We start from the raw sequence: 144,179 nt of genomic DNA on the forward strand, positions 1-144,179 counted from the left end.
GATTTTTCGTTGATTCTATGGCATTTGCTATGAATGCCCACAAGAAAATGAATCTATGGTGACATATATGTACATTCACAATAAATTTATTGTGAACTTTGAAATTTCAACCTTTGCGTGGATCCTGGATCAGCAACTACAGCTACTTAAAATCCCACCAATAGAGGCTCCTTAGGAGAACATCCTTGGCGCGTAGCCAAGTGGTTAAGGTGTTTGTCTAGTGATTTGAATGTCGCTAGTTCGAGCCTTGCCTAAGGCAGTGTGTGTGTCCTTGAGCAAGGCACTTAACCACACATTGCTCTGCGACAACATCGGTGCCAAGCTGTATGGGTCTTAACACCCTTCCCTTGGACAACATCGGTGGTGTGGAGAGGGGAGACATGCAGCATGGGCAACTGCCAGTCTTCCATACAACCTTGCCCAGGCCTGCGCCCTGGAAACCTTCCAAGGCGCAAATCGGTGGTCTCATGAGACTAACAGATGCCTATTAGAGATTAGGAGAACATCATATTCCACATGGGCAATAGCACCACTCGTTCAGAAACAGTGAAAAATAGTTTATAAATATGCTGAATTATCGTCATTATTGGGGTAGCGGTTAGTGCAATGCTCTGTAGCACCAGCTGTAAGATTGGGGTTCAATTCATGCCACTGTCAGTAAGGAGTTTACACCCTGTGACCAGGTGAGTTTCCCCGGGCGCTCCGGTTTCATCCCGTACGCCAAAGGCATACGGGTTAGAGTTAGTGAGCTGTGGGCATGTTACCTGGAAGCGTGGCAACAGTTGCGGGCTGCCCCCCGCCCCCAAGCACAGTCCTCGCTGATTCCATCTGACGCAAATGACGCATTTTACTGTGCTCCGATATACGTGACAAATAAAGCTAACCCCTAAATCTCTAAAGCTAATTTCACTATACAGGTTTTGAAATCACTATTTTCTTCACAATTACATTTTCTGATTGAATGGAAGTGAAATCAATAAGTTCCTAATTTTCTACTGGTGCACTTGACACATTTGGGACAATGTGCCAAGGTAACAAGCTACCGCATGCCCCCCACCGTTACCTGTCTCTATTTTTTTCTTCTTAACCATTTGTGGACAATGAATACTCGCAACTAAGTTTACCCGAATTTCACACACATATCCTTAAGACAGAGCCAGCACCACACCTCAATGGCACATCTTCTCCACCATTAAAACTATATAGAGGAGATACTATCTCAAGAAAGCAACGTTTATCACTAAAGATCCCCATTCCATCTTCTCACAGCTACCATCGGGCAGGTTGTCTAGAAGCCTGTATTCCCACACCGCCAGGATCAGGAACTAATTCTCTTCAAGCATTTGTTTGTTGAACCAAGCAGTGTGACAAATTAGTATAGCTATGTTGCGTCCATTTTGCACTATAATCGACTTTTTTGTGTGCTGTTGTCATGTTGTCTTCTCATATAATTTTGTATAATTTATGCTGTTAATTTAAGCTTTTCTTGTGATTTTTGTGTATCTGATGCTAAGTGCCTTTGATGCCACTACAAGAAAGTTTTTCATCGTACCCATGCACACGAGGACTTGCGCGTACAACGATAAACTTGACTTAACAACAGTTAGCAAGTCAGAGGTGGGAACCTGTTGGACTTTCCTCCACTTTATCCCAAGAGTATTGTGGCCAAGTATCACAATTCTGCCTGAAATCAAGAAAAGAATGAGAGGAGATTTGATAGAGGTACTGTATATAAAATTATGATGGGTATAAATAGAGTGAATGCAAGCAGGCTTTTTCCACTGAGGCAAGGGCAGAAAAAAACCAGAGGACATGGGTTAAGGGTGAGGGGGGAAAAGTTTAAAGGGAACATTAGGGGGGCTTCTTCACACAGAGAGTGGTGGGAGTATGGAATGAGCTGCCAGACGAGGTGGTAAATGCAGGTCCTTTTTTAACATTTGAGAATAAATTGGACAGATACATGGATGGGAGGTGTATGGAGGGATATGGTCCATGTGCAGGTCAGTGGGACTAGGCAGAAAATGGTTCGGCACAGCCAAGAAGGGCCAAAAGGCCTGTTTCTGTGCTGTAGTTTCTATGGTTTCTATCCAGCTTTTTAGTGAGGTTTGACACATGCACGGATAAAACCAATACAATCAGTTAATCACAATTAATCCTTTCATCTGTTCCTGGCTTGTCAGCGTTATTGCAGCAGTGGTTGCTCCCTAAGCCACACAGTAACTCAGCAGAGGTTATAGGCATCAGCACCTCCCCTTTAAGAGATGCAGACATGATTTCAATCAGCATTAGTTACATTTAGCTTGTCCTATAGACTCCTCTACAAAGCAAAAGATATAGTAAGTAACACAAAAGATTCTGTAGTTGCTGGCAATCCAGAGTAATAACATAAAATGCTGAAAGAACTAAGTAGGTCAGGCAGCATCTATGGAGAGGAATAAAGAGTTGATATCTTGGGCTGAGGCCCTTCAGCAGGACTGGAAAGATGCCAGAATAAGAAGGTAGGGGAAGCGGAAGGAGTTCAAGCTGGAAGGTGGTGGGTGAAGGCAGGTGCGGGAGAAAGTAGATGGGTAGGGGAGGGGGTGGATGACGTGAGAAGGTGGGAGTCGATAGGTGGAAAAGGCTGAAGAAGAAGGAATCTGATAGGAGAGGAGAGTGGACCGTGGGAGAAAGGGAAGGAGGAGGGGCACCAGAGGGAGGTGACGGGCAGGTGAGAAGAAGAGAAAGGGGTAAGAGGGAAGCCAAAATGAGGAACAGAAAAAGAGAGAAGGGGAAAGGAGGGGAGAAATTACTGTAAGTTAGAGAAATCGATGTTCATGCCATCAAGTTGGAGGCTACCTAGATGGAATATGAGGTGTTGCTCCTTCAGCCTGAGTGTGGCCCCAGTGTAGCAGTAGAGGAGGCCATGGACTGTCATGACGGAACGGGAATAGAGAGTGGAATTAAACATATGGCTACTTTGCCTGTCCCCCAACCTACTGTATACACTCAGTGATCACTTTAATAGGTACCTCCTTTACCTGATAAAGTGGACACTGAGTGTACATATGTGGTCTTTTCATGTTGTTGCCGCTTCACGGTTCGACACGTTGTGCACTCAGAGATGCTCTTCTGCACACCGCTGTTGCAATGCACTGTTATTTGAGTTAATGTCACCTTCCTGTCAGCTTGAACTAGTCTGGCCATTCTCTTCTGACATCTTTCATTAATGAGGCACTTTTGCACACAGAACTGCCAGTCACTGGATTTTATTTTTGTTTTTCAGACCATTCTCTGTAAACTCCAGAGACTGTACTGTGTGAAAATCCCAGGAGATCCACAGTTTCTGAAATATTCAAACCACCCCATCTGACACCAACAATCATTCCACGGTCAAGGTCACCTGGATCACACATTATGATGTGTGGCCTGAACAACAACTGAACCGCTCAACCATGTCGACATGCTTTTATGCAATAAGCTGCTGCCGCATAATTGGCTGATTAGATATTTGCATTAATGAGCAGGTGTACAGGTGTACCTAATAAAGTGGCAGATGGGTTTATACAACAATAATAAGTGTTGTTTCAGTGCTACAACCTTTAATGAAAAACACATACTTGTTTCAGCTATGATCTAACAGAAGCAAACCAACAAACATCCCTCAGCATCACTATTTGCTTGCATAACACACAGTTACATTCAGCTCTCCCTGCTACGGATACCAAGAAATAGGCAAATATGTCCTTTGAACAGATACCGAAAGAAGGTAACAAGTAAACAGTCTTTTCCTTTGTCTTTAATAAAAGAGACCCAAAAAAAAGCCTTTATGATGTTAGCTTGTAGACCCAAGAACCCTTTCTTAGTGTTAGTTTGCTACATAAAAACTAATGCAAATAATTATAAAGTTTTTAAAAAATCACACCTAAAGCTAAAGTTATAAACATATCAGGCGGGTTGAAATCAGCTGAACAGAAAAGCCTTGGAAAGTATGACTAACCACACAATGAGCTCTTTATTAGCAATTCAAAGGCAGACAGATGGCATCAATGCTAAAACCATATCCAAGGACACACACGATATAAAAATGCTCAGATATTGCTCAGTTTCATGGAAAGGGTGAAGGATTTATTTAATTCTTCATTAAGTTTCATTAGGTTTCATTAAGTGAAGGCAACACAGACAACAAATTGGAGGGAACATGGTGTCAGTCACAGAATGTTTGTTTAAATATATCTCAAAAATTCTCTTAATATTAATTTATCATTCATCATTTGCACAGGTTTCAGGCACAAATAGCAATAAAGATTTAATTGGACTATTGATGAAAAACAATGGCACATACATACCAGCAGTCATGTGCTGCCATGTTTTCACTTGGAGTGACTGGATAATCTGATGATAATTTATAATCCTTCATAATGCGCAAAAAAAAAGAGGAACATGAAAGTTACCAAAATTTTAAGCTGTTAAATCTCTGAAGAGGCCCTGTTATGAAAGACTAGGAATAAACAGAATTAGTTATCCCTGGGAGAAGTTTGATTCCACTTCATATAAATAATTACAAAGCTCCTTTCCTAAACTGAATTATGTCTAAGTGGACTCGGTTTTTGCACTATTAGTGTTGGTAAAGCAAAGTGTCTTGGATAATGTTCAAAGGTTCATTTATCATCAAAGTATGTTTCCATGTACAACTCAGAGACTCATCTTCTCCAGATAGGCATGAGACAAAGAAAGAACATGAAAGTCATTCAGAGAGAAACATCAGACCCACCCCTCTCACAAAAAAGAACGGCATCCCGATCATCAACCTCCAAACTCCCTTCCCCCACATAAAACGGAACAAAAACATTGAACCCATCCCCCCCACCAACTGCCCTCCCCCGCACAAAGCAGAATACTGTGGTCATCATAAGAGATCACTACAGGAGAAAATTCTAAAGAACCACTGTACAACCCAGTTTACTGACAGGATGTAACCAAGTTTGAACACAATTGAAGAAAAAAATTGGATGATTCCATGTGGACAATGGAGTTTCAGTTCTCATGATTGATGTCAAGTAGCACAATTGATTCATGGAATGTCCTGATGAGTGTATTCCACTACACTCTGTACAGTGAATGTGAACAGCACGGCTCAGTATAGTACTTACTGCCACTTTATATAGTGAAACAATGACAAAGTTCCTCTACCAACATGCTCTGTCATTTGACACTATCAGATTCCCCAGTGAAACTTGGGAGAACATGCATCTTTTACCGTATCTCAGGAGCACAGGTGAACAGGTATCAATGGCACAGTTTACTAGAACCTCTGGAGTACCAGCATAACTTTCTGCCGATTATAAAAATTATGCAAAGGCTTAGACCTCAAACCTTACCCTATGCTCATAGTCTCCTGAGCAGCAATGATTCCTGTCTGCCTGTATAGAAACTTAGAAACAGAAAAACAGGACAGGAGCAAGAGTAGGTCATTCAATATGATTGAGAACGATCTTAAAACTTCAAAACCCATATCCCGCTTTCTCTCCATATCCTGTTATCCCCTTAGCCCTTAGAAAAAAAATCTATCTCAATCTTGAATATACTTAATGATTGGGGTTCTTCTAGTTTTTATGGTAGAGAACTTTACAGATTCACCACTTTCTGGGGAACAAAAGTTCCCTTATTTCAGTTTCCATATGACATAGGAGTAGAATAAGGCCATTCAGCTCACTGAGTCTGCTCCACCATTCCACCATGCCTGATTTATTATCTCTCTCAACTCCATTCTCCTACCTTCTCCCCATAACCTTTGACATGCTTACTAATCAAGAATCTATGAAACTCTGCCATAAATATACCCAATGCCTTGATCCCCATGGGTGTCTGTGGCAATGAGTACCATAGATTCACCACCCTCTGGCTAAAGAAATTTCTCCTCATTTCTGTTCTAAAGGGACATCTCTTGTGCCCACTTGTCCTAGTCTTGCCTACTATAGGAAACATCCTCTGCACATCCACTCTATCATTCTTCTATAGGTTTCAATGAGATCCCCCTCATTCTTCTAAACTCCAGTGAGTACAGGCCCAGAGCCATCAATTGCTCCTCATACATTAACCCTTACATTCCCGGGATCATTGTCAAGAACCTCCTCTGGACCCTTTCCAATGCCAGCAAATCCTTTCTTAGATAAGGGATCAAAACTGCCAACCATAACCCGTGCCATCATTCTGCATTATCATAGCATTTAAAACAGTTTAAATCAATTCAACCTAGTTACAAAACTAGCTGTGATTAGGGGTTAACTTACAGGACTACATGAAAAACCTATAATCTATATTACCTCTCTCAACTTCAATTGCCTTCATGGTAGAGGTGGTGCTGCTGGTTGTATACTCGGTAGGATTTTCACACTGATCCTCAATTTCAATGTTAGCAAAGTCATTGTCTTCATCACCAATATCATTTTCCTCCTGCTCCTCTACAGGTTGCTCTTCAGTTACATCTTCACCGCCATCTGCATAATCAACTGACTTAACCTTTATCCTTAGACATGACCCCTGATCTTTGACTCCCCAACCAATGGGAAATCCGTCCTGCATTTATCTGTCCAGTCCTGCTGAAATGTTGCAGGTTTCTATGGGACCCTACCTCAATCTTCTAAACTGCAATGAACATAAGTGGTGGAAATGCTCTTTATATGTTGGTGCTGACATCCCAGGGGTCATTCTGATGACCCTTCACCAAACTCCCTTCTTTCCTCAGATAAGGAGGCCAGAACTGTGCATGGTATTCAAGGTGCAGTCTGAGCAGTGTGTGATTCAGCGACATAAACAATCATTACACACAAGAGATTTTGCAGATTCAAGATTCAAGATTGTTTAATATCATTTCCTGTACACAAGTGTAAAGGAGAACATAATAATTGTTACTCCAGATCCAATGCACCATAAAAAAAAAAACCCACAAAAGATAAAGAACACAATGCTGGAAATCCAGAGTAACATGTACAAAAGTACTAGAGGAACTCAACAGGTCCTCAACAGGAACTTTCATCAAAGGAGAAGCCCAATGCCACATCAAGGAAAGATTGACTTTCCACCATTTTATTTAGAGATACAACATGATATCAGGTCCTTTCAGTCTAATGAACCCGTGCCACCCAGTTACACCCATGTGGTCAATTAACCAGTTAACCTGTACATCATTGGAATGTTGGAGGAAACCGGAGTACCTGGGGGAAGCCCATGCGATCACCATGTGAACGTACAAACTCCTTGCGGACAGTGGCGGGAGTTGAGCTATGCTACTGTGCTGCCCCATTTTAAAGAGTTGGGGAGAAAAGTTTAACCTGCACACTTGCACTATCACCGTCTTCCTGAGTTTTCACATACCCTACTCTACCTAGACGAAATCCTCTTGCCAAGAGTCACTTCGTCATGTTATCACTTCCTGTGAGAATCACCTCATGAACAGATACCCCTGCACTTAGTGTCACTTTATGTGTATGCAATCAATCTATGTATAGAAGCTGATCTAATGTATAGGTCACACTCAACAGCGTACTTGTACATTATGCTTTAAAGGACTGCTTTTGTGTTTTTTATGCTGCATCGGATCCAGCGTAATGATCATTTCATTCTCCCTTACACTCGAGAATGACTATAAGCAGTCTTGAATCTTAGCAAGCAGAATCCAGCCAGGTCAGGATGCACCACAGTAAACCATTGAAAGACTGAGGAAACGTGTGCCATTCTGCACGAAGACAGCCTGATTAATCATTTCTGTCCTGAAGGAAGCTGTACACATGCCCACATTATTTAAGCTAAGTATTTATTCCCAATGAACAAAGAAATGGCTGCACTAGGCAACTGAATTCCAGCTCGGACCTGAGCAAGATATTTCTACAGTGCATTGTGACCATATGAACTTAATTCCATTCTATTGATTATTACTTCACATCACAACTACAATAAGCAAAAATTAAAGAGTGTTCGCTGTTTAGGGACACCCTTTTCTGTGTTCTGCCATCATTATTTTAAAAACCTATCATCATCTGGTCAGTTAAAGCAGCACACCGAAAATTAAACCCTCAATGATGATAATGGTCCCACTAGAATTTCCCTTTGAGAGAAAAAAAAGTTTTTGATAGCAATTTGTACTCCCAAAATAGTTCATAATGCATTAAACATGCAATGTAACACATACAAAAAGATGGAGGTATTCACCAGGTTAGGCAGCATCAATGGAAACAAATAAACAGTTGACGTTTCATGCCGAGACCCTACATCAGAACCTGAAGAAGGTTCTCAGACCAAAACGTACACTCCCCGCTTGCCCCATAGGTAGTGTCCGACCTGCTGAGTTCATCCAACAATCTGTGTGTGTTACTCTGGATGTTTTCCAGCTTCTGCAGAATCTCTTGTGTTTATGATTAAACATGCAATGCTGTTTGATAGGCAAAATGGAGTACTCCTCATTCAGCAGCCTTTCCCGATTGTCTTTGAAATGTTGCCACGATGTTCTTTAGATCCATCTGAAAGCACAGATGTGACCTTCTCTTGAGAAGGCTGTATTTTGAACAATGCACTACCTCCTCAGTATTACCCTGGGTTATGGGCAGAGATTACATTCTTCAGCTTTGCAACTTCCCCCTTCCATACAGTATTTCTGTTCTAGCATCAATTGGAGAATTTACCAAACTTCCCGGAGTCATGAAGAACCTAAAAGTGATATATACTTTAATACTACAATGCAAACAACACTTCCGCTTCTAAACCCAGGTAAACGAAGGAGTCACTTTCTCTACCTCCTGTACCTAATAAAGTGGCCATTGAGTGTATGTTCATGATTTTTTGCTGCTGTAGCCCAGTTCAAGGTTTGACATGCTGTGTATTCAGAGATGCTCTTCTACACACCATGTGGTTATTTGAGTTACTGTCACCTTCCTGTCAGTTTGAACTAATCTGGCCACTCTCATTAACAAAGCATTTTCACCCACAGAACTGGCGCTCACTGGATGCTTTTTATTTTTCACACCATTCTCTGTAAACTGAGATTGTTGTGCGTGAAAATCCCAGGATATCAGCAGTTGCTGAGATGCTCAAATCACCCCATCTGGCACCAACAATTATTCCACAGGCAAAATCACTTAGATCACATTTCTTCTCCATTCTGATGTCTGAACAACAACTGAATTTCTTGACCATGTCTGTGTGAGCTGCTGCCACATGATTGACCGATTAGATATTTGCTTAACGAGCAGGTTTATAGGTGTACCTAATAAAGTAGCCACTGGGTATATTCTTCTTTGGTGTTATGACTTATTATCAGATAATATGATACATTGATGTTTTTACAATCTACAATAGTAGTGGCCTTTTTTCTGGGATCTTCTAAAGGAAATTCACAGTGGAGAATTTGAATACAAATGAATGCAGGAAGCACAAACTTGCCTGGGGACTTCTTCAGTTAGCTGAACCTGAGACCTGACAGACACAAGGTGCAACCAGACACAGATACAGCTGTAACAAAAAGTATGACCTTGGGAAGGGCTAGCCTTTCTGCAGTACCTAGTGCACTAATCAATTGCAAACTCTGAGGCAATCTGGAGAGCTCTTGTTCCAACCCATGCGTAAGATGAATGATGAATTTCCCCAGAGGTCAGTGCTGGATCATATTTCTTGATGTTCAATCATTATAACTCAATAATAATCCCCAAAATACAAATCTGGTCTTAACTCACTTGTGGGAAACAACTGGATATGGATTTCCTATATTTGTAACAGTAATTTTATTTTAAATTTACCCGTCGAACTCTGTGGGAAATTCAAATTGTGAACAAAACCAGAAATGCAACTGAACAGTCGGAAATCCGAAATAAAAATAAAAATTGCTGGAAACACTCAGTAGGTCAGGCATCATCTGTGGAAAGAGTTAATGTTTCATGCCGAAGACTTCTTCACCAGAATGGAGGAAGAGCGAAAACAAGTTAGTTTTAATTTGCAGAGAGTGTGGAGAAATACAGGTAGCAACAAGTTCTCTGATAGGGTGGGGACCAGGATTGCCATGGTGATAAACCAGGGATGAAGCTGTCTGTTTGATGTATTAATGAGGTCAGTTGAGGAGAGAGAGAACAAACAAAATGACACTTAAAAGCTGTGAAATGTAGGTCAGAGCTCCAGGAAGCTCTCGGCCGATCAGGCAGAGAGGGAAAGAGACTGAGTGAATTTTAGACATGTATAACCAGTGGTAGAATTGGTCATTTCAGATACAAAGAAAATTAGTGATATGAAATTATGTGACTAAAGTCTTGACCCTGTATGTACCCACACCATAAAACATAGGAGCCAAATTAGGCCATTCAGCTCATTGAATCTGCTCCTCCATTTCATCGAAGCTGACCCATTTCCCTTTTAACCTCATTCTCCTGCCTTGTCCCCATATCCTTTCATGCCCTGACTAATCAAATACCCTTCAGTCTCTGCTTTAAATGAGTATTTCCAGCACCTTTTGACCTTGTACATGAAATACATGACTTCCTTTCATTTAAACTTCAGCCCATCAGGATATGTGAATATTTAATTTCCATGGTAGGTGGAAGAGATTGATATTACAAGACAGCGATGGTGATTTTGGCATCAAGTAACCAATAAAGTATACTAAAATTATTTGCTGCTAAGCACCATCCAAATCTTGATTCTACAGGCAGATGTAGTAAACAGGGTTGAAGAAAATAAAGTAACTTTCTAAAGCAGGGGTTCCCAACCTTTTTTTATGCCATGGACCCTTATCATTAACTGACGGGTCCGAGGACGCCAGGTTGAGAACCCTTGTTATAGAGGATGAGGCTTAGTACCCATCCTTTTTTTCTGTGTTAAAATTTAACATCTTCCAAGAGGACCATAACCTTGTCGTGGTTTGGAGGCTTGCGTGCCTCAATAGCCCGGAGAGCGACGTTGGCTGGAGTCAGGTCTTTTGGCTTTGGCTCTTGGTAGGGTCACCCATGTCAAACAGGCCAAAGGGTAGAGGCCAAACTAAGAAGCGGTCCACTGGTCCTCCAGGTCTGGGGGTTCAGCTCAGGGCTAACAACCCTGACTGGTAAAAAAAAATATATATTGTTACAGAAACAACAACGATCGCCAAGGACAGCGAGAGATGGAGGACCTTCATTGCTGCCCTAAATGCCAGTGGCGTAACCGGCAGGGAGAGGGAGAGACCATCCAAACATTGATTCTACATCTTCCAAAGAACTCCTGCATTCACATGGCTTTTTATTCAGTGTCTTTTCCCTCAGCTTTGGCGTATCGGAAGTGAACACAAGTAGAAGCAGACCTTTTGTGGCTCTGAGCCTGCTCTGCCATTCAATAAGATTATTGGTGACATGGATTTGGCCTCAAAAACACTTTCCCATCTAATCCTAGATTCCCCAGAATAGTCCAGGAAACCTGTACCTCAGCCTTGAATATAATTAATGACTCAGTATCTCAGGCGAGAGAATTTGAATGACACACTTTCATCGGGGGAATCATCTTCTTTATTTATTCCCCTTTGAATATAGTCTACTCAATATGAAATGGCATATAGCATTTTCCACAGCTGAATATTTAGTAAAAAATAAATTTGCTACATACAGCGTTACCCTTAATCAGAGACTCATTGCAGGGGCACCTTGCTGCATCACTGCATACATAATTTGAGAAAAAGCTGCTTGGGTAACTATTTTCTTGTTAAGCTATTTGCTGCTAAAAGCATGACTGAATTAAGATTCATTTGTCATGTTACTGTAGCACAGGGTGTCATATGATTAATTTGTTATTTAGATCAAAAGGATATTTGTTTAATAATAGAACACCAAACTGTAGCTGACACACACTTAACAGCATTATTAGAGGATCCATATTAACTATGCTTCAACTGATTAGTGTTGAAAATAATGTTCATTTTTTCCTCATTGAGAATAGTTTTAAAAGCACTAATGGATGGCTGTAAAATTGACAAGTAATCTAAGGAATGGACCACAGTTGTATTACATGAAATCATATAAGCTACCTTGCTTAATTGAGCAATAAATCAGCTTTTAATAGATAACTGGTATATCTCCTAGAAGACCACAACCTTGTAACAATCTCTTACTATCTCTTCTTTCAGTCAGTCCTGACGAAGGGTCTCGGCCCGAAACGTCAACTGTACCTCTTCCTAGAGATGCTGCCTGGCCTGCTGCATTCACCAGCAACTTTTATGTGTGTTGCTCCACAACCTTGTTGTTGGGCTTGCGGGCTTGTGGGCCTCAATGACCTGGAGAGCGATGTTGGCTGGAGTCAGGGCTTTATGCTTTGGCTCTTGGTAGGGTCACCCATAGCAAACAGGTCAAAGGGTAGAGGCCAGACTAAGAGTGGTCCACCGGTCCTCCAGGTTCTGGTGCTCAGCTCTGGGCTAACAACCCTGACCGGTAAGACAAAGTTGTTACGGAAACAGCAATGAAGAATCCTTCTACATCTGAGTGAGATGGTATTCCTGAGTCTCCACCCAGGATCTGCATGACTGACAGTAGTGAAAACCGTGAGGAAGCTGCTGACACAATGAAGGAAGCCCTGAACCCTGTCAGAGATGGAGGACCTTCCTTGCTACCCTAAACACCAGTGGTGTAACAGGCAGTAAGTAGGTAATAATTATGCTGCAACTGTTTATAGTGCTGAACATAATATTCATTTTTATTAATTGAGAATAGTCTTAAAGGTACTAATGGATGTCTGTGGAACTGAGAAGTAGGTTCACAGTTATGTTGCATGAAACCATATAAACTGCCATGCTTAATTGAGCAATAAATCAACGTTTAAAAGATCACTTGTTTATCATTAATCTGTTTTATTTAAGAACTTTTACATGAATAAGTTCAATCATATCAGTAGGTTTTGCATTTACACTTGCTTGTATATTATACTTCTTTTGCGAATAGTGGAACTTCAATCAATTTTGCAGGAATTGATTAGTGTGTTATTAGGCTGTTTATCTACAACTCCGTTTCTAAATGTAACTTACAGGAGTCAAATCCAGTGTGATCTTCTGCTGCTGTAGCCCACTCACTTCAAGGGTCAACATATTGTGCATTCAGAGATGCTCTTCTGCACACTACAATAGACAGTAGGTGCAGGAGTAGGCCATTCAGCCCTTTGAGCCAGCACCACCATTCACTGTGATCATGGCTGATCATCCACAATCAGTACCTTTTTCCTGCCTTCTCCTCATATCCCTTGACTCCGCTGTTTTTAAGAGCTCTATGTAACTCTTTCTTGAAAGAATCCAGAGAATTGGCCTCCACTGCCTTCTGAGGCAGAGCATTCCACAGAACCACAACCCTCTGTGTGAAAAAGTTTTTCCTCAACTCCATTCTAAATGGTCTACCCCTTATTCTTAAACTGTGGCCTTGGTTCTGGACTCCCCCAACATCGAGAACATGTTTCCTGCCTCTAGCGTGTCCAATCCCTTAATAATCTTATATGTTTCAATCAGATCCCCTCTCATCCTTCTAAATTCCAGTGTATACAAGCACTACAGTTGTAAACTTTCACCTTGAAGCAGTCTGGCCATTCTCTTCTGACCTCTCTCATTAACAAGGTGATTTCACCAACGAACTGTCACACACCGGATGTTTTTTTGCACCATATAGAGACTGTTGTGCATGGAAATCCCAGGAGATCGGTAGTTTCTGAGATATTCAAACCACCCCATATGCCACCAACAATCATTCTACGGTGAAAGTCACTTAGATCACATTTCTTCCCCATTCTGCTGTTTGGTTTGAACAACAACTGAACCTCTTGACCATGTCCGCATGCTTTTTTTGCATTAAGTTGCTGCCACATGACTGGCTGATCAGATATTTGCATTAACGAGCAGGTGTAACTAATATAGTGGTCACTGAGTGCAAGTTTACGATTATTGTTGAAAAGACTAGATAGGGTGGATGTGGAGAGGATGTTTTCTATGGTGGTGGCATCCAGAACTAGAGGGCACAATCTCAAAATTGAGGGGAGACCCTTTAGAAGAGGCAAGGAGGTATGTTTTTTTAGCCAGAGTAGTAAATCTGTGGAACACTCTGCCACAAACTGCAGTGGAGGGAAAGTCCATGTGTATATTTAAGGTGGAAGTTGATCGTTTCCTGATCGGTCAGGGCATCCAAAGATCGGGTGAGGAGGCAGGTGTATGGAGTTGAGTGGGATCCGGGATCAGCCATGATGGAATGGTGGAGCAGACTTGATGGGCTGAATGGCCTAATTCTGCTCTTATGGTGAGAAGGGAAGATTTAAAAGGAGGCTGAGGGGCAACATTTTCCACTCGGAGGGTGGTGAGTATATGGAATGAGCCAGAGGAAGGTAAAATAGTAACAATCAAGCAGCACTTTGAAAGATAAACGGAGAGGTGGGATGTAGGCCCAACGTAGGACATTGGGATTAGCTGTGTGGACCCATTGTGCTGAAAGGCCTGTACCCACACTGTATTACTCTCTGACTCCATGAATTAAAAACTACCACTCAAATTTTACAGTGTGTCTACGCCCATTTCAGTGGAAGTGCTTTACCATTGGATTACGTTGAGAAGGATGAGTGAAGGCAGCATATTCACCCTGAGGTTATTTGATCATTAATTCTGCTTTATGTGGTTTGATTTATAATTGGTCCTCTCTTCCTGTCGGCAAAGCAGCTTGTTAACGAGAAGGCAATTTTCCATTTCCTACAGGAGCAGGGCTCCTTCCCTCTTCATTTCAGGTATTTTAATCCTCCCATAATGATTAGAATAATGCTGATGGATTAGTTCTCACCAATAACCTAAATGTAGTATGTTGTTATATTTCATGCTGTTGATCTCTCTGCAATACACCTGTAATACCATCTTCTATTATCATATACAAATCCTGAAATTCAGTCCTCTACCTTGAGCAGCTCAGCCTAAGATCTCTCAATCATGACAGTACCAAGGCCAACTCTGACAATGAAAAACATTTTAGCCAAATAATCTTTATAGAATGTTCATCTCCAAGTCAATGGGTTAGTTGTTCTGTCACCAAGGAAGTGATCAGATTTCTAAACACATCATGTTTGCCAACACGTGTACAGAATGTTAATTTACAACGTTGTTTTATAAATTAAAACTCTACGGTGGACGGAGCCAAACCCAGTTGCGAAAGGAGGAGGATTGGGCATGGGGCTAGCAACCCATCCCGTAAAAACCCAGAGCTACAGAAACACCAACAGGATTGGGCATGGGGCTAGCAACCCATCCCGTAAAAACCCAGAGCTACAGAAACGCCAACAGAAGTTCCAAAGGCCTCATTACTGGGAGAGGAAGGACCTTCGAAGATGGGGACAACTTTTTAGACTGACATAGGACAGAGGATCCTTGCGAGGTGCTGTCAGTGGCCTAAGCCACAGTAGGGATGATGGGCTTAAGTAAATTTTATAAATTAAACATAAACATATGATTAACATCAGCACCAATTAAGATTCTGAATATAGCTTTCCCCACCGGTGTTGATCATCATATTTCTGTCCAGCGTTTATTCAGAGTCGTTTCCAAGGCACCAACTAAAGATTGAAGATTTGATTACATTCTGTGGACAAGCTCTAACCAAGTTAATAGAAGCACTTTAAACATTACAACAAAAGATTAATCCATTGGAAACAAAAGTGCACTTCTCCACTCAAGATAAAATTGAACAGAATTATTTTTTATTTGGGGAATTGTGAAAATGATGCAATAGTTTATGACTCTGTAAACCTTGCTGACTATTTAAGAATTTTCATCATTCACAAAGCACCAGCTTGTATTTATATACCATAGCACTTAAAACATATAAAAGAAATTCAATGTTAAAATTTAATATTGATTCAGGCAAATCCAGTGTCTATGTATCACAATCACAATTTTCTTGATCGACGGTGATGAAATTTGTTAGACTCTCTCACATGCACCAGAAAGGGAAAAGTTCTCTGGGATGTTACTTCTAAATTCATGACCTTTGCACCCATCACTTCTGAACACACTTCATCTCATAAAAAAATAAACATCACATTCCTGCTAAGCATGAACTCAAAATCACTGCTAATGTAACATCACATTAACTGTTGCTGCTCATACCCTTACAAAGTTGTTCAATTGAAACAAAATATACATTTTTTTTTACGCTGAATGTACTACAAACCACAGTACAGGGCTGGCTATTTAGGCCTGCAATGCAAAGACACCTTTTTTTACTGCATCTTTGTAGATGCTCAGTCACCAAGTATATTGAAGAATGAGAATGAATGGTCTTTCAGCATGAAGCATATCAAAGATGGGGATCATGCTGGAATGTGTTTCTGAGCAAAAGATTATCTCCGATTATTGTGAATAGTAGAAGAGAAAGCCACTTGGTTAACTCAGGTTCTGTTTCTTATATTCTTAATAAAAAGAGATAACCATTTATTTGGAGAGGCAAATTTCCAGGCCATTTTTTATTTATTCAAATTGTCTATCAGTATAATAAACAATGCAGCATGGTTCCTGAGGGAACATATGAATTCGGTTTATTTCTTGTACAATGAAGAGGAAATACCATTATGATGGTTCTGCCACTAACAGGAGAAACAGAACTTGCCCCAGGCAGAATACCACTGCATCCTTCAATCAAAATCGGCTGAATGAAAGTTCCTCCCCCGCAACTCCAATACCAACTCAATGGTAAACATCACCATTCACAAGACAAGCACATTCCTTTACTTTCTATCAAGACCATTCAGAACATTTTTACCCTGAAACTTTGCAAAATACAATTTGTGTTTCACTGGCTTTGGTTTAGGGATTCCACTGAGTTCAGTCTATGCATATCCATGTCAGTCTTTGCTCCGAAATGTTTTCTCAATCACCAATGGGAAGGAATGAGCGTTGGAGGAAGGTGACAAAACTGGCAAACCACCCAACCACTGATACCTGTTTCTGGAAGAGTGAAGTGTTCGCTTCTTTCTCAGGTTTCATCAACAGCAGTGAATCTATGCTGGTAGCTACTGCTAATGACCATTCACACAATTTGATGACAGAGCACTTAATATAAACACCAAAAAATGCTGGATAAACCCAGTGGACCTGGCTGTGGAAGGGAAACAGAGTGGACGTTTCCGAACCCTGTCAGAATTGAGAAGGTGAGAAAAGAAGCTCATTAAATTGCAGGCAGTGTAGGGTAGGGGCAGATTCTCTGATAGAATAAAACTAGATTGGCTCTGGGAGTAAGCTGTTATCTGGTCAATGACTGAATGGGGGCAATTAGAGAACAAGAGTGCTAACCAAAGGATGAAGGAGTTGCAAAATGCCGAGCAGGAAGATGTGCCCAGCAGGTGAGTTCAGGCACCTCCTCCAACTCCAGGTATGTGGAGGCTAGGGAACAAGGTGGGCCAATATCACAGACTAAGAAATGAAGTTACCTGAATTTGTATAATTGAGTATCGAGTCCAGAGGGCTGCAGCATGCCCAGACAGATGATGAAATGCTGCTCCTTGAGCTTGCACTGGGCTTCATGGTAACTGTGCTGGAGGCCATGGACTGCTAGGTCAGAGTAGTAGGCAATGAGAAGCACAGAGCTGCCCCTGTGGACTCTCTTAAACAGGGAAGATTCACGAGCAGTGCCTCTTCTTGTTGACAACAAACTCTGATTTGTAGATTCTATATGCACTTTTGCCTAGTTTTTCAAGGGGAACGGATGTATTTCTTTACAGAAATCAGAGGATTCACAGATAAGGTATGCAAGGAAACTGCATTTCTGCTCTGCTTCGGTTATTCCTTGTCTATTTGACATTTAATTGCACTACAGCACTGATGCCCTACTTATCCGTGTAACAGTAATATGGAGCACACATTGACAGAGGTGTTTAAGAAAATACAAGGTAAACATTGAAGAAGAAAAGAATACAAATGTTTCGGGTTTAGATGAATTAGGGCAGTGGGAGACTTGTCTGGAGCATAAACAGTCATAGGCCTACATTGGTAATGTAAACATAATTCTACGCAACTAAGCATACGATTGTGCTTCTCAAATATTTTATTTGTCTGTACAAATTCGCTGTTCCTACCTGACCAGTGTGAACAGAACCTTCTCACACTGTCACTGTATCCGCTCATGACAACTTACTGGCAACACAGTGTATTTAGAGGGAGTTATGAGAAAGCAAGTGGTTCCAACAAGTTAATCAAAGCCCCAGTGAAAAAGCTAAAGGAGACTAGTTTGGACATAACGCGAAACCATCAGCAACAGAAAGAATGCAGCCAAGTGAAAGTGGCACGTGGTTTCTGAAACAAATGTACCACGAATATATAGCCACAACAACTGCAATTTGACTCCTAATATCTGCTCAGTCATGACTTTCGTGACATTCAGAACTAACGGCAATTGTGGATTTCTTTATTTATTGTTTATTTGAGACATAGGCCCTTCCGGCCCTTTGAGCTGTGCCACCCAGCAACCCCTGATTTAACCCTATCCTAGCCACGGGACAACTTACAATGACCAATTAAGCTAACAACCAGTACATCTTTAGACAGTGGAAGGAAACCAGGGCACCCGGGGGAAACCCACGCGGTCACGGGGAGATCATGCAAACTCCTTACAGACAGCGGAGGGAGTAGGAGGCTGTATTGTGTAATGTAGTAATATGTCTGCATGTTAACTTACTAAACCGATTTTAATAAATCTAAATGTGACAAGTAGGACACTTGTTTCTCCCTTTCAAAAGATTTGACTCTTTCATGTTTTATACAGGGAGTATTTAAACTTACCTGACAGCACAAGCTGTCCAACAAGCCAAAACAGTAAGAAACCATGTGAGAAGTTAGTACAAGGACCTATAGGAAGGAAACCTCTCTCAACATCTAGAGCAATTCCTCTAGCTAAAAAAATGGTGCAAGATTCCTGTAATTAAACAGAAGTAACAGCTGTACTGGATTGATACATTCTAAGGTTACTGAAGTGAAATGTTAATAGCATCTACCTCCAGAGAAACTGACAGACCTGTTGCATATTCCAGCACTTATATATATGAGATACTAGACCGTCTCTGCAGTGAAATAGTCAGTCCCTGAAAAACAGGATACTGGACTGTCTTTGCAGTGAAATATTTAGTCCCTGTATACAGGATACCCTTCTGTCTTTGTGGTGAAATATTCAGCCCCTGTACACAGGATACTGGACAGTTTTTGTGATGAAATATTCAGCCAGCCCCTGTACACAAGATACTTGACCGCCTTTGCTGTGAAATATTCGGATCTTATACTTGTATACAAGATATTGGATTGCACTTGCTGTGCAATATTCAGCCCTGTACTTATATACCCTGCTCTCACTTCACAGAATGCAAAGCTCTGCAGATATCCAGAGATCTAAACAAACTTGGCAAAGATAGAACCTCTTTGTATCCAAAAGAGAATAAATAAACCATGATCAGATGTAGATACTTTAAGTAATAAAAAATGATACTATTTAAGACATTAATTAAAACATTACTTGTACATAAAGTGCTCAAAAAGGTTTTACAATCATCTGCATTTACTCTAAACTCCATGGAAACAATTGGTGATTTTACGGTAACTTTACAAATGAATAGCAGTGTGGCAACGGAGGAAAGCAAAACTGAAGGCCTGGCAACCGGAAGAAAATGAGTCCATTTCACGAGTCTGACTAAAGATCAGAGAGTTACAAATTGATGCGTGAATCAAGGAGCCATAAGACATAGGAGAGCAACATAAAACATCAGAAATACTGCTATGTTATTCAAGTCTTACTGGCATACACAAATTCTTCAAAAGAAAGTATTCTTCATGCCCAGAACATGCTCTTCAGGGATCTTGTTCCATTTACATTCTCAGAACAAAGAGCAGAAGTTATCTTCAGGCACTATCAGTGAGATCGTGGGTAGGCATTATAGTTTTGGGGATGCAAGGGAAACGGAGACAAATATTGCCACTAAGGTAGTGTGGTGATCAGGTGTAGGAGCCTCAGCCGAGATTCAGAAATGTTAGCAGCGATGAGAGGGGTGCCAACAGATAATGGAATGGTGGCTGTTGTTCTGTTGCTGAAGCAGTAAGACTGCTGCAAGTGAAAGTAGATGACCATAATTAGCTGAGGGAGGGGAGATCAGTACTAATGAGGTAAGGAAACAATGTTTAAGTTCTGACATCTCCTGCATTCCGCTGTTAGCTGAAATGGATGCCAAGAGTAATACATCATCTTCTACTTCATGGCAGCAATTTGGGAGGCCAGGTTCTCCTGAAGGTAGTAGAGCAGATACAGTTCATAATGTTCACCGGATTCCGGGACCCGAATACTGTGCCTTTCTTGGGGGTACACCTTGAAGGATTGAACAACAGTAATTTCCAAATTATACAAAAATGCTCTAGCATCTTTAGCTGAAAGTCACATATAAAATTCCCGCAAATAATCAATTTAGAAAACTGGATTTTCCTTTGTATCGTCTGAATTCATGCCATTTCTCTGAAGTTACATCCAATATTTTTCTATTGATAATACATCACTAACTCGGAGATAGGTTGTTTATTGTGGTGACTTGTATCATTAATGAAAATAAGAAATTGTTTCATAAAATCTCAAAAATCTAAAATAATAAAAGGGATTATGCCCATGTTCGTAACCTAGTGCATTTTGGACCAAATTCTGCTTTTGATGAAAGTTCATAACCTAATTTTATTTGAGATGGTAATGATTTCACTTGTAGTTTAATAGATTACCTGCAAGTCGTACGGTCTCCCTGATCGAACGAGGAAGCTAAGGAGAACTGTGGTATGAGAAAAGTGGACATTTTCATCAAGAAACCCATGCAGCAGCAGTAGGCGGTTTGGTCTAAAGGTGAGAAGGAAGAGAAAAGGTGATCATAATGTTTATTTGGAACAATTCACATTAAGCTCAGGCAAGTTGTGAAATCTTCGGTGTTATTTATAACAACCATCCACAAACAGTTTCATGTCATCCCTGTCATTAAAATGGACATAAAATTCTTTTTCTAATGTTACTCCATTTATCTGTCACAAGAATCTATGATAATACCAACTTCAGAACTGAGCACATTCTTTATTGACAATAAAATTATTAGAAAGCCAAATTTAAGTTCTAGTTGGAATATTATTCCAAGATGTATTAATCAGAAAGACTAATCACAGCTCAAAATTTCATAAGTACCAGTTAGATATAGGATAGCACATTAATAATCTTATTCAAATTATCTTTCTCCATCTAAATTGCCACTCTGGTGGATAACCTTGTTTTTATTATGTTCAGTCTTAACAATTGTAACTGCAAACTCTTGTTTTTAAGCTTCTGGAAGGGAAAGGTCCAAACATTGTCTTCTCTAAAACCATAATACATAGGAACATAATTAGGCCATTCAGCCCATTGAGTCTGCTCCAGCATTCCATCTTTACTGATTTTATTTTTTAAAATTTTATTTTATTGAGATACAGCGCAGAATAAGCCCTTCCAGCCGCACTGTCCAGCAAGCCCTGATTTAGCCTAATCACAGGACAACTTACAATGATCAATTAACCTCCTAACCAGTACGTTTTTGGACTGTGGGAGGAAACTCAGGCATTCACAGGGAGAACGTACAAACTCCTTACAGGCAGTGGTGAGAATTATTATCTCTCTCAACCCCATTCTCCTGCCTTCTCCCCATAACCATTGACACCCTGACTAATCAAGAGCTGATCAACCCCCACTTAAGAATACCCAATGATTTGGCATTACTATGTCAAAAAATGTTTTTGTCTGAAAATATTAAACAGACTTAAAATTCCTTTTCTAATTTCTACCTTGATTAAACAACTATGTCAAGGGGACAGTTGTCTACATTTCACAAAATACTATGTATGAAATGAAGATCACTTAGGTTGCTGAAGGAATGCTAAACCCCCAAGGTAAAACACTGCCACTGATGAGCATGGCCACTGGCACTGACTGGTCTTGTCAGTTAAATATACTTTGAATTCCGAGGGTGCCTAGGATTGGGATGCATTGAACTACAAAACACACCAGGGATTGCCAAATGGTGAAACTTACTCAAGTGGAAAGTGGTCCACTTGCATTGCTGCAGATCCGATATCATAACCACTCTCATTTTTATCTGGGAGTCCCATGTAACGTTCTGTGTATCCAGTATCATAGAAGATCCACAGTGTTACTGGGGCTCCAGCTATGGCTACCTGCAAAAAAAAACAAACAGGTTGCAATACGTTAAGTCCACAAGGAAAGCACAGCTGCTGGTAACCCACTCACCTTTCAACAGAAAAAGGGATTGGACGGCTCTATATAAATTCAGTTTGAATCAGCCACACTTAACACCTCATCGACTTTGAGAACATGTTAGCTATCACTATTTTATTTTTACAAAAGTTTCTTCAAATGATTACATCAATACACTATTATACAATACTCAGGACTTCATAAAACACAATTTTTATGTTTTCAAATTAAAATATGGTTATCACTGTCCGCAACATACTCCAGCCTCTGAGGTGCAAAAAACTATCACCCTGGTGCGGGGAACTCGACCCAAACATCGCCACATTACTTTTACCTCCACAGATTCTGCCTGAACTGCTACTACTGAGATCTCCCAGCGGTTTGTTGTTTTGCTCCAGCTTCCAACATCCACAGTAACCCGTTTCTTCCTCAAAACCACGGGTTCCCAACCTTTTTCTCGTGGGCCCCAGGCCGGGAACCACTGCTCTAAACTATCATCCTTGGTCTATGTCACAAACTCTGGACCACTGTCACTGGCTCAGGCCAAACTAAGCCACTCTCATAATTTCAGCATCCTATTGAATCTCAACCTGAGCTAATGAGAATGAGACTGTTGAAAAAGTGGATTCCACCAGTACTGTAAATACCTAAAGGCCATATCAGAGTCAGGATCCGGATCAGAATTAATATCACTGACATATGTCGTGAAATTTGTTCTGTGGCAGCAGTACATCGCAATACATAATAACAAAAACTGTACATTGCAGTAAGTATATGCATATTAAAATGTTAAATTTAGTAAGTAGTGCAAAAAGAGAGAAATAAAACATTAATGAGGTAGGGTTCATGGGTTCAACGTCCATTCAGAAATCGGATGGCAGAGGGGAAGAAGCTGTTCCTGAATCGTTGAATGTGTGTCTTCAGGCTCCAGTCCCTCCTCCCTGAAGGTAGCAATGAGAAGAGGGCGTGTCCTGGGTGATGGGGGTCCTTAATGATGGATGCCGCCTTGAAGATGTCCTGGATGCTGGGGAGGTTAGTGCCCATGATGGAGCCAATGAGTTCACAACTTTTGCAGCGTATTTCAATCCTGTGCCCTGCCCCCTCCTCCGATACCAGTCAGTATTACAGCTGGTAAGAATGCTCTCCACGGTACGTCTGTAGAATTTTGTTAGTGTCAAAGCTTTTGATTCGGTTAGTTGGGCATTCCTATACAGAGTGTTAGGAAGATTCGGCTTTCAAGAAAAGTTTATTAAAGTAATTCAGACTCTATATGACAGCCCTACAGCCCGAATTAAGATAAATGGGGACCTCTCTGACTCCTTCATCTTAGAGAGAGGCATTAGACAGGGATGCCCAATTTCTCCTCTCCTTTTTGCGCTATATATTGAACCGCTTGCCCAACTAATAAGACAGAGCGAAATCGTAAAAGGTATCAAGGTGGCAGGGATTGAACAGAAAGTGGCGTTATTCGCAGATGATGTTTTGGTCTATCTGAGTGAACCAGAAAAATCATTTATAGGATTGTTTACACTGTTGGATGACTTTGGGAAAATATCAGGTTATAAAATAAATGTAAAGAAAACGCAGGTTATGTCCCTAAATTATACACCATCCAAAAAATTGCAGGATACATACGATCTTAAGTGGGAAGCTAAATCGTTAAAATATTTAGGAATAACCCTGCCGAAGGATCTTTCAACACTGTCACAGGTAAATTATGGGCCATTAATCTCAGAGATAAAAGCAGATATGCATAGATGGAATCTTATCCCCTTTTTAAGTTTAAATTCAAGGATAAATACTATAAAAATGAATATTCTTCCTCGGTTATTGTATCTTTTCCGTACTTTACCGGTGGAGGTGAATGATAATCAATTCAGGGAATGGGACAAATGGATTTCCCGCTTCATTTGGCAAGGAAAGAAACCTAGAATTCGATATAACACCTTACAGTTAGGGAAGGAAGGAAGGAGGTATGGTTCTTCCTTGCCTGAGAAATTATTTTTATGCCTCACAGATAACCCCTCTGTTATATTGATGTAATAGGGAATATAAGGCTAGATGGAAGGAAATAGAATTTGGATTAGTTGACAGTTTTCCTCTACAGGCCTCAATAGCTGACAAAGGATTGATGGCCCAGTTGGAAAAATTTAAAAACAGTTGGATAAATCTTACATTAAAAGTATGGCAGAAGGTGGTTAATTCATGTGGAATTAATAACATGTTAAAACTCTTTAGATGGTGTGCATATGATACCGAATTCCTTCCCAATAGAGGAGACAAAAGATTTGAGCTATGGATAAAGAAAGGTCTTACAACCTACCTCTCATTTATAGATAAAAGAGTATTACAAAGTTTCCAAATCCTGCAGGACAAACAAGGCCTAGAACATAATGACTTTTTTAGGTACCTTCAAGTACGAAACTATGTTAACCAGAGTTGTAGATATACAGACCTATCAACAGTAGAATTAGAATTTTTCAAGATTCTGAATTCGGCTTGCAGTTCAATACCCAGTAAATCAGTTTCTCGATTATATAATGCAGTCTCCCATGCTAAAAATGTAAATACACTGTATATTAAAGAGAAGTGGGAGAAAGAAGCGGGGTTGGTACTTTCAGAGGAGGCTTGGGGGAAAATCTGCAGCTTTCATGGTCCTCGACTAATTCTTTGGCTTGGAGAGAACATTGTTGGAAAAACATTATAAGATACTTCAAGACCCCATATCAGGAAAAATATAAAGATACAAATGTGACGTGTTGGAGAAGGTGCGGCTCCAAGGAGGCAAATCATTTTCATATTTTCTGGGATTGCCCTAAATTAAGTCTATATTGGGAAGGTATTCATAGAACATTAGTTAAGGTACTTAGGTCCCAGATACCTCTGAACTTTGAGATGCTCTATTTGGGGCATGTATTGTTTCTTGAACAGAAGGAAGATATGAAGTTGCTGCAGGCCCTCTTAGCGGCAAGTAAGAAATCAATCACTAGAAAGTGGCTAAATCCAATACCACCTACATTAGAAGATTGGCACGAAATTATCTTGGAAATATTCAAAATGGAAAAGTTGACTTACTCCCTGAGAATTCAAAAAGAAAAATTTTATCAAATCTGGAATAAATGGATTGAATATATAACCCCAATGTGAGCAGACTTTAGATGACTCTCCTAATGATTTATACTGCTCTTCTCATCAACACAGTAATATTGCTAACGTAAGCACCCCTAGTCTAAATGTCTTTTTTTTTTGTGTGTTTTCTTTTGGAAAATAGAGAACTAACACAAGTAAAGGGAAAGATTTGGGAAAGGAATAAAAAATGAAAAAATTAAGTAAATAAGTACATAGGGATTGGATAATTATGTCTGCAGGCAGGAGCAAGCATGAACAAATTAGGATATAAACACCTACAATGGTTGTTACATAGGCTTATATACAACATTTTGGACCAGTGGAAATGGTCTAGAAGAGTTATATGGAAACTATTATTACCATTTTTCTTAACAACTAATACCATTACTTAGCCTAATAGATTAGAATTACCACAGTACATAATTATCTATTTAAGTGTCTAATTTCCTTTTATATCATCTCAATGTGTACTTAAGAATGTATAAATAATTATAGTTTTATACATATAAAAAAATGGAAAAGGTTGTATGTGTGAAAAAAGTACATGATATTTGTGAATTCCTTATCCAAATAAAAATAAAATTTAAAAAAAAAAGAATTTTTTTAGTGTCTTTGCTGACATACCAAATCTCCTCAAGCTCCTCATGAAATATAGCCACTGTCATGCCTTCTTTGTAACTGCATCGATATATTGGGACCAGGATCACATTAGCACTAGCTAATGCATTTTGAAGGCAATAACTTTCTTATATTTAATAAGGGTATTTAAGACATTATTCCTCAGTCGATTGAGGGTAGTTATATAGAGGTGTATAAGATTATAGGGTGGGTGCAGTCGGTCTTTTCTCCCCTCAGGTTGTGTGAGATTAAAACTAGACATCATAGGTTTAGGGCGAAAAATGTAATACTTAAAGGGAATCTGAGGGGTAACGACTTGGAGGGGAGAGCAAATGTGGACCGAACTACCAGTGGAAGTGGTAGATGTGGGTGCAATTGTAACATTCATGGGAAGTATGGATAAGTACATGGATGAGAGAGGCATGGCGGGGGGGCATGGTCTGGTGAAGGTAGATCGGATTAGGCAAAAAAAAAACAAGCTGGTATGGACTAGATGGGCTGAAGAGCCTGTAGTACTTTATGACTCTTTGGTTATTAAGAACCACTAGAATAAAGTGTACATGTTTAACTCAGAGTTAACAGCAACAAGAACACCACTGAGTCTACACAAAGTCAAAATGGACAAATAGGCATTTCTTGTATTTTAGTCACACTTCGACCTCAGTCCTCACTGGAATTTGACATCCATCCATCCCCCCCACCACCACCATGGCTTTGTCAAGTTTCCCAAAGCCAAACTAATGATAGAGCTGTGCAGGTGAATATTGAGATAGCACCTTAAATATGTCAGGTCTCCTCACTAGACCCATGAGGGACAGGTAACCTCCATACGACCAACCATGAATTGCCACCCGTTCCAGGTCAATAAATCTGTACTGAGCAGCCAGATAGTGTAGTCCTTCCACTTGGTCATCAATTTCTACTTGCCCCTGCAGAAGAAATGTACACATTAGAACATTAAACCCAATACAAATTCAACATTAATGATCTCCATATGCACAAAGCACAATTTTTATTCCCTCATGGGACGACATCATTAGGAAGGCCAGCAATTATTGACCATTCCTACTTGTCCCTGAATTGAAGAGGTAGTTAAGAGTAAACCATTTTTAATCAGGTATATAGGATAAATTTCATTTTCTGGAGGTCTTTTGTGAACCAATGATCCCAATGATTTCATTATCACCATCACTGATTTTTATAGTTTTCAATGCAAGTACCAGATTTATTTATTTAATTGAATGTAAACTCAAATTATAGTCTCCAGATCAATAATCTCTGGATACGAGACAGATAAATTAACTGCACCCACTAATGTGTAATTTATAAAAAAAAATTATCAATTTGTAAGTTCTGGGCTACCGCAAAATGAAGAATTTCAAATACAATTTCATTTGCACTTAAAATTAATACAGATGTATTGATCGCCTCGCCACCCCACTGCCCATACTGCTTTTGAGGCCAAGAATTTTAAAAGTAGAGTCCCCCAAGTGATTTGCTGCTCTTCCAAAGCATATTTGTCAGCCCTCTCCAGCATGATCTGTAGAAATAAGTGAACCAACAAGTCATTAAGTGATTCATGAATTATTCCTTCTGTAATAGAGCCAAAATATGCTAGGCTTTGTTGCAAGAGATGTAAATAACATTTTAATGGCACTTATTCAGAGTGTGAATATTGCTGGCAAGACAAACATTTATAGTCCAAAGTTCCTTCCAAGAAAACTTCCTCCCACATTTTTTCCTGAAAAGAATTCCAGTCCATTCTCTAAATTCCACCATCTCTGTCATTTTTGCTCTTATGCCAATTCTTTCCACACATACAGCTCTGAAATGCCTTCCTGGATCACAGCTTCTCCTCTACAATAGTTAACACAGCCAATGACTGCATCTCATCTACATCAGTGACCACTTTGTCAGGTACACCTGCTCCAATGCAAATATCTAATCAGCCAATCACCTGTCAGCAACTCTGCATAAAAGCATGCAGACATGGTCAAGGGGTTCAGTTGTTGTTCAGACCAAACATCAGAATGGGGAAGAAACGTGATCCAAGTGACTTTCACTGCAGAGTGATTGCTGGTGCCAGATGGGATATCTGAGTATCTCAAAAACTGATCTCTTGGGATTTTCACGCACAACTTTCTCTAGAGTTTACAGAGAATGGTAGGAATAACAAAGAAACATCCAGTGAGCAGTAGCTCTGTGGGTGAAAATGCCTTGTTAATGAGAGAAGTCGGTGGAGAAGGGCTAGACTGGTTCAAACTGACAGGAAAGCAACAGTAACTCAAATAACTACACGTTACAACAGTGGTGTGCAGAAGAGCATCTCTGAACACACAACACATCAGACTTTGAAGAGAATGGGCTACAGCAGCACAAAACCACAAACATACACTCAGTAGCCACATTATTAGATTCAGGAGATACCGAATAAAGTGGCCACTGAGTGCATTTCCCAAGTTTCTTCTCTCACCTCTGCTCCTCTTGGACAAAGCAAGGACAGAACTCCCCTGGTCCTCAACTTCATGCCACTAGCCTCTGTATTGCACGGATGACTCTGTGCAATCTCTGCCAGCTGCAACAAAATTCTACCACAAGACACATTCTAACCATTCAGCACTACAAGAGGATCACCATCTGGACTACTCTACCATCCCCATAAAGCACTCTAAAATACCTTCTCATGTAATTGCAACAGTACAGCATCCACTCTTTCGCCTCTTCCCTTCCCATCATCTAGGAACCCAAACAGTATTTAAGGTACACACACAAAATGCTGGGGGAACACAGCAGGCCAGGCAGCATCTAAGGAAAAGAGTACAGTCCACATTTCCGGCTGAAACCCTTTGGCAGGACTGGAGAAAAGATGAGGAGTTTATTTAAAAGTTGGGAGGGGGAGGGGGAGGGGAGAGAGAAACACAAGGTAAAACCGAGAGGGGGAGGGATGAATTAAAGAGCTGGGAAATTGATTGGTGAAAGAGACAAGGGGAAATCTAATAGAAGCAGCCAGAAGACCATTGAAGAAAGAAAAGGGAGAGGAGCACCAGAGGGAGGTGATGGGCAGGCAAGGAGATAAGGTGAGAGAGGGAAAAGGGGATGGGAAATGGTGAAGGAGGTGGGGGGCATTACTGGAAATTCAAGACATCGATGTTCATGCCATCAGGTTGGAGGCTACCCAGACAAAATATAAGGTGTTTAAGGTGATATAAGTACTCAAGGTGATGTAGTGATTCACTTGCTCTTCTTTCAATCTATTGCACTGCATTCAGTTTTCACAATGTGGTCTATTCGACACCATAAAAATAAAACAAAGATTAAAAGATCGCTTTACAGAGCAGCTGCACTAGGAGGAACTTGGAGCTCCACACTGTCTGACTCCGTAATTCTCCATCCCACTCAAACCCATCTGTCTGTTACCTTCCGTGTCATTAACCTTCAGGAACACTTCATCTTCTGCCTGGACATTTTGCAAACTTCTAGACTGACAACTGAATTCTACCATTTTGGGTAACTCCCTCTCACAGTATCATAATTGCCCATTTCTGTAATGAGACAGCCATCTGCACTATTGGCACAATTTTAGCTGAGCACAATCAGAACTGCTGCACAGCTCTGCTTTCTGCATCTTTTCAGATTACTCTGTATTCTCAGTCTCTAATAGCTCTAATCTGAAAAATACAGTTCATTTTCTCCGAATGCTCCCATTAACTCTACAATTATCCCCCCTAGCCTCACCCTTGTAGAGATATTGACTGTATCCTGCTCACCACTACCTACCTTTTCTGCAATCTAAAACCTGATTTCTCACTTGCCAAGTTCCAATGAACTTGTGGCCAGAAATGTTAATATTATTTCTCTATCCACAGAAGCTGCCTGACCAGCTATTTCCAGAATTTTCTGTTTTTATTTCAGAGTCCCAGCATCTGCAGTTTGATTTTCATTCAACATTTATTGTCCATCCTTATTACTCACTAAACTGGACTGCTTGCAAGATGGAGGCAATTACTAGGAGAGGTTGGAGCCATGCAGGATTGTTCCAATGTAGGCAGCAGGTCTTCCAATGTGAAGGGCATTAGTGAACTAAATGGAGTTTTAAAGTATTCCAGAATCAAGGTCAGAATCAGGTTTAATATCACTGACATATGTTGTGAAATTTGTTGTTTTGTGGCAGCAGTACATAAAAATTACTTTAAGTTACAATAAGAAAAAAGATATTGTAATGCAAAAAGTGAGGTAATGTTGATGGTGAGTTCAAAAATCTGATGGTGGAGGGGAAGCTGTTCCTAAAACACTGAGTGTGTACTTTCAGGCAACTGTCCCTCCTTCCTGATGGTAACAATGAGCAGAGGGCATGACCTGGATGGCGAGGATCCTTAGTGATGGATGCCTTCTTGAGGCACCACCTTTAGAAGACGTCCTCAATAGCTGGAAGGCTAGAGCCTATGATGGAGCTGGCTGAGTTTACAAGCTTCAGCAGGCTTTTTCTGACCCTGTCCATAACAGACGGTTATGCAACTAGTTAGAATGTTCTCCACAGTACATCTGTAGAAATTTGCTCATCTTTGGTGACATACCAGAACTCCTCAAATCCAATAGTTTCATGGTTACTATTCTTAATCCACATATCTTTTAATTCTAGATTTAATTACTTGAATTTTAAATCCCTAGCTGCTATCATGGGATTTGAACTCAATCCTCCAAATTACTATTCCAGGTCTTGGAGATGCTAGACACCACCCAAATTCAAATTACCAAATAACAATAGCTCCAGCATTAAAAACTAATTTTGTTTGGGTTAACTGTCAATTTTTCAAGCTGATATTTCCAATTTTTATATCGGTTTAAAATAATTTCCCTTTAAAGTTTGTTTTAGCTGAACTTCTACAAGCAAGGACAGCTCCAGGGCCCCAGGTTCAAATCCTCACTTTGGATGGGGATTGATCTCATGACCATATTCTCATTTTTATTTTGTACTCTGTAAACTGTTTAAAAGTTCAGCTTTTTACTTCCCGCTTTGCTGTCTCCAAGAAAAACGCACTAAATGCTGGAGGAAATTAGCAGGTCAGGCAGGACATGTGGAGAGGAATAAAGAGTTGCTGTTTCAGACTGAGACCCTGTCCATGGATGCTACCTGACCTGCTGAGTTCCTCCAGCATTTTGTCTGTGTTGTTCTGGACTTCCAGCATCTGCAGAATCTCTTGTGTCGCCAAGAGACGTTCAAGGTTACATGCTCAATCAAACCTCACAGATTAAAAGGTGAAATCTGCACCATGACATGCAGAAAATCTTGAAAGCAGACTTCTGTGTTATCGATTGTAAGCAACTTATTTTTCCACTGATTTCAAAATCCAGACCACAGCCTGTCCTTGCTTCTGGACCTGTGCTCACAATGAAATGTGCTTGCTGACCGGAGCTACAGAAGCCAACCTTGACGACAGTTCTCCTTTCAATTAATCACAGCCAAAAGGTGATCACACTTTTTGCCCTATCACTGCATTAAGGTTAGGAGGTAGGGAACTCAGCAGACAGGAGTGCAGTAACTATGCACGTACTCATTATGACACCAAGGAGCCACTCGGCCCACTGAGCTCATGCTGGTTCCAAGTAGAAACTCCTTTTGGCTTATTTCCTTGCTGCACTATGACAGCCCTGTGTCTCAAGTCCACTATTTCCCCCTTTGATCATTAGTCATTTTTTTTATAGGCATCTGTTAGCCTCATGAGACCATGGATTTGCGCCTTGGAAGGTTTCCAGGGCGCAGGCCTGGGCAAAGTTGTATGAAAGACCAGCAGTTGCCCATGCCACAAGTCTCCCCTCTCCATGCCACCGATGTTGTCCAAGGGAAGGGCATTAGGACCCATACAGCTTGGCACCGGTGTCATCGCAGAGCAATGTGTGGTTAAGTGCCTTGCTCAAGGACACAACACACTGCCTTAGCCAAGGCTCGAACTAGCGACCTTCGAATCACGAGACGAACGCCTTAACCACTTGGCCACACGCCAACACATCATTAGTCATATAGTGACATTAAAGGATCATTTGTAGCAGCCAATTAACATACTAGCACATTTTTTTTGGGGGGGGGGGAGAGGTGGAAGGAATCCAGTGCAGTTATTGGGAAAATGCGCAATGTGAGGATTGAATCTGGGACTCCGGAGATGAGAGGCTGCAGCACTAATTGATGCATAATGCGTCACCAGTTATTCAGTTGTTACATCTTGTCAAACCAGTCGCTCGGTAGCGTGGTGGTCAGTGCAACACTTTACAGCACCGGCAATCCAGGTTCGATTCCCACCGCCGCCTGCAAGGCGCATGTATGTTCTCACCATGACTGCGTGGGTCTCCTCCGGATACTCCGGTTTCCCCCCATCGTCCAAAGACTGCCGGTTGGTAGGTTAATCGGTCACTGTAAACCATCCCATGATTGGGCTCAGATTGAATCAGGGTGTGGCTCAAAGGGCCTATTCCATACTGTATCTCAATAAATAAATAAATCACCTGACTGAACCATGCTCTTATAGTCTAGGTTTAGATTCCCAACCCGGGGCCCATGGACCTCACAGTTAATGGTAGGGGTCCATGCCATAAAAAAGGTTGTGAACACCTGATTTAGAAGGACTGCATATACATAGAACATATAACATTACAGCATAGTACAGGCCCTTCAGATGTTTTACTGTCCTTTTAAACCTGCTCTGTAAACAATCTAACCCTTCCCTCCAACATGGCCATCCATTTATTTTAAAACCATCCATGTGCCTTATCTAAGAGTTTCTTAAATACCACTAATGTTTTTGCCCCTACCAACACCCCGGTAGGACAAACTGAATTTACTGAAGTCAAGAGGAGAACATTCTACCTACCATCTTGTACTTCAAGGCACCTTCAAACTTAAGGCCTCTGTGACAGGATCCCCTGGAATCTATGACAACCACAACATAGCCGAGCTCTGCCAGTGTGTTTAGGAGTAAGTATTTAATTCCCTTAAAGCGATTGTTCACCAGCTGCACCTGTGGGATTTAAAAAGAAAGCTTTGTCTCTTAGGTAACATTTTTAACAATTCTTAGTTCAAATCAGTTTTTTTTCATAGAATAAATAATAAAACAAAAACAGAAGGTTTTGAGGACGTAAATACTGAGGGAATGTTTCCAAAAAGACATATGACATTAAGGTTATTAAACCAAGAAATCCGACATAAAATTCAGAAGTAACTTCTTCAAAGGTTCATTTAATATCAAAGAATGTATGGAGTATACTTCACAGATATCCAGGAAACAAGCAACATCATAGAACGAGTGAGAGAAACACAGAAGCCAACCCTCCCTCCTCCCTTCCTACAAGTGGCAGCAAAAGCGTCAACATCCCTTCCCAAAACGTGATGATATTATGGAACATAGCATACAGCAAAATAATTACTAAAAGACAATATTTTTTATTGGGGGTGGGGGAGAAGCTGGACACACGTTAAAGTCTGCAATTGGAGGGGAAGGCCCCGAATCCTCAGCTTTGCTTGTTGCTCAGCGGCCAGGGCCGGGGTCGAAGCGCTCGGCAGAGATGGTACTCGGTGTCGGAGGGCTGGTTGGAGGCTCGATGTTTTCGGACGGACTCAGAGTCTGCTGCTGTCGGGCGCTACCAGGATGCTGCATTGGTAAGTTTGCGGCGCTGGAGGCTCATGGCAGGGAGAGTTTCTCCCTTCTACCATCTGCGTGAGATGTTGGGCTATCGGGACTTCGAGACTTTTTTTTTTACTGTGCCCATGGTCTGCTCTTCATCAAATTACGGTATTGCTTTGCACTGTTGTGTTACGTACCCCGTAATTGGGGTGCCAAACCAGCAGAAATGGAACGCTCGTCGGAGTCTGGATTACTAGGAACTAATAAAGTTTTATTAAAGACATACGTAATACAGTACCCTAATCGTAAAGATATCAATGTAACAGGTTAGCAATGATAATACACACATATACACAGAAATAGGGTAATAGGAATCAACCAAGCTCTATCACAGTCTAGGGGTAAAATGATCAGTCTTAAGTGACGCAGAGTTCAGTTCAGTTTAGTGCAGTTCGCAGTAATCGCTGTTGTCGTACTGTTGGGGGCGGGGGGAGAGAGAGAGAGAGAGAGAGAGAGAGAGAGAGAAAGAGAGATGGATGCAATTTGGTTCAGGCAGACCTTTGATGTCTTTGCAGTTGGTTTCAGGCAGACCCTTTTATGTTTTCTAATCCCCGCTGTGGTCACCGACTGTGACCCCTCCGTTCTGGATACGATCGTTCTTCCGCGGTGAACCTGGCACCCAGGCAAGGGTGGACACACACCCCAGGTTCCCACCGATCGTACCTTTACACTCTGTGAGCCTCTGGTCAGTTCCCGCGAACTGGGCCTCCAAACTCCCACCACTTCTGGGGGTACACTGCTCTTTCCAGGGTCTCGTGGTGTGTCGCGTGCCTTAGCAAACCTGCTCTTTTTAATTCCCCTGCTGGGGTATCAGCTGTCCATCAAACTTCAAACAGTTCAGGTTCAAAGCAACCGGTCCGTCAATGTTCTGAATTGTGTTTCTTTTCCGTTAATCCCTCTCTTCTCTCTTATTAGCATTTTGAATGTTTCTCCATTGTCTTTCTTATCTCTCTCATTAGCATCAATCGTCCGATAGCTTTGCTTGGCGTCACAGTTGTAACTATATGTTATAGTTATGTGGTTTTTGTCAGTTTAGTCTTGGTCTGTCCTGTGTTTCTGTGATATCATTCTGGAGGAACATTGTATCATTTCTTAATGCATGCATTTCTAAATGACAATAAATGAGGACTGAGTGTCCTCATAATCTAAAAATTGCTCACATTCTTCTCTTCGCTGGACGAGCAACCTCTTCATCAACTTCATTCTGAGTGAGAAGCACCCACTCCTCCCTTCCCCATCCAGAAGCCAACTTCTGAACAGCTAAACAGATAGTCTTTTGGGTGTGAATGGAAAAAATAATATACAGCCATTGAAAGGAAAATAACAAAAGATATCCAAATATCCTTTATGGAGAATGAGCTCCTACACACAGTGGAGTGTGTTTCTGTTCCGGTCAAGTAAAAGACTGTATCAGAATAAATAAAAGAAAATAAAAGCCGTTTGTATGTTCTCACCGTGACGGTATAGGTTTCCTCCCACAGTCCAAAGACCTACTGGTGGGAGGAGGTTAGTTGGGCTTTGTAAATTGTCTCGTGATTAGGCCAGGGTTAAACTGGGGGATGGCTGGGCAGCACGGCCTGAAGCACTGGAAGGGCCGATTCCGCACTGTATCTCAATAAATAAATAAAGTGACAGTCACAGAAGTAGTCTTGTACATGAGAAAGAAAAATAATTTGACCAAACTATTGAAAACTATTGGAGAGGGACATACCCCAACCACCTCAGAGGGGAATGGACTAGCTCACCAACTTCCACAAACATCATGCTGGGTCCGTCAGCGTCAACGATCCCAGTAGGTAGGGTGCTGGCCTAGGCATATCACATAAATTGAGGACCAGATCAATGGCTCGACCCTGCTGAACACTGAAGTTCATTGAAATTATTTTGTCTCAGGGTAGCAGGTCATGCCTCAGATTCAGGTTCAAGCTTATCTGTTACATGCTATGTTGAAACATACAGTGAAATACGTTGTCTGTGGTAACAACCAGCACACCGAAGGATGGGCTGGGGACAGTCCGCAAGTGTCGCCACTCATTCTGATGCTCACATGACACGCCCACAATGTTCCGCAGAACAACACAAGCAACAACAACAGAACAGCAAAACAAGTCCCTTTCCAATCCCACCCACATATACATATATATATAGGCAGGACTTCAGCCCAAGAATAGGCCACTTCTAGTCCTTACTCCTAGATTCTCAGACTCACACACACCAGGCCTCCAACTTCGGACCGGATTCACCTTCAGGTCTATCTTTATAGTTCAAAAATTAGTGAAAATAACATAACTGAGGTTTCTGAAAAGTAGATGGGAATATTCCTACCTGTGGGCCACCATATGTGTAAAGGAGAGCGGGATATTTTTTTCTAGGCTGTAGATTGTGGGGCTTGAACATCATTCCATGCAATATGTAGCCAGACTTGCTGTGAAAGCTGAACATCTCTGGGGGAATGTATCCTTGAAGACAACCTGAAATGCATCCAATAAAGTTTCAGGCAAAACTAAGAATTGTACCGGCCCTCATTTCAAGAGCCACTCTACTTATTTTCGCACTATCGAGAACCAGGTTAATCTAATGAATCTCAGAACATTACAGATGGAGCCATTCAGCAAGTGCAATCCTCTTTCAAAGTCCAGTTTAACCAACTCCTAAAGCCATTCTTTATAACCCTGCTTTCGCTTTTTCCAATTGTTTATCCAATTGTCCTTGAAGCATAGAGTTGACTATAACAATCAAAATGTTTCAATATCCAATGTTACAATCTCTTGTTTTCTCCCCCATGATTGAACCAATGATGAGGTCCTTAATTCCATTGGAATAAGACCATAAGACATGGGAGCAGAAGTAGGATATTAAGCCCATTCAGTCTACTCCAGTATTCCATCACATCTGATTTATTATCACTCCCTCTCAACCCCACTCTCCTGCCTTCTCCCTGTAACCTTTTATGCCCTTACTATCCAGCAACCCGGGTTCATTTCCTGCCGCTGTCTGTAAGGATTTGTACGTTCTCCCCGTGACCACGTATGTTTCCTCTGAGAGCTCCAATTTCCTCCCACAGTCCAAAGACATACCGGTTGGTAGTTTAATCAGTCATTGTAAATTGTCCTGTGATTAAGCTAGGATTAAATTGGGGGATTGCTTGGTGGCACAGTTCAAAAGGCTGGAAGGGCCTACCGCATGCTGTATCTCAATAATTGAGTAAATAATTAAGAACCTACCAACTCTGCTTTAAATATACTCAATGACTTGGCCACCATAACTGTCTGTGGCAATGAATTCCAAAGGTTCACTGCCGTTTGGCTAAAGAAATTCCTCCTCATCTCTGTTCGAAGGGGATGTCCTTCTACTCTGAGGCTGTGCCCTCTGTTCCTAGACTCTCCCACTTCAAGTAACATGCTATCTAAACCTTTCAATATTTGATAGGTTTCAGTAAGATCCCCCCCCATTCTTCTAAGCTTAAGTAAGTCCAAGCCCAAAGCCATCAAGGTTCTGCACTCCATCTTTTGGGACAGTTGATGCTGATGGGGCTCGTAAAAGTTGGTGGTCTAGCCCCTTCTAAAGTTGTTGGGATATGTCCCTCTTCAGCTTGCTTCTTTACAAAACTACATTGTTTTGTGCTTAACAAAGGTTATGTAACACTGGAGATTGGAACTCAAATTGATGCCAATTCTACTCCCTCTTTAGCATCTGGAAGCTTTTACAATTAAAGATTTCTCAAATCTTTATGTTAAAAAAAGAAAGACCACCTTCTCTGGCCTACACACACAACTGTGATCACTCATATTTGGTATTATTCTACCGTATGCCCTCCGTACCCTCTCCAAAGGCCCCATCCTCACTGGCTATATTTGGTGTCCCAATTCCAGCTGCAGACAACAGTTTGCGTAGGCCAACAACCACGAGAAAATCTGCGTAGATGCTGGAAATCCAAAGCAACACACAGAAGATGCTGGAGGAACTCAGCAGCGTCAATGAAAAAGTGTGAACAGTCCACATTTTGGACCGAGATCCTGTGTAGGCTTAGTACAACCTTCTGTCGTTTGCACTCTGTTTAGGTTCCCATACCTCTAATGCACTGAAAATTTCTAAAAAACACGTGCTATAATGGGAAGTTGGTGCTATTTCTACTCAACCTTCAGCCTCTGGAAACATGCACTATTTGAACATTTCACATTAAAAAGAAGTCCAACCTTTATTCTCAGAAAAATAACATCATCACCTTCTATAACCTATACACAAGTATGATCACTCATGTTCTATTAAATACCTTGTACATCCTCAACAAAAGCTGAAGAACCTGTTGACAGAGTATTTTCTGTCTTTATGCTTTATTAACTGTGCTGTCAACTCTTCCAACCAACCTAAAGGATTTGTGCACAAAAACCATCATTCCCAACCTTCTTGCATTCTTTTTAATCCTTGAACATTGAGAATATGCTTTACTTCCTCCTCTTTTTGCCAAGCTAGCTGTCAATGAATGCCCTTTATATTCGTGACTGCTCTGATCTCCATCTCCCTGCAACCCTCTTGGTTTTAAGTTCTGACAAAGCCGCTTGGACAAAACATGCAGCTTCACTGGAACAACAAGAGCCAGACGTGCTGCATTCGGTTTTATTAACAGCAGCAAAAATACCTGGCGACTCCAACATTGTGACCCAGAACTCCCTCCGTTTGCAAAGAGAGGCTTCTTCTGATCCAGATAAACGGAAGATGTGTACGCAATGCGGGTGGTCCTGATTGCTGAACTTGGTGACAAACATATCAAAATTCTATAAGCAAATAGGAAAGAAAGAATTATAACTCTATTGCTGTGTAAAGTATAAATAGGCACATTTAATCCAATGCAGCAGTTGAAGTGTCTGTCCCCGATACCAACAATCTATATTATGTATAAATAGATACATAATATAGTATATTTATTTTATATTATTATGAATTATATAATAACGGTTCCTTAAAGTTGTTATAGCCGGGGGTGGTAATGGGGACGAGCTCCCACTACCTATTAAATTCTCCAAATGGAGTGTGTCTCAAATAGCCTCTGACAACCAAGTCCAGCTCTCAGCCTTCACGTGTGGCTTAGCTACTAAGCCCAGCAGATCTATTTCTACTGACAGGAGAAGGGGCAAAGGCAGGTTATTGGCACCTTAAAATCAGTCACTTCAGGCAGATGGGGCTCATCAGCCGTGGATGACAGCTCATCTAGCAGAAGGAAAGCTCAGATCTGAAACATCCGCTACCTTGTGGCTATATCCTCTTGTGGAAGGGGGAGGCTTCGGGAGTAAACCCTGAGGAAAAATCTGGAGCTGGAGTCCCTCAGGTAATCCCATGCTGAGTTTAATGCTGACTAGCAATTTCTGTGATGCCACTGGTGCTAACTTGTATTGGCCTCTGGCTTTCCGACAGATTCATCAGCTGTGTGGAGAGGGAGAGCCTGCTACCTGGACAGGCCAGGCAACACACCCTGGCCTGCGTATCATGTAGACAGCTAGGGCACAAAGTCCATGGTTTATCCTGACCAACAGAGGGCTTCAACAAGTATATGATATATACTATTTTACAGTTACTGTATTTGTATAACTTTACTTAACAAGTCTTCTAAATAAAGATCTCAGTAAGAAGGGTTAGAGTAACTAATGACAAGTTGTATAAATGATCGTAACATTGCGGCAGAGGAATGGAAACTTTACCTGGCTGACAAAACATTTGTGAGAGTAGCCTAACTGTGTCAGTCGCACAACCTCTGTGGGAATTTCATAGCTCACTACATAGAGATGGTGTTCCAATGGGGTATCCTTAGTACCTTGAAAATAAACCAGGCGAGATGCTTCATTCACCCATATCTGTCAAAAATGCACGAGTTGAGAAAACGTCAATCCAGACTGTGTTATTAAGTATTAACACAGAAACAAGATGCTATCCACAATCCTTTTCAGAAGTATTAGGCACATATGCATAGCTACAGTGCCCAAGACTTTTGCACTGTGCTGCAGTAATGTTATGTACTGCACTGTACTGCTGCTACACAAAAAAAACAAATTTTATGACATATGTGAGTGATGATAAAACTGATTCTGATATGAGTCTCTATTGTGGACTGAGAGTGGGAGGGGGACAGGGAGAGGGGAATCATCGTTGGGAAGGGAGAGGGGAGGGAGCGGAAGGCACTAGAGAGACTTTCTGTAATGACCAATAAAGCAGTTGTTTGGAATTAGATGACCGTGCCTGGTGTCTCAGGGCAGGGTGGGTCTGCATCTGCACCACACCCCCTCCCCGTCCTGGCACTCCTTCTCTGCCAACTGTCCCATAACCCTCCCGCAGTGCTCCACCCTCGCCACTCTCAACCTCCTTTGCTCCCGCCAGATTTACAAACCTGCTCCCTGCTCCACGTTGACAAATACAGTACTGTGCAAAAGTCTCAGTCAGGCAACTGCTTCATCATACTTTATCCTAACGAGACCCTGCCTCATCCACTGAAGTTAGACCTCTTTCTTCCAAGAAGTTCAACCTCTTCCTTCTTAGTTTAACTTGCCTTTCTTAATTATTCATCTAAATCTTAAGGAATTTGGTCCACTTGGGCCACTTCACTCCCCAGCACTAGATCCAAACATGGCTTTATCTAGCTGGACTGTGAACACCTCAAAGGTGTCCTGAATACACCTAAGAAATTCCTCCCGATCCAATCCTTCAGTGTAATATTATCCCCATCAATAATTGTACAGTATAATTAAATCTCCCAACATCACCCTTTTACAATACCTGCTCCTCTCTGCAACTTCCTGTAAAATCGATTCTCCAATTTCTGCTCAAGATTCCCATCACATTCTCGTTTCCTTGTTAGTTCTAACCAATCAAGTTCTCTTCTTGCCCTCTCAAGGATATCTCCCTTTCCAACAACATTATAGTACTGAACCACACCACACCCCACCCCACCAACCCCCTACCCAAACTTTACAGCCATTCAGATAATAGAAATTCGCTCTTGCGTAATCCACAAATTATTCATATACAGAATGAAAGTGGTCTTATGGAATTTTTGTGAAAAAAAACAAACACATTCCTTCCTCTACAACTAAACAGTTGTCATTGTCTTAACACAATATGTACACACCGTAGACCCATGTCTCCCAAGCACTTCCCAGTCTCCAGTGGTCAAAGGTAATTCTTCTTTGATTGGACATTTAAAGTCATCTGAGAAAACAGTATGTATATTAATTAGCTCTCATGTTAGATTGGAGTAAATTAGAACTTTTAAGAACTGACTTAACATTTCTTTAAATCAGTTTTCATTAGTATTTAAGGTCCAAGCACAACCTTTTTGCAGAGAAAGCATTATTTGCTCAAGAGACAATTGTGAGTTTAAGCAAACTAGAACTTTACCGTGGACGGTCCCAAGCCTGGTTGTGAAAGGAGGAGGGTTGGGCCTGGGCCTAGCAACCCCAACCTGTAAAAACCCAGAGCTACAGAAATGACAACAGAAGCTCCAAAGATCTCATTCCTGGGAGGGGACACCTGGAGCCAATTTGAAAGACTGGCCCAGGACAGAAGATTCTGGTGAGCCGCTGTCCGTAGCCTATGCCCCAGTAGGAGTGATAGGCTAAGCATACAAGGGCATTTTGTTAATGTGCGTTTATCATTATTGGAGAAGTTCTAGAATTCTCAAATTAGTACCAATGTGGGAGCAGTACCATCAGGACAGAAGCCTCAAAAGAACACAACTTTCATCTGAACAGCAGAAGGTAAGAAGATATCTAGGGTATTCCCAGTCTCAAACACATCCCAAAATCTTAAAGGATTCTGGACTGAGATCAGGGAGTTAAGAAAAGGTGAACTGAAGTACACTTAATTTCTCATTGTCATGTTCACTTAATGGACACATTGGAGTACAACTATTTATTGGCTGCATCTGGAATGTGTGGACAAAACTTTTTTTTATTTACTCAAAGCAGTCATTCAACAATTGGAGAAAAGCATGGAATCTGACAGAAATGGAAATTACTGATTTAGCTAAAAAAATTTTATAAAATGTCATTTAAGTATCAAATATGATTAAAAGCAAGCATCTGCAGACTTTCTTGAGTTTAAAATATGATTAAGGTCATCCAGGAGGGATGTTGAGAGAAAACAATATGTCAAAGGCAGCACTGTAGTGTAGTGTTAGCATAACGCTATCACAGTGTTAGTGACCTGGGTTTAATTCTGCCGTACGTACGGAGTCTGTACAGAGCTTGTACTGTACTTTCTCCCCATGACCCCATGATCATGTGGGTTCTTTCCAATATTGATACTGATACTGAGGATAATAGCCGCAGAAAAGATTAAGCTGAAAAGACTAAATTTAGTCTGTCAGTACTTATACAGCATCTTTAACACATGGGATATTAAGCAGCTCATTGGCTTTTCCAGGACTAATTCATTCAGGATGAAATATTCATAATAGTTTTAGAAGCACAGACTTTCATTCAGTAATTACAGCAGTACAAAAATGTGTAAGATCAGACAAACAAGGAGGACCAAGTTGAAAAGTAATAGAAACTCCTCTCTTTCATATACCTCAGTTCAGTTCACTCTTGAATTTGAAATGCTAAACTTGAACTCAACAATTAACATGAATTATTAAGATAACAGTAGCACACAAAATGCTGCAGGAACTCAGCATATCAGGCAGCATCTATGGGGAGGAATAGATGGTCGATGTTTCGGGCCGAGACCCTTCATCAGGACTTCATTAGGGTAACAGTTTTTATAACTTACAATGTATAGTGAATAATGAAATACCTTAAAAGCCAGGTCTTGTTTTGGGAAAAAAGAAAGAAGAGTTCTAATAGCTGCTATTACACATGGTTTCAGATTTAACTACATACAAGGCTCTGTTTTCCCAAAGAGTGCCTACCTGGAGATGGGGAACTCCCACTGGACCGTTTATACTTGGACTCCTCCAAGGCGGTTGTAATTTTGTAGAGATGCCGAAAACCAGTTTTACATTCAGAGGCAAAGATGAACTGAATTTCATCCTCCTTAGTTTGAGGAAAGATATGAATTATATCATGGACCTGCAGAGAAGAGGAGAAAACTTCATATTCAACCCACTGTACATCCGTGGCTTAGCCAGGTCCACTTCAAAAGGGTGAACGGATCCATATTAATGTCTCAACCACAATATTGATTATGACAGCAGCTAGTTTATGAACTAAAGAGGTGGCTGGTACCTACGTTTATCCAAATGTCTGTTGTTTCCTCATATATGATCAATGGTGTTATGCTGTCAGGCACAGATTCCATAAGCTTCTGCCGTTCCACTGCATCACCCACCACTGGGATAAACAAAGCAGGGGGGATCAGAACGATCTGGAGCCTTGTTTGGGGCCGATCCAACAGGATGGCCCAGGCGCTATGAGAAAACCAGTATTTTACACATTCAGATATGTTGACAATATTTAGTTTGATTTGATTTTTAATAAACAGGGTTTATACAATTGAAAGAAAGGCAGTAATGAAAAAAAATTATCTGGGATGAATTTAACCAGTCCCATCATCCTTGTATAAAAATTAACACAAAAAATTAATGACAGAAAAAAATTCAGAATCCCAAAGTATATTTGTTGGAACTTAGGATCATATTGAGGTAGGCCCACTCTTTAAAATTATTATATAATGCTCAATATATGAATACTCAGTCCAGTGAATTAATATTCAAAAGCCTGGTATTCAATGCTTTAAAATAATGAATACCCTGTCTTTTGACATGGATCTTCCAGAAGCACAAAGACAGAATATATACTTTCTGAAAATAGTTTGACATAACACAGGAATGAAACAATTACTATTATCAGAAAACAGGTTTTAGAAAAATACAGCAAATAAGTAAACAGTAATTGAAGAGGTGTGCCTTTTTAAAAATATAGTTTCTTAACACAGAGACTTTTAATATCTGGTACCTCACTGTATACACCTCTGAATGGATCGCCACTATTTCAATATTGAGACAGACCATACAACATTTCAGAGCAGGGTATATATGATGTCATGTGGATTTCACAGATCTACAGTGGCTGAACAGTATCTACAATTAGACAATTTGTACTCTAAGAAGCGTACATTTCTTGCCTTTCTCATTTATGTTATGATTATAAACTAATCAGTAACATACGCACTATTTTCCTTCTCGTGTCCATCCAACCCGTGCAATGTATTCAGTTCCTTTAAAAAGAATCTCAAATGGTTGGACCAACTCCTTGTCGACAACACTTGCAATCTAAAGAAAAGCAACAACACCTCTGTTACTTTGGTTGAAATTTTGCACACTTTAAATTTGGTGGAACTTATAAATACTCACCCTTCCAATGGCATTTACTGTTACTTCCGACATCTTGAAAGTTATCTTTGGATTCAGAGTTCCTGCAACATTGAAAAAAATGAATAAAACATAAGCCATCTGTGAAATAGAGAGTTTGATAATAATTAAGTTCACAGATACACTTCTTTTTATACTTAATTATTATCAAGTGAGAAAAGGGTTAATAAAGGAAATTAATTCATTTATTGCAGACAGTTTAATTAAGTTATTTCACTGGAACCTTGTTAACACTTGAATTGAAATCTCAAAGGCTTATTCCAAGATTCATTTCCACAGTATTCACAGGAGGCACAGAATGACATTATTTGTGTTCACTCTATTAACAGATATCCCCTAGAAAAGTTAGTGAACATATTGATGTACTGGGTTACCACAAAATATAATGGTGGTGTAGCTTGTATCTCTATCATATTCCATCTGTGAAAGAGCTTGTTTGTCCCTGAGCTTTGACAAATGTGACATACCTTCATTCATAAATGTAATTTACAATGAAGTACAATTAAATGGCACATGCATTAGTCAGTACTGACAAAGGCAAGCCTACTCTAATTAGCCTGCCAATTAATGTGACACATGAGATTTCAACCTACATGCTGGAGAACAAATGGGGCACAGTACAAAGTGACTCAATTTTAGACCCAGATACAAAGCTTGATGTGAAGTTATACACGTTACTCTGGAGAACTTACTTACCGCCCAGTACACCACTGGTGTTTAGGGCAGCAGTGAAGGTCCTCCATCTCTGGTGGTGGTCACAGTTTTCCTCATCATAAGACCATAAGATATAGGGGCAGAATTAGGGCACTTGGCTCATCGAGTCTACTCCGCTGTCTCATCATGGACGATCCAATTTTCCTCTCAGCCCCAATCTCCTGCCTTCTCCCCGTATCCCTTTATGCCCAGACCAATCAAGAATCAATCAACTTCTGCCTTAAATGTACATAAAGGCTTGACCTCCACAGCTGCCTGTGGCAAAGAATTCCAGATTCACCACTCTCTGGCTAAAGAAATTCCTCCTCATCTCTATTCTAAAAGGACACCCCTCTATTCTGAGGCTGTGTCCTCTGGTCTTAGACTCTCCCACCACAAGAAACATTCTCTCCACATCGACCCTTATCAAGGCCTTTCACCATTCAATAGCTTTCAATTAGGTCACCCCTCATTCTTCTGAATTCCAGAGCCATCAAACTTTCTTTATATGACAAGCCATTCACTCCTGGAATCATTTTCGTGAACCTCCTTTGAACCCTCTCCAACATCTCTGTAACAATCTTCTCTTTATCAGCCTGGTTTGTTAGTCCTGGGCTGAACCCCTGAACCTGGAGGACCGGTGGACTGCTCTTGATCTAGCCTCTACCCTTTGACCTGTTTGGCGTGGGTGACCCTATCAAGAGTCAAAGCATAAAGGCCACACTCTAGCCAACATAGCTCTCCAGGTCATTGAGCCTCCAAACCTTCAAACTCTCCAACAAGTTTGTGGTCCTCTGAAGAAGGAACATGAATGACTCCCTGCTGGATAATCTGAGAATGACGACAAACTGGCCTCAAGATATTTTACTGCACTATTGATCTGGACTTCAGGGAAAGTCACCAAGAAAGTGTTTGAATTTCATCTGCTGACAAGTTTGAAAGCCACTTATTAGTTGTAGGGTAGGGGAGATAGTAACAAAACCCTTAAGAGGAAGTACATCTGAAGTCTGCAGTACTTCCACTAGATGAAACCCAAACCTGAGAATACACCTGGAGAAAGGCCAGGAAATTGCTTTGGTAGAAAATTTTAGAAGGCAACAAAGATGCAAAGACCTTACCATTGCTCTCTGTACAACTTCAAACTGTGCTGATCTTAATCCAACTACAACTGATGCCAGATGCAGAAAGATATCAATTCAATGTCTACAAACGTTAATTTGGACAAGTTTCTAAAACAAGAATTTTTTAAATATAGACTGCTGAAACAATAATTTATTCCCCATCTGGAGTCAAATGAACTTTGGTGATCTGAGTCAGGTAATCTGGAGTCATAGACCCTGGTCAACAAACACCTCCCCCTCAGTCTAAATACTGTGTAGCTGGGTGTTGGACTTCCTAATGGACAGGGCTCAGATAATCAGGATGTACAACCGCTCCTCCCTCCCCAGTATCCTCAACATCCCCAGGGCAGCGTGCTGAGCCCATTGCTGTACACTCTGCTCACACGTGGCTTCTCGGCCAAATACCCAAGCAATCACATGGTCAAGTTCACCGATGATGTGACATTGGTGGGACTCATCACCAACAATGATAAGACAGCCTACAGAGAGGAGGAGGAAGAGCTCAATGCCTGGTGCCAGGCAAACAACCTCTTCCTCAATGTCAACGAGACAAAAGAGATGGTAATCGGCTTCAGGAGAACTCGCACCACTCACATCCCCCACCCCACATTTACATCGGCGGCACAGAAGTAGAAACTGTGAGCAGTTTCAAACTCCTGGGAGGTGAACATCACACACAGCCTTTCATGGTCCCAGAACACATCCTACACAGTCAAGAAAGCTCACCAACGCTTCCACTTTCCGGGAAGACTGAAGAGAGCTTGATCTCACACATCTATAGTCATGGTGTTCTACAGATGAGCAGTAGAGAGCATCCTAACACGCTGCATCACTGCTTGGTAGGGAAACTGCTTTGCGGCAGACAGGAAGGCTCTACAAAGGGACAAGGGGTAGTCAAAACTGCCCAATGCATCACTGGCACAGCCTACCCGCCATTAAGGACATATCAATCAATCAAGGTACATTGATTATCAAAGAATGTACAAATTGTACACCTTGAGGTTTGTTTGCTTACAGGCAGCCAAAAAGCAAGAAACACAAAGAACCCAATCTTAAAAAAGACCATAACCACTGCGCAGAGAAAGATAAAAAAAAAAACAACACACATCACGCAAACAATAGATGCAAATGACAGCATTCTGAAGCAGACAGAGTCCTTAGGTCTGCTCTCCAGAGCAGCCAGAGTAGTAGGCCCAAGCCTCACTGAAGCTGTGCAACAGCTTACTGGTAGTTCAGAAGGCACGAAATACGACTAAAAACATTACTAATAGCAGCTTTCCTGAAGTAAATTGTGGTCAGCTATCACCACAAACAATGAAGCAGCAAGTAGTGGCAAAGCTGATTGGAAGGATGAGCTGTGCTGGTGTAAGGCAAAGCGTGTTCAAGATAGGGTCATAGACAGAGTTGGTATCGCTGTCGCTGTTGGAATGAACGATTTGGAGAGGAGGCCATATGGAAGAGTTTCGATGCCCATCCACCTAACCTGGGGGCGAGGTTGGATCATTAAAAGCACCGAGCAGATTTGGTGAGATCGAGAATGGCTTCGGGCTGTGTGGCCTGGGTGTGTCGCTGCTCTGGGGTCTGGGTCCTAGAGCGAGGTATTACCCAGTGCCTAGACAATTTAAGGCCGGAAAGTCCGAGAGAGGAGGCAAGGATCAGGCTGGTTTTACTCGCTCTCTCGCGATGTTCATTCCTCTCTGATGACTGTCGTCTCTGTGTGTTTTGCATATATACATTAAGGTGCCGGAAAAGGGCCAGTAATATCTGAAAGGTCCCACACAACCTGCTCATGGATTGTTTGTCCCACTCCCATCAGTGAAGAAGCTAGGTAACATCCAGGGCACGACCACCAGACTTAAAAACAGTTACTTTCCCAAATCAACACCTCCACTCACTAACTCCACCACTGTTTTATTATTTCCCGATAATAATCTAATGTACAGCCTAGCATCACTCTATGGACATACATTAATCTTTTGTATAGAAGCTATTTTATGTATTTATATTTATTGTGCTTTATTATTATTATTATCGTTGTGTTCTTCATCGTTTGCGTGTATTTTTGCGCTGCATCGGATCTGGAGTAACAATTATTTTATTCTCCTTAACATGCGTACAGGAAATGACATTCAACCATCTGGAACCTTGAGGTCTAACCACTCAAACCAGAATTGGAAGACTGGCTTGTACATCCATTCATGAGTGACGGGTAGCGCAACGCTATTACAGCTCGGGGCATCGGAGTTTGGAGTTCAGTCCTGGTGCTATCTGTCAGGAGTTTGTACGTTCTCCCCATGACCGCGTGGGTTTCCTCCGGGTGCTCCAGTTTCCTCCCACAGTCCAAAGATGTACCGGTTAGTAAATTAGTTAGTCATTGTGATTAGGCTGGGGTTAAATAGGTGGGTTGCTGGGCAGCACAGCCCTTTTGGTCTGGAAGGGCCTGGCCCGCACTGTACTCTAAATAAATAAATATTATTCTTGTGCTCTTCAATGGAATGCTCATTTCCCACACCCTAATTTAAGCATCAGGCTGATTCTGTTTTCCCTTGCACCACGCTTTACAAATGTTCATATTTTGTTAGCATTACGAATGTGTAACCTGGGTGGCAGGGTGGAGATACAACTCTACCAAAGGAGGTATAAGGCACTCCTTCCCTCTGCTAGCCTATAGGTCACCCTTGAGCAAGGTGTAGCAACCTTCTTAGTCCCCCGATCAAGGTCACTTGAAGCCATGGGAGCAGGTGGTGGATGGTTGTACGAGCAGCTGGTACATATCTCAAATTCTGGTTCTGTGACCTCTGATGCCAGGCAGACAATTCCTGAAGAGTATTGATAATGGCTGGGGTCACTGCCCAGAAGAACACAATGGCAATCACTTCTGTAAAAAAATTTGCCAGGAACAATCATGGTCACGGAAATGTTGAGTTAAGTTTCTCAAATCAATGCAGTCTTTGCGGTGAAAACATTGCTGCAAGACTGTTGGATGGGGGGCTCTGGTCAACATGTTCAGACCAGTTAAGGGAAGTAGAACTGTTGCCTTTATCCAGAAACCATTTGTGCTCCAGCTGGGTTTTCATAATGACTGAGAATTTTATAGTGACCCTGACCAGATTACTTAAAGTTCTTGGCACTCATCGTGAGATTTGTATCACGTCTCCAGTTACAAGTCCAGATATCTGAATTACTAGTGAGATAGACACTATGGACCTAAACAAACCTGTGTAAAATTTAAAAACATATAATGTGTAAAATGCAATTCAATCATTATACTGGAGGGAATGTATTTTTTTAAAGATTGCTATGATTCAAACACACAAACAAGTGTTAAATCTGACCGCATTAGAATATTTTCCTCGAAAACTAACAGCTGAATTTTAGCTCCAGGTGAAGTCAGAATCCATTAAACACCAAGGAAGGAGAAAATATTTAACTGTCGACTCAAGTGAAGGCTACTGGGAAGGAGAATCACAATGGAATGCAGAAAGGAAGAAGAATCTACAACAGCTAGATAACTTATTGCAATCAGAAAGAATCTGGGTGAATAATTCACTGAGCGTTTTCAGGCTGTGTACAACCACAGAATGCTAGACGCCCTCAAGTAAGAATTCTAATTCCATATCTTTTCCAATATAACGTCCACCCTTCGTCACCTGGCTGACCTTCTGTCCGTCATTCCCTATAAAGCTCAGCTCAGTTAAAATTCTGCACAAGCTGTCACTCGCTCTTTAGCCACAAGACCATAAATCTATGATGGCTCCTGGACTCCAAAATTCTCATCTCTGTAATTTCTCTAACTTCGTACTTGTCTGAGTTCTTTGCATGTCTCTAGCAGAATATTGTTTATTCCAAAGTCTTTTCATAGTATTGAAGGTCACTTCAACTATTTAGGACGTCAGATGTAGCATTCCTTTTCAATTACTTTTTCTGCTTCTTGTTCCTCCTTTAAGACCATCCTTAAAATCCACTCTGTAATTGAGCTTTTAGACATCACTACAAAAGCAATCCAGGACTTTACAAAAAAAGCATTGAAAGGTACTTTGTAGATACAATCCAATGCAAAAAAGGTCTCCACGTGCAGAAAACCTGAATTAAACCCAGAAAATGCGCTGCAGATCAGGCAGTGCCTGCAGAGAGAGAAAACAGAAGTGGTGTTTCAGGTCAATGACCTTTCATCAGAGGACAAGAAACTACTTATGGTGGGATTAATTCTTACTAAAACAAAAGATGTAAAGACTCAATTTTTGGTCTAAACTCTGCTGAATCACAATAAAACTGCCACGAATGTCACAAGCAGAGAGGTAACATACACAAGATTTCTTTATGTCAAGGCATCCAATGAAAGATCATCAAGTTGAAATGATAATAAATGTACTTTGAATCTTTAATTCTGTTCTCCAATCTGCTGAGTATTTCCTACATTTTCTTTTTTTCCTCTCTGTGAAGGCAAATCATTTGCATTTAGAAGATATAGATGCTAATACATTTAATTAACAATCAATTTGTAGGACACTATATGAAGTGAAAGACCAGATTTCAATGGAATCCAGACTACTTCCATAATACAAATACAATTTCACTGACTATTTCTGCACATTAACAATGGAGGAACTATCAGCATTTAGGGCAAGAAAGAAATATATTTTTCTTAAGTACTATTCAAAGTTGTGTGTCGGGTTGGAGATGTGTCTCTATCAAAGGAGGTGTAAGGTGCTCCTTCCCTCTGCTAGCCTCCAGGTCACCCTTGGGCAAGGTGTAGTACCTGCTTAGCCCCCCCCCCACCCCCAGTCAAGTCACGTGACACCATGAGAGCAGGTGGTGGATGGTCGTATGAGCAGCTGGTGCATATCACAAGTCCTGGTTATGCAACCACTGACGTCAGGCAGACAATCTCTGAACAGTACTGCTAAAGGCTGGCGTCAGTCGTCTTGTAAGGACATTACCCAGAAGGTGGTAACGGCAAACCACTTTTGTAGAAAAATTTGGCAAGAACAATCATGGTCATGGAAAGATCACGATCACCCACATCACAGAATGTGGCACATAATGAAGACGATGACTATTCAAGGGTGCGCTTATCTGTGACTTTAATGAGAACTAAGCAACTGAGTGCCAAAGGGCAGATATATACCACAGCTAATTTAACCAGAATATAACTCTGTTACAACACTGTAAGCATAATGCCTTGAGAGCTGATGAAATATTGGAAATCAGATATTCCACTATTTGCTTACAACTTGGAAGACGATTTGGTCCATCAAATCTATGCTGATTCTCAATGCAATCCAACTGTTCTACTTATGTCCTTGTAATTTATTCACTTTCTCTCTCATGTCATTTACTCTCCCTCTTTCTCCCACTTACATCACAGGTTATTTACAATAGCCAATTAACTTACCTACCAGCACGTTTTTGGGATGTGGAAGAAAACCTGAGCATCCAGGAAAAACGCTGCAATCAGTACCAGGGGTCAGGTTCGAACCTGGGTTACGGGAACTATGAGGCAGCCGGACTACCTACTGTGTGACTCCTCGATGATACATTTTCTACTTTCTCCGGATGCTATATTTTGTCAGCTGAAATGCTCTTGTCTGCCAGTCCTCGTGCCTCAATGGCTCGTCATTGCCACTTCCAAGTGAAATGGTTTGTGGATGAATTTTTTTTTTATCAAGGTAAGCAAGACAAAGCTCCCAGATTCAATGGGAGGTCCTACCTACAGAATACAGCAAAAAGTCTGTACTGAAATGAACTGACATCTAGAGACTGAAACCTTTGGGGAACAGAACAGTAATAATTCCCCTAACATGTGCTCATGATCTTCCAAGGTGGCTGCATTTGTGCATCTCTAGGAAATACTTTACTTTATACTTTATCGTCGCCAAACAATTGCTACTAGAACGTACAATCATCACAGCGATATTTAATTCTGCGCTTCCCGCTCCCTGGATTACAAATCGATAGTAAATATTAAAAATTTAAATCATAAATCATAAATAGAAAATAGAAAAATGGAAAGTAAGGTAGTGCAAAAAAACCGAGAGGCAAGTCCGGGTATTTGGAGGGTACGGCCCAGATCCGGGTCAGTGTCCGTTCAGCAGTCTTATCACAGATGGAAAGAAGCTGTTCCCAAATCTGGCCGTACGAGTCTTCAAGCTCCTGAGCCTTCTCCCGGAGGGAAGAGGGACAAAAAGTGTGTTGGCTGGGTGGGTCATGTCCTTGATTATACTGGCAGCACTGCTCCAACAGCGTGCAGTGTAAAGTGAGTCCAAGGACAGAAGACTGGTTTGTATGATGTGCTGCGCCGTGTTCACAATCTTCTGCAGCTTCTTTCGGTCTTGGACAGGACAACTTCCATACCAGGTTGTGATGCACCCTAGAAGAATGCTTTCTACTGTGCATCTATAAAAACTAGTGAGGGTTTTAGGGGACAGGCAAAATTTCTTATAAAGTTACTGACATAATGAGGATTCCACTTCCAAGCAAGTTATTTTACCAAATGTACTTCAGGATATTTTGAAGTGGGATAAGGTGATACACAGATGCAGTTTTTTTATTAACTGAAGAGTATTGATAACCAATGTCGATATCTGATATTGGTATGAAAAATCTTTATATTGAATACATTTATCTACCTGCAGAGTAGATGAAATAAATGCTGGACGTATTCGGTATTCTGCTTTATATCATACAATACCCATTGGATTCAGGTTAATTGGGTCATTGGTTAATCGGAGCAGCCGCTTATTTGGAACAATTTTTAAAAAAAAACAAAACCAATTGAGAACACAGCCAGGATTCACTTCATTTATTTGGGACACTATGCCGCTTAATTGGGGCACGAAACTGCTGTCCAACATTTTTTAACTAATTTTAGTCAGTCATTGTGTGGCCTTTCAACACAACACTGGGCTTCGAGCGAACAGTTCTTAAATAGCATCACCTGAGTTTTTGTGTTCATAAAGCAGTGATTTTTCTTACTGATAGTTGGCAAGTAATAAACAGTTAGACAATTCTAGACTGCTTTGCTCACTATGGTTTCAAGCATGGATTGGAGGTGCCAAAAATGGCCGGGAGTGAAAATGAACCGATTTCACTAGTTTAACAAGTAAAAAACTGCGAAGAATTTCAATGTATCAACAATCATCTTGAATGTCATAATTAAGATAAAGATTTGGAGAATGTAATTGTCAAAAGCAATGTTTGAAGGCAATCCAATACCTGCATTAGGTGTCTGCTCTGATTTTGTTTATTCACAGTCAATCAAGAGAACAGATCAGGGTACACTGAATGAATTCTTCCATCAATAACTATTAGGAACTAATACGTAGTTTTGTAGTACTGTAGTAGTTTTGGTAATGTTCTAATTTATTCTGTATTTCATTTGAATATTTAATTTGTTACTCAGTTAAATGGTAATTTGTCTTTTTTATACCTTTTTAACTATTTCCTTGAAACCAACTAATTGGTGCAGCCGTTTAATTGGGCTAAAATGTATTGGTCCCAATGTGTCCCAATTAACCAGAATCCACTGTATACATATATTGACTGTGGAAGTAAAACATATGTCACAAGAAGAGTATTTCCCAAGTGGTGAGAGACTGTAAAAAGCTCAGAGATAGAGGATACTGACTGCCCTAGCGTATGATTCTTAAAATGCTAATATGCAGATTTAACAAGTAACTTGGAAAGTTAATAGAATACTTTTATTATAGGAAAATTAAATACAATCTTCAGTTACGCAGGACACTGAGGAGACCGCTTCTAAAGTACTGTGTCTGCTATTCCATGTCCTTATTTAAGGACGGATTTAAAGAATCCTGAGGGATTGATGTGGAGAGGATATTTCTTTCCCTTGTGGGAGAACTTTGAACAGGGGAATTACTATTTAAAAGTAAGGGGTCACCCATTGAAGACAAAAAAAGAGAAAAAGCATCTTCTCTCAAAAGACTGAGGACCTTTAAAACGCTCTTCCCCAAAGGCTGAAGGGTACCAGACCTTCAAGTATCTTTAAGGTGGTGGTTGACACTTAGGGGTGAAGGGTTATCATGGAAGACAGGAATGCAGGACTGTGGTGAACCCAAGATTTTATTAAGGGCTAGAAGGTGTACGATGTTGCTTGTGTAGAAAACACCAAAACTGAGAAAGGATAGTATTTTTGAAGAAAACTTAAGTAACTTCATTTCAACTGTTCCATAATTAATACATAATATTTTTGTTTTGCCTTGTTCAACTGTGGTAAAAATGATTAATATTAGAACATGAGCAATAGGAATAAGCCTTTCAGCCTCTCGTATCTACTTTACCACTGTCTTGCAAAGCTGCTCTTACACTTTACTATCACTTTCTTGTATTAACCACATACGCTTCAATTTTCATAATATTCAAAATCTGTCAATTTTTTTAGACTATAAGACCATAAGACATAGGAACAGAATTTGGCCATCTCGCCCATTCAATCATGGCTGATCCTTTTTTCTATCTCCTCCTCAACCCCAGTTCCTGGCCTTCCCCCCATAACCTTTGATGCCATGTCCAATCAAGAACCTATCAATCTCTGCCTTAAATACAGCCAGCAACCTGGCCACCACAGCTGCATGTGGCAACAAATTCCACAAATTCACAACCCTTTGTCTAAAGAAATTTCTCCGCATCTCTGTTTTGAAAAGGATTCTTGAATTTATTCAGTGAATGAACCTCCATTGCCTTCTTTGAATTCCAAACACCTTATTTCAGGCCTTGACCCTTGATTCTAGATACACCACCAAAAAGAAGCACCAACTCCACCCCTTCATTACCAAGCCTTGCAAGGGATTTTTATGTTTATATTACTTCATCTCCCTCTCAGGGGTACACATCAATTTTAAACCTACCATCGTTGAGTATATTTACTACATTAATGAAATTCGTTGTAAAGTAAATCAAGTATAAATATTACCTGTCCGTGGGTACCTATACGAATCACACCTTCGTGTCTCAAGCATGGGTGAAGTCACATGGATAATTTCAACATTGGATTCGTCATTCTCTTCATAAAGTATCCTGAAAATCCTTCCCCCATCCGGGGCTGGGAAGAGAATCCAGAAATGAATCAGCCAAATGTAAAAGTGATAAGTTTGATGCTCCTCTTGTTTATAAGAAGAGGTGAGTCAAATCAAATACTTATCTCTTCTATTTTTTTCCCCTGGATTATTAAATTTGGCAAATAGATTAGGTTCACTTCAGGAAGTTCCAACAACACCAGTTATGCACAACCCAATGGAAAATGTGAGCCTGGCTTCCTTTGAAGGTAAGAAGTGTTCCTACACAGCTACAAAATTGTGCTCATTTTCAATTATATCTGGAAAGCATAATAAATAGCTTATCTCCGTTCACAACAGGAATTCTGCAGATGCTGGAAATTCAAGCAACACACATAAAAGTTGCTGGTGAACGCAGCAGGCCAGGCAGCATCTCTAGGAAGAGGTGCACATGACTTGTCAGTTTTTGATTCCTAACAGTGCAAGTATACATATTATGGTCACCGTTCTAGTTTCACCACATTATTATGTGGAGAAACAATAAAGATAAGTAAATATAAGTTCAATATCATCACTTATGGGAAAGCATACGCAGAGTTCACTTTTGTTCCTGTATGCCAGTCCCCTCATGTGCACATGAGCTTTTTCACGGTGCCCCGTGTTTCCTACCATGGTCCAAAGACAGTTAGTAGGTTGACTGGTCCATGATTAGGCTAAGATAAATCAGGAGTTACTGGGCAGCACAGCTCAAAGGGCCAGAAGGGCTTATTCCACACTGTAGCTCAATAAATAAAATAAAATAAATGAAGTCTAACAATTTCCTATAAAGGTAGCTAATGCACTGCTTACAAATTCCCCAAGGGCCTCACAAATATCACAATAACTTCTTAAGCTCTACAAATCAAGATCTCCATGTTCCTACAAACCTTCCCTGTGGCACATTCTGAATACTGTCCTCCCTCCTCCAGCAGCTCAGACAGGGCTCAGCTGTGCCCGTCTCATCAGAATTCTTTCCTTCAACCTCTTAGCTTTACTACCTCTCTCTACTCATTAATTTACTCCCATTAAAATCTGCCTCTTGAAAAATAACATTATGAATGATCGTCCTGATAGCTCCTTATCTGGTTTAAGCCGAACCTTAAGAAGAGCCTTGGGACGTTATATTACCCTAATGTAATTGTACAAATGCGAGTCACTATTGTCCAACACAACAATTACCTATGCTAATTACTTAATGGTCCAGAGTACTGCCTACACAAGGAGATGCTGAAATTACACAATATATTTGCAAACATAACTGCTCTTTAACTTCCACGAGTGACGGCAGGATTTCCATTGTGTTGTTCATGTGGGCGGGACTTCTGTGTGCAGAAACATTCTAAATGAGGTCACTGGATAGAAGTCAGCAGTGGGAAAGCATAGTCAACTCTCTTTCTCTCCCCTCCCTTTGAGGAGCACTGAACCATATCCTGGTATCAGCTTCATTAACAGAACCTGCAAATTGAATACATTTCAGGCTAATTGGGTAATGGAAAGACGTTGGCTTTAGTATTGTAAGAGGTTTGTGGAACTGATTACGAGCTAAGCAGACACTTACTATCCTCTGCAACAGGACACCACCAGTAGCCTGTGTACCGGTCAAACTCTTCCTGCAGTACAAAACTTGAGATCCCTGCAGACTTAGGATCGTCTTCTAGGTTTGGCAAACCTTCATAACAGAAGAATGGGAAGCAAATATTAGAATGTACAAATTAAACAAAAAACAGGAAATCTGAAATAAAAGCTGAACATTTGGAAAAATCCACAGGTGTTTATCTCTCCAAAGGCAATAGGTAACTTGTTTGTTGATATCATTTCCAGTCCAGTTATAAATTAACATGCAATATACATTTTTTAAGTTAAAAAAAAGTTCTACGTTACACACACAAAATATCGGTGGATCGCAGCAGGCCAGACAGCATCCATAGGAAGAAGCACAGTTGACGTTTCGGACCAACACCCTTCATCAGGACGTCCGAAACGTCAACTGTGCTTCTTCCTATGGGTGCTGTCTGGCCTGCTGCATTCCACCAGTATTTTGTGTGTGTTGCCTGAATTTCCAGCATCTGCAGATTTCCTCGTGTTTTTGTTATCTTATTGTATTTTTGATATTCTTTGACTGCAGATTATAAAACATAGCATAGTTCCTACATAAGCATTAAATAGGAGTCTGACAACTCAGCAAAATGCCATGAATAATTCTATTTCCTGACGCATATTAATCCCCTTTATCCACACTGCTTGCTAAGCTGTTATTTTTCTTGTGTTTTATAACAATATTTTTTTCCATTTATTTTCTTTTTTTTTATTTGGATAAGGAATTCACAAATATCATGTACTTTTTCACACATATAACCTTTTCCATTTTTTTATATGTATAAAACTACAATTATTTATACATTCTTAAGTACACATTGAGATGATATAAAAGGAAAATAAACATTTAAATAGATAATTATGTACTGTGGTAAATCTAACCTATTAGGCTAAGTAATGGAATTAGTTGTTAAGAAAAATAGTAATAATAGTTTCCATATAATCCTTCTGGACCATTTCCACTGGTCCAAAATGTTGTATATAAGCCTATGTATCAACCATTGTAGGTGTTTATATCCTAATTTGTTCATGCTTGCTCCTGCCTGCAGACATAATTATCCAATCCCTATGTACTTATTTACTTAATTTTTTCATTTTTTTATCCCTTTCCCAAATCTTTCCCTCTACTTGTGTTAATTCTCTGTTTTCCAAAAGAAAACAAAAAAAAACAAACATTTAGACTAGGGGTGCTTACGTTAGCAATATTACTGTGTTGATGAGAAGAGCAGTATAAATCATTAGGAGAGTCATCTAAAGTCTGCTCGCATTGGGGGTTATATATTCAATCCATTTATTCCAGATTTGATAAAATTTTTCTTTTTGAGTTCTCAGGGAGTAAGTCAACTTTTCCATTTTAAATATTTCCAAGATAATTTCGTACCAATCTTCTAATGTAGGTGGCATTGGATTTAGCCATTTTCTAGTGATTGATTTCTTACTTGCCGCTAAGAGGGCCTGCAGCAACTTTATATCTTCCTTCTGTTCAAGAAATAATACATGCCCCAAATAGAGCGTCTCAAAGTTCAGAGGTATCTGGGACGTAAGTACCTTAACTAATGTTCTATGAATACCTTCCCAAAATAGACTTAATTTAGGGCAATCCCAAAAAATATGAAAATGATTTGCCTCCTTGGAGCCGCACCTTCTCCAACACATCACATTTGTATCTTTATATTTTTCCTGATATGGGGTCTTGAAGTATCTTATAATGTTTTTCCAACAATGTTCTCTCCAAGTCAAAGAATTAGTCGAGGACCATTGAAAGCTGCAGATTTCCCCCCAAGCCTCCTCTGAAAGTACCAACCCCGCTTCTTTCTCCCACTTCTCTTAGATATACAGTGTATTTACATTTTTAGCATGGGAGAGTGCATTATATAATCGAGAAACTGATTTACTAGGTATTGAACTGCAAGCCGAATTCAGAATCTTGAAAAATTCTAATTCTACTGTTGATAGGTCTGTATATCTACAACTCTGGCTAACATAGTTTCGTACTTGAAGGTACCTAAAAAAGTCATTATGTTCTAGGCCTTGTTTGTCCTGCAGGATTTGGAAACTTTGTAATACTCTTTTATCTATAAATGAGAGGTAGGTTGTAAGACCTTTCTTTATCCATAGCTCAAATCTTTTATCTCCTCTGTTGGGAAGGAATTCGGTATCATATGCACACCATCTAAAGAGTTTTAACATGTTATTAATTCCACATGAATTAACCACCTTCTGCCATACTTTTAATGTAAGATTTATCCAAGCGTTTTTAAATTTTTCCAACTGGGCCATCAGCTATTGAGGCCTGAAGAGGAAAACTGTCAACTAATCCAAATTCTATTTCCTTCCATCTAGCCTTATATTCCCTATTACACCAATGTAACAGAGGGGTTATCTGTGAGGCATAAAAATAATTTCTCAGGCAAGGAAGAACCATACCTCCTCCTTCCTTCCCTAACTGTAAGGTGTTATATCGAATTCTAGGTTTCTTTCCTTGCCAAATGAAGCGGGAAATCCATTTGTCCCATTCCCTGAATTGATTATCATCCACCTCCACCGGTAAAGTACGGAAAAGATACAATAACCAAGGAAGAATATTCATTTTTATAGTATTTATCCTTGAATTTAAACTTAAAAAGGGGATAAGATTCCATCTATGCATATCTGCTTTTATCTCTGAGATTAATGGCCCATAATTTACCTGTGACAGTGTTGAAAGATCCTTCGGCAGGGTTATTCCTAAATATTTTAATGATTTAGCATCCCACTTAAGATCATATGTATCCTGCAACTTTTTGGATGGTGTATAATTTAGGGACATAACCTGCGCTTTCTTTACATTTATTTTATAACCTGATATTTTCCCAAAGTCATCCAACAGTGTAAACAATCCTATAAATGATTTTTCTGGTTCACTCAGATAGACCAAAACATCATCTGCGAACTTTCTGTTCAATCCCTGCCATCTTGATACCTTTTACGATTTCGCTCTGTCTTATTAGTTGGGCAAGCAGTTCAATATATAGCGCAAAAAGGAGAGGAGAAATTGGGCATCCCTGTCTAGTGCCTCTCTCTAAGATGAAGGAGTCAGAGAGGTCCCCATTTATCTTAATTCGGGCTGTAGGGCTGTCATATAGATTCTGAATTACTTTAATAAACTTTTCTTGAAAGCCGAATCTTCCTAACACTCTGTATAGGAATGCCCAACTAACCGAATCAAAAGCTTTCTCAGCGTCCAATCCTACTACCATTGTCTCTGTCTCATTCTTATTAACCTGTTCTAATATGTGCAGAGTTCTCCTTATGTTGTCCTGTGTTGGTCTTTGTTGAATAAATCCAGTCTGGTCTAAATGGATTAGGCCAGGTAAAAGCTTTTCCAATCTGCGCACTAATATAGATGTAAATAGTTTGTAATCTAAATTAAGAACACTAATTGGCCGATAATTGCCACATTCTAGTTTATCTTTACCCTCTTTAGGAATAACTGAAATAATCGCTTTTCTCCAGGAAGGTGGAGTTTCTCCTCTCTGCAAGATCCAATTAAAGGTGTTAAGTAGTAATGGGGCTAACTGTGTCTTCAGGGACTTGTACCACCCTGAGGTAAACCCATCAGAACCCGGGGACTTTCCAGCCTTTAACCTAGAGATGGCCACGTTCAGTTCTTTGACAGTTACTGGTTCTAATAAACTTTCATTTTGTAAATCTGTAAGTTTAGGTAGATCTAAAAAATTCAATACACTGTCTATATAGGGCTCATTGGGGGCCCGGGGTTGAGAGTACAGCTCTCGATAATATGTTTCAAAACTCTCTTGAATTTTCCCTATTGTACTCTCCACAAGCTTTGTCTTTGGATTCTTTATTTTATGAATTGTATTGTCTGCTTGTTGTTTTCGTAATTTATATGCTAATAATCTAGCTGATTTACCTCCTACTTCATAATTCTTTTGTCTCAGGTAAAGAGAATTGGAGTTTCCAATGTATAAATATCGTCAATTTCACTTTGAAATTTCCTAATTTCCTGTTTTCGATTTGAATTACTTTTGTTGCTGTCTACAACTTGAAGTTGTTTTAATTTTCCTTGAAGGTCTGCTAATTTTTGTGCATTGATTTTTTTCATGTGAGTGGTAATGGAAATAATTTTCCCTCTCAGTACAGCTTTCAATGTATCCCATAAGATCACTGGTGATGTTTCTCCCGTGTCATTAAGGTCTAGATATTCTTTGATTTTTCCCCTTGATCTCTCCATTACTTTCGGGTTATTGAGTATATGTGAGTTTAGCCTCCATAGTGTTTTCCTCATTTTCCTTTCCAGAATTAGAGACATAGAGACTGGGCTATGATCCGACAGATCAATTGTTGCAATATTACAGTTTTTTATCCTGAGTCTATCTGTATTAAAGATAAAGAAATAGTCTATCCTTGAATAGGCTGAATGAGGGAAAGAGTAATATGTATAATCTTTACTAGTAGGGTGTAATTCCCTCCAGACATCTATAATTCCCAACTCCTCCATCAATGAATTCACTTTCCGAATCAGAGGTTTATTCTGAGTAACTATTCTTGAAGAATCTAATATAGGATTTAATCTAATATTAAAATCCCCTCCACAAATTACTACCCCTTGAGAACTGACCATTAGGTCAAAAACGTGTCTATAAAATGACCATTCACAACCTAGAGGAGCATAAACATTCAGCAATGTTATTTCTGTACCTTCTATTCTTCCTGTGATTTTTACGAACCGTCCTTCTTTGTCTCTAGTCTCTGAAATATGTTCATAATTAAGAGTACTTGATATTAAAGTAGCTACCCCTCTTTTGTGACTCAATTTATATGATGAATAAAATACATGCTTAAAGCCCATTCTTTTTAATTTTCCATGTTCAGATTGGCTCATATGTGTTTCCTGGAGGAAAGCTATTTGTGCTCTCTCTTTTTTCAATTTAGACATAATCTTATTTCTTTTAATTGGATTCAAAACCCCATTAACATTATAGGAAATTATTTTTACCAATTCAGTTTGCATTTTTCTCTAGTAGAAAAAAAAACACTCTCCTTTTCTAACCAAACAGTAAGCAATCCCTTCTCAACAGTAAACCAAGACATATAACCACACCCTAGACATTTTTGAACGTGCAACATTTGAAAATTTTTCCCGACTTCCCACAGTGAGGCCTGAGCACCGACCCGCCTCAGTTCAGAGGGATAACCTCTATCTTCACCGTGTTAGAGGGTCCTCAGCAGTTTGAATAATCATAGAGAATTTTCTCCTATTTATGTCTCGACCATATTGCTATCATTCAAGTTATTCCGTCTAGTTTATTTTCAGTTACCAGTTTTCATTTTACCTTTAAGTCCGATTTACTCTTTTCAGTCATTTCTCTTAATTAATCTGTACTCTCTGTACATTCGCGTCTGAATATTTGCAGCTTTTCCTTGTAGTTTGACACTCTGGTTCGTGTGGAGTGTCCTCGCCCCACTAACTGCCACGACTTCTGCCGAATCCTCTCCAGTAGCGACTCCGGTTGGGTGCCAACTTTAATAGGTAGTCCCCGGTCTGCCAGGTCCAACGTTGCCTTCTCCACTGTAGCGTAAGTTTTTGTCCCTTCGTCGTAAAAGACTCTCAGCCGAGCTGGATACAGGGTCTGTCTGGAATTTGATGTTGTTTTCCTTCAGGACTCTCCGTGTTTCCGTATATTCCTTCCATCTGGCAAGAATCCCCGGTGCGTAGTCGTGGTCTAAACTGATTTTACAGTTGTTCCACATAAAACCTTTCTTTTGCCATGCCCTTTTAAGCACCTCTTCCTTCGTTCTGTAACTGAGAAATCTGACCAGAATCGATCTGGGCTGGGCGCCTGCTGGAGGCTGTGGTGCCAACGCGCGGTGAGCTCTTTCTATCTGTAGGTCTTTTGCGGCCGGTATATCAAGGTTCTCTCTAGGTAGCTTCTCCACGAAGGGAATCATCAATCTGGGTTTACCTTCAGTTCCTTCGGGAACTCCGTAAATCCTCACATTTTCCCTTCTCGAGCGGCCTTCTTGATCTATTAGTTTCCACTGGAGCTGGTCTTGCAGCTTCAGCATTTCTGCTATCACCTCCTCTGCGTTTTGTAGCTTCTCTTCAATTCCAACAATCCTCGCTTCGGCTTCATCTATCCGCGAGTTAGTTTTTACTATTTCTCCTTTAATATCTTCCAGCTGTTTGCTGTTATCTTGTCGGAACTCGCAAATCTCTCCGAGAATCAAGGACAGAGTCACCGATTCCCCCTCATTATCTCCGTCCTGGCTTGCCGTGGGGGAGCTAGGCCCGTTGCCTTGCTGCGTCTCTTTATGTTTATCAGCCTTCGGAGCGGACTTTTTAATCTTGTTCTTAGACATCATCCTTGCCCCTTTTATTAATATAGTTATGCAATATTAACTATTTGTCTAAATTCGATTATGGGGCAGTTTACCTTCTTTTTTGTCGAGAGACCTTTTCCTTACGCCGCCATTCCCTTGATGACCCGGAAGTCCCCCCCATTTATTTTCTATGTATTCTGCTTTCCCAGTTATACAGAATATACCGGGTTGCTTGTGGCTTTCAACTCCAAGGTCAAGTCCCGCATCCACAGCAAAAGTTTCCCATATCCTTTTCCCTCCCTCAAGCTATCTACCTACCAGGGAGGGAGATGAGCTTTCTTGGTACACATACATTGAGATATGCTGCACAATGAAATGCATCATTTGCATCAATAACCAATACAGCCCAAAGATGTGCTGGCAGCAGCCTGCAAGTGTTGCCATGCTTCTGGCACCAACATAGCATGCCCACAACTTATCATCCCTGACTTGTATGTCGTTTTGGCATGTGGGAGGAAACCGGAGCACCCTGAAGAAACCTACATGGTCATGGGGAGAACATACAAACTCTTTACAGACACTGGCGTGAACTGAACCCTGATCTTCCGATTGCTGGCCCCTTATAGTGTTATGCTAACCCCTAGGCTACCATGCCGTCCTGTACCGCAGCCTTTCTATCTATTTCCCAGAGTCTAGATCACTGCCCATTTCTCATTCGTCTCCATCAAAGCTGATCTTTCCTTCTCTACATCCTATTTAAAACACACTTTTAAAATTAGTTCACCATCACTATGGGCTGTCTCTATTCCTTCAATTGCATCTCTCATTTCTGAAGCACTAAGCCTTTTTCTTGGTGAGGAATTGTACATTTCACATTGCTGACTCTGTATTTTACATGGTGGGGAGAGGTTCTGAATTTCTACAGACCGCATCTATTCGATTTTTGTCAGTCAGGAAGTTTGACTGTGTCAACGTCTGGAAGGAATTTCCCAAAGGGCTGAATGTCATTGATGTCTTTGTGGCACATCTTCCACAGAGAAGGTTTACTTGTGTATTTAATTCCTATTCATAGACTTGTGAGGACAAGAGACAGATTTAAACAGCTTGGTCTTCTGGATTAGTGCTCTTCATTACTGATCATTTACAATCCATCACACATTTCATACATCTTGCCAGGTGGAAGCCAATCTTTGGCAAGAAAGCGTTTTGGGGAACCACAAGGTTTAAAACCCACTGCAAGAATTCCAAGACTAGATTCCGTATGTTAACTTTGATACAGGGTTATTGGAACAAATCCCATAAGAAGCTGTAGATGAACTGCTATCAAAAAATAACTGAAATATCACTTCAAAGAATTTATTTATGAGACAGGAGGAGGACAATTTACCAGTCTGGCCCATGACAGTTCCTGGCAGAACACTTTCCCAAGTCCCACTCTCCCTCTCTGCCATGACTGCATCATTTCACCTGGCATAAACACACACACACTCACCAGGAAAACATGCAAACTCCACATAGACAGCACTCAAGGTCAGGGATGAACTCAGGCTGCTGGAGTTGTGAATTATTGGACAGAGGATGGTTAAAGTAGGTTTGATATTATTGTAGGCACATAGTTATCAAGAATGGATTCAACAACACTGTGGATAGAGGATTATCAGAATGATCTCCACACTGCACATTGAAGATTATTGGAACGGATCCCAAACACCTCGTAAACGTGACATTCTGTGAAATTCTCACCAATACCTTTATGTGCAAAAGTCAGTCTCCTTTCCTCTCCCGATTCAATGTTAGAAATCCACAAATCATTGCTGTGGATGAATGAAATCCAAGATGAATCAGTGGGACAAATTTTGGGATCCATCCTGATGTTGGGGCAGCTGGTCTTTACTGGCATAGGGTTTTTCGGCTCATTCTGCAAAGTAGAACAATCAAAGGATTTACCGATTCCTATCAACTGTTGCACCACTTTAAACCACTCTAGTAAATAACTTATTCATTGCAGAATAAGTTGCTCAGCTGTGGAACACAACAACCTCTGCCCTTTAACAGTTTCTAGTGGTTGCTCTGATTTCACAGCAGTAAGTTTGTTTTGGTGGTACAGAGATTGTTTGAAATCTAAACTCTGTACCACCACAACAAACTTCACTTGGTCAGTTCTATTCATCCAACACAGAGTATCTGTTGAAAGCAATCCTTGTTTTTTTAATATCTAACTGAATCACATGGAATCAAACCTTTGCCTGCAGGTGAGTGATTTGCTTAAAGATCTTCCTACACTGTAGGAGCCATGTATCTATTTTACGTCTGTCTGTTTTGTATTTCGTGTTGCGTGTTTATTATGGGTAACCTGTCATGTGGGTTGGTGTGTAGTAGAGGCAAATGAGTATAGTTACGTGTTTGTGCCTGATCAGTTCAGTTTGGTCTGGTTAGAGCCAAAAGGTGAGCTGGAGTGACATTTTGTTTGTTGACCATTCATTTCTCTATTACACAAGTTTTGTTTAATATCGCTAATATAGTTCAACCGCTTAGTTATGCTAATTGGAAACCCAAGATCGCTATATCGCTAATTTAGTTTTTTTTTAAATCGCTCCAAAATTGTTCGTTTTGGCTGGTTTCATAATAAAGGACTGAATGTACTTATATTTTGATTTTGGAACTTCAGTATTTTAGAATCACATCATACAGTGTCAACCCCTATACTCAATCTCTGAGCAAACTGGTTTCCTTTCAAGTAACCACTACACAGACTTTCATTGATTCTACTGTGTTTCTTGGTACTTACTGTGAATGCCCACAAGAAAATGAATCTCAGGTGATATACATTGTATGTACTTTGATCATAAATTTACTTTGAACTTTGAACAGTTCTCATGTCAAAGCTTTGCATCAACAACCCTTATCTAATTTACCCAGCAAACCACAGGAAAATTATTTTATCTAATATTGATGCATTTTGCCCAAGTGTGATCAAGAAACAGATTCTGAAACTTTCTCATCCTCCCTGGTCTTCTGCAATTGGATATTATGTATTTTTGTTTTGAATTTCTTCCTTGATAGGATGTATGTGGTAATGGGAAGCCTGCATTTAATAACTACCATTAACAATGCCGTGCCAATGGCTTTTGGGACCGTCTGGTAAAGGATACCATTGAAATAAAACCAGAGGAAAAGAATCTTAACAAAGAGGAAGGTCTCGCTCTAAGTACATACTGGAATCCGACTGTAAACAAGGTGGGACAGTGGAAACCTGATTGGATGAGGACTAACCAATCAGGAGGAACAGACGACAGGGGTATAAATACCACCAGACTAGACATGACTAGGCGTCATCCTCGATGAAGACTGTGGAGTTTGTCATCGAAATGCCGATTAAAATCAATACCTGTACCTGGCTGGGACCCCGAGGAGAATTTATTCATTACCCTTAACAGCTTAGATGGTGGTAAGCAGTACTTTAGAAAGTACTCTCAGAACACTGTTGGTTTTGGATTTCCAATGTTCTGACCAACTAATAAGGAAGAAATGGCAATATACTGTACCTGCATTCAGAGCAGAATAGAGAATGGCACACCGACCTACTGAGATTTTTCCCATTCATTAATTCTAACCCTGACACTGGTATCACAACTTTATCACAATATAAAAAAATCTAGAAATACCAGGCAAATAGAATAATTTCCAAATGACATTAGAAGGGGAGTGTTTTGCGAGAATGAATCCATTAAGTACACATGTATAAATAAGACATCAATTTGGTAGTAGTATGGGTAGATTACCAAGCATTTTAGATTCTATGTGACTCATTGAACAGATGCCAATCAGAATGGGTGTAGGTCAAATGGACAAGACAAGCTATAGACATTTAGCATTAAAACAGATTAGACATTACACACTAAATGTACATTTCACACGATCATCAGGCTGTGGAATTTTGCAAAGAAAAAGACTCGAATACAGCACAGCCACATGTTTTCCCACAGGGTAGTAACAATAGCCTGTAAATCAATCTCGAGTAATACTATTACTTCAAAGAGAAATACATAAAGATTTGCATTTATATTATGCCTTTCAATTCACTTGTAGAACATCCCAAAGTACTTCACAGATAAAGAACTATTTTTGAAGTACTGTCATAGTCATAACACAGACACAGCATACTCCCACAAATAATGTTGATGTTTCATCAGTTACGCCAAATAGGGTTCAATGTTAGTCTGGGCACTAAAATTATTTTTTACTAGGTTACACTGGACAACAAAGATATTGCTTCCTGAATACTAATGGGTGTATCTTATGGATTTTGGGCTGCTGGTAATGAAAATCACCATGAAGTTACCCTATTATGCACCTTTTTTTAAAAATCGCCTACCTTTGTTATTTAAATTCATAGTTCAAATCAGAATAAATGATGTCAAGGTTAAGGAAGGCATTTTTCCACAAATCAAACAGGTCATCAGTGACAAGCAATTTGAAGAATTTCGAGTGGGACCGGAGAAAATCGCATGGAAGGCATTCAAGGATGTTATTGATTTTTTTTTTGGCAACTACAGAGCACCAAACTATGTGCAGCTGGTTAACAACATGCTTCAAGCATACAAAACCATGAAATGCAACATATCACTACAGATACATTTTCTGCATTCTCATTTAGACTTCTTCCCTGCAAATCTTGGCGCTGTCAGCAACAAGCGTGGTGAAGGGTTTCAAAATCATCAAAACATTTTTAGCTTAGTTGAACTATTGCAAAGCATTAACGCCATTATGCAATTAAATGCATTATATTAAAGTTAATTTCTTGTTTCTCCAAATTGCTATGTGATACAAGTAGTCTGAAATTATACTTGTGTTCAACTTCAAGTGATCTAGCATAAACAAAAAAAAAATTCTGAGAACACTTCTGAAAAAAATTGTTGTCCCGTCTCATCTGTCCTCTAATCCAAAGAATATATTCTCACAGGAAATGTAAATGAGGAAAAATATAGCTGAAATTTGTAGAATGAGACTCACAGTGAATCCTGTGCTACTGCCGTCCACTGTGTAATAAATGTTGTTGCTTGCCTGAAACAGAAACATCCCACTTTCTTTGTGGAAATCATATGAGGCAATACCGATTGTTCCAATTCGTTTTCTTTCTCTTAACAACTCCTCTTCACGACAGTAAATTCCATAATCAGGAGTAGACTGGGTAATAAAGGAGAAAAGCTCATTTAGTTTCCCTTATTTCGAAATAAGTAAAAGACAAGACATTAGCACGATTGGCCGCACCTGAAAGTAATCCAACAGGGGATTCCACGGGAGTAAACGTTCAGCATCCTTGCTTATCATGTGGGGAATTTCTGAGTAGAACAATGTGTTTTCACGGTTTTCATTTGACATTGCTGAAAGAGAATTATATGCTAAAATCAATTACCTGTCAGAGCAAGTCACAGTAATATTAACAGTCAGAATTCTTCAAATCAACAATGGACAACAAAATAATGCAGAATATTGGATCCAGCAAGACAGCCTGGTAGGGCTCTGAAAACCTGTGCCAACCAACTGGAAGGAGTGTTCAAAGGTATTTTCAATCTCTCATGGCTGCAGTTGGAAGGTCCCACCTGCTTCAAAAGGGCAACAATTATCGTATACCAGTGTGTAAGGAGAGCAGGGCAAACTGCCTTAATGGCAATCATCCAGTAGCACTCACACCTATGGTGAAGAAATGCTTTGAGAGATTGGTGATGGCTACAATAAACTCCTGTCTCAGCACAGCCCTGGACCCACTTCAATTTGCCTATCGTCACAATATGTCTATGGCGAGTGCGACCTCATTGGCTGTTTATGTGGCCTTGGATCACCTGGACAACACAAATACCCATGTCATGGTGCTGTCTGTTGACTACAGCTCAGTGTTTAACACAATCATTCCTACAGTTTTGATTGAAAAGCTCCAGAATTTGGGCCTCCGTGCCTCCCTCTGCAACTGGATCCTCGACTTCCTCACCGAGAAATCAGAGTCTGTGTGGATCAGAAGAAACATTTCCACCTCGCTGACAATCAACACTGACAAAACCTCAGGAATGTGTATGCTTAGCCCAGTGTTCTACTCTCTCTACACCCATGACTGTGTGGCTAGGCACAGCTCAAGTACCATCTGTAAACTTGCTGACAATACAATTGTTGGCAGAGTTTCAGACGGTGATGAGAGCGTGCACAGGAACGAGATATTTCAGCTGGTTGAGTGATGTCACAGCAATAACTTTGCAACCAACATCAGTAAGGCCAACGAACTGATTGTGGGCTTCAGAAAGGGTAAGAAAAGGGAACCTACACCAGTCCTCATAGAGGGATCAGAAGTTTCTGGGTGTCAATATCCTGGGCCCAACATATTGATACAGGTACGAAGAAGGCATGACAGCTGCTATATTTCATTTGGAGTTTGAGGAGATTTGGTAGGTCACCAAAGACTCTCACAAATTTCTACAGCTATTCTGTGGAGAGCATTCTAACTACTACATCACCATCTGGTATAAGGGCTCAGGATCGAAAGAAGCTGGAGAAAGTTGTGAACTCAGTCAGCTCCATCATGGGCACCAGCCTCCACAGCAACCAGGACATCCTCAAGGAGTCATGCCTCAAAAAGCCGGCGTCCATCATTAAGGACCCCCATTACCCAGGACATACCCTCTTCTCATTGCTACCATCAGGGAGGAGGTACAGAAGCCTGAAGACCCACACTCAGTGATTCAGGAACAGCTTCTTCCCCTCTGCCATCTGATTTCTGAATGGACATTAAACCCATAACACTACCTCACTACTTCTTTTATTCTGACAATACTTAACTATTTAATATATATATACTTACTGTAATTCACATTTTTTTCCTCTATTATTATGTATTGCATTGTACTGCTGCTGCAAAGACAACAGATCGCATGAGAAATGCCGGTGATATTAAATGGGATTCTGATTCTGAATGTATGGCAACACTTGAGTGCTGTCCCCAGCACACCCTTATGTTGCATTATTGTTAACGCAAACACCACATTTCAAAGGTGCAAGATTCAGAGTACATATGCAGTGTACAACCCTGAGATTCATCTTCCCATAGACAGCCATGAAACAAAGAAAACCAGCCAAATAATAACATCAAACCCCCAACTTGTAAAGAATAAATCATGCAAACGGCATTAAAAAAAAGCAAAAAACACAAAACTATATAATGTCAAACCACACAAGTCATCGAAACAGTCCAGGAATATTCAGTTCAGTTCAGTTCAGTTCAATCCAGTGCCACATTGTTCGGTGACTGCAGGCTGCAGCACCAGTCCACCTCGATCAAAACCCCACGAAATAGCAACAAAAAAAACGGCAACCAGACAACACACGCAAAGTGCTGGAGGAACTCAGCAGGCCAGGCAGCATCTATGGAAAAGAGTACAGTCAACGTTTCAGACTGAGACACTTTAGCAGGACTCGGCCCGAAACATCTCATCCTGAAAGGTTGACTGCGCTTCTTTCCACAGATGCTGCCTGGCCTGCTGGTTTCCTCCAGCATTTTGCGTGCGTTGCTTGGATTTCCAGCACCGGCAGATTTTCTCTGTTTGTGAAAGGAGCAACCAGAAACCAGAAACACATCATAGCACAAACCACAGAGCCACTGTATGTGTTAGTGAATATGCGATAAATAAATGAATCTGAATGTGAAAAATCTTGCGTTACAGAAGTAATAGTCATGAAAAGGCGCTCCTAGGGCTGTGTGCTCATATTGCTGTTGTTCACTAGGCTAACACATGAGGGCTCTGTTAACCAGTTTAACCAAGTTGTCAAGTTTATTGACAACACAGCCGTGGTTGGCCTCATCAACAACAGCGATGACGAGACAGTGTCCAGGAAGGAGGCTCAGCGGCTGGTTGAATGGTGTGAGCACAATATCTTTAGCCTCGGCGTGGACAAGACCAACGAGCTGGTTGGGTACTTTAGGAAGGTGTAGGCTGTCTACTCCTCACTGCAAGTAAACAGCTCCTCTGTGGGGAAGAGTTAGGCAGCACCAAGTACCAAGTTTCTGGGAGTACACATAATGGATAATCTCTCTGGGTCCGTCAATGACACCTCTTTGGTCAAAGTGTCTGAAGAGACTGAGGTGAGTGAGGACTCCCCTCTGCATTCTAACCAATTTTAACGGGAGCACCATTTAGACAGCGTCCTGACCGGTTGCATCACTGTCCAGTACGGGAATTGCAAGGCACCTGACCATAAGACCCTACAAAGGATTGTGAGGACTGCCGATAGGATCGTTGGTCTCTCTTCCACCCATTAGAGATATTTATCAGGAGCACTATGCACCCAGGGCCCTTAGCATTGTCAATGATCCCTCCCATCCATCCAGCAATCTCTTTTGACCCCCTACCATCATTCAGGAGGTACCGTACATTAGGACAAGGACTGTTAGGATGGGAAACTGCTCTTTCTCCCAGGCCACGAGACTACTGAACTCACTGCCACTACCCAGGTCTCATCATGTATCGCGTTATACTGTTTACTTTTTAACTTGCATCATAAATACACCTTAATATTTGTTAATTAATTTGCAGTAATATTACTTTATGTATGGTGTGCGAGTTATACAGTTGCAAGAAAAAGTTTGTGAACACTTTGCAGTTACCTAGCTTTCTGCATAAATTACTCACAATAATAAGACAAACACAATCTGCCTGAACTAATAACACACAAACAATTTTACTTCTTCTCGTCAATACTGAGTACACCATTTAAACAATCACAGTCTAAGTTCAAAAAAGTGTGTGAACCCGTGGGGTAATGCCTTCTACAAAAGCTATTTGGAGTCAAGTGTTCAAACAATGAGATGAGATTGGAGGTGTGGGTTGTAGAGGTGCCCTGCCCTATAAAAAAGACACACAAAGTCAGGTTACTGACAGAGCCTGCTCTTCTCAAGAAAGATCTGTTTATGTGCACTGTGCTTTGATTAAAACAACTTTCACAGGACCTTGGAAGAAGAATTGTAGACATGCATGAAGCTGGAAAAGGCTACATAAGCATTTAGAAAGACCTGAATGTTCATCAATCCACAGTAAAAGAAACTGTCTACAAATGGAGAAAATTCAGTACTGGTGATACCCTCCCTAGGCGTGGGTGTCGTGCAAAGATCACACCAAGAACACAATGTGCAATGCTGAAGGGGGTGAAAGAGAACCCAAGGGTAACAGCAAAAGACCTGCAGAAATCCCTACAATTTGCTAAAGTCTCTGTTCGTGTATCCACTATAAGAAAAACACTGAACAAGAATAATGTTCAGGGAAGGACACCATGGGGGAAACCACTTCTCTCCAAAAAAAAACATTTTTGCTCATCTCAAGTTTGCAAAAGACCACCTAGATGTTCCACAATGCTTCCGGGACAGTGTTCTGTAGACAGATGAGACAAAACTTTTTTGGCAGAGATGCATTTGGAGGAAAAGGGGTACTGCACACCAACACCAAAACCTCATCCCAACTGTGAAGCATGGTGGAAGGAGCAGGGCCTGGACAGCTTGCAATCGTTGAGGAAACAATGAATTCAAAATTGTTACAAGACATTTTCCAGGAGAATGTCAGGGTAGCAGTCCGTTATCTGAAGCTTAATACACGTTGGACAATGCAACAAGACAACGATCCGAAATTCAGGAGTAAATCAACAACAGAATGGTTTAAAGAGAAAAAAAAATTGTGTTTTGGAACAGCCAAGTCAGAGTTCAGACCTTGACCCAATTAATATCAGATGGTAAGAAAGGAAAAAATACTTCAAAGGTATTAAGAATTGTTTTAGAGCATAAAGGGAGGCAGAAAAATCTTTCTACGTATAAAAGGCTCTTAGGATATGGAATGTTTTACAATATGTGATTATCAAACACGAAGTTAATCACAGTAACTAAAAAAGAAATTAATAAATAGATGAATATAGTGCTGCACGAGGCGCAATGGATATTTCCACAGTGAAAGCAGAGGGCAATTGGATTACTCTCAAAAGCATCCTATAATGGATCAATTTGCAATATTCAGCACTATAATACTAACAATATGTAAATGCACACTGATTTCTTTATCCATTACATGCACCAATAAATGCAAAACTTTCATGTATACATACTAAACAGTCCTAACCTTCCCAATTTTATATTCAAATAACATTGAAACTTCATTGATTGAAATACAAATATTTTTCTTTACTTTTAAAATATTGAGGATCTGCTGGAGGCAGTTTAGGCTTTTCTACTGATTCTTATTTGCTCTCAAATTTGTTAAAAACCAAGCAAAATTTCACAGGGAAGTAAAGAGTAAACTCTACTATCGTTAGGACTGGAGTCAGTTATAGCCAATGCAATAAGTGCCAAATAAAATCGCCTCCCTTTCCTCATGAATGAGATTTAATCAGTGAGTTCACATGATAACCCCAGAGTTTTTGCAATAAATTTTCAAAGACATTCAGCTTTTTATTTTCAATGTTTTGTTCTCAGCTGAATTAAAACTCTCACAAAGCCAATTTAAAAGTTGAAATCATATTCTTTGGATTATTAGCTTACTAGAAAGGATCGATAGCAAGAGCCTCAAACAATGCCATACGTCACTGAACAGTAGGAAATGTTTGCCTTTTTCAAAGAAAGCTATATAGAGTGACTTTGAAGATCTCAGGGTGTTTCAAGGTGCTTTATCACCAATGAATGACTTCTGAATGGTAATCACTGTGATAATGTTGAAATAAAATGTTTAAAATATTTCTTCATGTCATGTTATCCATCTATTGGATAACATTCGTATTAGTTATACTTTTACTTTTTATTCTTCTGTTTTCTTTGCCTTATTGTTTGTACAGAAATGTCTTATTTTTGAAACATTTTAAAGCATCAAACATATTCGAAATATGGTTAATTAGTTTAAATGTTTTTATAAATGAGCTTACAACTTTTCCTCTAAGAGAACCACAACCTTGTTGTGGTTCGGAGGCTTGTGGGCCTCAATGACCTGGAGAGGGATGTTGGCTGGAGTCAGGACTTTATGCTTTGGCTCTTGGTAGGGTCACCCATGTCAAACAGGTCAAAGGGTAAAGGTCAGACTAAAAGTGATCCACCATTCCTCCAGGTTTGGGGGTTCAGCTCAGGGCTAACAACCCTGATTGGTAAGACAAAATTGTTATGGAAACAGCAAAGAATCCTTCTATATCTGAGCATGACGGTATTCCTGAGTTTCCACATTGGACTTGCATCTCTGACAGTAGTGAAAACCGTGAGGAAGCTACTGACTTGACGAAGGAAGCCCCAAACACCACCAGAGATGAAAGACCTTCATTGCTACCCTAAACATCAGAGGCGTAACAGACAGTAAGAAAGTTACAATTTCTGTTTGAAATGCATTAAACAGAAATGAGGTTCAATACATTCCTTAGCTCAGCTTTCACTAAGCCCCCATCGAATTCCATGTCGACAGCCCGTGAGTCTCAAAGAATTGCCCAAAACCTGCAGTAGGTCCTCTTTTGCTCCGAACAAACCTTATAACTAAAGCAACTCCAGCTCACTGTGCCTGATAACATGCTGAGAAATTTCCTCTGTACCTTCTCGAGAGAAGCAGGCTCCTTCCTACAATACGACAACCTAAACTTGTATGTTGGTGGGCATACAAGAGAGAACTCAAATGAAGGCAAAAGATTGGAGAAAAGGAGAAAGAAAAAGACTAGTTAAAAATCCAATATTCTAATTAATGTCCAGCAAGATTCCCACTAGTTGAAGAGTAGATTCGCTACGACCTGGGTATGTGGTATTGCCAATAAATAAGAGAGCATTCATCTCATACATCTATATTGCATCTCTGTGTATCTAGTCATAGGAGATGATGCAGATGCTGGAAGTCTCGAGCAACACACACAAAATGCTGGAGGAACTCAACAAGCCAGGCAGCATCTATGGAGGAAAATAAACTGTTGATGTTTTAGGCCAAGACGTGATGAAGGTTCTAGGCTCGAAACATTGCTGTTTATTCCCCTTCATAGATATTACCTGGCAGGCTGAGTTCGTCCAGCATTTCGTGTGTCTTGCTCTGTGCATAGAGGACCTGGATGAGTTCAGCACTGTCCATCTTCAGAAACATGAGCACTAACAGTCAAAAACTTCACCGACAAACAATGTCAAAATTGATGCTGGTGAGGGACAGGATTGATAACTGGAAAATTAACAGGAAATAATAACATGCTGCAGATTATTAAGGAATTTACTCTTTTGGAGAGAAGGAGGATGAGAGGAGACATGATAGAGGTGTACAAGATAATAAGAGGAACAGATAGAGTGGATAGCCAGCGCCTCTTCCCCAGGGCACCACTGCTCAATACAAGAGGACATGGCTTTAAGGTAAGGGGTAGGAAGTTCAAGGGGGATATTAGAGGAAGGTTTTTTACTTAGAGAGTGGTTGGTGCGTGGAATGCACTGCCTGAGTCAGTGGTGGAGGCAGATAGACTTGTGAAGTTTAAGAGACTACTAGACAGATATATGGAGGAATTTAAGTTGGGGGATTATATGGGAGGCAGGGTTTAAGGGTCGGCACAACATTGTGGGCCGAAGGGCCTGTACTGTGCCGTACTATTCTATGTTCTACGTAATTAGTATGTCACTTACTGATGTAATTCCAATCCAAAAAATATCTGTTGTAATCATCACGAACAACAGTCATAGAAATGTCCCACTAATCCCAAGTAAAGAGACAGCCCAGTGGAACGGGCTGTTAAACAAAAGTTACTGTTATTGAACATACCAACGCACAGGGGATGTGTCAAGACATCAGAACCAGGTTTACTATCATTAGCATACGTTGTGAAATTTGTTTGTTTTGCAGCAGCAGGTCAGTGCAAAGGATACAAAATTACAATAAGATAGATACCTGGACCAAAAAAGAAATCAAAATAGTAAGGTAGTGTTCATGGACCATTCAGACATCTGATGGCGGACAGGAAGCTCTTCCTAAGACTGTGAGTGTGTGTGTGAACAGATCGAACTCGATGATTATAATGTGACTACCGGCCACACGAGAAACAATGCAAATATAACTGCTTGGTATTATTGAGAATCAGAAGCTACTCACCCAAATAATAGAGCCTATCTGAATAAAGTCCCTCTGGATCATTTTTCTTTACGAAACAGAAGTCGTGAGGAGTCTTGGCCATCATGTGCCCATGCATCTTCCTGTCAGTGATTAGCTTGCGTAGGCGGCTCCAGGAGTACCGCTCCACGTAGTACGGCTCAAAGGCCTCTGACTCTCCAATTTCCACAGCAGCGTTTGCGGAGGCGGTTTCGAAAACCTCAATGTTTGGTTGCTCGGTTTCCATTGCTGCAGCCATCACCTCCCCTCCTGAGAGACAAAGACAAGAGCATGAAAGACCAGCCTGCAGCGGTGCAACGAATGAAGTGCCCGCTACCTCAGCATTGCAGTGTGTGATGTCCACCATCCTGTTACTCCTCACTCCACACGCAGCCCCAAGTAAGCTGAGCCCAGAAAACACCATCCCACTACCTCTTGCTAGTCAATGGTAGGTTCATGACATTAGCCAATCTCATTTTGAGCTTTTGTCTGGATCGGAAGTACAGAGGCTGCAGGACGTGTGGAATTAGGAACAGGAAGCAACTCCACATGATCCAAGGAGGATTTGTTCCTTTTGATTTTTACTTGCCCTGCGACTAGGAGCTCAACACCTACCCCTCATCGGTTCAGGTTAAATTAACTTCAGTCTAAATTCGATTCTCATTCAGTGGAATTGGAAAAGCCAGTGCTGTTTTTACTCTGGCAAACAAACTGATCAGAAAAAAATACATTCAAATCCCCATTCAATTTTTAACCAGATTAATAGATGTGGTGTACATTATAGTAGGTGCACCTCAAAAGCTCTTCATTTGTTCTAAAGCATTTGGAGGCATCACAAGGTGTTTACAAAAAGTCAGAGCATTGCCTGTTTCTTCTTTACCAATTAAAATACAAATCAACAAATGCGCTGAGACATAAACTGACACAATCGACCGTCCAGAAACAGCTCTACACAAAGCATCCAAGGTCCGATTTTGCTGGGCTAAAATAGGTGTCAAGGATCAAGTTCTGCGATTCTTTGATTATTTATTGGGAACAATACAATAACACAACTGCAAAGACAAGGGAAAAAACTGATTTTAAAGTTTTACTGGAAAATTATTAACAACAAGCTAGATAACCATGTTAAAAATGAAGCCCGAACAAAATGTGCCATTTAAAAGCGTTTGACGTACGTTCTACAAAGAATAATAGAGGCCATTCAATAAAAGACCGAGTTTGAAGAGCTGACTTTGAGGAAAGGCTCAAATTGCATCAAACGACAACCTCGGGATTCAGTTCATGAGTTAATGTCAGGATTGGATTTATTTCGCACTACCAGCGTCCGCAGTGTGTGGCCGTGGCACGTTAGCTGGATGTTTCCGAAAAGCCAACTATGTTAAGAGGAGAACAGATCGAGACTATTCTTGGACGGTAGGATTCCGAAATTATTTCAGCTGAGGAACGTGCAAGGTGGTAAATATGTACAAGCAACACACGCAAAATGATGGAGGCCGGGCAGCATCTCTGTAGCATGGACGTTTCGGGCCGAGACTCACGAGTCCCAGTGATGGGTCTCGACCCGAGGTGTCAGCTGTACTCTTTTCCATAGATGCTGCCTGGCCGGCTGAGTTTTGTGCGCTTTGCTTTCGATTTCCAGTACTCCTGTTGGTAAATAAATACAACCCGTTTTAACTTGCAGAGCTAGAATGCGATGCACGCTGAGGATTGCACTGTTTCGTGTTACAAATCACAACGGGTCCAACACTTTATTCAGCGTGTTCGTGCCTCTAAATAAATAAGGTAAAAGAACAATTGCAAACAACATTTATTCAATCCTCACCCACGCACTGCACCGCTCTCACTCTCTTCCGGGCTCTTTATGCACTTCCGCTCTCAACGCCAACGAGATGAACGCAAGAGGAGCCGCATTCCTCGTCCATCCTCCTGAACCAGGGCCGCCTGGTGTCGCAGTGCTGGTGGACCTCCGTGCGCAGCGCCGCCACCGGCCGGCCTGCGGGGGATGAGCGCCGCCTGCAGATCGCCGTCGCTGCCGCTGGAGTTCACTGACCAGCGCCACCTAGCGTCAACGCCGCGGTTTCTCTCAGGAAAGGTGAACGAACATTTAAAGGTGGCCAAGCCAATCAGCTTTTGAGCGAGATAAATCAAACTTTCACACTTTCGGCACTTCTCAAATGTCTATTGTCAACGTGATTTTGAGATTTATTTAAAGAGGATAATTCTGGAGTGATCATCAATGATCAATGTATGATCAATAAGCTCACTGACATCAGAATGACAAAAAATGCCCAATCTGTGTTTATGAAATACCTTTCAAATCCGCTGCGTGCAATGTGGTCTTTAGCAAGGAAACTACTTTTCAATAGCAGTCTACTTCAAGAACAGGTACTTCTCTTCAACCAATCCTTCTTAATTTAACCTCAGAATCAGGTTTATCATCACTGGCATATGTTGTGAATTTTTTTTTGTTTTGTGGCAGCAGCACAGGACAAATTACTATAACTTACAACAACAAATAGGCAGATTGTTTGATAGATAAATAATAAAGAAATAGACAGGTACAGAAGTGAGTAGACAGATAGACACAGCACTGTGCAAAAGTCTTAGGCACCTTAGCCATATATAAAAGTTCTGGAGAGGACTGTAGACAGTTATTGCAAAAAAGGAACAGCAAGGTTTCATGGATTAATAAACCTTTCAGAAATCTGATGGCGCAATCCTAATCACTATCTCAGTTTAGCAACACAATGACAACTTTGACAGCTTTGCACTATAACAGATTTTACTGTCTCTGTTCTAATTATGTTGTTTCCTGTAAAAAAAAGGTGTATAATTTATGTTTTCATGTCTGTGTCGACCTTGGATGTCGCATCCTCGTTGGCTAGACATGCAAGCCAGGGCAGTACGATATGGAGAGCGAGCTGTTGCCTGTGTAAAAGCTCCCCCTCTCCACGGATCTGATTAACCCAAAGGATGGCAGAGGCCGATACAGCAGTGTCGCAGGAGTTGCCAGTCCGCGCTGAATTTAGGATTGTGGTAAAGACTCCAGCTCCAGATTATTCCCTGAAGGCTTACTCCTGAAGCCTTCCCCGTGAGTGGGCAAAGTCGCAAGGCTGAGATTTCCTTCTACTGGATGAGCTGTCAATCATGACCGACGAGCCCCATCTGCCCAAAGCTACAGGTTTTAAGGCGCCAGCAGCCGTCCTTTGCCCCTTCTGTTAGCAGAAATGGTTCCACTGGGCTTAGTAGCTAAGCCACACGTGGAGGCCAGGAGTTGGACTTGGTTGTCAGAGGCTATTTGAAGTACGCTGCATTGGAGACAGTTAAAAGGTAGTGGGAGCTTGTCCTATAACAACCTTACGGAACCATGTGTTTGATCTAATGTTTGTGATGCTGCAGCAATTAAGATCTCCATTGCCGCTGCACATACATGTACTTGTGCAGGTGACAATGAGCTCGACATTGACTTTGACTGACTATGCAAATGGCTTACCCTCTTGTTAACATTGATTGAGGTATCGTACTTTGCCTGGATATGTGAGATAACTCCCCTGCAGTTCTTCCAACAGCTTATGGGGAAATCTTCCATTCACGTGAGTGAACATAGGTGTCTCAGTGCACAAAGTGAAACTCTCAAAATACCTGCAGGTGCTGGAAATCTAAGAGAAAAACAGGAACTGTTGGAAATACTCAGTAGGTCAAGCCGTATCTATAGGAAGAGAAACTGAGTCAGCAGATTAGGTCAGAAACCCTTCATCAGAAATTCAATATCACATCTCATTCAAAAGACTCCCAACGGTATAGTGCTTCCTCACTAGAAAGTTATCCAAAGTTGAAAATTAATGAACTGCTTCTTCTTCTTCGTGTGCCTTGCGCGTTACACGCTTGGGTGATCATGGCTCTCCACATCGAACGATCCCATGCAGCGTCAATGATATACCTCGCACACTTAGATCTGTTAATGAACTCCAGGTGCTGGAAATATGAAATTTTTAAAAAAATGCTGGAAAACATCCGGCAGGTCAGGCAGCACGTAGGAATGGAAGCAACGCCCACGCACACACACAAAATGCCGGAGGAACTCGGCAGGTCAGGCAGCATCAATGGAAATGGACAAACAGTCGACATTTTGGGCCAAGACCCTTCTTCAGGACCAGGAAGAGCGGGGGAAGACGTCAGAATACAAATTGTGAGGGGAGGGGAAGGAGGATAGCTAGAAAATAGGTGAAGTCATGTGGGCGGGAAAGGTAGGGGCTGGAGAGGATGTGTGACTGTGGTAGCGAGTCTGGGTGAGTACATGGTCGAAAAGTCAGAGGGCAGCAGTGAGAGAGGGTGTCACTGAACTCCCATCAAAGAGATTTAAACTCCTACAGGGTAGGCATCCCTCAAGACTTCAGAGCCGAGCAGCAGATCATAAACACGAGAACGTCTGCAGATGCCGGAAATCCAAAGCAACACACACAAAATCTTCCAGCTTTTGTGTGCGTTCCTTAGAACAATGATATGTCTGTTGTATTTTCACAAGCCAATAGAGCTGCTGATTTTTATAGCATTTTCTGTCTTCATTTGCACAATTATTATCTCATATTTACCCTGTGCTTCCTTGATGGAGCAATTATCTATTGCAATACTATCGGCTCATTTACACAACCTTATTGACATTAACGTTCTCAATGGAAATGAACAAACATTTCAGTGTCTGAATCATTTCTCAACACTCACAGAATTTTCTGCACAGAAACCAGCCACACACCTCAAACATCATCCCAAAATAATGTTAATATAATTTTGATGCTTAGGGAAACTGCTAAGGCTCGTGTTTCAAAAGTTAAACATAGGAACATAGTTAGGAATGGGTATATGCAAGTAGATGGAAGGCAATGAGAACTGCAGACATTAACCATTGGATCGCTCCAAGCGCCGAGCGATTTGGAGAGGTCGCGGACAACCTTGAACAGGGCGGCGAGGTCTAGGCCCGGAGCGTATCACTGCCCCAGGGCTCGGGTTCTCAGAGCGAGGCGTGATCCAGTATTCGGACAATTTAAACGTCGGGCCAGAGTAACTGGAAAGGCAGTGTTGGGACTGGAGGTGAGGGTCGGGGCAATTTTGCTCGCTATGCCGCAATGTTTAATCCTCTCTCCGCGGTGCTGAGGCGGTTAACTGCGCCAGCTCTCGTCCTTCTTGTCTGCAAACTTTGCGACGACTTGCCTTGCTATACGATGAACTGAGACCAAGGCTTGGGCTCCTCCGGCTGCTCCAGAGAACTGAATCAAATTTGGTTCAGAATGATGTTGCCTGCTTCTGTAGTTTGCATGATTTGTGTTTTTTTCTCTCTTTTTCTGCGCATTGGGTTTTAGTCTTTTTTTTAATGGGTTCTTTCAGGTTTCTTGCTCTGTGGCTGCCTGCAAGGAAGCAAATATCAAGGTTGTATAATTCATACATACTTTGATAATAAATGAGCTTTGAAGTTTTTGAACTTTGAAAGATGCATGCGCAGATGTACGATGTATTGGAATTGGATTGGTTTTGTTATTGACATGTGTATCAAGATACAATGAAAAACTTGTCTGGCATAACGTTCATAAAGATCATTTCATTGCACAGTGCACAGAGCTGGAGTAAGGCAAAACAATAACAGAAAGCAGAATGAAGTGTAAAAGAGAGCGTCGGGAAGGACGGAGTCTTTGATTAGGCTGACTGCTACACTGAGGCAGCGAGAAGTATAGGCAGGGAGGCTGGTTTCCGTGCAAGGCTGAGCTGTGTCCAAAACTCTGCACTTTCTTACGGTCACGAGCAGAGGAGTTGCCATACCGAGCCTTTAGGCATCCAGATAGGATGCTTTCTATGGTGCATCAACAAAAATCAGTAAGGGTCAACAGGCTTATGCCAAATGTCTTTAGCCTCCTTAGGAAGTAGAGGCATTGGTGAGCTTTCTGACATTCTGTTTAATGTGCCCCCAAAAGCAGTCAAGAATAAGGTTATGTACATGCTGCTGATATTGGGACGTACTTGTTTTGCCTCTTAGCCTGTTCTACCACTTAGTGAGATCACAACTGATTTATTACTTTAGGTCAGGGAGCTTCCATCAGAACTGAAGTGGGGAGAAAAGATAAAAAGATTATTTCAAGCTGCGGAGAAGATGGGTGAAATGGATAGAATAAAGGTGATATTTGGGAAGGGAAGAGACCAGGGCAAGTGGATTAATTGGGAAATTAACTCAGTCAGCGCCATCATGGGCACTAGCCTCCCCAGCATCCAGGACATTTTGAAAGAGCGATGCCTCGAGAAGGTAGCCTCCATCATTAAGGACCCCCATCACTCATGCCATGCCCCTTTCTCATTGTTACCACCAGAGGGGAGGTACAGATGCCTGAAGGCATACAGTCAGTGATTCAGGAACAGCTTCTTCCCCTTTGCCATCAGATTCCTAAATGGGCATTGAACCCATGAACACTAATTCACTACTTTTTAAATTTCTATTTTTTGCCCCACTTATTTAATTAAAGCATTATAAATATATACACACACAGTTCTTTTTCTTTATTATCATGTATTGCAACGTACTACTACCACAAAGCTAACAAATTTCACAACATATGCCAGTGATATTAAATCTGATTCCGATTACTTAACTCCATATACCCAGCATTGCCCTCTGTTTCCCACTTTCATAAAGCAATGAAACTTTCCAGTCATTGCATTATAAAGTTAAAGTTGCCAAATTATCAAACTGAGACAAGATGAACCCGGAATAAACAAGGCGAGCAAAATGTATTGACAACTTTGATTTCTTTTGTGTTATCTTTTTACTCCTTCCCTAGATTGCCTTATCTGATTATGGCAATCAACATAATCTGGCTATCAGATGTTTTAGATCCTTTATATGAGGCTGGTTATTTATTTACTGCCTTATAATTTTCAAAGATCAGTAAAAAAAAATCACTTACAGAGCAGTTCACCACTCTTGAATTTATGACACGGTGCAAGGTGTACAATTAAATTATGTCAATATGACTGAGTGTATAACTTCTGAAACCTCCCTTGGCACGGATCTAGAAAGGATTATGTACACAGGAGGGAGCAATCAATCTGAGAGTTTTTTTATGACGTACATGTGAAACACTCTGGTTTCCTCGGCTGTGTAAGCCGAGAGAAGGCAATCTTTGGCCCCGACAAGCGTCTGAGATTGAGCTGTGAGCCCCCCACCCCACCCCAAAACCCCCTGCTTGTGTGGATGCTGTGTAATTCGTTACCCCGTTATAAACAAGCGCCACAAAATGACAGGCAGTACACTGCATACAATTAAAAGATTTAGCTTTATAATTCTTAATTTGACTAAAGGGTTAGTAAAGAAAGGAATGAAAAAAGAAAAGGGCCCATTTTAATGAACCAGTCTAATGTGCACAAGTTGGAGCTCACGGTTTCCCCGTCACTGATCCTCCATCGATCTCACCCCGGGCTTTGTCGAATCACAGCCCTGCTCTGGGTCAAATCCTACGACCTCTTCTCGTTGACGCCTTCTCTCTTCACCTCTCTCTAACAAAAGCCCCAAGCCCAGCCTTAGCGTCCCTCACCAAGAAAACCTCCCCTGAATCCGACCATCCTAATCGGATGGCACACAATTCTCCTCTCTCTGATCTTCAACCGTAACCCAAACATAAGCTGAAAAACAAGCAGCTCGCACAGAACAGCACAAATTGACATGCAGAACAGCATAACAGTAAAAAATGCAAACCAGGGTATTACACATGCTTGAGTACTGTAATGAGTAATCAGCACTGTCAGTCGAGATAGAAGTAGTTATTCCCACCACTGCCTCTAAGGAGGTTGGACGTTCTCCATGTGGCCGTGTGGGTTTCCTCTGGGTGCCCTGGTTTCTTCCCACAGTCCAAAGATGTACCGGTTGTTAGGTTAATTGGTCAATGTAAATTGTCCCATGGTGAGACTAGGGTTAAATCGGGGGGTTGCTTGCTGGCCAGCACAGCTCGAAGGGCTGGAAGGGCCTATTCCATGCAGTAAATAAATCAATCAATCAATTTCAATGTCCCAATTTTCATTCAATGCCCACAGAACTTGCACAACCAAAACTCACCACTCAGACCCGCGAGGGGAGTCACAAGAGACACCAGATGCAGGAATCTGTAGCAAAGCGAAACAAACTGCTAGAGGAAGTTACTGTTAGAAGTAATTGATCACTCTTCTTTAAGTTCAACATCCAAGACCCAAGTGTTAGATTTCAAATAGAAGTAACATTCTTAGTTTTGTAGATTCAATAGAGCGATAGAGATCAATTTCACAAGCACGAGAAAGTCTGCAGATGCTGGAAATCCAAAGCCACACACACACACACACACACACAAAGTGCTGGAGTTACTCAGCAGGTCAGGCAGCATCTATGGAAAAGAGTAAACAGTCGGCGTTTTGGACCCCGACACTTCACCAGGATGGAAATGAAGAGGAGTCAGAGTTCGAAGGTGGGGGAGGGGAGGAAGAAGTACAAAGTAGCAAGTGATAGGTGACACCGGGGGACTGGGAGGGGGTGAAGTAAAGAGCTGGGAAGCTGGTTGGTGAAAGAGATAAAGGGCTGGAAAAGTTGGAATCTGATAGGAGAAGATAAGACCATGGAAGAAAGGGAAGGAGGAGGAGCACCAGAGGGAGGTGATGGGCAGGTAAGGAGATAAGGTGAGAGATGGAAACAGGAATGAGAAATGGTGAAGGAGATGAGGGGGATAGAAATTAATTTATTGTGGTTAAGGGACAATACTAGAAATATCTCTTGGCAGTGTGGAGGGACAGAGGAATTCTGGGATCCACGTCCAAAGATCCCTCAAAGTTGCCATGCAAATTGATAGGATGGTTAAGAAGATGTATGGTGTCTTGGCCTTCATTAGTTGGGGATTGGGTTCAAGAGCCGTGAGGTAACGTTGCAGCTCTATAAAACCCCGGTTAGACCACACTTGGAGTATTGTGTTCAGTTCTGGTCACCTCGTGATAGGAAGGATTTGGAAGCTTCAGAGAGGGAGCAGAGGAGATGTACTAGATTGCCTGGATTAGAGATTGCCTGGATTTATGAGGAAAGGTTGAGCTTGCTAGGGGCTGTTCTCTTTGGAGTACAGGTAGAGGAGAGCTGACTTGATAGATGATAAGAGACATAGATCGAGTGAACAGCGAACACTTTTTTCCCAGAGAAGTTAATACGAGGGGGCATAATTTTAAGGTCATGGGGAGATGTCAGAGGTAGTTTCTTTTCACACAGAGAGTGGAGTGTGACTGTCACGTGCTGCCTGGGGTGCTGGTTGAGGCAGGTCAATTAGGGATATTTAAGATACTCTTAAATAAGCCATAAAGAGCATAGAACATAGGGTTGCCAATTGTCCCGTATTAGCTGGGACATCCCGTATATTGGACTAAACTGATTTGTCCCACACGGGACCGCCCTTCTCCTGTATTTCCCCCGCTAAGGTAGAGCGTTCCTATGAAACAGTTTTTAAGTCGAAATGGCGTAAAGTGAAGAATCAATTACCATTAATTTATATGGGAAAAACTTCTGAGCGTTCCCAGACCCAAAAAATAACCTACCAAATCATACCAAATAACACATAAAACCTAAAATAACACTAACATATAGTAAAAGCGGAATCGGGAAGATTAAGCCAAAACCGATATGTAGAAAAAAATCGGCACGTACACGCATGCGCACGTCATGCATGTGCACACAGGTGCCCACGCAAGGCTTCATGGTCATGGTAGTCTTTCTCGGGGTAAACACAAGTGTCTCGTATTTGACTGCTACCTTTGTCCCTTATTTGGGGGTGAGAAAGTTGGCAACCCTAATAGAACAGTACAGGCCCCTCATGCCATGACTTGGTGCTGACCGTTTAACCTAACACTTTGCTCCCACGTAGCCCTCCATTTTACTTTTATCCACTTGCCTATCTAAGATGGTCTTGCGCCACATGGATGAAAGAAAAATGGAGGCCTATGTGAGAGGGATTAGAATAGAATTGAATAGAACTTTATTGTTATTGTTGAGATTGCAGTGCTATCCCAGTCTGTGGCAAAAAAGATATTTACAATGCATTCGGTATGGCATAATTTTAAAAATCCCCATCTTTACATGCAACAAGTGACTTTGATAGTTCATAACACTCAGAGGCCATTGGCAAGCCGGGGTGTAGCATTATTCAACTGCACAACAGTCCTCAGGAAGAAGCTGCTTTTCAGTCTTACTGTCTTGGCTAAGTTGTTTCTAAGTTGTTCCAGATGGCAGGAGATTGAACAAATGGTGTCCAGGATGGGATGGGTCTTTAATGATGTTACAAGCACGTCATGGGCATCGAGAGTTGTAGATTGTCTCCAGGTCCGATAGTTGAGTCACATTGACGTGCTGAGCCATCCGAATCACTCAGTGGAGTGCTTTGTGATCTGTCTTGCTGCAGCTGGAGTACCGCACTGTCATTCCATATGCCAGTATGCCCTCTATCACACATTGATAAAAATTGGGGCAGGTTAGCTCTCCTTAAGCACCTGAGGTGGTATAGTCATTACTGTGCCTTTCTTTCTATCGAGGTTGTGTTGATAGACCAAGGGAGCTCCTCTGAGATATTCATGGCCAAAAACTTGAAACTGAAGACCCTTTCTACTACCATAACATTTATGAATAGTGGGGCTTGTTCTGGACCTCATGCCTTTCTGAAGTCAATTATCCTTTCAGGGAACGATAATTACCATCATCATATCAGGGAAGGGTTGATTGGTATTGGAGCAGGTTAGAAGTTTGACAAAACATCATAGGCTAAAGGGTCTGTACAGTTATATCTGTCAATTAACTACATAATAATATATTTTGGATATCTTTAAGGCCTGCTTGTTTGCTTGAGCTGCTAATCTTGAATTCTGGGCTAGATAGTTTAAAGATATAATATTTGCACATTCTTTAATGCAAAGAAGCTTTATTCAAGTGTTTGTGCAAACTAAAATCCAGCTGGAATCTTGGACCGATTGGAGATGTGGAAAGAGGGGTAAAGACTAAACCAGGGGGAAATGGGAGAAATACCAACATTGGCAAAGTCTCAGCCCAGATACAGCTACACCGAAACTAACCCACTTCATACACATCCCATCAGACCTCTGTCATATCCCTGGGCAAGGGTGCAGGATGAGCACAGACCGCCAGTTGAGAATGTTTGCTCCAAATATATCAGCTATTGAGCCAACAGCTCATACAACGTTTATCTGCTTGGCTAGTTAAACTCCATATATAGATAATAATAAAATAGCATTGGCACTAGGCACCGGTTTATTTATAATTTCCTTGGGCACTTACCCAAATGTTTGAAAAACTACAACAAAAGTTTTAGTCTGAGCTGGTTAAAGAAGTTGAATTACACAGGAGATTTAACATTGATTACATTACAGTCACCCAATCTAACTTTAATGTTTTATATATCTGTGAAATGCTACATGAAGGGAAAGTCTACGAGGATCGTCACCTTGTTGTGGCGGAGAGCTTTGTGAGTTACTGAGATCCCGAAAGTAATGCCATCTGGAGTTTACCCATCTGGCGCTTAGGGTCACCCATGGTGGTAAGGTCGAGGGAGAGGTTCCAGACAGAGAGTGATCTAACCAAGACCTCAACAAACCAGCAGTGAAGGCGGAGGAAGATTGCAGCAGTGTCTTAGTCCCTAGTCATCCAGCTGTCCATGCCACTGGAGCCCAACCCTGATCTGTCAGCGACACGTGGTGGCTGCCCATGCTCAGCTTCCCCATCTTAAACAAAGTCACGCACAGGCACCCTCCGTAAAGGGAATCCTCCCAAGTTTGCTGGTTATGTGGGTCCCAATCAGTATCCACAGCCTGTGGACACACTAATAGACAGCCTCTTTCGGGGAGCATCATACTCGACTTGAGCGATCGCACCACTGTTGCTACATGAAGGGAGAAGTTTCAGGATTGTTTGGACTGAATGGAAGTGGAAGTCCCAGGCGCTTTGTGCTGCTGCTTCCACAGCAGTACTATGTGTCAGTGGGGAGCCTTGCTTCGTAACTTTTTCACGCACTCTCCCCCATTGTAACTATGACTCAGATAACCACGCATTCCAAAGTGATGTGCAGACGAACATCTCTGAACATACAACATGTTGAACCTTGAAGTGGATGGGCTACAGCAGCAGAAGGCCATAAGCACACACTCTGTGGCCAATTTATCAGCCACAGGAGGTAACTCATAAAGTGGCTTCCGAGTGTATATGTTTTAAGCTTGTTCATAGTCATAGTCATACTTTATTGATCCCGGGGGAAATTGGTTTTCGTTACATTTGCACCACAAATAATAAATAGTAATAGAACCATAAATATTTAAATAGTAATATGTAAATTATGCCAGTAAATTATGAAATAAATCCAGGACTAGCCTATCGGCTCAGGGCCACAGGCAGGAATGACTTCCTATGACGCTCTGTGCTGCATCTCGAAGGAATGAGTCTCTGGCTGAATGTACTCCTGTGCCCACCCAGTACATTATGTGGTGGATGGGAGACATTGACCAAGATGGCATGCAACTTAGACAGCATCCTCTTTTCAGACACCACCGTGAGAGAGTCCAGTTCCTTCCCCACAACATCACTGGCCTTACGAATGAGTTTGTTGATTCTGTTGGTATCTGCTACCCTCAGCCTGCTGCCCCAGTACACAACAGCAAACATGATAGCACTGGCCACCACAGACTTGTAGAACATCCTCAGTATTGTTCGGCAGATGTTAAAGGACCTCAGTCTCTTCAGGAAATAGAGACGGCTCTGACCCTTCTTGTAGACAGCCTCAGTGTTCTTAGACCAGTCCAGTTTATTGTCAATTCGTATCCCCAGGTATTTGTAATCCTCCACCATGTCCGCACTGACCCCCTGGATGGAAACAGGGGTCACCAGTACCTTAGCTCTCCTCAGGTCTACCACCAGCTCCTTATCTCCATGGCAACCCAAACCCATTGCATAAAGCCATTCATCTACCACCCTACCACCCATTTAGGACGGCAAGCCTATTCATTGCTCGTTGCCTGACACCCTTCATCATTACCGACTTAGGAAGTCCTGCAGTTTTAAAAGCGAATCACAGGATGATAAGAAGCTACAGAAAGCTGTAAAATTAGCCAGCTCCATCATGAGTACTAGCCTCTGTAGTATCCACAGCATCTTCAAGGAGTGGTAAATCAGAAAGGGGGCATCCTTTCGTTAAGGACTCCCATCACTCAGGACACGCCCTCTTCTCATTGTTACCATCAGGTAGGAGGTACAGAAGCCTGAAGGCACACACTCAGCGATTCAGGAACAGCTTCTACCCCTCCGCCATCTGATTTCTAAATGGACATTGAACTGATGAACATTCCCTCACTACTTTTTAAAAAATGTATGTTTTTTGCACTGCTTATCTTAATTAAACTATTTAGTATATATACTTACTGTAATTCAGTTTTTTGTCTATATTTTTCAGGTATTGCATTAAACAGCTGCCTCTAAGTTAACAAATTTCACGACACATGCTGATGATATTAAACCTGATTCTGAATCTACCCAGAAAGGTGGAACAGTTTAAGTTCTGCTGCTACTGCTTTGTTACGTTTGTCTGCTTTTCTCATTTGATTAAAATGTTTTATCAAAAGTGTATTTTACTTTGGATAATTCTGGCTTGTACAAAGTCAGATTTTTATTGGAATTCACCTACATGGACAAATAAAGAGAAGTCCAGAAGGTCAAATAATGAGAAACCCACTTAAAATATATATTTTGGCAATATTAAATCAATAGTTTAAATGATTCAATGTGCTCTGAACTGGAGTTCATCTGAAGTATTTTTTTTGTTTTTGGGTAGTATTATAAACATGTTCTTCCAACTGTTAATGTTTCAATGGAGAGTTTGGCCCAAACTCTCAGCCACTATTTTACAGTGCTTCTGAAACACCATAACATGAATTCTTTGTTGATGAGACCAAGGATGAGCGTGGGAGTGGCGTAAATTGTATATTAAATAGAGAAAAAGACGTTCGATCCAGATCCACCTGTTGTCTCATTGTTCCAGTCCTCAGCTTAATTTAAATAAAGCAACTGTTCTTATTCTCACATTTGAGCTCCCAGACTGGCTCCCTCATTTCTATCAGATCAGAATCAGGTTTATTATCACAGATGTTTCTACTGCCTGTTATGCTGTTGGTGCTTAGGGCAGCAATGAACATCCTCCATCTCTGGCAGTGTTCAGGCCTTTCTTCATTATGTCAGTAGGCCCATTTTCACTACTGTTAGTCATGCAAGTCCTGGTTGGAGATTCAGGAATACCGTTGCACTCAGTTGTAGAGTATTCTTCATTGCTGAAAAGGTTTGTTTGACCAGTCAGGGTCGTTAGCCTTGAGCTGAACCCCCGAACCTGGCAGACCGGTGGACCACTCTTAGTCTGGCCTCTACCCTTTGACCTTTTGGCTTGGGTGACCCCTACCAAGAGCCAAATCGTAAAGCCCTGACTCCAGCCAACACAGCTCTCTGGGTCATTGAGGCACGCAAGCCTCCAAACCGAAAGACAAGGTGCTGGTCTTCTTGGAGGACCACTGGCATATGTCATGAAATTTGATGTTTTGCGGCAGCGGTACTGGCAAGACATAAAATATACTATGAATTAATAAGTATAAATTATAATAAGAATATGTATATGAGAGAGAGAATCAGAGAGACTTCCAGTAAGATGGTGGTGTGGTCAGACGCTGCAGCTTCTATGCAGCCAGCCAAAGGCATTATTGGCTTTTTTAAACATATGTTCTATGATCGCAAGACCCTGCTGGAGATTAAGAATTTAAAGTATTGCTGGTCTACCCCTTCCGGGAGTTCTTTATTGGTGGAAAATCTGAGCGAGCTGGACTTGGTGCAGAACAAGCTGCTGCTTGCGTCAGAGAGACACTGGAGTGGATGCGCGAAGGAGGTGGGCGGTCCAACAGCAAGTGATCATCTTAGTCACTTTTCTTGTGATCGCAAGACCCTGTTGGACATTATCGATGTGGAACACTGCAAGTCCGATTCACTGGCTTTTCTGGCGAGTGACAAGTATGGGTGGCAGAGAAGCCATCCAAGTAGGCCTCGAGCCACGGTGTTGCCTGCTTGAATCTGCCCAGGTGAGAGGTGGCAGAGTCAGTGCGCTCCACTGGAGGTGATGTGGCGTGGCGTACTTGCTGGAGCTGGTGCTGCCCTCCAGTGTTCACTTGGCAGAAGACAAGATACATTATGTTCGACTGCAGAGTGCTGCAACAGTTATGGACTCAGGAACTTGCGCAATTTTCTTTGTGTGACTGTATTTTACTGTTGTCTTATATGTATTATGTGTGCCTTGTGCTGTGCATGACTGTTAGCACTATTTCTGGCCCCAGAATTACATGTGGTTGTATTCATATGTGGTTGAATAACAAATAAACTTGAACTTTGTGTGATTATATATAGCAAAAAAAAAAGTGAGGTAGTGTTTTAATGGATTGGTTCATTGTCTGTTCAGAAACTGATTGCAGAGGAGGAGAAGCTTTTCCTAAAATATTGAGTGAGAGTCTTTGGGCTCTTTTCTGATGGTGGTAATGAGAAGAGATGTCCTGGGTGTGGGGGTGGGGGGAAACAGTCCTTGATGGTGTATACCAGCTTCTTGTGGAATCACCTTTTGATGATGTCCTTGATGGTGGGAAGGCTAACGCTCAAGACAGAGTTGGCTGAGTTTAATATCCTCTGCAGATTTCTCCAAAATCTTTCCAGCAGTTAGGGGTTTTCCATTCACATCGCTGCAGGCAGTAGTGCCTCGGTGTTACAAAGGATTGGAAGGACAATTGGTTCCTGTGAAGATTTGATGCACAAAACAAACCATTGACTATAAAACCATAAGACATAGGAGCAAAGTTAGGCCATTCAGCCCATCAAGTCTGCTGTCATTCCATCATGGCCGATTAATTGTCCCTCTCAACTCCATTCTCCTGCCTTCTCCCTGTAACTTTTGATGCCCTTGGCAATGAATTCCACAGATTCACCTTCCTCGGGCTAAAGAAGTTCCACCTCATCTTTGTTCCAAAAGGACAGCCTTGTATTCAGAGGCTGTGCCCTCTGGTTGTAGACCCTCCCACTATAGAAACCATCTTCTCCATGTCCTTTCTATCTAGGCCTTTCAATATTCAATAAGTTTCAATGAGATCCCCACTCACTGTTTTTTAGTATCTGCGCCATCAGTGGCCACACTGAACCCAAGGACAGAAGTGTGGGTTTCCTTCAGATTTTCTGTGAGGTGTTTTTCTAGGTGGGCTAGGGGACATACGCGAAGTCTGAAGACAGATTCCAATGGTGAGATGCCTCGGGCCATAGAGAATATATCCTGGGATTGATGTCATTGATTTAGCATCCCAACACTTTAATATGTGACTTTACTTCTAACTGACCTATCGCTTGTAGTCTTAAAACAGACTTATTTTCACCACTTTGCAGGCAAACTTAATTGTAAGCTGCTAGAAGATTCCTTTGCCAAATTGGTAAATATTGAAGCATACAATCTTCTGTTGAGAAAAAAAAATATCAGGCCACATTTGATTTGCAAGTTACAGCTTCAGCATGGTAGAATAGTGTTAAGCAATTGGATTAATTTTAATCCATGTTGCTGTGTTATAGTTCTTGAGAGGGAGAGAATTAAATATATTCCCTCTGTCTCCTGTTCTGCTAATGGCCAGCATTTATAAATCTCTCAGTTCTGACTCATTCATTCTTAAATACCTGTGTCATTTCAACTGCAACACACCCACACACACATTGCTGGAAGAACTCAGAAAGTCAGGCAGCATTTATGGAGGGGAGTAAACAACATTCAAAGTTCAATGTGAATTTATTATCAAAGTGCCTACTCAATACGTCACCATTTATTATCGCAAACACGAGGAAATCTGCAGATGCTGGAAATTCAAGCAACACACACAAAATGCTGGTGGAACGCAGCAGGCCAGGCAGCATCTATAGGAAGTAGTACAGTCAATGTTTTGGGCCGAGACCCTTTATCAGTCCTGAAAAACAATAGAATCAATGAAAAATTACACACAAAGCCTGACAACCAACCAATGTACAAATAATAAATAAATAAAAGCAAGAACGTGAGTTTGTAGAGTCCTTGAAGGTCAGTCCATAGATTGTGGACTCAGTTCATTCACCCTTTCTGCCCCTTCATAGATGCTGCCTGACTTGCTGATTTCCTCCAGCATTTTGTGTGTGTTGCTTAAGATTTCCAGCATCTGCTGAATCTCTTGTGTTTTTGATTTCAACCGCTGTTTGTTCAATGCTAAGTTTTATTGAGGGTGGATATTTGAATCTAATTTTGGGGCATTTGTTTTTAAGCAATACACATCAAATGAATTTGTACTGATCAAAACTGTGTGTCCTAAGGTTCTGTAGAGTTTGTAGTAAGGAGGTTTGTCTGCGTAACAATGCACAACTCCATGAAACTACCCTGTGCAAAATTAACGTTGGAATTGCCCCAGCAGCCCAGTACATCCATTTATAATTGTGCTCCCCAGTGTCCTGATTTTACGATGCAATTTCCTAGATGATTGCAAAGAAAGCTTGTTACTCTTATCTTAAAATAAAGAACTGAAACTATTGGCTTTGTCAATGGCCTTAGCAACCACATCTTGTATTGTCTTATAGACACTCTGATATAAAAATATTTTGTCATAAAGTTAAAATTTGACACTGTACAATGCTCAGCTTTTCCATTCTGCTCCCTGCTTGGTGACTGTAGGTTTTCCACCTCCTTGGAAACAAATTTCAGATTTGACACTTTGCACTAGTAACAAACTTTTGTTTCATCTCTGTGAGATTAACTGCAGCATTTCGTGCAGTCTGTTAGGGTTACCTGTAGATGACAACTGGAATTTCTGCAGCACTGTAGGTCACACAAAGGCCCTTCCCAAGTTCAAGTTTAATCGCCATTCCACCATACACATGAACATAGCCAAATGAAGCAGTGTTCCTCTGGGGCCAAGGCTACACACAGCACATACAGCAGATAATATTACGATAGCAGAAAATCATAGTCAACAAAAAATATTAAAATAAATAACATGGCCCAAGTCGCTGAGTGTCATGGCCTGTAGATTGATGGCGCACGGAGCTTGTGTTGGAGCCGCGTTTCTGCACAGCGCAGTACAGCCGCAGTCCAATGCAATCCAGCTCGTCTCCCATCAAGCAAACACTGGAGGGTAGTACTGATGGAAGGGGGGGGAGGGAACGTCAACAGACCACGAGAGGCCTGTGTTGGGCATTTTCATGCCTTACAAGGCGCAGATTGGAAGTCTGTGTGGGGCGCCACTCCTCACACAGACTCTAGAGCAATGTGTGGTTAAGTGCCTTGCTCAAGGACACAAACACGCTGCCACAGCTGAGGCTCGAACTAGCGACTTTCAGAACACTAGACGAACGCCTTAACCACGTAGCCATGTGGTGGAAGGGACCAGCCTCCAACCCAGCAAGGAATCCAGCGGCGCACAGCCAGCTCCAGCGTCTCCTTCCCTGGTGGCCGCAACAGGCAACTCCGAGACACGAATGAGGCCTGGTCCGCGCCACAGCCAAGGCCACGCAGCTCCCCCGCCATTTTGTCTCACCAGCGAAGGAATGTCCAAGACAATCACCCCTGTCGGTTGGTTTGCGCACCACCTCCTTCTTCCCTGGGTGGCTGAGGCAGGCTGCAACACCGTGCACAACAAGTCCAGCTCCATCACTATCCAGCAACTTACTGACAGGGTAGACCCGCGGTGCTTGATGCCCTTGACAACCAACAGCGTCCTGCGGTCGTGAAAAAGATGTGAAGGAAGGACAATCACACCTTTGGTTGGACCCGGGGATGCCGCTGCAGCTGAGCTTGTCGCCATTTTACTCTGGAGCGTAATCAGAAAAAAATGTCACAGGACAAAATGTCGGAATGGTGGTTGGAGAGATCTGTGGCAATCACAATTTTAAAGAGAAAGATGCGGGAGAGAACACAGAACATAGAACAGTACCGTGTAGTAAGAGCCCTGCTGCCCTCAAATTTGAGACAGCCTTTTAATCTACTCCACAATCAACGAAGAGGAGAAGTTTTAGGGTTGGAGAGGGAAGTGAATTTCTGAGATGGGGGTTTAGACAAATGGAGTCAATGGTAGACTCGTGGGAGAGGGAGTTGAGCGGGATGCCAAAATCAGAGTTATGAATTGGAGACCTTGGAGAGCTGGAGAACTTTCGAAGTCAGGGAAAGCTAAAGCTTTGGAGCAATTTCAAGATTTATTTATCACACGTACATCGAAACCTGGAGTGGAACGCGCTGTTTGCGGTGCGGTAACAACCAACACGCCCGAGGGTGTGCTAGAGGCAAATGTTGCCACACATTCCGGCGCCAACATAGCATGCCCACAATTGCTTGGCAGATCAACACAGAACGCAACAGGCAACATAACGCGCAGCATATTAAGCTCCATAACACACACACACGTTCACAATCCTCCAACCCTGAGGCTGAGGTACAAAAAGATGATGGTGTGCTCCTGTAAAAAAGAAAAGCTGGAGACTTGTCCTACTCCCTGCCCACCATTTACCTCTCGTATACATTGTGATAAGCCTTTTCGGGAGTTTGCACAAGTGCCTTTAAATGTTTGGAGGCCATCCATGCTAACTTTTCCATAATTTCACCTTTATTGGATTTCATTTGGAGAAGAGGAGGGAGAAGGAAAGGGAAATGGGGAGGGAGGGAGAGAGAGAGGGGGGTGTTCCAATTTGCCAGCACCTCTGCGTCTCTTTATTATTTGTGGGGACCTGCTGCGTCCAAATTGTCCGTATATTTCCTGCACGGTGGACTATGTTTCTAAACACCTTCACTGACCATAGAGTTTATCTGAGAGTGAGAAGATAAAAAAAGCAATTAAAATTGAAAATGCTGGAAGGGCCCAGGAGGTCAGGTATGTGTGGTAAACGGAATTTTATAAAAATATTCTTGGTGAATAATACATAAATAATACAATCCTTCTTTGTGCTGAACCGTGCAATTGTATTGGCTTTTAGTCATCATCTGCTACTGGTTAATCATTTGTAGCTGCTGCTAAAATAAGATTTGCGGTCTCAGAAATTTTGGTTATTCATTAAGATTCCAATGCGGTCAATGACAGCGTTCCTATACAACTAATAACATCTTGACTCAGCATTGAAGGTTATTTGAATTAAAGCTCGATACTATTACAGTACCAACAAAACGCTTCCAAATTGTAGGCAGAAATTTCGTTGCAATTGAGAGCTGAGCTAAATGGGGAAGAAAAAAAACTATTTATTTAATATCGAAAGACAAACTCCCACAAGTCATACTATGGTGAAATCAGCACAGCGATTAAAGGTAAACTCGGTGAAAGGACATAATCATTTATCAACCTCACCTCTGGGTCACGCTCATTCGTGGGATTTTTTTTCTTCGACTTCCAGTCTCCTGCGGATGTGAGTGTGTGGATAAGTTGCTCTGGTGAATTCACCACAAAAAAAAACTTTCCACCGACGGCGCTTTGCCCGAGGAGAAATACCAGCTCCTATAACACAGAGGAACCTGCAGTTGAAGATCACCAGCCGACCGACGCCAAGCAACAAAACCACGGGTGGGTTTGATGCCACTGTTGTTAAATTGTTATTTAAAGTACAGCCCCGCAAGCTTGGGGCCATTTTATGTCTGTGGTGATTGGGGCTTGGGGGGGGGGTGGAGTTAGGGTTCAGAGAACAAGTGGTAATGAAACAAAAACTGAAAACGTTGGAATAACTAGACAAGCCAGGCAACATCTTTGGAGAGAAATCCAGGGTGAACAGTTCAGGTTTTAGACTGGGAAAGAACCCTGTTCTGAAGAAGTTTCTAACCTGAAACATTAACACTGATTCTCTCTCCACAGATGCTGCCTGACTTGCTGAGTTATTACATCACTTGTAGCCTGAGTTCCAGATTTCCAGCATCTGCGGTATTTTTCATTTACTGCAAAATGTATTGATATGTAGCAGTGCCGCTCTGTTATTTGGGCCTAAGGTGTAAGATTGGAGCTTACTTCTTTTAAGAAGTAGAAAATTTGAAATGATGACCTTAGTGCATCTTTGCAATAAGACTATTTGGCTTCATCAGAATCAGAAATCATAATTAATATCAGCAGCACATGTCTTGTAATTTGTTTTGCAGCAGTTGCACAGTGCAATACATAATAGAAGAAAGTGAATTACAGTGAGTATATATATTAAATAGTTAAATTAGTGCAAAAATAGAAATTTTAAAAAATATTGAGGTAATGTTCATGGGTTCAAAGTTCATTCAGAAATCTGATGGCAGAGGGGAAGAAGCTGTTCCTGAATTGTTGAATGTGTGCCTCTAGGCTTCTTTACGTCGTTTGTGATGCCAGCAATGGAAACAAGGCATGACCTGGGTGATGGGGGTCCTTAATGATGGATGCCACCTTTTTGAGGCATCGCTCCTTGAAGATGTCCTGGGTACTACAGAGGGGTAGTACCTGTGATGGAGCTGATGAAGTTCACAACTCCATGTAGCTTATTTTGATCCTGTGCTGTAGCCCCCCTCCCACCCACCCCACATCCTAGACAGTGATGCAGCCAGTTAGAACGTCTTTTCAGTAGCCAAATACTAGCATAAAGTTACACAACTATAGGTACAGTATTGAATCAGGTTCTTGGCCCTTATCCCTCCCAACCTTTTCTATCCATGTACCTGTTCACGAAGGACTATGTAAAAGTTTGTTGGAACAACTAATAAGCAGATGGTTGAAAGGGGGTCAAAATGCAAATTATTTTCTCATCTTCCTGTCTTCATTGCAAAAGCACAGGAACATGTAATATTCTCTTTGTAGGGAAAAATATCGAAGTGTATGTTTTTTTAAAGCAGTGGCTGTTTTGAGCCCTGTTCAACTGAAGTGACCATTCCTTAGGAATAAAAATCACATTAATGAAAATATCACCAGGCATGGGAGAAGTTCTCCTGTTTGAGAAAACTAAAGAAATTGGGATTATTCTATACAGTATTGAGAATTGGTCTAGACCATACAATTCCATGTTGCTGTGTCATTGAATGAGCTCTGTGGAACGGCATTGAAAATGGACCCAATGGTAAATTTCAAATCGGAATTCGATATACTCTTAAAAATGAAAACCAAATGCAGAACTTGGTAGAAATTACAGTCCAGTGGTGTTAATTTATAGTCTTTTAAAGGGCAGTCAGCAGAAGACCATAAACTATAGAAGCAGAGTAGTACGGGTCTAGAGCTACCAAATGCTCCTCATACATTAACCCTTTCATTCCCAGGATAATTCTGATCATTCTTGTGAACCTTTCCAATGCCAGCACATCCTTTCTTTGGGAAGGGGCCCAAAACTGCTCACCATATTCTGTGTTTGGTCTGACCAATCTCAAGCTGAGTTGCCTAAAATAAAATTGAAAGGTGACACAAATATTCACATGTCAGGCAGCATCTAAGGGAAGAGAGAGTCAATGCTTCTGTCCATTCACATTAAATCAGAATCGGGTTTAATATCACTGGCATATGTTGTGAAATTTGTTGTGTGACAGCAGTACATTGCAATACATAAAAACTGTAAATTACAGTAAGTATATATTTTAAAAGTTAAATAAGTAGTGCAAAAAGAGAGGGAGGAAAAAGGTAGTGAGGTTGTGTTTGTGTCCATTCAGAAATCTGATGGCAAAGGGGAAGCAAGTATTCTTGTATTGTTCAGCGTGTGCCTTCAGGCTTCTGTACTTCCTCCCTGATGGTAGCAATGAGAAAATGGTATGTCCTGGGTGATGGGGGTCCTTAATGATAGATGCCACTTTTTGGAGGCATATCTCCTTGAAGATGTCCTGGTTGCTGGGAGGCTGGTGCCCATGAGGGAGCTGACTGAGTTTGCAACTATGATGACCTGAAATTCGAAAATGGAGAATGGTCTGGATGTCTCTACAATTTAAAGCACATTTCCAGATCAGAGTGAACATTAGTAACCTCAGATTTCCAGCACTTCCAGTAGTTACTTATTGAGATATGGTGTGGAATAGACCCTTCCAGCCCTTTGAGTTGTGCTGCCTAACAGCCCCAAATTTAACCCTAGCCTATTCTCAGGTTAATTAGTGATGGTAAATTGTCCTATCAACCAGTGCGTCTTTGGACTGTGGGAGGAAACCAGGGCACCTGGAGGAAACCCACATGGTCACGGGGAGAACATACAATCTCCTTACAGACAGTTTGGGGAACTGAACCTGGGGTTGCTTGTACTGTAAAGCATTGTGCTAACCACTACACTACCATGCCTCCCCACTACTCTCCCATGTCACTGATTCCCTTTCTTTAACATGAGGGATATTTCAACCTTGCTCTACCTCTTCCTAAATTTTGTGGGTTGCTCAGATCCAGCTGGAAATACGAACCACTAATATGATTGAAAATCATTAATCCCTTATCTGATGCAGGCAGGTCTCTCTAGGCTTTGACTCCCTAAGTTACTCTCCGCTAGACTCCTGAGAGCAAATGAACAAGATCTTTTTCTGTCCCCTGCACGCTCTTCCCACAGAAGCAGCCTGTCCCCTGAGTATTGTCAACATCTGTTTTATTCTAGCTTTCCAGCAGCTGCAGCATTGTTTTTGATGGTCCAGCACGAGTTGGTCCCCATCACACCAAACAGCAAAGTACATAAACCGGAAACAGCCATCAATGTATCACTAGGATGATCTTTGGTGCTGTAATTTTTTTCCTCTGTGAGAGCGCTTGAAGGATGAGTGACAGTAGGATTGATGAGTTTACGGGTGTTATTGAACTTTTGGTTACAACACAGTTGAAGGTCATCATTTTGACTTTGCTCCTATTGGTTTAACATAGCCAGCCGCACTCTTCCTGCTCTCTCTCTACTGGAATGTACACTGTGTGATAGACAAGGTAAGTCAGTGAAAAAGCAGTGGAGAGGTTTAGACAGCACACAAATATAAGAATACAGTTATGTTACAACGATGAGTATGCACATGTCGATGTAATTTGTAATATGATAAAGAAGGCGCAAGTTCTGTTTTATCGGCGTGGACTATGCTTTCCTTTACATGCTTTGGCAGTGAATCTTGTTTGAGTTGCGATTAGCCGAGGAAAATACTGTAAAGAACCAGCGGATCTGAGATGTAAGGCGTTCCTCTTATTCCATTGATAACATGCAAGGATTACAGAACTCGTTTGTTTAAGATTATGAAATGACATTGGCACGGATACAATGATAAAAAAAATTGGACTAATTTATTCAGGTCACTTATGTCACGGTGCGTGAGCAGTCAATTAGTCTCAAGAAATTAAATGGTATTCTATTTTTAAGTGCCGTTAAAATGTGAGATGGCTATTTACATATACGCCACCCGCACTATGAAGGAACGTGATTCCAAAAGTAGTTTGCGTTGCTTTCTGCATGTCTAAATATCTCCGTTGCAGCAGTTGCCCAAAGAGGGATGAAGCCAAGTCCAGAGTATTTAGTGTTAAAATGCCGTAGGGTATGCTCTGAACTCTGGCGATACCCTGTAAATCTTTCGCATCTTTAAGCAAAGCTTTGCTGTATTTCACACGTTGCATTAAATTTAATCACCAACTCTTTAAATACATTAATCTGAAATCTGGACTTTGCCTATGGAAGCAGAAGCTGGACTATTAACTACAACAGAACAATGTTTCGTATTCTCAGATATTACAAAGGACCTATTCTTCAGAGACATTGCCATCTTAAGTGTTCACGCATCTAGATGTATCATTTTGTATCCAATGATTATTTTATCCAAACGCAGAGTTTAGAAATACTGATACTGAATGTGACATTAGCATTTATCTCAGGATTTAATTAATCTTTAAATGCCTAAAAATAAAAATTAAAATAAGTGCAAAGTACAGGTCACTCAAAAGTCTAAATGCACGGTCTTCTCCTATTGTGACATACTACAGTACAGTATGTGTAAAATTTAAAAGACCTCACTGTAAACCCCATACAGTGTAAAAGCATATGACAAAATTTTGAGGCATTCACTCTGTTACATAGTCATTTAAAATTAGAATCAAAATGAAAATAGCTACACTCGGGCTGGAGGAACAACACCTTGTGATCAGTCTGGGTAGCCTCCAGCCTGATGGCATGAACATCGATTTCTTGAACTTCCGGTATGCCCCCCCCCCCACCCCAACCTTCACCGTTCCCATTTACCCCTCTCACCTTATCATCTCGCTCTGGAGCTCCTCCCCCTTTTCTTGCTTCCATGGTTTTCTGCCCTGTATCATGTTTCCCCTTCTCCAGTCCTGTATTTCTTTCACCAATCAACTTCCTAGCTCTTTATTTCATCCCTCCCGCTCCCGGTTTCATCTATCACCTTGTGGGTCTTCCTCCCCTCCCCTACTTCCTTACTCTAACTCCTCATCTGTTTTCCTCCAGTCCTGATCGAGGGTCTCCGTCCGAAACATCGACTGTACTCTTTTCCATTGATACTGCCTGGCCTGCTGAGTTCCTCCGGCATTTTGTGTATGTTGCTTGGATTTCTAGCATCTGCAAATTTTCTCTTTGTGGTCAAAATAACCATTCTATCAAATTCCAAATGGTCAATGGCAAAATTAATTCTCTTTGGAACCTCTTCCTACATTACCTTTTGCACAATCAGATGTTTGTCTTGGCACCTTAGTTATTTGTCAGTCTTTGTGTGTAGTTTTTCATTGAGTCTGTTGTAGTTTGTTCTGTTGTGAATGTCCGCAAGAAAATGAATTCCATCCTGAGTCTTTATAAGGCATTGGTCCCACTGCACTTGGAGTACTGCGAACAAGGGAAAATAAAATCTGCAGATGCTGGAAATCTGAGCAACACACACAAAATGCTGGAGGAACTCAGCAGGGCAGGCAGCATCTATGGCGAAAAATACAATCAACATTTTGGGTTGAACCCCTTTGGCAGGACCGGAGTGTTGTGAACAGTTTTGGGCCCCTTATCGAAGGAAAGATGTACTGGCATTGCAGGCGTCTAGAAGGAGCTTCACAAGAATTCTGGGAATGAAAGGGTTAAGATGGGGTCAATGTCTCCCATCCACTACATAATGTACTGGGTGGGCACAGGAGTACATTCAGCCAGAGACTCATTCCACCGAGACTGCAGCACAGAGCGTCATAGGAAGTCATTCCTGCCTGTGGCCATCAAACTTTACAACTCCTCCCTTGGAGGGTCAGACACCCTGAGCCTTTAGGCTGGTCCTGGACTTATTTCATAATTTACTGGTATAATTTACATATTACTATTTAACTATTTATGGTTCTATTACTATTTATTATTTATGGTGCAACTGTAACGAAAACCAATTTCCCCCTGGGATCAATAAAGTATGACTATGAAGAGCAATCATGACCTATACTCACTGCTCTGGGCTTGTACTCAATGAGGGTGGAGGTGAGGGGAATCTCATTGAAACCAATTCAATACGAAAGAGCGAAGATATGGAGAGGATGTATCCTATAGTGGAAGAGCCTAGGAGCAGAAGGAACAGTCTTGGAATATAGAGGCATTGATTTAGAACAGAGATGAGAAGGAATTTCTTTAGCCAGAGTGGAGAAACTGTGGAATTCATTGCCACAGACAGCTGTGGATGCCAGGTAATTGGGTATATTTAAAGTAGAAGTTGATCTGTTCCAGATTAATCAGGATGTCAAAGGTTTATGGGGAGAAGGTAGGGGGATGGAGAGGGATAATAAATCCACCATGATAGAATGGCCCAATGGGCCAAATGGCCTTATACTGTTCCAATGTCTTGTGGTCTCAGGGTAGTATATGGTGACATAAATGTACACATTTTGATAATAAATCTACTTGAAAGTTTTGAACTTGTCTAAGATGCCAGCAATTTTCCCCTATAGCTTTCTCCATCATGCTTTCCTTTAAGTACCATAATGTAAGTTATTCTAACTACGCCATGTGGTAATTAGTTCCACACTCTACTGATTTTGGGTAAAAATATGCAAATTCTCTTTCTGTATTGTTTAACTCCTGGTTTGGACTCCCCCACTGAGTGGAAATTTTTCTAAGTTTACCATAAGTAAACCCTTCCACTGTTTTATCTACTTCATCACACCCTTTCACGTTTCTAAATGAAAAAGGCTACCGCCTTTTCATTTGTTCTTGAGGGCTATAACCTGCTGGTTCATGGACCTTGTAAATCACATCACGCTCGTAATGAATCTGAACCTGGGGATTGCTATGTTCTGGTCAGTCTCGATATGAAACTGAGAAAATCCACTCAATTTCAACAGCAGGCAAACAAAATGGCTTAAAATCAGAAAATGCTGGAAACAGCCAGAAGTATTTGTGAAAAGAGAAACATGACTTTAAGTTGAAGACCTTTGCTCAAAAGGTGAGCCAATTCTGACGAGTCGTCTTTGACTTCGTATTAACTCAGTTCCTCTTTCCAAAGCCCTTTGGGTACTTCCATTATTTTCTGTTATTTCAGATTTCCAGTGTCTAATTTTTTTTTTGACTTTTCATACAAAATGGCTGTTGACAGCTGTTCTAATTCCTCTGAAAGTCATTCCGTCTATCAGGTAAGCATGTATCATTGCTACTTGTTCAGTGTAATTATGGTCCCATTGTCAGTTCATTTGGATGTGGCCCAAGTGCGGAGAGGGGGGACACTGAAGTGAGTCGATAATTCACTGACTTTAACACTGTACGAACGAGGCTTAGAGGGAAAGGCAAACAAACGCTAGGCCAAACTCTCAAATGGATAACAATGCCAACACAGCAGCTGAAAGGAATAACTAAACATAAAGCAAATACCGCTAGTCTTCAGCATCAGTTGACTCGACAGTCCAATTTCTCAGGCAAGCACGAACACAAGAAGGCAGGTTAATGTGCTGTGCTCAAGTCTCGACAAGCGCTACGATGGAAACAATAGAGTTAAATACCATCACAATGAATTAATAATGAGCTGACAGGTGTATATTCATAAGCGAAATTTCTGAATCTGTGATTGTGACAGTCCTCCTCCCTAGGCGCAGCCCCTGAGGCGCCGCGGACCTGTGCCCTCTGGAATTTCCAGATGAGCGACTTGTCCAAGATGTCTTTCGCCGGGATCCAAGAAAGTTCTTCAGGACCATACCCTTCCAAATTCACAAGGTACCGGACCTCACCACGTACCTGGCGAGATGCCAGGAGGCGCTGCACCGTATAGGCTAGGGAACCAGCTACCAAGTGGGGAGGGGGGGAAGGTGGGGTGACTGGGGACAGGGGAGAGGTAGTAACCAGCTTGAGCTGGGAAACAAGGAATATTGGGTGGATCTTCAGTGATGCTGGTAGACGCAATCTATACGACACCTTGTTGACAGACTTTTCCACTACAAAAGGTCCCACATGGCGTGGAGCCAATTTATGGATCTCAATTTTCAGGGTAAGATCCCTTGATACCAAACAGACCTCCTCTCCTGGCTTTCATGGCCTTGCCTGTTGACGGAGTTGATCAGCCTGCCGGACATGTTGTTTCTGTGCGCGCAGCTGAGAAGCCCTGAGAGCCTTGATATTCTTGCTGCCAGCTCGATAGGTGAGGATGAAATTAAATTGTGTGAAGAAGAGAACCCACCAGTCTTGACGAGAGTTGAGTCTCTTTGCATCCTGAATGTAAGAGAGGTTCTTGTGGTCTGTCCCCTCCAGCCAGTGCCGCCATTCTTCCAGGGCCTCCTTGCCAGCCAAGAGTTCCCAGTTCCCAACATCGTAGTTCCTCTAGGCTGGAGTCAAGCGATGGGAGAGAAAGGCACACGAGTACAGCCGGCTATCCGCAGAAGAGTGCTGAGAGCACCGTTGGTCTAATGGAATACTGCCGAGGTCGTCTTGGTGGGCGCATTCATGGGAGCCGCGATACAGCCAAAATTCTGGATGCAGTGGCCATAAAATTTGGCAAACCTATTGGCCGTACCTGCTCGACTGCAGATGGTTTGGACCACGCTGAACTTTACTAGGGTCCATTTGAACACTGGATGGGGTAAGTATATAGCTTAAATCTGACACCTCGTCTTTATGGAATTCACATTTCTCGGGTTTGGCGTACAGGCTATTTTCAAGGAGCGGTCTGAGTACTCTCCAGACATACTGGGCGTGTCACTGATGAGAGCGGGAATAGATAAGGATGACCTCTAAATACACTAACACAAACGGGTTCAATATGTCCCTGCGCACATCGTTAACCAAGACCTGGAATACAGCGGAGGTGTTGAGCAGACCAAAAGGCATCACAAAGTACTCATATGGCCATTAGAGGCATTGAAAGCAGCCTTCCTTTCAGCCCCTTCCCTCATGCGAACCAGATTGTAAGCGTTGCGCAGATCAATCCTGGAAAATATGGTTGCTCCCTGGTGATGTTCGAACGCAGACGGCAGCTGAGGAAGAGGGTAGCCGTTTTCACAGTGACGTTATTCAGGGTCCGATAATCAATATAGGGACGGAACTTGCCATCTTTCCTGTTCACAAAAAAGAAGTCTGCTCCTGCCAGCAAGATTCATGGAGGGATGAACCCCATGGCCAATGATGTATTCCTCCATGGCCACTGTTTCAGGACGAGGGAGGGAAAAGAGGTGGCCCCGGTGAGGACTCTTGCCAGGTATGAAGCCTATTGCACAGTCATATCGCCAGTGTGGGGGCAGGGTGGTGGCCTTTCCTTTACTGAAAACCTCAAGGAGATCCACATACTCACCCGGAATCCCAGCCAGGTCCACATCCTTAGCTGACACAGGAGGGAATTCATGGAACGGACCCAGACAGATAGACAAGCTTGAACTGGACCCAGATAGGTAGACAGGCATGCCGGTCCCCACTATTGGAGTACTTTTGGAGACCAATCGATGTGTGGGTTACGTCGGATAACCAGGGAGACCAAATACCAATGGCAGTTCAGGTGAATCAACCAGATTGGAGAGTTCTTCACTATGATTGCCTTCGGGCACAAGTTGGTGGGGTTGGGTGGAAAGGTGGATTAGGCTGGCGCCCAGAGGTCGACTGTTCAGGGCCTTGATGTTAATCTTTTCTCTCAATTCCCGAGTCTGAACCCCCCAGCTTTGAGCTGGAGAGATGTCCATGAGATTCCCGGCTGCTCCGGAGTCGATAAACTTAAGTTCATGGGTCTGAGGTCTCTACAACAAGGAAGCTGCGAGCATTACACAGTTAAGGGAAGCTGACTGAGGAGAGAACCGACCTGTCAGGACTCCCTTCCCTGCTGACTGGTATCTTATTGGATGCTTGAGACATGCCACCTGGAAATGTCCTGGATCGCCACAATAGAGGCAGGAACCTGTTCTCCTGCACTAGTACAGGCTTTTTGGCACACGAGGTTGTGCCATTCTTTTATCGTACCCTAAGATCCATCTAACTCTTTCCCTCCTACAAAGCCCTCCATTTTTCCTATCTTCAATTGCTACATCATCTGGTGGTCAATGGATTCTGAATCTAAGATCATTCAAATTCAGGAATTGGTTTAAAATCCAAACACGATTTGCAGATGCTGGAAATCCAAGCAATGCACACACAGTGCTGGAGGAACTCAGCAGGCCAGGCAACATTTATGGAAAAGAGTACAGTTGACATTTCAGGCTGGCCTGAAACATCAACTGTTTACTCTTTTTCCATAGATGCTGCCTGGCTTGCTGAGTTCCTCCAGCACTGTGTTTATGTTGGTTAGTTCAAAATGGTACTTTTATGTCTATATGTTATAAATAAAATGATAAGAACATTTATAATTATTTTTCATATCTTTTCAAGAAAATGTCTTTGGAGTTTGCATTGTAGTATCATGGTTTGCACAACACTTCAAAGTACCAGCGACCCAGGTTTGCTGTCTGTAAGGGGTTTGTACATTCTGTGGCCATGTGGGTTTCCTCTGGGTGCTTGAGTTTCTTCCCACAGTCCAAAGACATACGGTTGGTAGGTTAATTGGTCAGTGCCAATTATCCTGTGGTTAGGCTAGAGTTAAATCTGGGGTTGCTGGCTGGCGTAGCTTAAAGTGCCGAAAGGGCCTGTTCTGGGCTGTATCTTCTTAAAAAAAATAAAGATACTGTTATCATAATATTATAAAGAAACTACCAGATATCATGAAATTAACAATATAACATGTCTGAGCCTATTAAGAAAGAAACATTGAAGTAAATTTAAGGGATTATTGAGCCAATTGGCCATGGTTAACTCTGGAGCAATATTTGTCTTTTTGATAGAATAACAGACTGAATCTGAAAACCTTAAATGGGTTCACTGAGGTGTTCCCACAATATTTGGACTCACTTTCAAGAACTCTTCATCTCATGTTCTTGATATTTATTGGCTAAATCCTGCGTCAGTACTGACTATGTAAATAAGAAATAGCCAGTATAAACAGTTGCAGGAGAGGAGGTGAGGCAGGAGCTAGTAGCTAACAGGTGGGACCAGGTTCCTCTACCGCTGCGATGGGACATGTCAGTCTACGGCCTCCTCTACTGCCGTGATGAGGCCACATTCAAATTGGAGGAGCAACACCTTATGTTCCATCAGGTTAGCCTCCAAACTGATTGTATGAACATCGATTTCTCGAACTTCCAGTAATAATTCCTTCCCTCTTCTCATTCCCATTCCTGTTTCCCTCTCTCACCTTATCTACTTACCTACCCATTACTTCCCTCTGGTGCTCCTTCCCTTTTCCCTTCTTCCATGTCTTCTACCCTCTCCTATCAGATTCCCCCTTCTCCAGCCCTTTATCTCTTGCACAAATGAACTTCCTCACTCTTTCCTCACCTTCCTCCCCACTCCTGGCTCCATCTATCACCTACCACCTTCCTCCCCTCCCCCTTCCCGCCATCTTCTCGTTCTGACTCCTCATCTTTCTTCCCAGTCCTGATGAAGGGTCTCGGCCCGAAATGTCGACCGGTCACTCTTTTCCACAAACACTGCCTGGCCTGCTGAGTTCCTCCAGCATTTTATATGTGTGTGTTGCTTTGGGTTTGCAGCAACCGCAGAGTTTCTCGTGGGTGTAGGGGAATGATGGGCAGATCGAGCTAGAGGGCTTGACTGTGTGTGGGTGTGGTATAAACTGAGCTAGGAGGTGAGAAGTGGAGATAAGAAAAAGCTACATATACCTGAGTCTGATAAGTAAGGTTGGTTTATAAATGGAACCTGATAAGGAATAGACTATAGGCAGATGGAATCAGTACAGGAGGAGCTAAGAGTCCCAGTGGGTTATGTGTCTGGGTGATGGTTCCTGCATAACCCCAGTGTTCTTTCTTTCCTCTTCTGATCCATCCAGATTCTCTAACCAAACACCACTCCCCACTCCCCAACTCTCACCCTCGTTACCCAGCCTCTTTCCTCTCTCCTACCTGATTCCACCTGCACATCAACATCATCTGTTGGCTACTGCCTCACCCTTCTACATCATGTCTCTATACTAAATCTCTCTCCTGTCTAACCTTCAGTCCTGACACAGGGTCTCATCCAAAAACACGGACTGTCCCTCTGCATCCACAGTGCTGCTCCAGTCGTTCGCTTTTTTTGCTCCAGATTCTGGCACCTGCTGTCTCTTGTGTCTTCATCGTGTATTTGCAATTTATCAACAGGTAAAATTTAGCAATTATCAATAAATTATGGGAAACGTTCAATAGTGTAGTAAGTTGTAGAGTCATAGAAAAGTACAGCACAGAAACAGGCCCTTCAGCCCATCTAGTCCAAGACAAACCATTTACACCACCGACTTTCATTAACCATAGTCCTCCATACTTCTGCCATCCACTAATCTATCTAATCTTCTCTTAAAAATTGAAATCGAATTTGCAAACATAACTTGTGCTGGCAGCTTGTTCCACACTCTCACGATCCTCTGAGTGAAGAAGTTTCCCCTTATGTTCCCCTTAAACTTTTCACCTTTCACCCTTAACCTATGACCTCTGGTTGCTACCTGCCTAATGAATATACTAATTAGCTGTGACTTCATATCAATTCCTTCATCAGGTCAGGCAGCATCAAGGGAATGAAATGAACAGTTGATGCTTTGGGCCAAGACTCTTCATGAGGACCGTGTCTTTTCATCGATGCTGCCTGAGTTCCTCCAGCATTCTGTGTATTTCCGGCATCTGCAGAATCTCTTGATCCATCCCTTCATTATTTTGATAGAATCATTGCTAATGCTTATGAAGATGATTTTTGGGATTAGTGATGAAGATCAATTTTACCTCCTTTCCTATAGGTCTCATTGACGTTGGACCTGCAGCTGGAAGACAAAAAAAAAAATGAGGGGCTCGCTGGAAGTCCTTTTGGGTTGGATCACTCTGTATCTGCTGCTGCAAGGTAAAGACTAATGAACTTACAGTATGTGAGGGAGAGAGTCTGAAACATGCAACAATGTCTTCCTCGTATAGAAATATGTGGTTGCATATGCTTAGGGGGTGTGGCACGTGGCCAAGTGGTTAGGGCGTTGGGCTCACAATCTGACGGTCGTGGGTTTGAGTCTCGACCAAGGCAACGTGTTGTGTCTTTGAGCAAGGCACTTAATCACGTACTGCTCCAATCCACCCAGCTGAAAATGGGTACTGGCAAAATGCTGGGGGTTAACCTCGCGATAGACTGGCATCCTTTCCGTGGGGGGTAGTCTCAGTCGCTTCACGCCACAGAAGCAGTCATAAGCACCGGCCTGATGGGCCACAAGGCTTGGGGCAGACTTTAACTTTAACTATGCTTAGGGGTACAGAGGACGTGGAGTATAATGGAGAGAGTTTTTACAAGATGATAGATATCATTTTACATGGGTTAGTGTTGCACAGAAAGAAAGAAGCCTTTTAGCTGGCTTTGGAAGAACTTTCATCTTAATTCTGCTTTCCAGCTTTTCCCAAGGGTCACCAATTTATTTTCCTTTTTCAAGTTTATTTCTCTTTATGGATAACCTTTCAGACTACTGAATGGTAGAAGGACAAGCTGATGTGGGTAGATAACTGTGGAGGAGTGGGTATATTTTGCTTATTTGTTACAAAAGAATGATACCAATCGATTTTTAGAACTGTTTTACTGTTGTTACAAGTTAAATTTTCCTCTTTGAAAAATTCAAAATTATTCACAATTTTCCAAGCAAAGTTAGTTAGCCATTCATTACGCAACTGAAGTTCCTCACTTCTCAGTCATTATGTTTACAAATACCTTGGAGTACCTGTGGGTGCTTTATTTTGGTTTCTGGCAATGGGATCTGCCAGCTCCATTGCACGACAAGCAAACCTTTATGCTGCAAATTTGTCATGCTTTATAACACAGATCTCCACTTTGGGGAGAAGCTGATTTTCAATGATGGTTGTTTCATTCTGCCATTGAAGAGAATCCATATAAATTATCGAGCCAGCTCGGGTTATTTGTTCACAGCCTTGCAGCAGAGTCTGAAATAGTTTTCATCAGTCACGGTAAGGTTGAGGTGTGAGATTGGCTCCTCCGGCAGTGGGAGATTCAAGGCATCCTGGATTGTTTGGAGGAATACCGCCATTTCATTTCCTGAATCGAGCAGTCATTTCAATGCAGGGAATTGATGTTCAAAACCGTACCCTTTAGATAAGAGAGTTCAACAACCTCGCTGGTGATGACATAGGCACACCTTGTGATAGTAATTAGCCTTTGGAACAATTTTTAAATCCTGAAAGACAAAAGTGCATTGAGAACAATGCAGCTTCCTATGTTGTCTTTTTTTTCTATGCTCTTGATTTAAAAATTGCCTTACAAATTCATTTTTTCCCCTTCCTTCCTTAATCTTCAGAAGGTCATTGGGGGTATTACTGCTCTGCCATTTCGCAGAAATGTAGATGGAATTGACCTAAGCATGATTTGTTATCTCTACAAAGTACAGGAACACCGAGAACTCAGCACGTCAATTAATCAGAACCACAATCCACCGCAATGGCTTGTGCTCTGGCACTTCAATGTCAACAAACATTCTCTTTTTTTTTATTGCTGCCTCATGTTACATAAAACTATAATTCCACACACTCCGTACGTAATAAAATGGTCACGGAGTGCATGTTTGTGGTCTTCTGCTGCTGTAGCCTAACCACTTCAAGGTTCAATGTGATGTGCATTTAGAGATGTCCTTCTGCACACCACTGCTGTAAGGTGTGGTTACTTGAGTTATTGTCACCTTCCTGTCAGCTTGAACCGTCTGGCCATTCTCCTCTGACCTCTCTCAGGGCATTTTCACCCACAGAAATGCCACTCACTGGATTTTTTTTGTCTTCACACCATCCCCTGTAAACCTTAGAGGCTGTTGTGGGTGAAAATCCTGGAAGATCAGCAATTTCTGAGACATTTGAACCACCCTGTCTTTCACCAGTAATCAATCCACTTTGATCACATTTCTTCCCCATTCTGGTTTTTGATCTGAGCAAGTGAACCTCTTGACCAAGCCTGCGTGCTTTTATGCATTGAGCTGCTGACTGGCTGATTAGATATTTACTTTAACAAGCAGTTGCACAGGTTTACCTAATAAAATGGCCACTGAGGGTATATTTGATTAATCTTAATGGCTCCTCCGGAAGGGTCCTTGGAAGACAGGGAAATAAGTCAGGTTATGTGCCAGTTTAGTTTTTTCTGAAGACATGCTTTTCACAGTATGTTTTGATGTACGTATGATAAATGAGTGAATCTAAATGATTTTGAGTAACTTCAGCTTGGTGACCTATTGAACAAAACCACACACTTTAAATAAGACCTCGCTGATGATGACATGTTGCTGCTATTTGGGCTGGTAACTCACTGCATAGGCACTGGATTCCTGGAGCCACATACTTTGCTTAGTCTATTGGTCAAAGAAAAGATTTAAAACTATAATCATGCAGTGTTGGACATTTTTCTTAATCTTTAAGAAAAATTCAAGGGGATGTGCATATTCATCATTTTTCAGGTGGAACAAACCATTAGAAAAAACATATGATTTTTCAATCTGAGACTATCTTCTCTTCATCCCCTCTTACAACATGTACCTGTTCATTATGCCATTGGAGGATCCTGCCAAAATAAAGGCACAAATCTAATTTTCAAATCTAATGCTGAACAGAAAGGGAATTTATAAGAAGTAATCACGCAGCGAATGTAGGGTATCACTTTCAGGGTCTCAGTTCTTCGCAGTTCTCACCTGCATTCAAACCATGGCAGAATTTATCTCTTCCACCCTTCCTTTGGTTTTCTTCCCCAGACAGTCGCCACATTGTAATTACGTCGAAAGTATCGGAAGTCCGGCTGGTGGCGCAATGGCGTCAGCGCCGGACTCTAGAACGGAGGTTCCCGGGTTCGAACCCAGTCGGAGCCGCTCCCAAGTATGCTTTCCATGCGTACCGGGTTGAGGGTCAAGATCACAACTCGACCTCATAAAATAAAAGGGAAAAATGCTGCAAAATGTCTGTGTGGGGGTGGGGGGTGGTGGCGCGCCACTCAGTCAGTCCTCTCTCTCTCTCTCTCACTCTCATTCCGCGCCTTGTAAAGGCATGAAAAAGACATCGTCCCACCAACATCGCACACGCACAGGCACACGCATGCACACTCCAAAAAAATAAGTATTGCCTAACGTTTCTACCAAAAGCTGGTGCCTGGTGTGTTCTTTGTATTCATAGGTACTGTGGGTTACTAATAAAGAACCATCTTTTGGAAGAAATAGAACTTTTATTTAACAACAACCACAACGTGTTTACAATACCATGTTAAGAAGAGCAGTGTTAAGAAGAAATCGCAAAGACCTCAAGAAAGAGCCAACTTCAGAGTTTCAATTAACTGATGCAGACCAGACAAAACATGGAAATAACAACGAAACACAAGAACTGTGTGAACCACTTAGAATGTCTACTCGTGTTCATAAGCCCCCAGAGAGACCTATAGAGACATGTTAAATTATGCATTTGCTCTGGTCAATGTTGCTAATTGTTTTTCTTTTTAAGGAAAGGAAGATGTGATATGAAGTGTAAGAACGTGCTTGGAGAGAGTTCTGACCATGCACAGGAATAATAGAAAGATCGAGAAACATGGTATTGTGAAAATGTTGTGGTTGTTGTTAAATAGAAGTTCTATTTCTTCCAGAAGATGATTCTTTATTAGTAACCCACGGTATGTATGAATATAAAGAACACAACAATGCCCAAATTTTAAGTGTTGTTGGTGACATCAATCCTTGTTGCTACCAAAACGTGAATTACACAGACTTGTGTAGTGTTAAATCTCAAAATTCAAAGTAAATTCTATTATCAAAGTACATTTTTGTCACCACATACAGCCGTGAGATTCGTTTTCCTGTGGGTATGCTCAGCAAATCTATAGAATAGTAACAATAACAGGATCATTGAAAAATCAGCCAGAGTGCAGAAGTCAGCAAACTGTGCAAATAAATGCAAACATAAATAAATAGCAATAAATAACAAGAACATGAGATAAGGGGTCCTTAAAGTGAGATCTCCTTTTATTCAAGAGCCTGAAGGTTGAGGAGTAGAACCATAGAACAATACAGCACAGAAAACAGGCCATTCGGCCCTTCTAGTCTGTGCCAAAACTTTATTCCACTCGTCCCATTGACCTGCACCCAGTCCATAACCCTCCAGACCTCTCCCAGCCATGTAGTAACTGTTTTTCAACCTGGTTGTGTGAGTCCTGAGGCTCATGTACCACCTTCCTCCTGATGGTAGCAGTGAGAAGAGAGCTTGACCTGGGTGGTGGGGATCCCTGATGATGGATGCAGGTTTCTTGAGACAATGTTAAATGTTAGATGTGCTCAATAGTTGGGAGGGATTTACCTGCGATGTACTGGACCGAATCCACAAACTGAATCTATAATCACGTGACTTTTTAGAAACTCAGTCAATCTTAAGTAGATGCACAAGTTATGAATGTCAGGTCAATTAACAGAATACAGATCAATGGATATAAAAGACCTGAGTCGTTAGATAACGCAAACAACAGGAACTCTGCAGATGCTGGAAATTCAAGCAACACACATCAAAGTTGCTAGTGAACGCAGCAGGCCAGGCAGCATCTCTAGGAAGAGGTACAGTCGACGTTTCAGGCCGAGACCCTTCGTCAGGACATCCTGACGAAGGGTCTCGGCTTGAAACTTTGACTGTACCTCTTCCTAGAGATGCTGCCTGGCCTGCGGCGTTCACCAGCAACTTTGATGTGTGTCGTTAGATAACATTAGGTTTTGGTGCACCAGGGACCGGTTACCTTATACTTGACAGCACATAATTACAGTGAAAATGTGACATAACTGGATAATTGGCAGCCATTGATAATATTCAAAACTGAGAGGCTGAACTTTTGTCAAGCCTTTTAAAGTTTGTATTTTCTAAATGGCAATCTGCAGTTTAGTTCTATGATGGAAGATGTGATCTTCACCACTCAACCAGTGTGATGATATTGGCCATCATTTCTGCTTATCTCAAGAGTGGCCAAAACTCCAACATCCATGGGCAATAAGCCAGAGATGTATTTCTCCGCCAAGTATATCTGAAATAGTTATTATGCTGAGCTATTGCCCAATGCTGGATAAAATAAAGTAAATCTGTTTCCTCCTACAACAGGATTCGATGACTTGCCGCACTTTGGTCAGTTTTAAGTGTTGTTCTATTCTAGTTACCAGGGATCCTTCATTATTGAGGTTTGCAATGAATAGTTGACCGTAGCTACAACAATTAGTGGATTTAACTAGTTGCAAAAATATCCAAAAATGAAATGCGGAATATATTTCAAATGATAAGCGAATGAAAGTGAGACCTGAATGTCCTTAAATAGTAATGACTGATAACCAATTCTGGCATCCTCCAATATTCTAGTTCTTAGAGTGGAATTCTAGGCTAGGATGGAAATGAGATTGCTCTGTGTGTCAATATAGACATGATGGGTTACATAATATCCTTCATTTTTCTTATAGCATAGAAGGAAGCTATAACTTGGATTAAGATTTACTAGAGATTTTCAGAACTATTGATCATTAAGACCTAAATCTTGTGGTTATCTTGTGGTTTTAACACAAAACCACAAGATCAAAGGAGCAGCGGTGGACTATCTGGCCTCTCGATCCTGCCCCACCATTCAATATGGTCACGGCTGATTTGCATCGGACTCAGCTTCTTTGCCAGTTTCACACAGTTCTCAATTCCCCAACACCACCGGTGATCCAATTTCCAAAACCCTCCGGGACAAAGAATTCCAGAGATTCTCCATCCAAGAGAAGTCATTCTTAAGGACTTCAGCTTTAAACAACCACCCTACTATCTTTTAATTGCAGAACTGTGCAAAAGTCTTAAGTACCCGAGATTCTTTAATATTTCAGATGGTATGGGCTCCACAGAGCCGCAATTCAACGTCATCAATGCTGTCTGGGATTACCTGAAGAGACAGAAGCAAGTGAGACAGCCAAAGTTTGCAGAAGAACTGTGGCAAGTTCTCCAAAATACTTGGAGCAACCTACCAGCTGATTTTCTTGTAAAATGGGATGACAGAGTGTCTAAAAGAATTGATGCAGTTTTAAAGGCCAGATATTGATTTGATTCATTTTTTTTTCCTGTTTATTGCTCTTCATAGTAATTCTTTTATTATTTAGAATTTTTAAGTTATTTTTGAAACGGTCTTTGCTTAGATTTTTTTTCATGTGTGCCTGAAACTTTTGCACAATACTGTATGTCTTCTCAATTGAGATTTATACAAAGGAAACACATCAACATATCTGTCATGCTTGCTCCCTAGAATTTTATTTAAGGAATCTTCCTATGCTTAAGTTATTTCTCAAACTCAAATTATGCAGTTTCCATCGTAAAGATAGCAGGTTCTTTGATGTTTTCTCGGAACATTTGCAGGAGGTGATATCTTTATAATACGGAGTGCTAATGATCAGTGCTTGGAAGCTTCTTTGGGAAGTAGCCTTGTGCTGACCAAGAAATGCAACCCTGACACACAGCTCCAGGACTGGATGTGGAGACAAAACGGGCTTTACAATCAAGGGGCCAAAAGATGTCTTTAGACGAATGAGACTTCCATCGTTCAGACTGCAGCTTGTGAAAATGGGATAGACCTCATGTGGACTTGCCAGAACTGCTCGCTCATCCACTTGAATACGGCTCGTTTTCTGACCAGTGATGGGGGAGCAGTGCTGATTTCCAAAGAGAAAAGTAAAAAATCCAAATGGAGGCCAACAAACACCACCAACATCTGCGAGAAGCAGCCTCAGGGTAAGAACAAGAAAGCAGACATGGACCTTGGGCTACACAGAAACTCAAATCCATTATGGAAATGAACTGCTTGAGATACCAGAAATCAGAAATGAAAACATAAGGTGCTAGAAATACTTATCAGATCAGGTAACATTTGTGCAGAGAGATACAGTTAACCTTTCAGGTTAATGGCTAACCTTCAGAACATTTCCCCTCCAAGGGTGAGGCCTGATCTGATAACTATTTCTTAGTATTTTTAGTTAAATTCAAGTGCTATTTGTGGCACTGCCTGCAGTATAACCAGCTGATTACTCTTTTAGTGCATTGATTAAAAGCAGATGTGATTTAACCTTGCCTCATGCTCAAAGCAATGAGTCTGAGGCCTTTTTAAAGTTTCAGTAACATTTTCTGATTCAGCAAGTTTTTCTAAACCATTCCTTTTGTAAATCTGAAGAAATTCAGAAGCAGAACATCTCAAAACATATTTGTAAAGAGTAATTTGGACTATTAATACTCCCAAGCTCCCTAGCATGTGTGATTGTTGCCTGAAATAATGTAATCTAAACATTGATTTTCTGCAGCCAGTCAAATTCTGATGGAGAGCTGTTTCATCTCAATAGCTTGAACAACACTGTGTAGACCAAAAAAAGCAGGTGAACTGAAGCTCAGTTTTCAGCTAAGTGGTAAATACATTGCTTCTTAGCTCTGCCTGTAAGCAGGCTGTGCTTCACAGTTATAAAGCAACATACAAAAGACCTACTCTTTACAAAAGATGAGACAAATTCCAGACACTGGTTTTCCTTCCATTTTCTCTCCTTCACTTCACCTCTTCTAGCTCTACTCCAGAAGCTGTTCATTCTTGCTGCTGGCAAATAGTCCTCTTGGATATTTCCCAATAATCTATTTAAAAAAATAGTTTTGGACTGTGAATATCAGTACTTATTTATGCATCCTGTTATATTCTCACCAAACAAGAACATATTAACTGATTATTATCACACTGAGGTATTTCTATTTGCAAATTATTTAATTAACAAGGAAACCAATGGTAATTTGTGAATAGCAAGACCTCAATGTGATAATAATTGGGTAATCTATTTCAGTCACATTGTTTGAGGAACTGTTTAAAAGACATTCCATGAATAGAGGGTACTTAAAGTGTTACAGGCCAAGTGGGATTTGCATCGACAGCCACCTCGGTTAGCATGATCAAGCTGAGCCGAAGGGTTTGCTTCCGTGCTGTATGAATCCATGATAAAAATTGGTCAGGACTCCAATACAAATCTCTTTTGAAATAGCACAACGGAGGCTTTTATTTGGAGAAGGCAATCAAATGATGGTTTAACTTCTCATCTGAGCATAGAAGTTCTACTGCTGCCCTCATCAGTACTGCTCTGTACTGTCAGCATAGGTTTTGTATTCTAGTTTCTTGAATGCACAACCTTCTAACTGAGATGCAGGAGGTCACCCTGTGCACCAACACAAGAATTTACCTGGTTTGTAACAGATCAAGTTGTGGATTTTATAAATATGAAATCCTAACGTATATTTTCTTGTATCTCATTTCTCTCTGAAAAGACAACCCACAGGTAACATCAACAACAGTGAAGGAAACCCATGAAAGAATTGGTGCTGAGAGTCAGAATAAGACTCAAGAAGAAAAAACTACCTTAGAACAAAAATCGCCATATCCAATAGAGGATCGTAAGTGTTACTTGAAATTAGTTTCTGTAATTGTTTACTTTAAAAATGTATGATTGTGTGGTCAGGACTTCCACATCAAAAGGCCTACGATGGCATAGTAGCATTACATTTATTGTTCCTCAGGTCTTTCAAGGTCAGCTGTAAAATTAATTGACTGAATTTCCTGGAGAGAATATTCTTTAAATTAACTTTGTTACTTGCAGTTTTTAATGTCAGCAATGGTCACAGCTGGGGATGACACACAATCAGCTGTTCAGATGGTTGTGGTTCAGTGAAAATGGGTCTCTGCAAACAAGTTCCTGGATAAGCTTGGACAAATATACATTAATTAATCTTCAGATCAGCAAACCAATACTGTTGCCCCAGCTAACAGAGGAAAAAAATTCCAAATTAAGAAATCTTTACTCACAATTTTTCTTCAGGAATTGAAAAGAGGCAAGTCTATAATACATGCATGCTCAGCAGTTTTCCCATTCCCATTCTCGCCACAACCCAGCATCGCCTCTCCCATTTCCAAATTTAAACATTTAATCTATGCTTAAAATGCAGGAGCTATTCTGCTAAGCCTGCTTCTCTACGGGAGTGTGATGTCCCTGTATGAAATAGAAATGTGGCAGAGATAGTGAAGGTATCAGTAAACATATTTAAGGTTGGATAGATTTTTGCATAGTAGGGGAATTGAGGGTTATGGGGAAAAGGCAGGTAGGTGGAGATGAGTCCATGGTCAGATCAGCCATGATCTTATTGAATGGCGGAGCAGGCCCGACGGGCCAGATGGCCTACTCCTGCTCCTATTACTTGTGTTCTTATCATTTTCCCATGGTAAGGACATTGAAATCAGGAGCACATAAACTAAAGTGAAAGGAAGAGAGATTTAAAATGAATCTGAGAAGAATTGTTATTTGCAGGGGGTGATTGATATTTAGATCTTGATGCCAGAGGAGGTGGTAGAATCAGTTACAATCACTGTGTTTAAGAGATGTTTAAGCCGGCAAAACATAGAAAGCTGTGGACCTAATGTGGGCCGATGGGATTGCTGTAGGTGGTCATAAATATGGGTGGCTGAAGGGCCTGTTTCTGGGCTGTAAGACTCAATGACTGACAGACTTTCCGCAGGCAGCATCAGTGAGAAGGCTTCACCAGGTGACAGAAACAAAATCTCAGCTGGCAATTCAACGTGTCCATGGGAAATGAAATTATTAAAACCCCTCATCAGAATTGTTGACCTCTTTACACTTCCAACATTTCCTGTCATAGAAGCGTTATGGCAGCCACTTGACTGCCTGAGTCTATAACAGCTTCCAAAGAGTAATTCCATCAGTCATATTCCACCATACTTTTCTTGTGATTCCTTAAGTTATCCTCTCTCAAGTACCTTTCCAATTCCCCTTTGAATGTACTGGCTGACTCTGCTTTCACCATCTCTAATGGTGGTGAATTAAAGGTCATAACTGCTCCCTGCATTTTTCTTTAAGGTTTCTCCTTGTACGGAATGTCAACCTGTGCTTCCCAGTAATTGAACCATTTATGAGTAGGGACAGTTTCTTTTTCCACCCATCTACTCTATCTAAACCCATGGCGATCTTGTATTTCCATAGCAGATCTCCGTTGAAGGAGAACAATCCCAACTCCTTCAATCTAATACCATAAGTTTTAGAAGGCAGAACTCCACACTCTTCTTGCTATCATTGATCGAAGTTAGTTGGGGTGCTGTTTGCAGACTTCAAATTTGGCTTTATTGCCAATCAATCGTATACATGCATATGGCCAAACGAAACATTTCTCTAGGCCACAGTACGTATGACTCACGCAACACATCAATTAACAAATAATACGATCTATTCCAGAAGACTTACATTTAGCATTAGGTGCATTTACAGCACAAGTTTTTTTAAAACAGTATAACACTATTGGCGCTTTATATGTGAGGATACTTGGGTGGTGGCAGTGAGTTCAGTAGTCTCACGGTCTGGGGGACTGTGAGCTGTTGCCCATGTGACGAAAGTACACATAGACTAAGATATTGACTGTCCTGTGCTATCACCAGTGGGATCAACAGTTGATCTGCCACCTGTCTTCAGGAGAGAGAGGTAAGTAAAGACAATGGAGCAGCATTTGGAAATGTTAGTGAAGAGACGGAAGAGCTTAACGGAAGGAGACAGCGGTCTGGGAATTGTCAAGACCGGCTCCTCTTTGAACCCTGAACTGTTTGAAGTGATGGACAGGTGATACCCCAGCAGGGGGATAAAAAGGGACAGGTTCGCTAAGGCAAGACACACACGACACCACGAGGTAACGAGACCCTGGAAGCAGTGCGCCTCCCACAAGTTGGTGGGAGTTTTGGAGGGCTGGTCGCGGGACCAAGCCATAGATGCACAGGGTGGAAAGGTACGATCGGCGGGAACCTGGTGTGTGTCCGCCCTTGCCTGGGTGCCAGGTTTTCCCACAGAGAAACGATCGTATCTGGAAATGGAGGGGTCACAGTCGGTGACCTCAGAAGACATTACAAAGGGCTCGCCCGAAAGCTGACTGCGAAGAATATCGAAGGTCTGTGTGGAAGTCGTTTGAATATTCATTCGCTTTTGCTCTCTCTCTCCTTTCCCCCCCCCCCCCCCCATCCATCGCCACGGCAGTGATTACTGTGAACTGAACTGAACTCAATTGAACTGAACTTTGCGTCACTTTGAAACTGGTCATTTACCCCTAGACAACGATAGAGCTTGATTGATCCTATTATCCTAGATCTGTGTACATGTGTGTTTATCATTGCTGAACTGTTGCATTTATATCCTTACTATTAGAGTACTGTGTTGCTTATTTCTTTAATAAAACTTTCTTAGTTCCAGTAATCCAGACTCCAACTGAGTGATCCATTTCTGCTGGTTTGACAACCCAGTTACGGGGTACGTAACATAAGTGGGGTTCTCGTCCGCGATTTTGAACACTAAATTTGGGACGGAATAAATTGATTGGGTTAAAATTCCCGAAAGAAAGAAAAGGCAAACAGCAGAAATGGAGATTGAGGAATTTCTAAAGGCGCCAACCTTGGAGGCTTTAGAGGATGCCAGGAAAGCGGAATTGGCAGCTGTGGCGAAACGGTTGAATCTTGTAAAGGGGAAGTCGACAATGAGGAGAGAGGAGATGCACAGAGCTATCGTAGAACACTATGTATCTAAAGGTGTGTTTCCCCAAGGGGAGCTGGAGGTGGTGTCTATTGAAAAACCTGCTGGAGACGCAGTACAGGTGCAGCTTGAAAAACTGAGACTCGAGCACGAGTTCCGGGTACGGCAGTTAGAACAGGAAGAGAAGCAGTTAGAAAGGTAGGAGAAAGAGAAACAGTTAGAAATGCAGGAGAGAGAGAGAGTTAGAAAGGCAGGAGAGAGAGAAAGGCAGGAGAGAGAGAGACAGTTACAACGGCAAGAGAGAGAGAAACAGTTGGAGCGAGAAGAAAGGCAGTTGGAGCGAGAGGAGAAACAGAGGGAAAGGGAATTTGAGCTGGAGAAGTTAAAGATAAGGGCAGAGCAGGGGCCCGTGCCGAACCAAGGTGGAGGGTTCCGGGCGACCCAGGAGGTTAGGTTGGTTCCCCCATTTGACGATACCGATGTGGATCGGTACTTTCTCCATTTTGAAAAAGTTGCTACAAGTCAGGACTGGCCGAGGGATAAGTGGGCTGTTTTGCTTCAGAGTGTACTGAAAGGGAAAGCCCAACAAGCTTACTCGGCCTTGTCCGCGGAAGATGCCTGGAGGTATGAGGTGGTGAAAGAGGCCATCCTCAGGATTTATGAGTTGGTCCCGGAGGCATACTGGCAGAGGTTCCGGAATGCGAGGAAGCAGTGGGACCGCACGTATTTAGAGTTTGCCGGCGAAATGCAGACATATTGTGAGCGTTGGTGAGCCTCGAAGGGGGTAGATGGGGATTATGACAGACTGCTACAGCTGATCCTGATTGAGCAGTTTAAAGGTTGTGTCCCTGAGGGTATGAGACCCTATCTAAATGAGAAAGAGGCAGCCACGTTAGCCGCAACTGCTAAGTTAGCGGATGAGTACGCGTTGACGCATAAAATGAAGTTTGCCCCAAGTAAAGGCTACCAGAAGGGTAGTCAGGACAGCAGGGAGAGTCCGCCAGAAAAGTCAGAAAGTAAGCCGGGGACTAGTGAGAAGGATAAGGTAGACCGGGAGCAGTCTGGTAGGAAGTCTCCTGGGGTCGTCTGTTATAATTGTGGGAAAGTCAGACATTTTGCGTCCAGGTGCTTTGCCCCAAAGAAGGAGACGGGAAAAGGAAAAACGGCGATTTTGACTGGCTGTATTGAGCTGGTAAATGAACCGCTAGGAGAGGAAAGGTCTGCCAAAGTTCAGGAAGGGCGCGAGAGGTTTATCTCGGCCGGATTGGTGTCGGTGAAGGAGGGGTTAAACCCAGTTCCAGTGCGGATCTGGAGAGACACGGGAGCGTGTCAGTCATTGATATTGAAGAGTGTATTAGAGTTTAGCTCAGAGACCCAGACTGGGGAGGTCAAGGTAAAAGGTATTGGGGAAGGGACAGAGGCAGTCCCTTTGCACCAGATACACCTACAGAGCAACTTGGTCTCTGGACTAGTCACGATCGGGGTGAGGCCCGAATTACCGATGAAAGGCGTGGAAGTCTTGCTCGGTAATGACCTCGCCGGGGGAATTGTTTTCTCGACAGTGAACTTGACAGGTCAGCCTGCCAGCATTAAGGCTCCACCCATGGACTCACAGGTTCATCCCGAGACTGCCGAAGTAAATTTAGCTGAGACGTACCAGGAGGAGGTAGAAAGTGAAAAGAAGGAGTGTAGTGAAACAAGAGGTAGTGAGGGAGCTGAGACAGACTTAGCATTAGCCAGGAAGGAATTTGTGCAGGCACAGGAGCGAGACGAGGGGCTGATGGTTTTGGCGGAGACAGCTCTCTCTGACGCAGAATTAAAAAGGGAACCAGTAGGCTATTGTGTGGAGGAGGAAGTGCTAAGGAAGGAAGGGAGACCAAGTACCGCAGATGAGGAATGGGGGATGGTGCCAAAAATCTCCGGGGATGAGATTTTTAACCTGGCCCACAAGGTACCCCTCGGTGGACGTTTTGAGGTGCTGGAGGAAACAGTTGGTGGAATCATGAAAGAGGTTTACCGGCTGCACAGGAGGAAGGATGTTATTGATTATGGCAGATGCGAACTGAGACGGTCACAGGCTTTTGACATGCTAACAAACCTAGTCGGTGTTAGCGCAGAAATCAATGAAGCTAGGGTCCCCCTGATAAGAAAAAAGAACCAGTTTGAAAAGATGAGTATGGTATCGACCAGATGGGAGAAGGCTATTGTTTTGGCCAGCTCTACTGATAAGGTCTCTCCCTTAATCCCCGAACAAAGCGACTCTTTAGGAGAAGTAATTAAACGGCTCGCACACGTGTGTTTGATTGTCCCGAGGCGATGCAAAGAACTGGGATGTTGGGTGGTGTTTGTTACGCTGGGTTAGCCTAGTGAGCAACAGCCCTATAGAATGAGTAATTCAGTGACGAAAGGGCTGACGAACACAGAGGTGTGTATTGGCGATGTAATACGGCTGTCTGAAGCCAGCTTGATAGTGAACCTTGAAAAAAATGAGTTCGGCCACACGAAGGTCACTTACCTGGGAATTGTGGTGACACAGGGGCAGCTGGCAGTGATGCAAGCTAAAGTGCGGGCTATCTCTGACATCCCAACCCCGACAGACAAGAGGGCCCTCAGAAGGCTCCTGGAGATGGTGGGGTACTATAGGAAGTTTTGCAATAACTCTGCTGTTACTATCCCTCCCCCTCCTACTAAGCCCTTGCGAGAGAAAACTAAGTCGGAATGGGACGACCCTTGTTATTGTGGTCCGGGACGAAATGAGAGGTTACATTGATCGCAATTCATCAGTGTTTTTGGCCACTATGAAGTTTGCTATGTTGGAGCCTGGTTTAAGGGATTATTAATAACACATATAAAAGGAACAGAAAATGTGATTGCTGACTGTCTGTCAGGTGTTGACAACTTAAAATTCGCTGTATTAGCCAAATAGCTGATAAAGATGTATATTTGTGTGTATCAAATAATGTAATCATGTTTGTAATTTTTACCCCGGTAAAAATCCTTAAAGGTGAGGGGTGTGACGAAAGTACACATAGACTAAGATATTGACTGTCCTGTGCTATCACCAGTGGGATCAATAGTTGATCTGCCACCTGACTTCAGGAGAGAGCGATAAATAAAGACAATGGAGCAGCATTTGGAAATGTTAATGAAGAGACGGGAGAGCTTAACGGAAGGAGACAGCGGTCTGGGCATTGTCAAGACCGGCTCCTCTTTGAACCCTGAACTGTTTGAAGTGATGGACAGGCGATACCCCAGCAGGGGGATAAAAAGGGACAGGTTCACTAAGGCAAGACACACACGACACCACGAGGTAACGAGACCCTGGAAGTGGTGCACCTCCCACAAGTCGGTGGGAGTTTTGGAGGGCTGGTCGTGGGACCAAGCCATAGACGCACAGGGTGGAAAGGTACGATCGGTGGGAACCTGGTGTGTGTCCGCCCTTGCCTGGGTGCCAAGTTTCACTGCAGAGAAACGATCGTATCTGGAAACGGAGGGGTCACAGTCGGTGACCTCAGAAAACATTACAAAGGGCTCGCCGGAAAGCTGACTGCGAAGAATATCGAAGGTCTGTGTGGAAGTCGTTTGAATATTCATTCGTTTTTGCTCTCTCTCTCCTTCCCCCCACTGTCCATCTCCCACGGCAGTGATTACTGCGAACTGAACTGAACTCAATTGAACTGAACTTTGCGTCACTTTGAAACTGGTCATTTACCCCTAGATGACGATAGAGCTTGATTGATCCTATTATCCCAGATCTGTGTACATGTGTGTTTATCATTGCTGAACTGTTGCATTTATATCCTTACTATTAGAGTACTGTGTTGCTTATTTCTTTAATAAAACTTTCTTAGTTCCAGTAATCCAGACTCCAACTGAGTGATCCATTTCTGCTGGTTTGGCAACCCAGTTATGGGGTACGTAACACCCATCATAACAGTCTCTGTTCTAATGCTGAGGCACCTCCTGCCTGTTAGAGGAATCAAAGAGATTGTGGGCTGGATAACAGGGATTCTTGGCAGTACAAAGATCCCTGCATACAGAGTGCTCCTGGTAAATATCTGGGTTGGGTGGAAGAGAGAACCCCCCCCCCCATCCTCTCAGCAGTCCCTACAATCCTTTGTAGGGCCTTGCAGTCAGTTACCTTTTGTTCACGCTAGGTAGACTCAGTAAGGTTTCCCTAATGAGTGATCAATGGTATTTTAGAGGGTTCCATGCAACCTTCCAATAATATTTGCTGCAGAATTGTCCCATCTGCCCTCTGCTTGCTGATATATTCAGACCAAAATAAGCAAAGCACTTCCATTTTATTTGGAAGTTTCACTGTTTCAAAGAAGGTTTGACACACAATTATTCTCTGTATATGACTGTTAATTACAACCTGCAGGATTTGTGAGTTGAGAAATGGGGAAGAATGTATGTTTTAAAAACTATAACTGAGGATACGATGAATAATTCGCTGGAGGAGCTCAGCAGTCAAGCAGCATCTGTTGAGTGGGAGGTGGGCTGGTGCTGATGGAAAGAATTATCAACATTCGGGTCAAAACACTGCATCAGGCCCAAAGTTCCATCTGTGTCCTTTTGGCAGTTAGACATTTGTTTGCCTCAAATCAAAATATAACATTGTCATCAACACATATCAAAGTTGCTGGTGAACGCAGCAGGCCAGGCAGCATCTCTAGGAAGAGGTACAGTGGACATTTTGGGCCGAGACCCTTCGTCAGGACTAACTGAAGGAAGAGTTAGTAAGAGATTTGAGAGGGGGAGGGGGAGATCCAAAATGATAGGAGAAGACAGGAGGGGGAGGGATGGAGCCAAGAGCTGGACAGGTGATTGGCAAAAGGGATATGAGAGGATCATGGGACAGGAGACCCAGGGAGAAGGAAAAAGGGGAGGGGGGAAAAACCCAGAGGATGGGCAAGGGGTATAGTCAGAGGGACAGAGGGAGAAAAAGAAGAGAGAGAGAGAGAGAGAGAAAGAATGTGTGTATATGAATAAATAACGGATGGGGTACGAGGGGGAGGTGGGGCATCAGCACAAGTTAGAGAAGTCAACGTTCATGCCATCAGAAACAAGAAAATCATGAATGGAAAAATGGCACAAATGTGGCTAACGAGGGAGGTTAAGGCTAAAATAAAAGCAAAAGAGACGGCGTACAAGGACACAAAAATTAGTGGGAAAACTGAGGACTGGACGACTTTTAAAAACTTACAGAAGGAAACTAAGGAAGTCATTAGGAAAGAAAAGATGAATTATGAAAGGAAGTTGGCAATTGACATCTACTTTTTCCAAAGGATCCCTCTCAAGTAAATGGGATCTACATTTGTATGCCCGTCCTCCTTGACATGCATCAGAGGGGCCAGATGCGAAGTGCATCCAGACCCTTTTTTTCCCAGCTCAATGGTGCTTCAGTGTTGGATTCAATGGTGAGTGACAGCACAAATGTCAGATGTGTGAGCTTCTGATCTCTAGATTGTACTGGGTCTTCACAGTTGGCTAAGCATGTTCACTAAGGCACCACAAGCTATCAGTCAGATAGATTCAGCTCTTTACCTGTTTGATTTCAAATACTGTTGTATAGATCATTAGTGCGTGGGCACGCGGCCAAGTGGTTAAGGCATTGGACTAGCGACCTGAAGGTCTTGAGTTTGAGCCCCAGCCGAGGGAACGTGTTGCGTCCTTGAGCAAGGCACTTAATCACACATTGCTCTGCGACAACACTGGTGCCAAGCTGCATTGGTCCTAATGCCTTTCCCTTGGACAACATTGGTGTCGTGGAGAGGGGAGACTTGCAGCATGGGCAACTGCTGGTCTTCCATACAACCTTGCCCAGGTCTGCGCCCTGGAGAGTGAAGACTTTCCAGGCGCAGATCCATGGTCTTGCAAGACTAACAGATGCCTTTACTTTATTATATCATTAGTAATATAAGATGCATGGGTCTCAGCAAATCCATTGTGTAGGAATCCAGCTTGATAATTTTACAAATGATGGCAGGTTCATGAGAGAGAAGATGAGTTCGTGGCTGATAGATGTGCTGATCAGCACCACGACCAACAACTAATGATTCTAGTTCACAGTTATATTTGTTTACACGGATTGACGTTCCTTTTATTCCTTACAGCCACTAACTGGAACTATGCGATATTGGCACTTGCATTTGTCACACTGTTTCTGGCATTCCTCATCTTGGTGTTAAGCTGCAGGGCTAACAAGTAAGTCTGATCTCACTGCTTTCTTTGTCTGTTCTGATAGTTGGCAAAATGTACTGTAAATGCACTGTACTTAAATGCATGCAGCATTAGAAATAAAGTGGATGAGCTTGTTGCACAGCTACAGGTTAAAAGATATGACATTGTGGCCATCACCGAGTCATGACTAAATGATGGATGTGATTGGGAGCGGAATGTCCAAGGATACACAGTGTATGGGAAGGATAGGAAGGTAGGTAAAAGGGGTGGCGTGCCCTGATGGTAAGCAACGATATCAAATCACTAGAAAGCAGGGACATAGGATCAGAAGAAGTAGAATCCTTATGGGTCGAGTTAAGAAATGGCAAGGGTAAAAAGACACTAATAGCAGTTATATACAGGCCTCCAAACAGCAGCCGGGATGTGGACTGCAAGTTACAGCTGGAAATCGAAAAAACATGTCAGAAGGAAAATGTCAAGATAATCATGGGGGATTTTAATATGAGAGTGGATTGGGGAAAGTCAGCAAGGTACTGGATCTCAGGAGAGGGAGTTTGTAGAATGCCTACAGGATGGCTTTTTGGAGCAGCTTGTCCATAAACCCACCAGGGGACCGGCTGTTTTGGATTGGGTGCTGTGTAATGAACCTGAGGCGATTGGAGAGCTGGAGGTAATGGAACCCCTTGGAAGTAGTGATCACAATATGATTGAGTTCGGTTTCATATTTGAACAGGAGAAGCTGGTATCAGGTGTATCAATATTTCAGTGGAACAAAAGAAATTACAGTGGTATGAGAGAGGAACTGGCCCAAGTAGATTGGAAAAGTAAGCTAGATGGAGGGACAGTAGAGCAGAATTGAATGAAATTCCTACAAGAAATAAGGAAAGCGCAGGAAAAATATATTCCAAGAAAAAAGAAAATCATGAATGGAAAAATCACACAAATGTGGCTAACAAGAGAGGTTAAGGCTAAAATAAAAGCAAAAGAGACGGCGTACAAGGAAGCAAAAATTAGTGGGAAAACTGAGGACTGGATGACTTTTTAAAAACTTACAGAAGGAAACTAAGAAAGTCATTAGGAAAGAAAAGATGAATTATGAAAGGAAGTTGGCATTTAACATAAAAAGGATACTAAGAGTTTTTTTAAATATGTGAAGAGTAAAAGAGTGACATGGATAGATATAGGACCGATTGAAAATGGTGCTGGAGAAATTGTAATGGGTAACAAAGAGATGGCAGAGGAACTAAATGAGTATTTAACATCAGTCTTCACAGTGGAAGAGATTAGCAACATACCTGATGGCCAGAGGTCTCTGGGAATAGAATTAGGTTCAGTCAAGATTACTAGAGAGAAAGTGCTTGGGAAGCTAAATGGACTAAGAATAGATAAGTCTCCCCGAATCATGGGTGCATCCGGTTCTGAAGGAGGTGGCTTTGGAGATTGTGGAGGCATTGGAAATGATCTTCCAGGAATCAATAGACTCTGGCATGGTTCCGGAGGACTGGAAGGTCACAAATGTAGTTGTGCTGTTTAAGAAAGGAGAGAGGCAGCAAAAAGAAAATTACAGACCTATTAGTCTGACATCGGTAGTTGGAAAGTTATTGGAGTTGATCCTCAAGGACAAGGTAATGAAATACCTCAAGGTGCATGACAAGATAGGCCAAGCCAGCATGGTTTCATGAAGGGAAGATCCTACCACACCAACCTATTGGAATTTTTTGAGGTAATCTCAAATAAAATTGATGAGGGAGAGGCTATGGATATTGTGTATTTGGATTTTCAAAAGGCCTTCGATAAGGTGCCGCATAAGAAGTTGCTTAATAAGATGAGAGCCCATGGAATTACAGGAAAGATATTGGAATGGATGGAGCATTGGCTGATAGGCAGAAAGTAAAGGGATCCTATTCTGATTGGTTGCCGGTTACTAGTGGTGTTCTGCAGGGGTCGGTGTTGGGGCCACTTCTTTTTACAATGTATATCAATGATTTAGATTATGGATTAAATGGTTTTGTGGCTAAGTTTGTGGATGACACCAAGATAGGTGGAGGAGCAGGAAGTGTTGAAGAAATGGAAAGGTTGCAGAGAGACTTGGTCAGTTTAGGAGAGTGGGCAAAGAAGTGGCAGATGAGATACAATGTTGAGAAATGTACCATTATACATTTTGGAAGAAGAAATAATCGGGCAGATTATTATTTAGATAGGGAGAAAATTCAAAAATCGGAAGTGCAAAGGGACTTGGGGGTCCTCGTGCAGGATACCCTAAAGGTTAACCACCAAGTTGGATCGGCGGTAAGGAAAGCGAATGCTATGTTGGCATTCATTTCAAGAAGAATAGTGTATAAAAGTAAGGAGGTGTTGATGAGGCTCTATGGGGCACTGGTGAGAACTCATTTGGAATACTGTGTGCAGTTTTGGGCCCCCTATCTTAGAAGGGATGTTCTGATGTTGGAGAGAGTTGAGAGAAGATTTACGAGGATGATTCCTGGAATGCAGGGGCTAGCATAGGAGGAGCATTTGTCAGCTCTTGGACTGTATTCATTAAAGTACAGAAGAATGAGAGGGGATCTCAGAAACATTTTGAATGTTGAAAGGGTTGGACAGAGTAGATGTGGAAAGGCTGTTTCCCTTAGTGGGTGAGTCCAGGACAAGAGGCCACAGTCTTAGAATTAGAGGGTACCCACTTAAACAGAGATGAGGATAAATTTTTTTAGCCAGAGGGTCGTGAATTTATGGAATTCGTTGCCACATACAGCTGTGGAGGCCCAATCATTGAGGGTGTTTAAGGAGGAGGTTGACAGGTATCTAATTAGTCAGGGTATCAAGGGATATGGGGAAAAAGCTGGAAATTGGAACTAGATGGGAGAATAGTTTAGCTCATGGTGGAGTGGCAGAGCAGACTCAATGGGCCGAATGGCCTACTTCTGCTCCTTTGTCTTGTGATCTTGTGAAGTTCCTCATGTGTCTTCCCTCTGCAACAAATCACAGTTAAATCTGTCATACATAAAGAATCCTCTTTTAGACTAGAGAAGTGTCACAACTTTGCATTGATCAAGTTCACCAGTAAACTTCCCAATTTATTTCATTCATTAAATATGCACTTATTTTTTCATGTTTCTCACTGTAACTTCTAGTGTATTTTATGTATTGCACTGTAATGCAGAAGGCAAAAGCAGACCACTGCCGTAACCTGCCACGAACATGATTTCCCAATATGTCAGAGCGGCGTGGGGGGAATCGTTCGCCAACTGGAAATTCCAGATGCAACCTAACGATGACTGTAATGCTGCCACAATGCAACAAATGTCATGAAATAATAAATTCATGATAATAAACTTGATTCTAATTCTCTCCCACCTCACCATTAGTTTAAAATGTTGATATCAGAACCTACCATATATATACAAAAAGATATTAAAGCTGTATAAACAGATGTAATAACTGTTTTAATAGATACCTTAAGGATTTGGGGAAAGGGCAAAATTAGTAAACACATCAAGTCAAAATGGTAAAAGCTACAATGGCTGTCAGAGGTGTGAAGAGAAGGCAGCTGTGAGTAATTTGTAAGTTAAGGCTATTTTAGGATCTGTTCACTAAGTGGAAAGGTATTTCTTTAATAAGGAAGCCATGCCTTAGCAATGTTGCTTAGCAGTATCAGATACTGGCTGAAATTCTGCTCAGTTCCTGACGCATTGCCTGATGTTCTGGTGTCCTCCAGTAATGGGAAACAGAACAAGAGGAAGAATTGGACCATCTCCCCCCAATCAATAACTAAGGCTGACGCTGCAGTCTGCTAGAATCTGGAGGTTGGGCTGCATCTATTGAGATCCTTCAACAGGACCAAGACTGAACCAGGCTGGTACTCAACAGGAGGCAGTGCGGTGACATAGCCAGTAGAGCCACTGACTCAGGAACACAGAGTTCTGAGTTCATTCCTGACTTGGTGTCTACAATTTCCTTTGAAGATGCTCCTTAAAATATTCTTCTCAAAATATCTCTTTGGCCACTCACCATTTTTCTATGAAGCACAGTGAGACATTACTAAATTATTGTATAGATCATTTGGGGTAAAGCAAACAGTTATATGGAGCAGGGCAACATAAAATGAAATCACAAAGAGGCAGAAATTAGTTCGAAGTACAAGATCTACAAATTGACTTTCATTGCAAAAATAAGGGTAGTATAAAAAAAACATGTTTTTAAAATAATTAAGGTTGGGTGGATTGAAGTATTTTGGGTTAAAATACCTTTAGTGAACTTGGGATTCAATTATAACACAATGATAATATGAAGACATTAGGTTATCTTCTAGTGAGTGATTCTGACAGACAGGTTTTAAAAAGGGGTGGGTACTTAGACCATGGTAACTCACCCACTCAGAATTCAAGAAAGTTTCCCCTTTCCATCATATCCTCTGGGGAACTCTGGAATGAGTCTAAAGGGAAGACATTTTCTCATTGAGTGGAAGTAGAGATCAGCCTGCAGCTGCAGCCTTGGCAATTTCACTTTCTCATGAAAAGCATCTGAAGAATTGTCATCCTTTTCATGAATTAGTGCTTCCTGACATTTAGCCTAATCTTCCCTTTCACCAGTTCAGCTAGGTCTATACCATGAAGCCGCTGACTGGCTCAAAAGTATTTATAAAATACAACTATCTTTTCTATCTGTACAAGTCCCACTTTCAACCTCCCTCTGACGAGGCTGAGGAGCCGTAGTTTCCTTTAACACTTGTAGCAATTTGGTCAGTTGATTCTAAGAAGCTTTCTCTAAGAGGAACCTAAAGAGGAATCTCATTCATTAGACAGTGGGGAGAAAATGGAAAATCATTCATTTTGGACCTGGGAACAGGAGACTTCCTCATTTCTCTGTTATGTGCTTGGACCATAATTCACCAGTCTCTCATCATTTTCCTACTGTAGACGGCGTAAGTTTAAGGAACTGAATGAAGCACAGGACAAGAACGAAATGGACACAGACTCGATCCAGAAGGCAATGACCCAGTACGGAGTTGAAGTTGATAATATCACTGAGACAGACCAGATGTTACAGACCAAGCAGGCCTTTGTTTCCTTGAACGCAGTGGCACAGACTCCATCTCCAAAGATGTCACCAAAACCTGGACAGATCTTGGTTGAATGGAAGGATGGAAATATAACTTCCCTTTTCTTGGATGGAAAGGAAGATGATGTGTAGTATCCTTCAATGTTTCACTTAAATAATTTTATTACAAGAATTATTGACTTTTATCTTAAAGTATTTCTAATAAATGAAAGGAAAATGGGTTAGCAAGCTGGCTATAAAATAGGGAAAAGTGATGAATGCTTTTGAGTATTAAGTAATATATCACTTGGGTTATTGCTGGGAATACTATCATTCACAATTTTACTCAGGACTTTGAGATTAAATGTACAAGTTTGCAGAAACACCAAGATAATTAATTCCAAGGAAAACTGTGGCTAAGTGCGTTGATAAATCCAAAATAAAAAAGAAAATATTAGAATTCCTCAGCCAATCAGCCACTACTGAAATATCATTGATCTGAAGCACTAATCATGGTTTCCTCTGCGTAGATGCTGCCTGACCTGCTGAGTAGTTTCTGTTTCATTTCCTATTTGGATTTTGGTTTTGCATTATTAACTGTGAATTGGAAAGTAATGTTTAATTTGCTGAGTGTGAGGGATTGCTTTCAATAGGAAGATTATACATTGGGTGCGCTGTTTGGAAAGTAAGTGCCTAAACTGGCTCCTAGAGGGAAGGAATGCATGCTGCTGAGTTCCTCCAGCATTTTGTGTGTGTTGCAAAGGAATGCATGTACCCAAACCGAGCCCATGTATTAACAAGGCTACAAAAGCCAAGGAATGTACTGAAGTTAAACCTTTTAATAACAGAGTCTGAAAGAAGAGAAAATATGTTAAATTTCTTCTTAAATACGCTTTAACGTTTGAGGATGACTGACTTGCAATCTGGTGTTGTGGATTCAGGTCTCGTTATCCACCATAATGAGGGAATCATATACCCTTCTGCAGATGAGGCAAATCGTGGACAACTGGGCAGATGGGTGGAATGTGAAGTTTCACTCCTCCTTCCCCCTTCACAAAGTCTCCGCATATTCCTGAAACCACCCCAATTGCTCCCTCTCCACTCATAGGAGTGACAAAATTGGATTTGCTTTTCATATGTCCCTCAACCATTTCCTCTATCCCCTGTCAAGCCCTTCCCATGACTGACATGGGACCAACATGCCTATTTTGGGAGTTGGGTGTTGACCATGTGACTGGCATACCCTGACCAACGCACCCAATCGTGTATTACATCATCCGCGCGTCAAAGTTATAAAGCATAGATGAAGAGAAGACGTCTCTACTTGTGGGGAAGGTCAAAATAAAATCAGTAATGCATTCCCAGGGAAAATTCTTGATGAGTGGTAAGCGTGTGAAACTTGCCACTGCAAGCAAAACTCGAGAAAAACGCCGTCACAGTTGGTTTGTGGGCTGTTTGTGCATGGTTGCTCTATACCTGGTCTATGTTAACAAGCAGACCTCACTATGTGACCAGTGCTGGTACTTCTCTCCAATCTATTTGGAAAAATAGCAATGTGACTGTGAGCACACGCAGCCATTATGCCAATGAACATTCATATTCAATGACTGGAGGGGATGGACAGTGATCTGCTATTCATTTCGTGCAGGTGCCACCTCACACTCATAGATTCTTCACTGCTTTGAAGAACACAATGAGTTTGCACATCAGTTGTTGGTAGAACTTGCAGCAGAATGCTAAGTCTGGTGATTAAGGATTCAAGTACCTTTTAGCAATGTGATAACTGCCACTGTATTTATCTGGCTGCAGATGGCAGTAATTTAAATTGCCTGATCTCATTTTCAATACACGGTCAACTTAGAAATTTTAAAAGTGACAAGTAATTAATTCTTGTAATTAATTACCCATTCTGCCTTTTTTTCAATTAGAATCATGGTGTCATTTGGCATGGAAGAAGCCCTTCAGTATGACTGGTCCATACTGACCACGATTCCCAGATAAGCTAGTGATGTTCAAATTCAGATTTGTTTATTTACCACTCGTACATGGAAACTTAGACTGAAGTACAGTGAACAACCAACAGGATCTAAGGGTATGCTGGGGACAGAGCTCAAGTTTTGCCGCACATTACGGTGCCAACATACAGTAACATACCCACCGTGTTCACAGGATACACTGGCAACAACAGCAACAAAACAAGTAGTTTGTTGGGAAGACTCTTTTCCCAGTTGGCCCATATCCCTCTAAACCATGAGTTCCCAACCTGGGGTCCATAGACCCCTTGCTTAAAGTATTGGTCTATGGCATGAAGAAGGTTGGGAAACCTCTGCTCTATACCCTTCCTGTCTATGTACCTGCTCAAGTGCTTTTTAAATGCTATTATTAAACTTGCCTCAACCACTTCCTCTGGCAGCTCATTGCGTATACCGACCACCCTCTGGGTGAAAGATTTGTCCCCCTGTTTCCTATGAAATCTCTCTCCCTTTCACCTTAAGCCTGTGTGCTTTACTTCTTGATTCCCCAACGCAGGGAAAAAAACCACAGTCTGTGCCTTCAAGTCAGAATGCTTAAGACTCCATCAAGATGCTTGAGCACAAAAATTTAGACATGCTCCAGACTGAGGAAGTGTTTCATTGTCAATAGTGCCATCTTTTGGTTAAGTTATTAAACCAGGATCCTCTGAACTCTCTCAGGTATATATGAAAGGTCTTGTGATAATTAAGGAGTAGAGGAATTGTTGTGTTGCATATAAGTGCATCTCTCGCGACATAACTAAAACGGAATTACTGGTTAAGATCACTTGTTGTTTGTGGGAGCTTGCTGAGCACTAATTAGCTGTTTTGTTTCCCTAATGAATGAAAGGGTCAATGTATGAGGAGCGTTTGAGTGCTTTGGGCCTGTCCTTGCTGGAGTTTAGGAGAATGAGGGGGAATCTGCTGAAACCTATTAAATATTGAAAGAGCTAGATAGGGTGGACATGGATAGGATATTTCCTACAGTGGGGGAAGTCTAGGACCAGGGGGCACAGTCTTAGAATGGAATATGAGGAGGAATTTCTTTAGCTAGAGGTGATGAATCTGTGAAACCTATTGCCACAGATGGATGTGGAGACCAAGCCACTGGGCATAATTAGAGCAGAGGTTGATAAGTTCAGGATTAATAAGGGCATCAAAGCTTATGAGGAGAAGGCAGGAGATTGGGGTAGAGAGGGATAATAAATCAGCCAGGACAAAATGACAGAGCAGACTTGTTGGATTGAATAGCCTAGTTCTGCTCCTATGTCTTAGGGTCTCCTTGCAACATTTAATGCATTTCTTACCTTGGAAACCACTTTACACCATCAGCATGAAGTTCCTTTTAAATGCATGTCTTTTCTTTCTCTCACTCTATTATCCTAAGATTTATGTTCCTCCCCCTACTTCTCCATTAACCGATTGGATTCAGATTTATTATGGCACGGAAACAAGCCATCCCAGACCTTCTAGTTTATCGATGGTCAGAGTTTCTTTTTTAAGCCTCATTGGTTTAAAAGGAGATAGCATGATCATGTCATCCATTAAAATGCCTCACTACTTCACTGAGGTGTTAATGGTTCTCATTTCCAGCAAGTCCTGGTATGAACATTGACGATGAACTGACTGAAGTGGCTGTCTACCTGAGCCTGGCATAGCCAACCCATTATACAGTACCTTATCAGTGCATTGTTCCCTAATGCAAATATGCATGCAGAGTTAAACAATTTTAATCTTAGAACATTATTCAACATACATAGCTATGAAAAAAGAAAGCCTGAAAGATGTTTTAACTCAAAATATTCTTTTTCCCTCCAGAACTCAAATGTAGAACTGTGGACTCTGGATAGTTTAAAAATGCTTTTTTTATTTGATTGTTAAAATAAATGGCTTTTATAACTTGTAATAAATATCTTCAATTATTTTTGGAATTTAAGTCAATTCCTTCACTTAAACCATCTGTTACTTTTAATTTTTGCCTGTATCCTGTTTCAGTCAAGTGAAACGTTTTATGGGAATGTTCCAAAGAAGCGTCATTCACATCCGTGGCAATTGATTCTTCAACCAATTTGGGGACCAAGCCTCGGACCTTTCAAGCCAAACTATTTCAGTATTAGCTGTGTTGCCAACACCTTGGCTTAAATCAGTAAGTTGTAGTTTGCCCTTCAGACAGGTCTCACATCTCACAGAAATCCTCATGGAAATAAGATGTCTCTTTCTGAAATTGATATAAAATAGCAAACTCCTTAAAAGATGGAGGGTAATTGACTAAATTCTTTGTGTTATACTTTATCCAAACAATTTTAAAATGGGCCACACAATCTTGCCATGCTATTTGTATTTATAAATTTCTAGCATATTTCTACATTTGTAGTGTAAAGTATCAGCTTTCATTTAAATAAAGTTTTATCAACAGTCCTTGTTGAAGTAAAAATATTGTGCAGTTTCCTTTTTTAATTACTTGCACTCCAATTAGATATGTGACACCTAGTGGATCACTTTTGCAGGAAAGTTCTTCCTTTTGGTGCTGTCACTGACAATCATGGTGACATCAAGGGACCAAAGTTAAGGGGAACTACGTTCTCATAACCACCTGCAAGTAGGTCGATATAGGAATAGCCATAAGAGCTTTATATGGGACAATGTATATTAGTGTAATGTCGCAAGGCAGGTAAATAGTAGAGACACAGAAGACTGCAGATCTGGAATTTGGACCAAAATGAAGCAAAGTGTTGGAGGAACTTAGCAGGTTAGGCAGCATTTTGAATCGAAGCCTTGCATCTGGAAGGGCAAACAGTGTGTGATCTAGACAGGGGTTGCCAACCCTTCTAATACCATGGACCCCTACCATTAACTGAGGAGTCCATGGGTCCCAGGTTCGGAACCCTTGATCAAGTGCTTTTTAAAAAAAAAAGCAAATCAATCCTGAGGTTTCCCATTTAATGTGACAGACAACAGGCGTTGCTTTGCAGGGGATAACTTACAAACATTTGGTTCCACTGAGTCAGTAGATACGGAGAGGCATTTGTGCCACAATGGTACACATATTTAAAAAAAAATAGAGCAGCCAACTCAATTGTTCATTGAAGTGCTCTTACATGCAGGTTCAACAATGATACAAAGCAGCATGAGCTTTGCAACTTCACCTAAATGCTTGTGCTGTTTCTGAGGATTTGAAGCATCGCTGTACTCCAAGAAGGAACATTTGAGATTCCTGTAAGAGGGTAATTATATGTAGCTGTAAATTGCATGAGTATCTTCCTGCTGTTACAGAGAGTCAACAAAGACTCTGTTGGATTAGTAATTGTTATTGTTGGATTTTGTTGGTCATCTATTGATAATAACTCATGTTTGAGGAAAGATACGAAATTTCAGCTGAAATACAAGAAGCAATTATATACCTGGGTGAGAACAAAGAACCCACAAAATATTACTCAATGTTTATTAATCCAAACAAAATTTAGTTTCTCTCTCATATCAGTCAAAGAGCAATTGAAGAGAACTTTTGAAATATAGTTGTTCTACCATTCAGCAAATATATTCAAATATACTGTTAACAAAATATATGATAGCCAGCCGGTGGTGTAGTGGCTTCCGCACTGGACTTGGAGGTGAGTGGTCCTGGATTCGAATCTGGCCAGCCTTGCACACTTTCCATCTTTGCTGGGTTCAGTGATGAGTTAGCAACTCGGCCTCAACAGACAAAAATGCTAAAGAAATGGAAAAGGTGCTGCCGATGCACCACAAGATGCAGAAAGGAACAAAAAAAAATTTTTGAAGGAAAGATTGTGCTGTTTCACTTTATGGATGAAACATAGTTAGAAACATAGAAACATAGAAAATAGGTGCAGGAGTAGGCCATTCGGCCCTTCGAGCCTGCACCGCCATTTATTATGATCATGGCTGATCATCCAACTCAGAACCCCGCCCCAGCCTTCCCTCCATACCTCCTGACCCCCATAGCCACAAGGGCCATATCTAACTCCCTCTTAAATATAGCCAATGAACTGGCCTCAACTGTTTCCTGTGGCAGAGAATTCCACAGATTCACCACTCTCTATGTGAAGTAGTTTTTCCTAATCTCGGTCCTAAAAGGCTTCCCCTCTATCCTCAAACTGTGGCCCCTCGTTCTGGACTTCCCCAACATCGGGAACAATCTTCCTGCATCCAGCCTGTCCAATCCCTCTAGGATCTTATACATTTCAATCAGATCCCCCCTCAATCTTCTAAATTCCAACAAGTACAAGCCCAGTTCATCCAGTCTTTCATCATATGAAAGTCCTGCCATCCCAGGAATCAATCTGGTGAACCTTCTTTGTACTCCCTCTATGGCAAGGATGTCTTTCCTCAGATTAGGGGACCAAAACTGCACACAATACTCCAGGTGTGGTCTCACCAAGGCCTTGTACAACTGCAGTAGTACCTCCCTGCTCCTGTACTCGAATCCTCTCGCTATAAATGCCAGCACACCATTCACCTTTTTCACTGCCTGCTGTACCTGCATGCCCACTTTCAATGACTGGTGTATAATGTCACCCAGGTCTCGTTGCACCTCCCCTTTTCCTAATCGGCCACCATTCAGATAATAATCTGTTTTCCTATTTTTGCCACCAAAGTGGATAACTTCACATTTATCCACATTAAATTGCATCTGCCATGAATTTGCCCACTCACCCAACCTATCCAAGTCACCCTGCATCCTCTTAGCATCCTCCTCACAGCTAACACTGCCACCCAGCTTCATGTCATCCGCAAACTTGGAGATGCTGCATTTAATTCCCTCATCCAAGTCATTAATATATATTGTAAACAACTGGGGTCCCAGCACTGAGCCTTGCGGTACCCCACTAGTCACCGCCTGCCATTCTGAAAAGGTCCCGTTTATTCCCACTCTTTGCTTCCTGTCTGCTAACCAACTCTTCACCCACACCAATACCTTACCCCCAATACCGTGTGCTTTAAGTTTGCACACTAATCTCCTGTGTGGGACCTTGTCAAAAGCCTTCTGAAAATCCAAATATACCACATCCACTGGTTCTCCCCTATCCACTCTACTAGTTACATCCTCAAAAAATTCTATGAGATTCGTCAGACATGATTTTCCTTTCACAAATCCATGCTGACTTTGTCCGATCATTTCACCGCTTTCCAAATGTGCTGTTATCACATCCTTGATAACTGACTCCAGCAGTTTCCCCACCACCGACGTTAGGCTAACCGGTCTATAATTCCCCGGTTTCTCTCTCCCTCCTTTTTTAAAAAGTGGAGTTACATTAGCCACCCTCCAATCCTCAGGAACTAGTCCAGAATCTAACGAGTTTTGAAAAATTATCACTAATGCATCCACTATTTCTTGGGCTACTTCCTTAAGTACCCTGGGATGCAGACCATCTGGCCCTGGGGATTTATCTGCCTTCAATCCCTTCAATTAACCTAACACCACTTCCCTACTAACAAGTATTTCGCTCAGTTCCTCCATCTCACCGGACCCTCTGTCCCCTACTATTTCTGGAAGATTATTTATGTCCTCCCTAGTGAAGACAGAACCAAAGTAATTATTCAATTGGTCTGCCATGTCCTTGCTCCCCATAATCAATTCACCTGTTTCTGTCTGCAGGGGACCTACATTTGTCTTTACCAGTCATCTGTTAGCAGACATCTGGTGCAACACATAGAATACCATAGCAACAGTGCAAACTACTTAGTGGGAATTACAGGTTGATATATTGTTATTGGTTAATTGCCTTGTTTGTTTGACAAAGGATACCCGAATTCTAACTTCAAAATCAACACTGGTTATGAGTATGCAAGTAAAAATATCGGATGTTAAATGAAGTTGTCAAATCCAAAATAACAACCCAGTATTGTAAGAACATGAATAATTCTTTTCTCTGAATGGCTGTCTGATCTTGAAGTGAGTTTGTTACTTATTAGTATTCAAATTATGAACCGTGTTGTTCTGTAAGTACGTGTCCACTGGGAAATCCATAAGCACTCTTCCAAATGTTTAACTCTAATTTCTTTGCCAAATTACGTAAACCCCTGACTTGGGATTATTCCATTGGCAACACAATAATGAAGGGTCTCAGCCCGAAACATCAACTGTTTATTCCTCTTCAGAGTTTTCCCAGCCTTTTGCATGTGTTGCTCTGGACTTCCAGCATCTGCAGAACTTCTTGTGTTTATTAGTATGTCACTGGCCCTTCACCTTTGCAGGATCATCATTCTAGAACTTCCTTCCCACTAGCATGGTGGGAACTGCACTCACCACAAGGTCTTCACTGGTTCAATAAAATTGCTCACAGCACCATCACAGAATGTTAGCAACACTGACTTCAGTCCATCTTCAGCAACAAACAAAACGCACAGTTCAGAACCTGACACACATCTATAATGGTTGCATTTGTGAATTTATTGAGCTTCTGTGTATCTTCTTTATTATTAAAGCAGAAAATGATTTTTTTGTGAATGACAAATTTTGAAAAATAAATATGATTTTCAATGTCGATCATTGACAAGCTTGTTCGCTCCACTGTCCTTATTACCACAGTCATGTTTACATCTCAGATGACTTGACTTCCCCTATTGTCTCCTGTCTACACAGTGCTATTTTCTTCCGATTGTTGGGAAGATGCCACATTCTTTCCTTTACAGAGTGAATTCCTGCCGCAGATTCTACAACCGCCACTGTCTATAAACCCGAAACAGGCCCAACCCAGCAGTCCACCCATTCAACCCTCGCCCAAGCACAGGACAATTTACAATGACCAATTAACCCACTGTGCCAGCTGACAGGGTAGTGGCATCCGCACCGGACTTCTAGGCGAGTGGTCCCGGGTTCGAAACCGGCCAGCTCCTCGCGCACTTTCCATCCGTGCTGGGTTGAGCGTCAAACTAGAAACTCGGCCTCGTAAAGAACAGACGAGCGCTAAAGAAACGGCGTGGTTGCCACCCGTTGCACAACAAGGAGCGGACAGGAACAAAAAAAATTAACTTTCTAACCACTACATCTTTGGAATGTGGGAGGAAACCGGAGCACTTGGAGAAAACTCACGTGGTCATGGGGAGAACGTAAAAACCCCTGTTCACTCTGATTATTTTTTCCTGAAAGCACTGGCAACCATCAAAAAGGGACCACCGTGGGCGATTTACTCATTTTTGAATCCATAAAACCTGAATCCAAGGTGACATCAATGCCAGATGACTGGTGCACTCTTAATTTGGTTAATATCATAAAGGTTTGTGATGGTTTTAGTTCCACATACACTATCCTTAGAACAAGATATATGGCCTACCTAGTTGGTAAGAGCTGGCTACATTGAGTTTTATTATTCAATGTGATGGTTAACATTTTTAAAATATCTTGAATCCTTTAAGCAAGGTTAGCGTGGGAGTCCTCCGCTTGCTTTGAGCTCTTGCCGACTTCACGGTGACAAGTTTGGCTGAAGTGATGGTGGGAATTTCCTTGTAGGTGGCAGTGGAGAGACGCTGGGTTCCAAACGCCGGTGGGTGGTGCTTAACAGCATGGGCAAAAGCAGGGGGGTGGGGAATTCCCAGCACAGGCCTTTCCTCAGAAATGAACAGCGGTCTGACAGGAAGGTGGCGCTCCATCTCTCGTCTCACCTCACGCACTAACTCGTGGAACACATGTTGTACAGGCTCAAAGTCCAAGCAGGCAGAGACTTCATAAAAGGAGCAGTTATATTTGGAGGCCAACGAGAGTCCATCAGATTTGCTTACTTGTCTGAAAAGAAGTCAGAGCAGATGTGATTGTTCAAAATGCATCAGCACTGCAAGTTAATAAACACAAAATACCGAAAAGACTATAAAACATCAAAGCTATCTAAAATAAAGATCTTAGAATGTAGATTGTTTTAAATGACTGTCGTGCTCTCAGGAACGGTGCTTTGATAATTTCTGATACTCCACTTAAGACAGGAATTTTTAACGTGATTATATACAGAACATAACCAAAAGTTTATATTCTAAAACTCTGAAGGAAGTGATGGTATATGGCCTTCTCCAACTCTTTCTCCATTCTGTACCATGGCTTACATATGGCAAAGTTATTTCTCATGGTTGGGGATCCTAGGACAAGAGGGCAGGGTTGACAGATGTCCTTTTCGAACTGAGATGCGGAGAAATTATTTTAGTCAGAGGGTGGTAAATCTGTGGAATTTGTTGCCATGAGCGGCTGTGGAGACCAAGTCATTGGGTGTATTTAAGGCAGAGATAGATAGGTTCTTGATTAGCCAGGGCATCAAAGGGTATGGGGTGAAAGCAGAGGAGCGGGGATGGCTGGAAGAATTGGATCAGCCCATGATTGAATGGTGGAGCAGGCTCAATAGGCCGAATGGCCTACTTCTGCTCCTATATCTTATGGTCTTATTATCCAATACTAGCCTTCCTACTGTATTTCCAAGACTGCAAGGTTAGTTCGGCAACTTGTTTGCCTGAGTTCGCAAGAAACCAGAGAGTTGTGGACACACCTCAGTACATCACGAAAACCAGCCTCCCACCACCACACCCCCCACCCATGGGCTTCCATAAAGCAGCCAACGGGGCTTGACCGTGTGCAGCCCTGGACCTTATTGGAAGCCAGGGAAGAAATCACAGAGGCTCTTAGAGAAGATATTTGCTTCATTCTTAGCTGCTGGTAAAGTTCCAGAAGACTGGAGGGTGGCTAATGTTCCTTTGTTTAAGGACAGCGAGGATAGGCCAGGGAATTACAGGCTGGTGAGCCTGACTTCAATTGCAGGTAAATTAATGAAGGGAATTCTGAAGAACAAGATCTACCATCATACGGATAGTTAAAGACTGATCAGGTCTAGTCAGCATGGTTTTATGTGTGGGAGGTCATGTTTGAGGAATTCTTTGGATTTTTTTTTGGAAGAGGTATGCAAGGGGATAGATGAAGAGCAGTGGATGTTGTCCATATAGACTTTAGTAAGGCCTTTGATAAGGTCACACATGCAGGGTGACTTTGAAAGTTTAGGTCACATGGGATTCAAGGGGAGCCAGTGAGGTGGACTCAGAATTGGCTTGACGATAGGAAGCAGAGAGTGATGGCTGAAGGTCGATTTTCTGACTGGAGGGCAGTGACTAGTGGGGTGCTCCAGGGTCAGTGTTGGGACCTCTGTTATTCATTATTTGAGTGAATGATATGGATGTGAATGTAAATGAAATGACTAAAGTTTGCTGATGATGCTAAATCAGGAGGTCTTGTTGATAGTGAGACAAGTTGTGATGAATTGCAAAGAGATCTTGATCATTAGGGCAGGGGTTCCCAACCTGGGATTCACGGACACCTCGGTTAAAAAAGTTTGGGAGCCCCTGAGTTAGGGAGATGGACTGAGGAATGACAAGTGGATTTCAACTCAGCCAAGTGTAAAGTGATGCATTTTGGACAGTGAAACCAAGTCGGACTTTCACTTTGGATGACAGGGCACCGAGGAGTATTGTGGGAAAAGGGGAATATGGAATACAAGGGTACAGTTCGCTGAAGGCAACTACACAGGTGGATCGGGTGGTGAAGGATGCATTTACTATCCTGGCTTTCATCAGTCAGGGCACTGAGCTTCAGAATATGTCACAGTTATACAAGTTGTTGATGAGGCTGCACTTGGAATATTATGTATAATTTTGGTCACCCTATCATTCTCAAGCTGGAGAGGGTGCAGAAGAGGTTTACGAGGACACTGCCTAGACTAGAGGGGGTCTGAGTTATCAGGAGAAGTTGGCCGTGCTGGATCTTCATTTCCTGAAGCAACCTCATAGAAGTTTATAAAGTCATGAGGGGTATGGTTAGGGGGCACAAACATAGCCTTCTGTGCAGGGCTGTGGAGTCCAAAACTAGAGGGCACATTTACAAGATAAAAGGGAAGAGATTTAAAAGAGACCTGAGCGGTAACCTACTTATTTACACAGAGGGTAGTGAGTACCTGGAAAGGTCTACCAGAGGAAGTGGTCAA

General features: G+C 41.7%; 3 protein-coding genes across 9 annotated transcripts in view; 1 reads left to right on the forward strand and 2 right to left on the reverse strand.

Moving 5' to 3' along the window:
• Positions 1-19,424: 19,424 nt before the first annotated feature.
• LOC140209745 (dipeptidyl peptidase 8-like) lies at positions 19,425-77,771 on the reverse strand. The gene is made up of 20 exons (XM_072278161.1): positions 77,728-77,771; positions 75,909-76,175; positions 68,074-68,186; positions 67,816-67,989; positions 64,552-64,720; positions 56,441-56,551; positions 54,762-54,890; positions 43,998-44,059; positions 43,816-43,916; positions 42,875-43,052; positions 42,555-42,714; positions 40,773-40,852; positions 39,352-39,504; positions 38,295-38,430; positions 35,981-36,126; positions 32,846-32,992; positions 26,759-26,911; positions 22,053-22,195; positions 20,729-20,840; positions 19,425-20,330 (listed from the first exon to the last, which is right to left on the reverse strand). The coding sequence occupies exons 2-20, from the start codon at positions 76,162-76,164 to the stop codon at positions 20,214-20,216; spliced, it is 2,640 nt and encodes an 879-aa protein (XP_072134262.1). The 5' UTR covers positions 76,165-76,175; positions 77,728-77,771; the 3' UTR covers positions 19,425-20,213.
• An 18,394-nt stretch (positions 77,772-96,165) lies between these two features.
• Positions 96,166-136,646, forward strand: LOC140209747 (organic solute transporter subunit beta). 6 transcript variants are annotated; one of them, XM_072278168.1, is made up of 6 exons: positions 96,166-96,560; positions 103,967-104,103; positions 109,178-109,278; positions 117,726-117,851; positions 127,093-127,183; positions 132,076-136,646. In XM_072278168.1, exons 3-6 carry the CDS (start codon positions 109,221-109,223, stop codon positions 132,347-132,349), a joined length of 549 nt encoding a protein of 182 aa, XP_072134269.1. In that variant the 5' UTR covers positions 96,166-96,560; positions 103,967-104,103; positions 109,178-109,220; the 3' UTR covers positions 132,350-136,646. The 6 variants fall into 6 exon arrangements, with proteins under 6 accessions (XP_072134269.1, XP_072134268.1, XP_072134267.1 ...); XM_072278167.1 differs by having other exon boundaries at positions 103,980-104,103; XM_072278166.1 differs by lacking the exon at positions 103,967-104,103 and adding an exon at positions 108,411-108,551.
• Positions 136,647-137,636: 990 nt separating this feature from the next.
• The window catches only part of rasl12 (RAS-like, family 12), an 18,881-nt gene continuing 12,338 nt past the window's right edge, over positions 137,637-144,179 (reverse strand). For both annotated transcript variants that reach the window (XM_072278163.1, XM_072278162.1), the window contains one exon: positions 137,637-141,952. In XM_072278163.1, coding sequence (XP_072134264.1) covers positions 141,562-141,952 — 391 coding nt within the window. In that variant the 3' untranslated portion in view covers positions 137,637-141,561. The remainder of the gene's footprint in view (positions 141,953-144,179) is intronic.

This window comes from Mobula birostris, chromosome 14, assembly GCF_030028105.1.
Source record: "Mobula birostris isolate sMobBir1 chromosome 14, sMobBir1.hap1, whole genome shotgun sequence".
Lineage (NCBI taxonomy): Eukaryota > Metazoa > Chordata > Chondrichthyes > Myliobatiformes > Myliobatidae > Mobula > Mobula birostris.

Coding starts and splice junctions, on each gene's coding strand:
- LOC140209747 (XM_072278168.1), top strand. CDS start 109,221: ATGAGGGGCTCGCTGGAAGTCCTTTTGGGTTGGATCACTCTGTATCTG. Junction 117,852..127,092: donor GCCATATCCAATAGAGGATC/GTAAGTGTTACT, acceptor TATTCCTTACAG/CCACTAACTGGAACTATGCG. Junction 127,184..132,075: donor TTAAGCTGCAGGGCTAACAA/GTAAGTCTGATC, acceptor TTCCTACTGTAG/ACGGCGTAAGTTTAAGGAAC.
- LOC140209745 (XM_072278161.1), bottom strand. CDS start 76,164: ATGGCTGCAGCAATGGAAACCGAGCAACCAAACATTGAGGTTTTCGAA. Junction 42,715..42,874: donor CAACAGACATTTGGATAAAC/GTAGGTACCAGC, acceptor TCTTCTCTGCAG/GTCCATGATATAATTCATAT. Junction 22,196..26,758: donor GGAGACCTGACATATTTAAG/GTGCTATCTCAA, acceptor TTTTTTTTGCAG/GTAGCCATAGCTGGAGCCCC.